The sequence below is a fragment of the Anomaloglossus baeobatrachus genome, chromosome 5, assembly GCF_048569485.1.
Source record: "Anomaloglossus baeobatrachus isolate aAnoBae1 chromosome 5, aAnoBae1.hap1, whole genome shotgun sequence".
Lineage (NCBI taxonomy): Eukaryota > Metazoa > Chordata > Amphibia > Anura > Aromobatidae > Anomaloglossus > Anomaloglossus baeobatrachus.
Window position 1 is genome coordinate 363972741 of NC_134357.1, and position 144179 is coordinate 364116919.

The window sequence follows — 144179 nt, forward strand, 5'->3', positions numbered from 1 at the left end:
CACCAAGAAGGAAAAGTCATGGCTTTATGGATATCACTGGGTCAATAGACATGTTAAGGCCATGCAAATGATAGAAAAAGGAACCAAAACTTGCTAAAAATCTCAATTCAGTATCAAGTAGGAGTGCCACACAGAAAAATGCACACACTGAGGTCTTCTTTGCACACTGCATTTTTTGCCACATTTTGCAGTGTTTTTTTGGGTGCAGTTTTGGTCCCAAAACTGCATTCATTTCGTTCCCCAGCAAAGTCTAGGAAATTTCATTTTTGCTGTCCGAACGTTGCAGTTTTTTTTAGCTGCATCTTTGTGGTGACCACAAGATGCCGCATGTAGGGATGGGCGAGCATACTCGCCGGTACTCGGTGCTCGCCCGAGCATCTCAGTGCTCGGTATACTTGGCGAGCGCCGAGTACCAGCGAGACACTGGGGCACATGCTCAGCTGCCCCTCCCTGCATGTGGGCACTCTTTACGAAGTCAGTCCACATGCAGGGTTTGGCTGCCACACACTGTAATGCCACAGCCATGTTGGTTGTGGCATTACAGTGCTTGGCTGGCCTCACAGCGTCATTAGGTCTTAAGGTCATAAGACCTGACGGCGCTGTGCTCGTCACTCTGATCCACAGTCAGCTAGTGTAGGAAGAGGTGCTGCTCAGCTAAGGACAGATTTAGTGTAGTATTGGATACCATACTACAAAATACTTAGTAAATGTGGGCCTTTGTTTGCAAACAAGATTTGTTATTGTGCACACCCAAAAAAGTAATTTTCCTAACAAATTCTTTCAATGCCATGTTGCAAAAATGACTGCACTTCAATGACTGTCTTAGGAGAAAAGATAAAATTTAGACTACAAAATTCCAATTAACAAGAATTCAATCACAGGTAAGTCTAAATATTCATTAAACAAGTTTTCAGCAGACAGTTGACTAGATAAGCGCATTACTTAAAGGGAACCTGTCACCAGATTTGTCCCCTATAAACTGGGGACAGCACCAATGAGCTCTTATATACAGCATTCTAGTAGTGAGGCAACTCTGTATAACATAAAAACCATTTTTAATATACTCTGTGGGGTGTTCAGGTCCGATGGGCGCGGCTAGTCTCGGTCCAGCGCCTCCTGTCTTCCTTCCATCTCAGTCCTCTTTCCCAGCTCCATGTCCTACGTCATACACACAGAGGTCTCCTTTGCGCTCCTGCACATGTGCACTTTGCTCTGAGCTGCTGAGGGCAGAGCAAAGTACTGTAATGTGCAGGCACTGGGAAAAGTCAAAGAATGCCGGCGCATGCTTAATACAATACTTTGATTTGCTTTCAAGAGAGCAGAGAGAAGTGAGTGTGCCCAGGAGTGCAATGGAGGCCTCTGTGTGGAAGATGTAGTATGCATCATCTACACAGAGCAGGGAAGGAGGACGGTGTTGGAAGAAAGAGAGGAGGTGCCAGACCGAGATCAGCAATGCTCACTGGACCAGATCGCTCAGCAGGTGAGTATGATAAAAGATGTTTTTTACATTATCAGAGCGGCTTGGGCACTTATATACAGTATTTTAGAATGGTGTATACAAGAGCTTACTGGTGGTGGCTGCAGTTTATAAGGGAAAATCCTGGTGACAGGTTCCCTTTAACAAAGAAACCCCTTCCTATTTCATGCTGTCAGCCATTTCACTACATGGAAGAGGAATGTCCCAAGACCTGACAAAGAAAATATTTTTTTACACATGTATGGTAAAGGCTACAAGATCGGCAAAGCTTCACTTAGCCATCAGAATACTGTAGCAAAAGAGATATAAAGATGGAACTACAATGATTTCATAAAGGCATCCAAGCTGACCACTAAAGTTAACACCTAAACAGCATCATCTTTAAATCAGAAGGGTTAAAGAAAATTGACTTGCAAGTTCACTGCAGCTAGCTAAAGAGGTGGGAATCCAAACCTCTCTGACTGTTTTCTGAGGCATTATACTATTATCTAAGTTTGATGTGCAGCCTTATTCTTATATAGTATGTATTTTTTGGCTTGCACTCATATATATATATATTAGTGCTCACTTCAGTTATCCTATTCAGTTATATGTAGTTTTTTTTTTCTGAATGTGAACACAGCTCCGCCCCTTTCGGCCATGTTTTTTCCATCTCCTATATAAGAAAGTCTTTAGTTACCCCTCTCCACCCATAGCAGTTTTTAATTGCAATGAGATGACACACAGTTAGGGTCACAGAGCTAGGGACCCCAATATAGAGATATACCTTGACGAGGTCTTGGGGCTCAGTTACATTGATCAATGCGATTGCTAAATATCTCCTTTTTCCTAATATTCATGGCAGGTATGCAATTCATTATTCACATGTTCAAATTAGCAAGTAGCATTTTTCATTGTATATTCCAATAAATTTCCATATGCTTGAGGCATTATACTATTATCTAAGTTTGATGTGCAGCCTTATTCCTATATAGTATGTATTTTTTGGCTTGCACTCATATATATATATTAGTGCTCACTTCAGTTATCCTATTCAGTTATATGTAGTTTTTTTTTTCTGAATGTGAACACAGCTCCGCCCCTTTCGGCCATGTTTTTTCCATCTCCTATATAAGAAAGTCTTTAGTTACCCCTCTCCACCCATAGCAGTTTTTAATTGCAATGAGATGACACACAGTTAGGGTCACAGAGCTAGGGACCCCAATATAGAGATATACCTTGACGAGGTCTTGGGGCTCAGTTACATTGATCAATGCGATTGCTAAATATCTCCTTTTTCCTAATATTCATGGCAGGTATGCAATTCATTATTCACATGTTCAAATTAGCAAGTAGCATTTTTCATTGTATATTCCAATAAATTTCCATATGCTTGAGGCATTATACTATTATCTAAGTTTGATGTGCAGCCTTATTCCTATATAGTATGTATTTTTTGGCTTGCACTCATATATATATATTAGTGCTCACTTCAGTTATCCTATTCAGTTATATGTATTTTTTTTTTCTGAATGTGAACACAGCTCCGCCCCTTTCGGCCATGTTTTTTCCATCTCCTATATAAGAAAGTCTTTAGTTACCCCTCTCCACCCATAGCAGTTTTTAATTGCAATGAGATGACACACAGTTAGGGTCACAGAGCTAGGGACCCCAATATAGAGATATACCTTGACGAGGTCTTGGGGCTCAGTTACATTGATCAATGCGATTGCTAAATATCTCCTTTTTCCTAATATTCATGGCAGGTATGCAATTCATTATTCACATGTTCAAATTAGCAAGTAGCATTTTTCATTGTATATTCCAATATTTTTCCATATGCTTGAGGCATTATACTATTATCTAAGTTTGATGTGCAGCCTTATTCTTATATAGTATGTATTTTTTGGCTTGCACTCATATATATATATTAGTGCTCACTTCAGTTATCCTATTCAGTTATATGTAGTTTTTTTTTTCTGAATGTGAACACAGCTCCGCCCCTTTCGGCCATGTTTTTTCCATCTCCTATATAAGAAAGTCTTTAGTTACCCCTCTCCACCCATAGCAGTTTTTAATTGCAATGAGATGACACACAGTTAGGGTCACAGAGCTAGGGACCCCAATATAGAGATATACCTTGACGAGGTCTTGGGGCTCAGTTACATTGATCAATGCGATTGCTAAATATCTCCTTTTTCCTAATATTCATGGCAGGTATGCAATTCATTATTCACATGTTCAAATTAGCAAGTAGCATTTTTCATTGTATATTCCAATAAATTTCCATATGCTTGAGGCATTATACTATTATCTAAGTTTGATGTGCAGCCTTATTCCTATATAGTATGTATTTTTTGGCTTGCACTCATATATATATATTAGTGCTCACTTCAGTTATCCTATTCAGTTATATGTAGTTTTTTTTTTCTGAATGTGAACACAGCTCCGCCCCTTTCGGCCATGTTTTTTCCATCTCCTATATAAGAAAGTCTTTAGTTACCCCTCTCCACCCATAGCAGTTTTTAATTGCAATGAGATGACACACAGTTAGGGTCACAGAGCTAGGGACCCCAATATAGAGATATACCTTGACGAGGTCTTGGGGCTCAGTTACATTGATCAATGCGATTGCTAAATATCTCCTTTTTCCTAATATTCATGGCAGGTATGCAATTCATTATTCACATGTTCAAATTAGCAAGTAGCATTTTTCATTGTATATTCCAATAAATTTCCATATGCTTGAGGCATTATACTATTATCTAAGTTTGATGTGCAGCCTTATTCCTATATAGTATGTATTTTTTGGCTTGCACTCATATATATATATTAGTGCTCACTTCAGTTATCCTATTCAGTTATATGTAGTTTTTTTTTTCTGAATGTGAACACAGCTCCGCCCCTTTCGGCCATGTTTTTTCCATCTCCTATATAAGAAAGTCTTTAGTTACCCCTCTCCACCCATAGCAGTTTTTAATTGCAATGAGATGACACACAGTTAGGGTCACAGAGCTAGGGACCCCAATATAGAGATATACCTTGACGAGGTCTTGGGGCTCAGTTACATTGATCAATGCGATTGCTAAATATCTCCTTTTTCCTAATATTCATGGCAGGTATGCAATTCATTATTCACATGTTCAAATTAGCAAGTAGCATTTTTCATTGTATATTCCAATATTTTTCCATATGCTTGAGGCATTATACTATTATCTAAGTTTGATGTGCAGCCTTATTCTTATATAGTATGTATTTTTTGGCTTGCACTCATATATATATATTAGTGCTCACTTCAGTTATCCTATTCAGTTATATGTAGTTTTTTTTCTGAATGTGAACACAGCTCCGCCCTTTTCGGCCATGTTTTTTCCATCTCCTATATAAGAAAGTCTTTAGTTACCCCTCTCCACCCATAGCAGTTTTTAATTGCAATGAGATGACACACAGTTAGGGTCACAGAGCTAGGGACCCCAATATAGAGATATACCTTGACGAGGTCTTGGGGCTCAGTTACATTGATCAATGCGATTGCTAAATATCTCCTTTTTCCTAATATTCATGGCAGGTATGCAATTCATTATTCACATGTTCAAATTAGCAAGTAGCATTTTTCATTGTATATTCCAATATTTTTCCATATGCTTCAGGCATTATACTATTATCTAAGTTTGATGTGCAGCCTTATTCTTATATAGTATGTATTTTTTGGCTTGCACTCATATATATATATTAGTGCTCACTTCAGTTATCCTATTCAGTTATATGTAGTTTTTTTTCTGAATGTGAACACAGCTCCGCCCCTTTCGGCCATGTTTTTTCCATCTCCTATATAAGAAAGTCTTTAGTTACCCCTCTCCACCCATAGCAGTTTTTAATTGCAATGAGATGACACACAGTTAGGGTCACAGAGCTAGGGACCCCAATATAGAGATATACCTTGACGAGGTCTTGGGGCTCAGTTACATTGATCAATGCGATTGCTAAATATCTCCTTTTTCCTAATATTCATGGCAGGTATGCAATTCATTATTCACATGTTCAAATTAGCAAGTAGCATTTTTCATTGTATATTCCAATATTTTTCCATATGCTTGAGGCATTATACTATTATCTAAGTTTGATGTGCAGCCTTATTCTTATATAGTATGTATTTTTTGGCTTGCACTCATATATATATATATTAGTGCTCACTTCAGTTATCCTATTCAGTTATATGTAGTTTTTTTTCTGAATGTGAACACAGCTCCGCCCCTTTCGGCCATGTTTTTTCCATCTCCTATATAAGAAAGTCTTTAGTTACCCCTCTCCACCCATAGCAGTTTTTAATTGCAATGAGATGACACACAGTTAGGGTCACAGAGCTAGGGACCCCAATATAGAGATATACCTTGACGAGGTCTTGGGGCTCAGTTACATTGATCAATGCGATTGCTAAATATCTCCTTTTTTTTAATATTCATGGCAGGTATGCAATTCATTATTCACATGTTCAAATTAGCAAGTAGCATTTTTCATTGTATATTCCAATATTTTTCCATATGCTTGAGGCATTATACTATTATCTAAGTTTGATGTGCAGCCTTATTCTTATATAGTATGTATTTTTTGGCTTGCACTCATATATATATATTAGTGCTCACTTCAGTTATCCTATTCAGTTATATGTAGTTTTTTTCTGAATGTGAACACAGCTCCGCCCCTTTCGGCCATGTTTTTTCCATCTCCTATATAAGAAAGTCTTTAGTTACCCCTCTCCACCCATAGCAGTTTTTAATTGCAATGAGATGACACACAGTTAGGGTCACAGAGCTAGGGACCCCAATATAGAGATATACCTTGACGAGGTCTTGGGGCTCAGTTACATTGATCAATGCGATTGCTAAATATCTCCTTTTTCCTAATATTCATGGCAGGTATGCAATTCATTATTCACATGTTCAAATTAGCAAGTAGCATTTTTCATTGTATATTCCAATATTTTTCCATATGCTTGAGGCATTATACTATTATCTAAGTTTGATGTGCAGCCTTATTCTTATATAGTATGTATTTTTTGGCTTGCACTCATATATATATATTAGTGCTCACTTCAGTTATCCTATTCAGTTATATGTAGTTTTTTTTCTGAATGTGAACACAGCTCCACCCCTTTCGGCCATGTTTTTACCATCTCCTATATAAGAAAGTCTTTAGTTACCCCTCTCCACCCATAGCAGTTTTTAATTGCAATGAGATGACACACAGTTAGGGTCACAGAGCTAGGGACCCCAATATAGAGATATACCTTGACGAGGTCTTGGGGCTCAGTTACATTGATCAATGCGATTGCTAAATATCTCCTTTTTCCTAATATTCATGGCAGGTATGCCATTCATTATTCACATGTTCAAATTAGCAAGTAGCATTTTTCATTGTATATTCCAATATTTTTCCATATGCTTGAGGCATTATACTATTATCTAAGTTTGATGTGCAGCCTTATTCTTATATAGTATGTATTTTTTGGCTTGCACTCATATATATATATTAGTGCTCACTTCAGTTATCCTATTCAGTTATATGTAGTTTTTTTTCTGAATGTGAACACAGCTCCGCCCCTTTCGGCCATGTTTATTCCATCTCCTATATAAGAAAGTCTTTAGTTACCCCTCTCCACCCATAGCAGTTTTTAATTGCAATGAGATGACACACAGTTAGGGTCACAGAGCTAGGGACCCCAATATAGAGATATACCTTGACGAGGTCTTGGGGCTCAGTTACATTGATCAATGCGATTGCTAAATATCTCCTTTTTCCTAATATTCATGGCAGGTATGCAATTCATTATTCACATGTTCAAATTAGCAAGTAGCATTTTTCATTGTATATTCCAATATTTTTCCATATGCTTGAGGCATTATACTATTATCTAAGTTTGATGTGCAGCCTTATTCTTATATAGTATGTATTTTTTGGCTTGCACTCATATATATATATATTAGTGCTCACTTCAGTTATCCTATTCAGTTATATGTAGTTTTTTTTCTGAATGTGAACACAGCTCCGCCCCTTTCGGCCATGTTTTTTCCATCTCCTATATAAGAAAGTCTTTAGTTACCCCTCTCCACCCATAGCAGTTTTTAATTGCAATGAGATGACACACAGTTAGGGTCACAGAGCTAGGGACCCCAATATAGAGATATACCTTGACGAGGTCTTGGGGCTCAGTTACATTGATCAATGCGATTGCTAAATATCTCCTTTTTTTTAATATTCATGGCAGGTATGCAATTCATTATTCACATGTTCAAATTAGCAAGTAGCATTTTTCATTGTATATTCCAATATTTTTCCATATGCTTGAGGCATTATACTATTATCTAAGTTTGATGTGCAGCCTTATTCTTATATAGTATGTATTTTTTGGCTTGCACTCATATATATATATTAGTGCTCACTTCAGTTATCCTATTCAGTTATATGTAGTTTTTTTCTGAATGTGAACACAGCTCCGCCCCTTTCGGCCATGTTTTTTCCATCTCCTATATAAGAAAGTCTTTAGTTACCCCTCTCCACCCATAGCAGTTTTTAATTGCAATGAGATGACACACAGTTAGGGTCACAGAGCTAGGGACCCCAATATAGAGATATACCTTGACGAGGTCTTGGGGCTCAGTTACATTGATCAATGCGATTGCTAAATATCTCCTTTTTCCTAATATTCATGGCAGGTATGCAATTCATTATTCACATGTTCAAATTAGCAAGTAGCATTTTTCATTGTATATTCCAATATTTTTCCATATGCTTGAGGCATTATACTATTATCTAAGTTTGATGTGCAGCCTTATTCTTATATAGTATGTATTTTTTGGCTTGCACTCATATATATATATTAGTGCTCACTTCAGTTATCCTATTCAGTTATATGTAGTTTTTTTTCTGAATGTGAACACAGCTCCACCCCTTTCGGCCATGTTTTTTCCATCTCCTATATAAGAAAGTCTTTAGTTACCCCTCTCCACCCATAGCAGTTTTTAATTGCAATGAGATGACACACAGTTAGGGTCACAGAGCTAGGGACCCCAATATAGAGATATACCTTGACGAGGTCTTGGGGCTCAGTTACATTGATCAATGCGATTGCTAAATATCTCCTTTTTCCTAATATTCATGGCAGGTATGCAATTCATTATTCACATGTTCAAATTAGCAAGTAGCATTTTTCATTGTATATTCCAATATTTTTCCATATGCTTGAGGCATTATACTATTATCTAAGTTTGATGTGCAGCCTTATTCTTATATAGTATGTATTTTTTGGCTTGCACTCATATATATATATTAGTGCTCACTTCAGTTATCCTATTCAGTTATATGTAGTTTTTTTTCTGAATGTGAACACAGCTCCGCCCCTTTCGGCCATGTTTATTCCATCTCCTATATAAGAAAGTCTTTAGTTACCCCTCTCCACCCATAGCAGTTTTTAATTGCAATGAGATGACACACAGTTAGGGTCACAGAGCTAGGGACCCCAATATAGAGATATACCTTGACGAGGTCTTGGGGCTCAGTTACATTGATCAATGCGATTGCTAAATATCTCCTTTTTCCTAATATTCATGGCAGGTATGCAATTCATTATTCACATGTTCAAATTAGCAAGTAGCATTTTTCATTGTATATTCCAATATTTTTCCATATGCTTGAGGCATTATACTATTATCTAAGTTTGATGTGCAGCCTTATTCTTATATAGTATGTATTTTTTGGCTTGCACTCATATATATATATATTAGTGCTCACTTCAGTTATCCTATTCAGTTATATGTAGTTTTTTTTCTGAATGTGAACACAGCTCCGCCCCTTTCGGCCATGTTTTTTCCATCTCCTATATAAGAAAGTCTTTAGTTACCCCTCTCCACCCATAGCAGTTTTTAATTGCAATGAGATGACACACAGTTAGGGTCACAGAGCTAGGGACCCCAATATAGAGATATACCTTGACGAGGTCTTGGGGCTCAGTTACATTGATCAATGCGATTGCTAAATAGCTCCTTTTTCCTAATATTCATGGCAGGTATGCAATTCATTATTCACTTGTTCAAATTAGCAAGTAGCATTTTTCATTGTATATTCCAATAAATTTCCATATGCTTGAGGCATTATACTATTATCTAAGTTTGATGTGCAGCCTTATTCCTATATAGTATGTATTTTTTGGCTTGCACTCATATATATATATATATTAGTGCTCACTTCAGTTATCCTATTCAGTTATATGTAGTTTTTTTTTCTGAATGTGAACACAGCTCCGCCCCTTTCGGCCATGTTTTTTCCATCTCCTATATAAGAAAGTCTTTAGTTACCCCTCTCCACCCATAGCAGTTTTTAATTGCAATGAGATGACACACAGTTAGGGTCACAGAGCTAGGGACCCCAATATAGAGATATACCTTGACGAGGTCTTGGGGCTCAGTTACATTGATCAATGCGATTGCTAAATATCTCCTTTTTCCTAATATTCATGGCAGGTATGCAATTCATTATTCACATGTTCAAATTAGCAAGTAGCATTTTTCATTGTATATTCCAATATTTTTCCATATGCTTCAGGCATTATACTATTATCTAAGTTTGATGTGCAGCCTTATTCTTATATAGTATGTATTTTTTGGCTTGCACTCATATATATATATTAGTGCTCACTTCAGTTATCCTATTCAGTTATATGTAGTTTTTTTTCTGAATGTGAACACAGCTCCGCCCCTTTCGGCCATGTTTTTTCCATCTCCTATATAAGAAAGTCTTTAGTTACCCCTCTCCACCCATAGCAGTTTTTAATTGCAATGAGATGACACACAGTTAGGGTCACAGAGCTAGGGACCCCAATATAGAGATATACCTTGACGAGGTCTTGGGGCTCAGTTACATTGATCAATGCGATTGCTAAATATCTCCTTTTTCCTAATATTCATGGCAGGTATGCAATTCATTATTCACATGTTCAAATTAGCAAGTAGCATTTTTCATTGTATATTCCAATATTTTTCCATATGCTTGAGGCATTATACTATTATCTAAGTTTGATGTGCAGCCTTATTCTTATATAGTATGTATTTTTTGGCTTGCACTCATATATATATATATTAGTGCTCACTTCAGTTATCCTATTCAGTTATATGTAGTTTTTTTTCTGAATGTGAACACAGCTCCGCCCCTTTCGGCCATGTTTTTTCCATCTCCTATATAAGAAAGTCTTTAGTTACCCCTCTCCACCCATAGCAGTTTTTAATTGCAATGAGATGACACACAGTTAGGGTCACAGAGCTAGGGACCCCAATATAGAGATATACCTTGACGAGGTCTTGGGGCTCAGTTACATTGATCAATGCGATTGCTAAATATCTCCTTTTTTTTAATATTCATGGCAGGTATGCAATTCATTATTCACATGTTCAAATTAGCAAGTAGCATTTTTCATTGTATATTCCAATATTTTTCCATATGCTTGAGGCATTATACTATTATCTAAGTTTGATGTGCAGCCTTATTCTTATATAGTATGTATTTTTTGGCTTGCACTCATATATATATATTAGTGCTCACTTCAGTTATCCTATTCAGTTATATGTAGTTTTTTTCTGAATGTGAACACAGCTCCGCCCCTTTCGGCCATGTTTTTTCCATCTCCTATATAAGAAAGTCTTTAGTTACCCCTCTCCACCCATAGCAGTTTTTAATTGCAATGAGATGACACACAGTTAGGGTCACAGAGCTAGGGACCCCAATATAGAGATATACCTTGACGAGGTCTTGGGGCTCAGTTACATTGATCAATGCGATTGCTAAATATCTCCTTTTTCCTAATATTCATGGCAGGTATTCAATTCATTATTCACATGTTCAAATTAGCAAGTAGCATTTTTCATTGTATATTCCAATATTTTTCCATATGCTTGAGGCATTATACTATTATCTAAGTTTGATGTGCAGCCTTATTCTTATATAGTATGTATTTTTTGGCTTGCACTCATATATATATATTAGTGCTCACTTCAGTTATCCTATTCAGTTATATGTAGTTTTTTTTCTGAATGTGAACACAGCTCCACCCCTTTCGGCCATGTTTTTTCCATCTCCTATATAAGAAAGTCTTTAGTTACCCCTCTCCACCCATAGCAGTTTTTAATTGCAATGAGATGACACACAGTTAGGGTCACAGAGCTAGGGACCCCAATATAGAGATATACCTTGACGAGGTCTTGGGGCTCAGTTACATTGATCAATGCGATTGCTAAATATCTCCTTTTTCCTAATATTCATGGCAGGTATGCAATTCATTATTCACATGTTCAAATTAGCAAGTAGCATTTTTCATTGTATATTCCAATATTTTTCCATATGCTTGAGGCATTATACTATTATCTAAGTTTGATGTGCAGCCTTATTCTTATATAGTATGTATTTTTTGGCTTGCACTCATATATATATATTAGTGCTCACTTCAGTTATCCTATTCAGTTATATGTAGTTTTTTTTCTGAATGTGAACACAGCTCCGCCCCTTTCGGCCATGTTTTTTCCATCTCCTATATAAGAAAGTCTTTAGTTACCCCTCTCCACCCATAGCAGTTTTTAATTGCAATGAGATGACACACAGTTAGGGTCACAGAGCTAGGGACCCCAATATAGAGATATACCTTGACGAGGTCTTGGGGCTCAGTTACATTGATCAATGCGATTGCTAAATATCTCCTTTTTCCTAATATTCATGGCAGGTATGCAATTCATTATTCACATGTTCAAATTAGCAAGTAGCATTTTTCATTGTATATTCCAATATTTTTCCATATGCTTCAGGCATTATACTATTATCTAAGTTTGATGTGCAGCCTTATTCTTATATAGTATGTATTTTTTGGCTTGCACTCATATATATATATTAGTGCTCACTTCAGTTATCCTATTCAGTTATATGTAGTTTTTTTTCTGAATGTGAACACAGCTCCGCCCCTTTCGGCCATGTTTTTTCCATCTCCTATATAAGAAAGTCTTTAGTTACCCCTCTCCACCCATAGCAGTTTTTAATTGCAATGAGATGACACACAGTTAGGGTCACAGAGCTAGGGACCCCAATATAGAGATATACCTTGACGAGGTCTTGGGGCTCAGTTACATTGATCAATGCGATTGCTAAATATCTCCTTTTTCCTAATATTCATGGCAGGTATGCAATTCATTATTCACATGTTCAAATTAGCAAGTAGCATTTTTCATTGTATATTCCAATAAATTTCCATATGCTTGAGGCATTATACTATTATCTAAGTTTGATGTGCAGCCTTATTCCTATATAGTATGTATTTTTTGGCTTGCACTCATATATATATATATATTAGTGCTCACTTCAGTTATCCTATTCAGTTATATGTAGTTTTTTTTTTCTGAATGTGAACACAGCTCCGCCCCTTTCGGCCATGTTTTTTCCATCCCCTATATAAGAAAGTCTTTAGTTACCCCTCTCCACCCATAGCAGTTTTTAATTGCAATGAGATGACACAGTTAGGGTCACAGAGCTAGGGACCCCAATATAGAGATATACCTTGACGAGGTCTTGGGGCTCAGTTACATTGATCAATGTGATTGCTAAATATCTCCTTTTTCCTAATATTCATGGCAGGTATGCAATTCATTATTCACATGTTCAAATTAGCAAGTAGCATTTTTCATTGTATATTCCAATATTTTTCCATATGCTTAAGGCATTATACTATTATCTAAGTTTGATGTGCAGCCTTATTCTTATTTAGTATGTATTTTTTGGCTTGCACTCATATATATATATTAGTGCTCACTTCAGTTATCCTATTCAGTTATATGTAGTTTTTTTTCTGAATGTGAACACAGCTCCGCCCCTTTCGGCCATGTTTTTTCCATCTCCTATATAAGAAAGTCTTTAGTTACCCCTCTCCACCCATAGCAGTTTTTAATTGCAATGAGATGACACACAGTTAGGGTCACAGAGCTAGGGACCCCAATATAGAGATATACCTTGACGAGGTCTTGGGGCTCAGTTACATTGATCAATGCGATTGCTAAATATCTCCTTTTTCCTAATATTCATGGCAGGTATGCAATTCATTATTCACATGTTCAAATTAGCAAGTAGCATTTTTCATTGTATATTCCAATATTTTTCCATATGCTTGAGGCATTATACTATTATCTAAGTTTGATGTGCAGCCTTATTCTTATATAGTATGTATTTTTTGGCTTGCACTCATATATATATATATATATATATTAGTGCTCATTTCAGTTATCCTATTCAGTTATATGTAGTTTTTTTTCTGAATGTGAACACAGCTCCGCCCCTTTTGGCCATGTTTTTTCCATCTCCTATATAAGAAAGTCTTTAGTTACCCCTCTCCACCCATAGCAGTTTTTAATTGCAATGAGATGACACACAGTTAGGGTCACAGAGCTAGGGACCCCAATATAGAGATATACCTTGACGAGGTCTTGGGGCTCAGTTACATTGATCAATGCGATTGCTAAATATCTCCTTTTTCCTAATATTCATGGCAGGTATGCAATTCATTATTCACATGTTCAAATTAGCAAGTAGCATTTTTCATTGTATATTCCAATATTTTTCCATATGCTTGAGGCATTATACTATTATCTAAGTTTGATGTGCAGCCTTATTCTTATATAGTATGTATTTTTTGGCTTGCACTCATATATATATATTAGTGCTCACTTCAGTTATCCTATTCAGTTATATGTAGTTTTTTTTCTGAATGTGAACACAGCTCCGCCCCTTTCGGCCATGTTTTTTCCATCTCCTATATAAGAAAGTCTTTAGTTACCCCTCTCCACCCATAGCAGTTTTTAATTGCAATGAGATGACACACAGTTAGGGTCACAGAGCTAGGGACCCCAATATAGAGATATACCTTGACGAGGTCTTGGGGCTCAGTTACATTGATCAATGCGATTGCTAAATATCTCCTTTTTCCTAATATTCATGGCAGGTATGCAATTCATTATTCACATGTTCAAATTAGCAAGTAGCATTTTTCATTGTATATTCCAATATTTTTCCATATGCTTGAGGCATTATACTATTATCTAAGTTTGATGTGCAGCCTTATTCTTATATAGTATGTATTTTTTGGCTTGCACTCATATATATATATATATATTAGTGCTCACTTCAGTTATCCTATTCAGTTATATGTAGTTTTTTTTCTGAATGTGAACACAGCTCCGCCCCTTTCGGCCATGTTTTTTCCATCTCCTATATAAGAAAGTCTTTAGTTACCCCTCTCCACCCATAGCAGTTTTTAATTGCAATGAGATGACACACAGTTAGGGTCACAGAGCTAGGGACCCCAATATAGAGATATACCTTGACGAGGTCTTGGGGCTCAGTTACATTGATCAATGCGATTGCTAAATATCTCCTTTTTCCTAATATTCATGGCAGGTATGCAATTCATTATTCACATGTTCAAATTAGCAAGTAGCATTTTTCATTGTATATTCCAATATTTTTCCATATGCTTGAGGCATTATACTATTATCTAAGTTTGATGTGCAGCCTTATTCTTATATAGTATGTATTTTTTGGCTTGCACTCATATATATATTAGTGCTCACTTCAGTTATCCTATTCAGTTAACACCTAAACAGCATCATCTTTAAATCAGAAGGGTTAAAGAAAATTGACTTGCAAGTTCACTGCAGCTAGCTAAAGAGGTGGGAATCCAAACCTCTCTGACTGTTTCCTGTGACGCAATATTGCGCACACTGCAGAGGAATGTCATGGATAGGTGTCATCCAGCCCCTGCCAAATCCAGGAACAAAATGTTCTGACTATATTTTGGCAGGGCCCGTGCTTAAAAACATGAAGACTACTGGGACTCTATACTCTGGAGTGATGAGACCTGAGATAAATGTTTTTGGAACTGATAGCATTAAAACATTATGGCGTCACAAAGGTGAAGAGTACAAAGACAAATGCATGCTACCTACAGTGAAACATGGGGGTGGCAGTGTCCTTATGTAAGGCTGTACGAGTCCTTCTGGTGTCTGGGAGCTACATTTCATTGATAGTGTCATGAATTCACAGATGTACTGCTCTATATTGAAAGAGAAGATGCTTCCATCACTTCATGCCCTTAGTAGACATGCACTTTTTCAACAAGACAATGATCCAAAACACAGATCTAATGCCACTGTTGCTTCTGAAGAAAGGTACAGAGTGTTTAACAAAAAGGGGTTTTTTTCCCAGAGTTGATAGCGATAAATTATCTAATGCAGGACCAAACAGACTGCCAATTTAAAGCGATAATTCTAATAACTCTCCTATCTGTGCTTGTTAGTACTTTCAGAGTTTATGGACTGAGGGCTCAGAGTGTTTAAAAAAGTAATTAAGGCAGTGTTGATGGTATTAAATTGCCTACTGCAGGACCAAACAATCCGCCATTTTAAAGGGATAATTCTAATACCTCTGCTATCTGTGCTTCTTACTGCTTTCCGAGGGAGGGCTACAAAGTGTTTCAAAAAAGCCATTTAAGGAGGATTGATTGGATTTCATTACCTGCTGGAAGATCAATCAAACAGGTCCTAAAAGGGATAATTCCAATGCATTTTATTCTGTAATAAGAATTTGCTTAGCCGCGTACTTAAATAAAAATGTGCAAGTCATTTGTTAAGGGAAGTGGAAGTGGACATGGTACTAATGTTAGTGCATGCTAGAAATGTGTGACAGGGCAAACTTTGCCTGCTTCTGCAGGAGCAACCCAAACCTCATTTCTTCCTAGGTACATGGCTCAATTTGTATGGCGGTGTGGTACACCCCTGTTTAAGCCAGAACAGTGTGATCAGGTTGTGGGCTGGATTGCAGATAATGCTTCAAGTCTGTTTACCAGCACCACCTTGTCTTGCACAAGGTCCAGTCTAACTAGCCAAGGGACTAGTGAGACAACATGGACTTTGTGCTTAGCAGGGGTTACATTTCTTAAAATTCAGCCAGACATGAAGATAGTTTGTTTATAGACGGGGGGAGGGGGGGGAAATAAGCCCTCATTGTTTTTACAAGACTCTTGTTGACTCATGTAATTGCCTTGGCTAATGAAGGCCAGACACACAGATAAATCAATTATGCGAACTTCCCATTGTATAACTAAGTGAATTGCTAGATGTGATGTAACTTACCTGTCTCACCCTTGTCTCTGGATATTTGAATATGGCTTGAAATCTAGCCAATAAGAGCCCAGTCTTTTCCACCAATCGTGAAGACCACAATGGTCTGAATGGAGAGCTCAGGGGTATAAGAAGGAGGACTGTCCATTGCCCAGAGAGACTCTTGCTACATGCTACCAATCTAGGACCTGCGGATCCGATTGGCAAGCCATAACCAAACCTGCATTATAACACTATATGGACTTCAGCATTGAATGCAAGGATTCGGCTGTGATACCAAGGACTACCTAAGGAAGGAATCCAGCTTGGGACAATACACTCACCGAACTACAGACTTTGCAGTCCTCAGCCAGCTTCCTAAATCTGGCATTATTCCATTTTCGGTGGGTGCCCGCCGAAAGCGGGGTGCTGCTAGATTGGAGTAAGTAGCCCTTGAAGCTCTGAGGCATGGACATTCTAAATCCCTGGTGAGCCAGCGGAAGGGTGAGACTCTGTTGCCTGTTACATTTGTGTGTTTTGCTGGTTATGTGTTTTGTGCCGTTAATTTTTTGGGGATCCAATAAAGTCTTAATATTGTGATTCCCTCACCCTGTGTTGTCTGAGTAGTGTTCCGTCCACGGTTAAGGAGGTCAGGCATTCAGTTGGGATGAGCCCTGGGCCATGCGGTCTTTCTAAAGGCAGCGGGGCCAGCAGACGAGAGCACCCACTGAACCCTGTATCTCCACAGCTAGACCACATAATCTTCACCCTGATCCTCCTTCCTCCCACCATGACAAATCCCAGTAGACAAGACACCCCACACTTTGACACTCCAAGGAGTTCTTTACCTTTCCATTTATGGCTTCTGCTGGCCTTTCCCTGTGCACATTTGAAGAGGGACATGACGAGTAGAGATGAGTGAACTTCTTTGAAAAAAGTTTGCCAATCACAAATTCAACAGGAGCCTTGCCCATTCAGGTTCGTGTTCAGAAGCCCCAGCAATATACTCAAATGGGCAATGTTTTGCTTTCTTCGGTAACTGTTCACGGTTGCATTAATGCTTTTCTTGTAAGATATTATGACTTTGGCAAGGATAGTGGTGCTGTATGATAGGGGGAGGTGTTTTATGAGGGGATGGGGTTGGGAGAGATCAGAGGAGTGGTGAACTGTTTTTTTTAAGGTGATACTTAGCATTGGTAGCCGAATAGCTACTGCCCAAACTGCCCAGCAAAAGAATATTGCTCTGGATGAAGTGGACGGCAGGATTAGGCTGCTTTTTTTTGTGAAGACACCCCATTGATGGAGCCCCTGATGAATCCGGGTGAACTGTGGAGCCGGGGAGAAACGTGTTGGGTAGTTTGGGCAGTAGCTATCCGGCTACCAGAGCTAAGTATCACCTTAAGCTATGTGATCCTTTAAAATTTTGGTTATATCCTTCAGTGATTATATGCTGCAGTTAAACTCGTATTGGACATATATATATATATATATATATATATATATATATATATATACTAGCTGTACTACCCAGCTTCGCCCGGGTTAATAACTGTTGTTAACAAAATAGAATGTATTAACAAAAATGTATTCTGCACACAAAAAAGACAGAACAAATAGATAGAAATGTAATTATTAAAAGGCAAAAACTAAGCTAATAATAGCATTTCACAACATATACGTATTTCAACACCACAGATATTCCACACAGATTTAACTAAATTGGTCATCAATGCGGGGCATTGGGTAAACATCACTGATGGTATGGTCATTTAGTCATCTGTAGTCCACACAAAATCGAGTACTCCCATCTTTCTTCGGTACTAACACAACAGGAGAGGCCCAAGGACTATGGGAGGCCTGAATCACCCCAAGCTGTAACATCTCCTCCAGCTCATGCTGCATGGTGTTTCTAACTGATTCTGGTACCCGGTAGGGAGCCTGTTGTATGGGACGGAAGCCCTGAGTGTCCACATGATGTTGGGTTACTGTGGTTCGACCTGGTCAGGATGAGAAAGCCGCCTGTCTATGATGGAGCACTCCCAGCATTTGTTTTTTCTGTAAGGAATCTAAGTGATCTCTCAGAGGAGCCTGTTCCACAGTGGATGGGGTTCTGGCTGCTTCAACAAGATCAGATAATGGGTCCTCATCCTCCTGACCATCTTCTGAAGCCAGCCGACAGATTGCTATCATAGGTAATGTCCGATCATGGTACTCCTTAATCATATTCACATGGACAGTCCTTTGTCTTAGACCCTGATCATCTAGAGCAAGAAGGTAATTGGTGTCGTTTAGTTTTCTGAGAACCCGGAAGGGACCCTCCCATGTTGTCTGGAGTTTATTTTGCCAATGGGGAACAATTATTAAGACTTGTTGTCCCTCTACAAATTCTCAATAGCGTGCTTTGTGGTCATACCATGTCTTCTGTCTGGTTTGAGCCATCCGCACATGATCCTGGGCCAAACTAGCAAGTTGAGTCAGGGTTTCCCGAAGCTTGACGACATATGGAACAACAGGGGTTCCTGTATCTTCAACTTGCCCCTCCCAATATTCCTTTAGCAGAGTTAAGGGTCCTCTGAACTTTCTTCCATAGAGTAGTTCAAAGTGGGAAAACCCAGTGGACTCCTGGGGAAGTTCCCGATAGGCAAACAGGAGATGGGGTAGGTACTTCTCCCAGTCGGAATCCCTGTCAGTGAAGGCCCTGAGCATATTTGTCAGTGTTTGATTAAACCGTTCACAAAGTCCATTGGTTTGAGGATGATATGCTGTAGTTCGAATTGCTCGTACTCCACAGGTGCGCCACAGACACTGCACCAACTCTGACATGAACTGGGAGCCTTGGTCCGATAAGATTTCACTTGGGAATCCTACTCGGGTGAAAATGGTAACAAGGGCCTCGGCCACCTTGGCTGCGGAAATACTTGACAAGGCCACAGCTTCTGGATATCGGGTGGCGTAGTCCACAACAGTGAGAATATACTGCTTTCCGGATTTATTTGGTTTAGCCAGAGGTCCAATGATATCAACAGCTACTCTTTGAAAGGGGTTCTTCTATTATAGGGAGTGGTTGCAAGGGTGCCTTTGGGTGATCTCCGGGTCGCCCTCTATGGTGACATATGTTGCAAGTTCGACAGAAAGTCGCCACTGCTTGAGAAATTCCAGGCCAATAGAAAATTTGAGTCAATCGTCTCTCGGTGCGGGTTTTCCCTTGATGGCCAGCAGTAAGAATGTCATGAGCAAGGTGTAATAGGGAAATTCTGTATTTCTGAGGAACAATCAGCTGTTTGCTATAAGTCCAGGGTTTATTTAAGGAGTCAGCGTTGGTAACTCGATATAGAAGTCCATTTTCTCTGATAACTTTTTCCCCATTTTCTCCTAACTGCCCTACTTCAGCCCGAGCTCTAAAGCTAGCCAGGGTGGGGTCAGTCTCTATCTCTTGTCTAAACTGAACTTTATCCCAAGTGACATTCAGATGAGTCCCACAAGAAGAATCAATCACCGGCTGTGAAGGCGGTTCGGGTGGCCTCATTTCCATTGATGGGTTGAACACGTCCACATCTGATGCTCTCTTTGCTTGACTTCTGGTTATCGCACCGACAAAGTTGCATTGAAGATCAGAAGAACGGACGGCTGTGGCTCGCACCCCATAGACTCCTGGTAGGGAAGTCAACATATCAGAGTCACTTGGCAAATCATCAGGGCCTGAATCCAGCTCTTCTCCTGCTGAGTGTGTCTGTATATAATGGACAGGCAAAGGGGGTGTGTAACTGTTCTGTCTCCGAACACCTGGACAGTGAGCTTGCAGATGATCAGGCTGCCCACATCGATAACATTTGCGCTGCGTCTCACTTCTTTCAGTTTGCCTTCTGGAGAAGTAGGTAGGAGACCTTGGTGACTGATATTGAGGTGCAGGTGGTGAAGGTGGTTGTCTAGGAGGTCGAGGAACATTGGGCATGGAAGGGCAAGGAACCTCTGGTGTTGGGCTGCTGGTCATTTTTGCTCCCTCTGCTAGCAGCTTCTTCCACTGAGGTTTGATAGTGAGCACCTCATCAGCTAGAGCAGCAGCTTGTTCCACTGTCTCTGATCTCCTTTCGCGCACCCATTCCCAGATCTCAGTAGGGCACTTGGCATAAAACTGTTCTTTTAGGATGACCTGGAGGAAGGTCCCCCAAGTTAAGGCCCCCTCTCCCTCCAGCCAGCGATGGCATACTTGTTTCAGTCTGTGGGCATACATCTTGAAAGACACTTCCCCATCACAGGCTAATGTACAGAACTGAGTCCTATAAGTATCTGGGGTCACGGCATAATTTTCTAGAATGGTCTGTTTTATCTCCCTTTACTCACAATTCCACTGAGGGTCCATAGCTTTATAGGCGTCGGCAGCTCCACCCTCCAAGAGGCACACCAGGTGTCTGACTCGCTCTCTTTCTGGGACTTCCATTAATCGGCACTGATGCTCAAAGTCCTGGAAGAAGCCCTCAATGTCGCCTGCAGATTCATTAAATGGCTTAAAGTCCTTGCGGGACACTCTGGAGAATTCCCTCATAGTGGGTGCTATGGTTGCAGTCTGTCTGGAGCCTCTAGCTGCTTCCACAGCAAGCCTCCTCTCCAGCAATGCTGCCCTCTCTTGAGCTCTGCGAATGGCCTCCCTCTTATCTTCTATGGTGGCCTCATCTCGCAGCAGTGCCATCTCCTCCTCATACCACACAACCCATTGACTTTTTTTGGGTATTTACCTCCAGCTCCCGTCTTTCCTCCCCGTGCTGTGGAAATTGTTCCTGGGTGCCATCTTGCAGGCAAGCGTTTTCCAATGTCTCAATTAGTTGCTCCTTAGAGAGTCCTTTGTAGCCGACTCCTAATTCACGGGCCTTTGTTTGTAGGCTCACCACAGTCCAGTTCTTGTATCCTGAGGTTCTGGTTTCAGACGTTGATGGGCCGTTGTCCTCCGTTTCTTCTGCTCTGATCCTGCTGCTGCCACCAGTTTGTGATGGGGTATGCGACAGAGTAGTAAGGGACACCAGACTGATGAACAATCCAAGAAGATTTAATGAGGCAGGGAGCATAAAACATCCAATATCCAAATGGTTCTTTAGAGTCCACACAAAGGAAACAGATCTGGGGCAATCCGACACCAAGGAGAATGCAACAGTCCTCAGATGCGTTCCCTAAATCCAGCAGCGTGGCAGCTAATCCTCAATGTCCAATCGTCCATGTACGGGCAAAGAGGAGCTGGCCTGAGCACAGGTCCTCGCCCTTCACCCAACAAAGCATAGCTAAACTAAAAAACATGTGGCTGAATCTCCCACCTCTCCTTGGATCCACCCCCTTAACATTTGCTACTTGTATCTACTAGTTAGAAAGAAGTTCACAGACAGTCTCCAGAGATTGTGTACTAGGGAAGCCCCCTGCAGAGGAGAACAATGTATATGCAACCCCCACCAAATCAAGGACAATAGCTACTGCTGAAGCCTGATTGCAATGTGATACAGGCTGGGCGGATATAATGTTACAAGTCTCTTTCCAGGTCTGTCTCTTTCCAGGTCTGTCTCTTTCCAGGTCTGTCTCTGTCTCTTTCCAGGTCTGTCTCTGTCTGTCTCTCTGTCTGTCTCTGTCTGTCTCTGTCTGTCTCTCTGTCTGTCTCTCTATCCATCTCCCCACCGACATCTTATTACCTCACATATAAGCTTCTTATACTATGAATGTCTTTTGTTCCTATAGCAACCAATCACAGAGCCTACTAATAACCTGTAGCTCCAGGCTCCATTTACTTTAATGGAGCCATGTTTTTTGGAGAGTAACTGTAAATCGTGGGGTTACATTTTCCTGTCAAAACATAGTCTACGATGTTCCCTGGGTCACATGAGGTATCTGTGCAAAATTTCGTGTTTGTAAATGCGCGGTGCGGATACACTTTTCGATTCACTTTTTCCCCATTATGTAGATAGGGGCAAAATTGATTGGTAAATTGGAACACGCGGGGTTAAAATTTCACCTCACAACATAGCCTATGATGCTCTCGGGGTCCAGAAGTATGAGTGTGCAAAATTTTGTGGCTGTAGCTGCGACGGTGCAGATGCCAATCCCGGACATACATACATACATACACACATTCAGCTTTATATATTAGATATTTGCTGCTATCAGAGTTTTGGCCCCTTTAATGTGTGGAACATCTATATTCAACTACAGATCTGGGTTGCAGTAATTGTAAATTTGCTGATTTGTGAATACCTGTATATATCTTCTTTAGGCTCGTGGATCCACATTGTATTTTTGTAATTGTTGAGACATTTTTTGAATTGCAGGTACAGATGCGGTCCTTTTATTTCTAGGTCTGGATACTGCTCATTAAGTGGATTGCATTATTATTCATAATATTTTAATTGATTCAGTGGCAATGGAGTGCCAGTTGCTGGAGGATAAGCTGATGCCCTTGTGGCAGGAGTTGGAAATGGCCCAATGAGGCTGATCGGAGTTGCCGAAAGGACCGCGGACGGGTAGTGGCCCGGCGGTACCGGACCAGTACACAAGGAGAAGCCAGCACCAGTGGCAGGGGCCTTTCGGATCCCGGCAATGCTAGGAGTCGCCGTGAATTTGTCAAATCCGTCAGTGAAGGGGACCTCCTGGGTCTCCAAACAACCAAGTCCCGATTGAAGGCAACAATCCAACCGTAGGAGAGAGACACCGCCACCGCCAAGGCACCAGTTTCTCAGGGCCAGCGCCTGCGGGCAAAGAGGGGCTCCTCTGGCCCAATATCCAGGTCGGGGAGCAGGTTAACGGTGGGAACCCATCGCTACCAACATTGACTTAGGTGCAGGAAAAGGGACAGTCACCGCTAACTACCGGGGAAAAGCAACAGCAGCCCTCCGTGGGAACCGTCTTTCCAGCCGTGTGTTTTACCGAGAACTTTGTCACCATCTCAGGCTGAGTGAGTACCACCGTGCCGTGAGGCACAGCGCTGCCCCCGCGACCCTGCACCTCACCAAGCTTCGCACCGGGCCTGCCATCCCTCATCCCCCATCTCATCACTGGGCCCCGGGACAACCACCCCCTACCCACGGAGGGGAGAAATAACAACAAAAGCTGCTCCCTGTCACCGCTCCCGGGATACCCATACAGAGCAGCGGTGGTGTCCACCAAAATCACCACAACCGTGGGTGGCGTCACGGACAATATAAATCCCCAAAACCAATCCCCTTTTCACTCACGGGCGAGGAGCGCCGCTCGAGTCCCCGGGATCCGGCCTATCGCTCGAGCCACCGAGCAGCAGCAGGCCGCAGCAGCAGCGGCGGCCGGACCCGAGCAGTAGGGAGAGCGCTGCGTCCCCTCCTCCGCCCGCGACAACTTGGCGTCACGAACAGGATCTTACCGCTCTGCCGTTGGGTAGAGGTGCGCCTTGTTGTAGCCGGAGGTATCCGGCCAGAAAATTTCAGAAGCCGCCATCTTTGGGGCGAAGAGTTCCCGCTTGAGCATCTCCTCGAGTAGTGGAGGCGCGAAGGCCAAAACCCCGCCCCGATAGGGGAGGAGCCGGAAAGAAGCTAAGGGGGACGGAAACAAGATGTCTGCGCCCGACGGAGCCGCTGGAGGAGCAGTGGACGCAGCCGCAGTGGCACCCGTGGATGGGAATGGGCCTGCCCAGGTCCCGGCCGCGCTGGCGGGGGGTGCCGCGGCCCCAGCTCTCGCTCAGGTGATGCCGTTCCCCTTGCCCTATGTGCCCGGAGCTACCTGGCTGCCGCAGTACGATGGGAAACCTGATGCGTTACAGGTCTTCCGGAAAAAACTTAGCCCGCTCCTGGAATTATACCCCCTGACTGATAAGCAACGTGCAGCGGTAGTGCTAGGGCAGCTAACCGGCGCGGCTGAGCAGGAGGTGGAGACCTGGGCCGAGGGGGACCGGTCCTCTGTAGCCACCATCTTTGAGAGACTACAGACTGCCTTTGAGACCCGTACTGAAGCTGAGCTGAGAATGCAGACGGCCCCAGTCATGGTGGCCCCTGCTATACCAGCATCTCCAGTACCTACAGCCCCAAGCAGTACAATGGAAGAACTGGCTGCCCAGGTCCGCCGCATGGATGGAGACCTCGCCAAAATTCTCGCCGCACTCCAGCCTCTGACCAGACCCCAGCCTCCGGCAAAGATACAGCTCGCCGACAGCCCTGAGGATGTTCCCTGGATGCAGCGGAGAAGGGCTAATGATCCGCGGAACAGACCTCCAATCTGTTACAAGTGTAGCAAGCCTGGACATTACTTCCGACAGTGCCCGTTAAACGAGCAACCCCTGGGGCCACGGGCCAATCCTCAGGAGTAGAACCCCGTGGCCCCCCAGACTGGCGGGACCGGTATATCGGGGCCCGGCCCATCATCCCCGTGGCTGTGGACGGCATACTGGTGATGGCTCTCTTGGACACTGGATCACAGGTAACTACCATACCATACACATTGTACCAACGGTATTGGGGAACAGACGAGCTGGCTCCCCCAGATGCTAGTATAAGACTGATTGCTGCTGACGGACTCCCGCTGACCCAAGTGGGATATAAACAAGTGGCCATGACTGTGGGGTGAGCTGAACTGCAACACCAGGGTATGATTGTGATCATGAATGAACCCAGTGATCATAACCCGAAGATAGTGCTAGGAACCAATGTGCTGGAGCACTGTATGAGTGATGTGTTGACCCTACTGCAGCAGCTGGCCGCCACGGCGGCAGGGAGCCGACAGAGATCTGTGCAGCGTGAGATCCGAGCCTTGATGTACCGCCAGCATGTAACATCGACGGGAGGAGAGATTGGTGGGGTGAGAGTGATGGATGCTGCCCCGTTGATTGTGCCCCCTAGGAGTGAGATGATGATTTGGTGTAGGGCAGCAGTAGGGCCTCAGGGGCGTGACTACCCTGCCATGATAGAGCCCATGCCCTCCAAACACTGGCCCACAGTAATGGCCGCCCGAGGGGTGGTAGATGTAAAGAAGGGGAGCGTGCCCGCGAGGGTGCTGAACTGTGGGGAGGAAGAAGTCAGGCTTCCCCGGTATGCTACACTTGCCAAGTTGCTCACCCTAGATCCCCACACCATCCACGAAGCAGCTCCTCCAGTTTCACCACCTGCTGCCAGCACTCACCCGTCCAAAGGAGAGTTAGACGAGTGGCACCAACAACTACACGTAGGCACTGACAACACCCCTACACATCACAAAGAAGGGGTATACAGGGTGGTACGGGAGTATGAGCAAGTTTTTAGCAAACATCCCCTAGACTTTGGGCAGATTAAAGGGGTCCAACACCATATCCCTACCGGTGGACATCCCCCTATCAAAGAGAGGTACAGGCCCATTCCCCCTGCACACTACCAGTGCGCCAAGGACATGTTGAGGAACATGAGGGAGGCAGGGGTTATCAGGGACAGCTGTAGTCCCTGGGCCGCCCCGTTGGTGCTGGTTAAGAAGAAGGACGGCACCATGCGGATGTGCGTGGATTACCGGAAGATTAACCAGATAACACATAAAGATGCCTACCATCGGGCCCCGTATCGAGGAGTCCTTGTCCGCGCTGAGAACCGCAAACTACTTCTCCACCCTTGACCTCACCAGTGGGTACTGGCAGGTGGCCGTGGCGCCCGAAGACCGAGAGAAAACTGCCTTTACCACCCCTATGGGACTCTGTGAATTCAACAGTATGCCGTTCGGGCTGTGCAATGCCCCTGGTACCTTCCAACGGCTGATGGAGTGCTGTTTGGGGCACCTGAATTTTGAGACCGTTCTGTTGTACCTGGATGATGTAATTGTGTATTCACAGACATATGAAGCCCATCTGGAACACCTGGCCGAGGTGTTCGCGTCTCTTGCCAAGTACGGGATGAAGTTGAAGCCCTCCAAGTGTCATCTGTTGAAACCCAGAGTGCAGTACCTGGGGCATGTAGTGGGAGCAGAAGGTGTCGCCCCCGACCCCGAGAAGTTCACTGCCATCCAAGACTGGCCGAGGCCAACCACAGTGAGGGAAGTAAGGCAGTTTCTGGGTCTAGTAGGGTACTACTGTCGCTTCATCAAAGGATACACAAAGATGGCTGCCCCCATGCAAGACCTCCTCGTGGGGCAGACCAAGGGCGGTAGACCCCTTGGAGCCCCACTGGTGTGGGAAGAGAGGCATGAGGAATCCTTCCGCCAGCTGAAAGCGGCCTTGACCGGAGAGGAGATCCTAGCGTACCCTGATTACAGCCGCCCATTCATCCTCTACACTGATGCCAGCAATGTGGTTTGGGGGCAGTGCTATCCCAGGTCCAGGACGGGAAGGAAAAAGTGATTGCTTATGCGAGCCGAAAGCTCCGACCGACGGAAAGGAACCCTGAGAACTACAGCTCCTTCAAGCTCGAGCTCCTGGCGCTGGTGTGGGCTATCACCGAGCGGTTCCGCCATTACTTGGCTGCAGCAAAATTCACCGCTTTGACGGATAACAATCCGCTGACCCACCTGGACACGGCCAAGTTGGGTGCATTGGAACAGCGGTAGGTGGCCAGGCTAGCCAACTATGACTTCCCAATCAAATACAGGGCCGGTCGTGTCAATGTTAATGCTGATGCACTCTCTCGGATGCCCCACTTGTCAGAAGAAGGGTGCGAGGATGACGACCTCGAAGAGATTGAGTTACCTGCATTTCACCAGCCGCCAACTGAGAAGGTACATGTCCACCAACAACGGGTGAACCTGGACCCGCTGCCCAGTCAGGAGTGGCAGGAAGCTCAAAATCAGGCGCCCGCTGTCCGCCTAGTCAAGACCCTGGTGGAGCAAGGCGCTGCTGGGATGGACCCTGCCGCCCCAGCTGAAGCCCAACGCTTGTAGAAGGAGCGGACCCGGCTGTATCTATATCAAGGGAAGCTGTACCATGAGCTGATTAACCCGAAGACACATGAGAAAATTCGCCAGTTGGTGATTCCCCAAGCTAATGTGCCCACCGTTCTGCAGGCATACCATGATGGTGCCGGACACTTCGGATGGAAGAAGCTGGAGATGCTGTTGAGAGAGCAGTTCTATTGGAGTGGGATGCGGGAGTCTGTAGAGGCCTGGTGCCGAGAGTGCGGTCCTTGCACGCTGAGGAGGAAGGACGAGGCTAGCCAGAAGGCGCCCCTACACCCGATCGTTACACATCAGCCGCTGGAGCTGGTCGCCCTGGACCATGTCAAGCTCACTCCCAGCCGAAGTGGGTACACCTACGCTCTGACCATAGTAGACCACTATTCGAGGTTCATGGTGGTTGTCCCAGTCAAGGACCTAACTGGTCGTACTGCCGCTAGGGCGTTCCAGGCTTATTTCTGCCAACCACATGGATACCCTGAGAAGGTGCTTACTGACCAAGGCCCGGCCTTTGAAGCGGAGGTGTTCCATGAGTTCTGCCAGTTGTACGGTTGCAAGAAGATCCGGACCACCCCTTACCATGCCCAGACCAATGGCATGTGTGAGAAGATGAACCACTTGGTCCTGGGACTGCTCAAGACGTTGCCGCTGGAAGAGCGGAACCTGTGGCCGGAGAAGCTACCCGACTTGGTCGATATGTATAACAATATCCCTTCCAGCTCAACGAAGTGCACCCCAGCATACCTGATGAGGGCTCGGCCCGGTCGGCTACCGGTGGATCTGGATATGGGGTTGGAGGCCCCAGAAGCACTCCCTTCGACAGCTGAATGGGAAGCTCGGCGAAGGGTGCAATACCGGCAGATTCAAGAATATGTAGAGAAGAACTTGAGTCGGAGTCGGGAACAGCAGGAGCAGAGCTTCAATCACAGGGCGTCTGCTGGCCCTTTCCAGCCTGGAGATGTAGTGCTGAAGCGGAAAAGGAGGACCCACAAGCTGGATGATCAATGGGAACAAACTCCATACGTCATACAGCCCACAGGATGGGAAGATGGAAAGGCCTACCAGATCAGTCGTGACCAAGGGGGCACTTTGGCCACAGTTTCCCGGGACCATCTGAAGAGGTGCCCACCAGCATTGAGGGCAGTGGCTGAAGTTCCGGTTCCTCCACCAGCGGAGAAGACAGAAGAGGTAATCCACACCGTGATGGGTGACTTCCCAGCGGACTGGCCTACACAGAATGGCGCGGTGATTCTTCCAGTGATACTGTTCCCACAACCCATGGATGAAGAAGTGATGGAGGCGGTCAACTGTGAGCCAGTACCAGTGCCCAGGGATGAACCTGTACCCGGCTCCCCTATGCCTCCGCCTGCCCCACACGATAGCAGGGAGGAGAAACTGTTCGTTCCCTATGCCCCACTGCCTAGCCCCTCTTACACCGGACCCCGGAGGTCCACCCGTCCCAACCTAGGTAGACCCCCACTTAGGTACAGGGAAACCGTCCTTTAAAGGGGGAAGGAAGTGTGTGTGTGTTTACAAGTTGAAAGTTATAAGAAAATAATAAGAGAAAAGATTAACCGAAAAGTCATCTGATTGTCTGCACCTGATTGAAACCGGTCGTTGCCGGCACCGTTGTCCCCGTGGGGACCATCCACAGTTTATGCATAGGGAACTCTCTACGAACAAGCCCGTGAACTTGCAGGGCAACCACAAACGTTAAGTGGCATGTAAATAAAAAAAAATGTGTTGTTGCAGCTAACGGTTACCACCTCCGGAGAGGCAGGTTGGAGGGAGGGCCCGCAGTGGAGCAGGCTGGGGCCCAGCCACCACCGGAACTGGTGGCTACCCTCTGGAGGGGAAGGACAGATCCCGCTCGGGTGACTTGGTTCAGGACTGGGGTCAAGGGGTGCTGCCTGTTCCTTAGGGGCAGCATCAGGGCCAGGTTACTTGGGTGGGAGAGAGCGGCAGCAGCAACCGTTTGAAATGTTACCGTAACGTTTAAGCAAAGTGCCTCCCGTTGTGGGATGAAGTTATTATCATTGTATTATGTTTTTATCTTTTCAGAAAAATAAAACCGGTTTTGGACGGGCAGCCCGCGGACGGTCTGCATTTTGCTAAGGGAGAATGTGACGCCCTGGGCAAGCCAGGGGTCACAGGTAATGACATCACCACACCCTACACCCCGGTTAGGTACACCAGAGCTAGACCTTAAATCCTTGTTGCCTTCCTCCAGGGGCTGATATCCACACCAGGGGGTGGGCCAGGCGGTTGGCTCCGCCCACCGAGGAGTTCACAGTCCTGGAGGCGGGAAAACCAGGCAGATTAGTTGGAGAGGGAAGTGGTAGAGGAGCAAGTGAGAAGAGTTAAAGTGAAGGAGATAGTGACAGTTTGAAAGCCTGAAGTTGGTCCGGGTGTGTGCCCCGGACCGAGACAGCAAGGTTAGCAGATGGCGGTGACCGTCTGCAGTGGAGGCTGATCGGAGTTGCCGAAAAGACCGCGGACGGGTAGTGGCCGGCGGTACCTGACCGGTTCACAAGGAGAAGCCAGCACCAGTGGCAGGGACCTTTCGGATCCCGGCAAGGCTAGGAGTCGCCGTGAATTTGCCAAATCCGTCAGTGAAGGGGACCTCCTGGGTCTCCAAACAACCAAGTCCCGATTGAAGGCAACAGTCCAACCGTAGGAGAGAGACACCGCCACCGCCAAGGCACCAGTTTCTCAGGGCCAGCGCCTGCGGGCAAAGAGGGGCTCCTCCGGCCCAATATTCAAGTCGAGGGAGCGGGTTACCGGTGGGAACCCATCGCTACCAACATTGACTTAGGTGCAGGAAAAGGGACAGTCACCGCTAACTACACTACTGGGGAAAAGCAACAGCAGCCATCCGTGGGAACCATCTTTCCAGCCGTGTGTTTTACCGAGAACTGTGTCACCGTCTCAGGCTGAGTGAGTACCACCGTGCCGTGAGGCACAGCGCTGCCCCCGCGACCCTGCACCTCACCAAGCTCCGCACCGGGCCTGCCATCCCTCATCCCCATCTCATCACTGGGCCCCGGGACAACCACCCCCTACCCACGGAGGGGAGAAATAACAACAAAAGCTGCTCCCTGTCACCGCTCCCGGGATACCCATACAGAGCAGCGGTGGTGTCCACCAAAATCACCACAACCGTGGGTGGCGTCACGGACAATATAAATCCCCAAAACCAATCCCCTTTTCATTCACGGGCGAGGCGCGCCGCTCGAGTCCCCGGGATCTGGCCCATCGCTCGAGCCACCGAGCAGCAGCAGGCAGCAGCAGCAGCGGCGGCCGGACCCGAGCAGTAGGGAGAGCGCTGCGTCCCCTCCTCCGTCCGCGACAGATACACTGGAAGGGGCAGGCGGTGGATGGTTCGCTCTGCTAGGCCGCATTGCAGCACGGTGAGCATGTGATGATTCATGGAAGAAGTTGTCAAACTGCTGAGGTTTTGCCCTCTACTAACAGAATCACGACAAATTTTACAGATCACATAATTTGGCCGATCTTTTGCTATGTCAAAAAAGGACCAGGCTAGGCAAGGCTTAGAGGGCATGCGACCTGCTGAGCCCCCCGACTAGTGCTCAGAGGCAGAGTGGTGGCTGAGGATGCAGTTGTAGACGTGCTACCAGTTCTCTGACTCTGTCCAGGAAGGCGCAAGGTAACTTCGTCGTCGGTTGCATCCTCCTCCACCGCCTCTATTGACCTCCTCGAGTGCCTGACTGTGGGTTGACAGTAGGTGGGATCTAGAACTTCCTCATCAATTGTTGTGTTTGCACTCCCCTTACCCTCAGACCGAGCCTCTTCTTGCCCTGACCGAATATTTAAGTTGTCATCCCAATCTGGTATCTGCGTCTCATCGTCATCAGTATGTTCCTCATTGTCTATAACAACAGGTGTTACAGTTTGTGAAAAAGGGTCAACATTATGCTCAGAAACTTGGTCCTCACGGCCTGAATCAGAGTCACAAAGGTTCTGGGCATCACTGCAGACCATTTCCTGGTCTGTACTCACTGTAGCTTGGGAGCAGACTTCTGATTCCCAGGCTATAGTGTGACTGAACAGCTCTGCAGACTCAGCCATCTCAGTTCCACCATACTGTGCAGGGCGGATGGAGACTTCAGAGATGGGAGAATGCAAGTGTGATTGGGCTGACAACTCAGAGGACTGGTGTTTTTTGGATGCGGTAGTTGAGGTGGCGGAGAGGGCACTTGTTTGACCACTTGAGATCCATTCAAACATTTTCCTTTTTTGGTCATCATCTACCTTTGTTCCAGTTGTTCGTGTCCGTAAAAAAGGGAGCACATCAGATTGTCCACGGTAAGTAGTAGACATCTTACTATTGCTGAAAGATGGTCTATCTTCAGCAGATGTTAATGGAGCTTTGCCACCTTCCCCACGGACAAACCCTTTTTTTCCGTTTCCAACACGCCTCTTCCCCTTTCCACCAGCATCTGTCATTTTGCCACTCATTTTGATTGCGACAAGATTGTGCACTTAAAATGTGGTAGTAAAAATTGAGAGGTGGTGTAGATTTCAGCGGTGGTCTACCTTTATTGACAGCAGAATAAACAACAATAATTATTCCTGAAAATGCAACTACAGCCCTTAAACTGGCAGCATAGTTTGCTAGTATAATGGCTTAGTAACAATGATTTTGAGTGTGCAATGCAGGCAGACGTGCTGCAAATATCTTTGCACTAGTGGGACAATACAGAAGTCCAACAGTTACTTTTAGGATGCCACTAAGTTTCCTCAGTGTTTGCTAGTATAATGGCTTAGTAACAATGAACTTGAGTGTGCAATGCAGGCAGACATGCTGCGAATATCTTTGCACTAGTTTGACAATAATGAAGTCCAACAGCCACGTTTAGGATGCCACTAAGTTTCCTCAGTGTTTGCTAGTATAATGGCTTAGTAACAATGAGTTTGAGTGTGCAATGCAGGCAGACGCATACCTCCCAACCGTCCCGGATACAGCGGGACAGTCCCTCTTCTGAGCCTTTGATCCCGGGTCCCGCCCGTGAGGCTGTTTATCCTGGGCTCCACCCACCCACTGTAGCCCCGCCTCGCTGTTTCTCCCTTCTATTCATTACAGAGCCGACCGCGCACCTACTCCTGTGACTGCTGCTGAGGTATGAATCACCCCCTGCAGCAGAGCGATCCCCCTGCAGCAGAGCGACCCCCCCTCCCCCAGAGCCGACCCCCCCAGTCCTGGAGCCTGCGTTTGTCTGCAGCTGTTCTCTGATTCCCCGTGTGCGGCTTCTCACTGCTGCAGACACGCGGGGAGTCAGGAAGCTGAGGAGACCGTGCAATCAGCACTTATCTCCTGCAGATAGCAGTGACAATAACCTATGCAGAGTGACATCTGCAGGCTTCTATTACCGATCAGTGGTCTCCTGCCTGTGGAGCAGAGCTGCTGGGTCCTAGCTTCCCAACAACTTCAGCTCTGCTTTATCCTGGCTCCCCTACCAGTTAAAGGGAACATGTCAGCAGAAATTTCACAATAAAAGTAATAGATTCCCCTCTCCAGCTCCTGGGCTGCTTCTAGAAAGGTTCCTGTTGTTATTGTGCCCCCTTTGAGACCTACAAAAATACTTTATGAAGTCTTACCTTTTTGTATGCAAATGTGTTTTTATGGTCACGGGGGCGGGCTGTCTGGCGTCCGTTATTCCCCCTCCTGCCGCTTTACGCAGTCCCCCATTGCTCATTTACATACACAAGAACGCCTTCCTCATGTAACTGTCCTCCCGAAGATTTGCGCATGTGAACGCTTTTTCAGGTGATTGCGCAGGCACGAGATTATGGGCGGCGCTGTGATTGTCATCAACAGCGTTAACCAAGTACCCGCCCATAATCTCGTGCCCGCACTTTTCCCTCTGACTCCACCGTTATGCGCAAGTGCTGGCCATATGAACCATGTTACCTATTACCGCTTGCACGAGATTATGGGCGGGTACTTGGATGACTTTGCTGATGACAATCACAGCGCCGCCCATAATCTCGCGCCCACGGTAATAGGTAACATGGTTCATATGGACAGTGCTTGCGCATAACGGTGGAGGCAGAGTGAGAAGCGCGGGCACGAGATTATGGGCAGGTACTTGGATGACGCTGCTGATGACAATCACAGCGCCGCCCATAATCTCGCGCCCATGGTAATAGGTAACGTGGTTCATATGGCCAGTGCTTGCGCATAACGGTGGAGGCAGAATGAGAAGCGCGGGCACGAGATTATGGGCAGGTACTTGGATGACGCTGCTGATGACAATCACAGCGCCGCCCATAATCTCGCGCCCATGGTAATAGGTAACGTGGTTCATATGGCCAGTGCTTGCGCATAACGGTGGAGGCAGAGTGAGAAGCGCGGGCACGAGATTATGGGCAGGTACTTGGATGACGCTGCTGATGACAATCACAGCGCCGCCCATAATCTCGCGCCCATGGTAATAGGTAACGTGGTTCATATGGCCAGTGCTTGCGCATAACGGTGGAGGCAGAGTGAGAAGCGCGGGCACAAGATTATGGGCAGGTACTTGGATGACGCTGCTGATGACAATCACAGCGCCGCCCATAATCTCGCGCCTGCGCAATCACCTCAAAAGCGTTCACACTTTGCACAGTGCTCAGTCCCGCGAGAGTGGCACTGGGCATGCACAAAACGTCAGGAGGACAGTTACATGAGGAAGGCGTCCTCATGTATGGAAATGAGCAATGGGGGACGGCGTACAGCGGCAGGAGGGGGAATAACGGACGCCAGGCAGCCCGCCCCCGTGACCATAAAAACAGATTTGCATACAAAAAGGTAAGACTTCATAAATAGTGATGAGCGAGTACTAAAAAGCTCGGGTGCTCGAAGCTCGGGCCGAGCCTCCCAAGATACTCGTGTACTCGGCCCGAGCAACGAGCCCAATGTTATCCTATGGGAGACCCGAGTATTTTTGTGAAATGACCTCCCGGCAGCATGGAGAAACCATAAAAATGGCACAAAAGTCTCAGAAGAGTGCTCAAATGACATGGCAACAGCATGGGGAAGACCCCTTGAAGCATTTATCACTCAAAAGTCACAGCTGTGAACAATTTTGTCCGCGTTTTACGCCATTTTTACGGACTCATCAGAAAACCTTCCAAAATGACCCCAAAATGATTTTTCATGGCGGAAATGTTAAGGGCACATACCCAATAGTGAGATAGAGCTGGTGTATGTTACTTTTTGAGATCAATACATGAAAGATTTTACGTGAAAACATTGTGTGGCACTCCGATGTCCCTGAGAAGAGACGTACATGAAGGCCTCTTGAGTCTAATGTGCCCATTTTGAGGAAGTGAGTCTTTGTAGTATTTTCCTTTGCCAGGGCAGTCCTAAATTGTGAGGTTCACCAATGCCCCTGCATACAGACGTGCATGAGGGCCTGTAAACCTGAAGTGCCCATTGTAAGGAAGTGGGTGTATTATAGTATAGCCCTTAGGCAGGGCAGCCAAAAATTGGGAGGCTCCACGTTGTCCCTGGATAGAGACGTGCATGAAGGCCTGTAAACCTGAAGTGCCCATTGGAAGGAAGTGGGTGTATTATAGTATAGCCCTTAGGCAGGGCAGCCAAAAATTGGGAGGCTCCACGTTGTCCCTGGATAGAGACGTGCATGAAGGCCTGTAAACCTGAAGTGCCCATTGGAAGGAAGTGGGTGTATTATAGTATAGCCATTAGGCAGGGAAGCCAAACATTGGGAGGCTCCACGTTGTCCCTGGATAGAGACGTGCATGAAGGCCTGTAAACCTGAAGTGCCCATTGGAAGGAAGTGGGTGTATTATAGTATAGCCCTTAGGCAGGGAAGCCAAACATTGGGAGGCTCCACGTTGTCCCTGGATAGAGACGTGCATGAAGGCCTGTAAACCTGAAGTGCCCATTGGAAGGAAGTGGGTGTATTATAGTATAGCCCTTAGGCAGGGCAGCCAAAAATTGGGAGGCTCCACGTTGTCCCTGGATAGAGACATGCATGAAGGCCTGTAAACCTGAAGTGCCCATTGGAAGGAAGTGGGTGTATTATAGTATAGCCCTTAGGCAGGGCAGCCAAAAATTGAGAGGCTCCACGTTGTCCCTGGATAGAGACCTGTTAGGTTCTTAGTGCCTCCGTGCTTGCATTTAAAAACCGCACGTGTGTGCCTGTTGGTGGCAGCTTTCCGCTGCATTTGTGTGAGTTTTGCAAAAACTTGGATATAACACACAAGTCTAGTGAATACACATCAGCACAGCATTGCAAAATGCGCAAGGGCGTTGTCAACGAACAAGGAAGTGGACGTGATGGTGGTGCAGGCAGACACCGAGGTTGTGTGCAAGCTCTAATTTCGCCACAACAAAGGGCCACATCTAGTCGCTCGCACGTCCTGTCCCAAATTCTTGGGGACCGCAGCAGTACACCGCTCTTGAACCAAGACCAGTGTCAACAGGTTGTTAGTTGGATAGCGGATAATGCTTCCAGTCAGATTGGCACCACCACAAACACTCTGTCTTCCACACGGTCAAGTGTCAGTAGCCGTGATACTGCACCGCACATTTCAGAACCTGATCCTCCTTCCTACCACCAGGCCGAGTACACGTCCACGGACATTACTGATCCCACACTTGGACACTCGGAATAGCTGTTCGTTCACGTTTCCATTCACAAATTCTGGCCTCTCGCCAGCTCCTGTTGAAGTGGGCCATGACGAGATTGTATGTACAGATGCACAAATATTTGAGCAGCCACGTTCTCACGAAGTTGGCAACGTGTCTCAACAAGGGGTGGACGATGATGAGACACAATTGTCAGGAAGTCAGGAGGAGGAGCAGGGTGCGGAAGAGGAAGACGACGTGGTGGATGATCCAGTAACTGACCCAACCTGGCAGGAGGATATGCAGAGCGAGGACAGCAGTGCACAGGGGGAGGGAGGCGTAGCATCCCAACAGGCAGTAAGAAGCAGAGTGGTGGCCCCAGGCAGACGTCAGGCAACTGTTCCCCGGAAAAACACGACACAAGGTGCCTGTACAAATGTTAGGTCTTCCCGAGTCTGGCTGTAATACTATTGTATGTATTGAGGATTTCGATTGCGTTAGGGCAATGACAACCAGAGACGAGTTCTTGGTGCAAGACATTTATAATATGCAACCAGCAAATATGTACATAAACGGAACAAAAACACAGTAGAACATAAATACAGGAAATACCTTCCAGGGACTGAGCGAAAGGGAATTCCCGGGACCGCGCACCGGACTCCCCCAGGGAGACCACCAACAGCAAACCCCTATACAGGGACTGTCTGGCAATCACCCCAGAAGCCCTAAATGCGCAGCAGCCGGGACACAAAAGGGCAATAGGTAAGTCGAAAAATGTCTGTACGTGATGTGAGTCCAGAGTGGTATTAAACGGAAGGAACCGGGCAGAAGTTCCGACCAAAGACGGCAAACGGAGTCCAGGTACAGCTAGATGATACCAGATGAAGTCCAGAGTCGGTGTCGGTTGTTTTCCAAGAGGATCCGAATAACAATCAGGAACCAAAAGCAGCAGGGCAGGAGCACACAGGAAGCAGTATACTCAGGCACTGGACTAAGCTTTAGGGGCGGCTTTTAAACAGATGGACAGGAAGTAGGGCAACAGAACAGAAAACTCCATGTTAACAAAGGGCAAGCTCTTTCAAAAGAAAACTGGAAAACCCGGAACTCTGACACTGGCAGTTTTTTAAGTTGGCTCCAGATGATTCTAAAAAAGCCATTTGCAACACCTGCCATGCCAGCATCAGCAGGGGTACCAAAACTAGCAGCCTGACCACCACCAGCATGATCAGGCACATGTCAGCCAAGCACCCGACTTTGTGGGAAGTACAACAGAGTCGAGGAGCAGTGCTTGCTGATGTCACTGCTACGTCTTCGCTGGTTGTGCATGCGAGCCAATCCCCTGTCCATGCTGCCTGCGAACAAGCCTCCTCCACTCCTGCACCTGCAGTTGCCTACGCAGAAAGAACACCATCATCAAGCACGTCCTTGTCCCAGCGCAACGTTCAGTTATCCATTCAGCAAACCTTTGAGCGCAGGCGCAAATACACTGCCAACACCCCACATGCCACAGTTCTAAATGCTAACATTTCGCGACTGCTTGCGCTGGAAATGTTGCCTTTTAGGCTGGTTGAGACAGAAGCATTCCGCGAACTGATGGTGGCAGCTGTCCCACGTTACTCGGTCCACAGACGCCACTATTTCTCCCTGTGTGCCGTCCCCGCATTGCATAACTAACCACGTGTCACAAAACATCACACGTGCCCTGAACAACGCTGTTTCAGCCAAAGTCCACCTAACCACAGACACGTGGACAAGTGCATGTGGGCAAGGACGCTACATCTCGTTGACGTCACACTGGGTTAATATTGTGCAAGCTGGGACCCAGTCTGAGCGAGGGACGGAACACGTCCTTCACACACCAAGTTTTGCAGGCCCTACCTCAGTCAGGGTTTCACACACACTTTACAGCTCCGGAATGTCATGCTCCTCAGCCTCCTCCTCCTCCTGCGCATCCTGATCCACTTTACCCTCCACACCAGTCCCAAGCTGGAAGTGTCGCTGGCGGAGGAGGGGACGGTGCGCTCTCCCACTGCTCGGGTCCGGCTGACGCAGCTCTACGGCTGCTGCTGCTCGTTGGCTCGAGCGATGGCCGGATCCCGGGGACTCGAGCGGCGCTACTCGCCCGTGAGTGAAAAGGGGTGGTTTGGGTTTTGGGGATATTGTCCGTGACGCCACCCACGGTTGTGGTGATTGTGTGGACACCACCGCTGCTCTGGACGGGGATCCCGGGAGCCTGTGACAGGGAGCAGCTTTGTTGTTATTTCTCCCCTCCGTGGGTAGGGGGGTTGGTTGTCCCGGGGCCTGGTGATGGGGTAGAGATGGATGACAGGCGGGTTGCGGGGCCTGATGAAGTGCATGGTCGCAGGGGCAGCGCTGTGCCGCACGGCACGGAGGTACTCACTCAGCCCAATGATGATGACACAGTTCAGGGTAAAACAAGTGGCTGGATGGACGGGTCACTCGGACGGCTGCGGTTGTTCCTCCCTGCAGGTTAGTGATGACTGTCTCTCCCTGCACCTAAGTTAAGTGTTGGTAGTGATGGTTTCCCAACGGTAACCCGCTCCCTGACCTGGATATGGGCCGGAGGAGCCCCTTTTGCCCACAGGCGCTGGCCCTGGGAGACGGTTGCCCTTGGCGGTGGCTGTGTCTCCCCTTCACGGTTGTACGGTTGCCTTCTATCTGGACTTGGCTGTTTGGAAACCCTGAGGTCCCCTTCAATAACGGATTTGGCAAATTCACGGCGACACCAAGCCTTGCCGGGATCCGAAAGTCCTCTGCCAATGGTGCTGGCTTCTCTTTGTATACCGGTCCGGTACGGCCGGGTCACCACCCGTCCACGGTCCTTACGGCAGACTCCAATCGGCCTCCACTGCAGACGGTCACCACATCCTGCCAACCTTGCTGTCCTGTCCGGGCCACACACCCGGACCAACTTCAGGCTCTTTGCTGTCACTTTTCTCCTCTCTACTACTTTCCTCCTTCCACTTCCTTAGCTTAACTCTCACTGCCTGTGTTTTCCCTCCTCCTCGGTGGGTGGAGACCAACCGCCTGGCTCCACACCCTGGTGTGGACAACAGCCCCTGGGGAAGGCAACAAGGATTTTGTGTTTTGACTATGATATGCCTGCAGGGAGTGTGGGGTGTTTAAGTGTTGTGCTCTGTGGCCCCTGGCTTGTCCAGGGCGACACAGAAGCACTGCAGCACTGCCTCGGCGAAGCGGCAACAGGCAGTGCTGAAGCTAATCTGCATAGGTGACAAACCCCACAATGCAGAAGAGGTGTGGACAGCTCTGAAACAGCAGGCAGATCACTGGCTCACAACTCTGAACCTAAAGCCAGGAAAGGTCGTGTGTGACAATGGCCGGAACCTGGTGGCGGCTTTGAGGCGAGGCCAGCTGACACATGTTCCATGCGTGGCCCATGTGCTCAACCTCGAGGTTCAGCGGTTTCTAAAGTCATACTCAGAGCTGTCTGATCTGCTGGTAAAAGTTCGCCGCCTGTCTGCACATTTTCGAAAGTCACCTACTGCTTCAGCCGGCCTTGCCGGCTTAAGACGCCGTTTGCATCTTCCGGCACACAGACTGGTGTGTGATGTCCCCACGCGTTGGAATTCAACTCTGCACATGTTGGTCAGGATATGTGAGCAGAAGAGGGCAGTTGTTGAGTACCTGCATCACCTAAGCCGTCGGGAAATGGGTCAAACTCCACACATAACACCTGAGGAGTGGAGATGGATGTCCGACCTATGCACCATCCGCCAAAACTTTGAGGACTACAACAAGATGGTGAGCGGCGATGACGACATTATTAGCGTCACCATACCGCTTCTCTGCCTTCTAAAATGGTCTCTGCTCAGAAAACAAACATGATGCATTGCAGGCGGAGCGCGATGAGTTTCAGCAAGAAACAGTAGTGGGTGTGGGTGATGAATGATAACACACAGCCCAGCCTCGTCTCATCACAACGTGCAGTGGAGGACTATGACGAGGAGGAGGATGAAGACATGGAGCAACTCTCTGGCCAAATTGAGGATATGACATGCAGTCATATCCTCGGTTCAGCGTGGCTGGCCAGAGGACAGGGTAGATGATGAGGAGGAGGAGGACAGCATGTTCAGTCATCGTGTTGGTCAGGATACTGAAGTGATGGCTGTTAAGAGTCTGGCACACATGGCTGACTTTATGGTAAGCTGCCTGTCTCGTGACCCTCGCGTTAAGAACATCTTGGCCGACAATCATTACTGGTTGGTAACACTGTTAGACCCACGCTAAAAGGAGAACTTTTTGTCTCTTATTCCCGAGGCGGAGAGGTCAGGCAAAATGCAGCAGTTCCAGAAGGCCATAGTCACGGAAGTAGGCAAAGCATTCCCCTCACAAAACGCTAGCGGCATAGGTCATGAATCAGTGGACAACCGAGGCGTACAGCCGAGAGAGGCACAAGTCCAATCCGCCAGAGGTAGGGGAACAGTCTTTAAGATGTGTGACAGTTTTCTCAGCCCCTCACGTACCACAGCCCCTGAGGTGCGGGGTAGTGCCACAAGAAATCCTAAGTTTGCCCAGATGCTGAAGGAGTACCTTGCAGATCGAACAACTGTACTCCGACATTCCTCTGTGCCTTACAATTATTGGGTATCCAAGCTGGACACGTGGCATGAATTGGCTCTCTACGCCTTGGAAGTCCTGGCCTGCCCTGCTGCTAGCGTTTTGTCAGAGCGTGTTTTTAGTGCCGCAGGTGGAATCATTACAGATAAACGCACCCGCCTGTCAACTGAAAATGCTGACAAGCTGACTCTGATCAAGATGAACAAGGGTTGGATTGGGCCAGACTTCACCACACCACCAGCAAATGAGAGCGGAATTTAAAGTTTGCCATGTACCTCCACTCACCCATGGGTACACACTTCTGGACTTTGGATAATCGCTGGACTGCTCCTCCTTCTCCTCATGCGCCACCATGATGATGACCGTTACAAATTGCAATACTTAGGCCTTTGTTTCAGGTATACCCCCAGTGGTAAATTTTTTCGCCCATTCTTTGCAGAATGGACATTACAACGACAGGAGACCCGCTCCTTTGCAATGGGAACAATGTTTTGAGGCCCTCATGCACGTCTCTACCCAGGGACAACGTGGAGCCTCCCAATTTTTGGCTGCCCTGCCTAAGGGCTATACTACAATAGACCCACTTCCTTCCAATGGGCACTTCAGGTTTACAGGCCCTCATGCACGTCTCTATCCAGGGACAACGTGGAGCCTGACGCTGCCACCGACTGCCACACACGTGCTGTTTTTAAATGCAAGCACGGACGCAATAAGAACCTAACTGGTTTTTAGGAGCGACAATTACTGAGAAGTCTGACACTATCAGACACTGCTGACTGACGTGTATTATACACTAGACTTGTGCGTTATATAATAGTTTGTGCAAAACGCGCACCTGTACGCTGCCACCGACTGCCACACACGTGCTGTTTTTAAATGCAAGCACGGACGCAATAAGAACCTAACTGGTTTTTAGGAGCGACAATTACTGAGAAGTCTGACACTATCAGACACTGCTGACTGACGTGTATTATACACTAGACTTGTGCGTTATATAATAGTTTGTGCAAAACGCGCACCTGTACGCTGCCACCGACTGCCACACACGTGCTGTTTTTAAATGCAAGCACGGACGCAATAAGAACCTAACTGGTTTTTAGGAGCGACAATTACTGAGAAGTCTGACACTATCAGACACTGCTGACTGACGTGTATTATACACTAGACTTGTGCGTTATATAATAGTTTGTGCAAAACGCGCACCTGTACGCTGCCACCGACTGCCACACACGTGCTGTTTTTAAATGCAAGCACGGACGCAATAAGAACCTAACTGGTTTTTAGGAGCGACAATTACTGAGAAGTCTGACACTATCAGACACTGCTGACTGACGTGTATTATACACTAGACTTGTGCGTTATATAATAGTTTGTGCAAAACGCGCACCTGTACGCTGCCACCGACTGCCACACACGTGCTGTTTTTAAATGCAAGCACGGACGCAATAAGAACCTAACTGGTTTTTAGGAGCGACAATTACTGAGAAGTCTGACACTATCAGACACTGCTGACTGACGTGTATTATACACTAGACTTGTGCGTTATATAATAGTTTGTGCAAAACGCGCACCTGTACGCTGCCACCGACTGCCACACACGTGCTGTTTTTAAATGCAAGCACGGACGCAATAAGAACCTAACTGGTTTTTAGGAGCGACAATTACTGAGAAGTCTGACACTATCTGGACTGTTTTACACTGTGTACACCAGCCCCAGATATGAAGGCTGGTATACGGTCACCACTACCCTGCCTGCCTGCCTGCCTGTATACTGCTACAATAGTCCTGACAAGGACTCTTTTGGTCACTAGCCTGTATTCAGACCTGGCTATACCCTGCCTGTATATAGCAACAATAGTCCTGAGAAGGACTCTGCTACTGTACTCCGACCTGGCTATACCCTGCCTGCCTGTATACAACTAGAATAGTCCTGAGAAGGACTTCTGGTCACACTGTTTGCAGCCCTGCTCCGGAACTAACTATAAAGGGCCGCAAAGCTTTCCCTGAATCAGCGACACTCTCCCTGCACTGACTGTCTGGATAGCTGTGAGCAGAGCACAGCGCGCCGGCCGGTATAAAGGCTCGGTCACGCTGTGCAGGCCGGCCAATCACTGCAATTCCACAACTAACAGGGCTGTGGCATTGCAGTGGTCTGCCAGCCAATCCCTGCATGAGGGCTGGCTCTCAAAAGAGCGCCAACATGCAGAAATGAAGACCACGAGTAAAGCACGAGTATCGCGAGATTACTCGGTCCCCGCCGAGCAGCCCGAGTACAGTGATACTCGTGCGAGTACCGAGTAGTGACAAGCATGCTCGCTCATCACTATTCATAAAGTATTTTTTTAGGTCTCAAAGTGGGCACAATAACAACAGGAACCTTTCCAGAATGCAGCCCAGGAGCTGCAGAGGGGAATCTTTTATTTTTTTTGCTAAATTTCTGGTGACAGTTTCCCTTTAAAGGGAACCTATCAGGTGCAATCTGCACTCAGAGCCAGGAGCAGTTCTGGGTGTATATTGCTAATCCCTCCCTAACTGTCCCTGTATACACTAGCATAGATAAAGGCATCTATAGAAAAAGTATTTTTAAAGAGCTTATATCTTATGCTAATTAGCGCGGGGACTAGTCCCAAGGGCGTTACTTCACTTGGCTAGTCGGCTCACATAGCGTATTAGTACTCACACAGGGGCGTAATAACATGCTAACATGCTATGCGAGCCGACTAGCCAAGTGAAGTAACGCCCTTCGGACTAGTCCCCGCGCTCATTAGCATAAGATATAAGATCTTTAAAAATATTTGTTCTTGATCTCTTTATCTATGCTAGTGTATACAGGGACGGTTAGGCAGGGATTAGCAATATACACCCAGAACTGCTCCTGGCTCTGAGTGCATATTGCACCTGACAGGTTCACTTTAAAGGGAACCTGTCACCAGATTTGGGGCCTATAAGCTGCGGCCACCACCAGCGGGATCTTATGTACACATTCTAACATGCTGCATACCTCCCAACCGTCCCGGATACAGCGGGACTTTCACGCTTTACGTTGTTTGTCCCGTTGCCACGGGCGGGACGGCCGGCTCCCGGGCTCCGCCCACCCACTCTCTCTCCGCCTCCCTGCTTTTCCCTCCTACCATCCTAGTAGACGTGGCATAGAGAGGAGCGCTGCCTGTGCTGCTGCTGGTACAGTAAACTAATCTCCCCAGCGCTGATTTCCCTCCCTCCCCCCTCACCCCCGGCCGGAGCCTGTCTGTGCGGTCGGCCGGCCGCCTGTCTGTGCGGTCGGCCGGCCGCCTGTCTGTGCGGTCGGCCCGCCACCTGTCTGTGCGGGCGCCCCCCTGCCGCCTGTCTGTGCGGGCGCCACCCGCCGCCTGTCTGTGCGGGCGCCCCCCGCCGCCTGTCTGTGCGGGCGCCCCCCTGCCGCCTGTCTGTGCGGGCGCCCCCCTGCCGCCTGTCTGTGCGGGCGCCCCCCTGCCGCCTGTCTGTGCGGGCGCCCCCCTGCCGCCTGTCTGTGCGGGCGCCCCCCGCCGCCTGTCTGTGCGGGCGGCCCGCCGCCTCATTGTGCGGGCAGCCGGCCGCCTCTCTGTGCGGGCGGCTGGCCGCCTCTCTGTGCGGGCGGCCCGCCGCCTGTCTGTGAAGGCGGCCGGCCGCCTGTCTGTGAAGGCGACCGGCCGCCTCACTGTGCGGGCGACCGGCCGCCTCACTGTGGCTGCCTGCGTGTCCGTGCTGGAGGCCCGCCGGCTGCCTGCGTGTCCGTGCTGGAGGCCCGCCGGCTGCCTGCGTGTCCGTGCTGGAGGCCCGCCGGCTGCCTGCGTGTCCGTGCTGGAGGCCCGCCGGCTGCCTGCGTGTCCGTGCTGGAGGCCCGCCGGCTGCCTGCGTGTCCGTGCTGGAGGCCCGCCGGCTGCCTGCGTGTTTGTGCTGAATGGGTGTGGATGGGGAGTGGATATGGGCGTGACTGTGAAATGGGTGTGGTTAGGGGGCGTGGCCTAAAAATTTGCCGCGGCGCGCGTAGCGCGCCGCAAACTTTGTCCCTCTTTTCCTTCTTTAAAAGTTGGGAGGTATGCAGACGTGCTGCAAATATCTTTGCACTAGTGGGACAATACAGAAGTCCAACAGCCACGTTTAGGATGCCACTAAGTTTCCTCAGTGTTTTCTAGTATAATGGCTTAGTAACAATTAGATTGAGTGTGCAATGCAGGCAGACATGCTGCAAATATCTTTGCACTAGTGGGACAATTCAGAAGTCCAACAGTCACGTTTAGGATGCCACTAAGTTTCCTCAGTGTTTGCTAGTATAATGGCTTAGTAACAATGAGTTTGAGTGTGCAATGCAGGCAGACGTGCTGCAAATATCTTTGCACTAGTGGGACAATACAGAAGTCCAACAGCCACTTTTAGGATGCCACTAAAGGTCCAGTCACACTAAGCAACTTACCAGCGATCCCAACAACGATAGGGATCGCTGGTAAGTTGCTAGGAGGTTGCTGGTGAGCTGTCACACTGCGACGCTCCAGCGATCCCACCAGCAACCTGACCTGGCAGGGATCGCTGGAGCGTGGCTACACGAGTTGCTGGTGAGCTCACCAGCAACCAGTGACCAGCCCCCAGTCTCCTAGTTACAGCACACATCAGGTTAATTAACCCGATGTGTGCTGCAGCTAAATGTGCACAGAGCAGGGAGCAGCGCACACTGCTTAGTGCTGGCTCCTTGCTCTCCTAGTTACAGCACACATCGGGTTAATTACCTGATGTGTGCTGCAGCTACATGTGCACAGAGCAGGAGCCGGCACTGACAGTGAGAGCGGAGGAGGCTGGTATCAAAGGTAAATATCGGGTAACCAAGGACAGGGCTTCTTGGTTACCCGATGTTTACATTGGTTACCAGCCTCTGCAGAAGCCGGCTCCTGCTGCCTGCACATTAGTTGTTGCTGTCTCGCTGTCATACACAGCGATCTGTGCTTCACAGCAGGACAGCAACAACTAAAAAATGGCCCAGGACATTCAGCAACAACCAACGACCTCACAGCAGGGGCCAGGTTGTTGCTGGATGTCACACACAGCAACATCGCTAGCAACGTCACAAAAGTTGTTCGTTACCAGCGATGTTGCTAGCGATGTTGCTTAGTGTGACGGGGCCTTAAGTTTCCTCAGTGTTTGTTAGTATAATGGCTTAGTAACAATGAGTTTGAGTGTGCAATGCAAGCAGACGTGCTGCAAATATCTTTGCACTAGTGAAATAATACAGAAGTCCAACAGCCACTTTTAGGATGCCCCTAAGTTTCCTCAGTGTTTGCTAGTATAATGGCTTAGTAACAAATGAGTTTGAGTGTGCAATGCAGGCAGACGTGCTGCAAATATCTTTGCACTAGTGGGACAATACAGAAGTCCAACAGCCACGTTTAGGATGCCACTAAGTTTCCTCAGTGTTTGCTAGTATAAGGGCTTAGTAACAAATGAGTTTGAGTGTGCAATGCAGGCAGACGTGCTGCAAATATCTTTGCACTAGTGGGACAATACAGAAGTTCAACAGCCACTTTTAGGATGCCACTAAGTTTCCTGAGTTTTTGGTAGTATAATAGCTTAGTAACAATGAGTTTGAGTGTGCAATGCAGGCAGACGTGCTGCAAATATCTTTGCACTAGTGGGACAATACAGAAGTCCAACAGACATGTTTAGGATGCCACTAAGTTTCCTCAGTGTTTGCTAGTATAATGGCTTAGTAACAATGAGTTTGAGTGTGCAATGCAGGCAGACGTGCTGCAAATATCTTTGCACTAGTGGGATAATACAGAAGTCCAACAGCCACGTTTAGGATGCCACTAAGTTTCCTCAGTGTTTGCTAGTATAATGGCTTAGTAACAATGAGTTTGAGTGTGCAATGCAGGCAGACGTGCTGCAAATATCTTTGCACTAGTGGGACAATACAGAAGTCCAACAGCCACGTTTAGGATGCCACTAAGTTTCCTCAGTGTTTGCTAGTATAATAGCTTAGTAACAATGAGTTTGAGTGTGCAATGCAGGCAGACGTGCTGCAAATATCTTTGCACTAGTGGGACAATACAGAAGTCCAACAGCCACTTTTAGGATGCCACTAAGTTTCCTCAGTGTTTGCTAGTATAATGGCTTAGTACCAATGAGTTTGAGTGTGCAATGCAGGCAGACGTGCTGCAAATATCTTTGCACTAGTGGGACAATACAGAAGTTCAACAGCCACTTTTAGGATGCCACTAAGTTTCCTGAGTTTTTGGTAGTATAATAGCTTAGTAACAATGAGTTTGAGTGTGCAATGCAGGCAGACGTGCTGCAAATATCTTTGCACTAGTGGGACAATACAGAAGTCCAACAGACATGTTTAGGATGCCACTAAGTTTCCTCAGTGTTTGCTAGTATAATGGCTTAGTAACAATGAGTTTGAGTGTGCAATGCAGGCAGACGTGCTTGAAATATCTTTGCACTAGTGGGACAATACAGAAGTCCAACAGCCACTTTAAGGATGCCACTAAGTTTCCTCAGTGTTTGCTAGTATAATGGCTTAGTAACAATGAGTTTGAGTGTGCAATGCAGGCAGACGTGCTGCAAATATCTTTGCACTAGTGGGACAATACAGAAGTCCAACAGCCACGTTTAGGATGCCACTAAGTTTCCTCAGTGTTTGCTAGTATAATGGCTTAGTAACAATGAGTTTGAGTGTGCAATGCAGGCAGACGTGCTGCAAATATCTTTGCACTAGTGGGATAATACAGAAGTCCAACAGCCACGTTTAGGATGCCACTAAGTTTCCTCAGTGTTTGCTAGTATAATGGCTTAGTAACAATGAGTTTGAGTGTGCAATGCAGGCAGACGTGCTGCAAATATCTTTGCACTAGTGGGACAATACAGAAGTCCAACAGCCACTTTTAGGATGCCACTAAGTTTCCTCAGTGTTTGCTAGTATAATGGCTTAGTACCAATGAGTTTGAGTGTGCAATGCAGGCAGACGTGCTGCAAATATCTTTGCAGTAGTGGGACAATACAGAAGTCCAACAGCCACTTTTACGATGCCACTAAGTTTCCTCAGTGTTTGCTAGTATAATGGCTCAGTAACAATGAGTTTGAGTGTGCAAAGGGCAGGAGGGTACAGTGGCAGGGTTGTGGGTCTGGGTAGAGGAAATTAAACCTCCCTTTCTATCCCTCCTAATGGGGAAATGCAGCGAGGAAATCCCTGACCTTAGCTACACAGACGCTGTCATCTTGTGTAGCTGTTAAAATCTGTTTTCACAGACCTGACTGTCACCTATGGCTCTGACCCTGCCGGTATTAGCCCTTAAAAGGACTAATAGAAACTTCTATCCCTATTCTGTATAACGCTGTGTATAGAGCGTACACAGCAGTATCGGAGACAGGAGTTACGCCAGCGGTGACTGACACCCAGACGCAGAAGAGATAATGGCGTCCGGACGGGCAGATACTCGTTTTTATAATGCAGGGACATGTGACATGGACATCCTATCACACATGCCGTTGCTTCTCTGGCTAAAAGTCCACTTCACGCGCGCGCTTAGGGAAGGAAGACAAGGAAAAACAAAACAAAATGGCGATCGCCATTATCCAAACAGCAGTGATCTGAATGCGCTGTTCCCGCACACTATACACTGAAATTTCATAATAGTGTGAGTCACAGAGTGACTTACACTATTACAGCGGAAAGCCAGCTAGTAATTAGCTTGTCTTTTTGCTGCTAGAACCGTTCTCGAACGTATCTAGAACTATCGAGCTTTAGCAAAAAGCTCGAGTTCTAGTTCGATCTAGAACAGCCCCCAAAATCACTCGAGCCGCGAACTGGAGAACCTCGAACCGCGAACCACGCTCAACTCTACTCAGGAGAAATTGCACAATAAATTTTATGGTGCATTTTTTTCCTGTTACTTTTGTGAAAAAAGCTACCTGGTTGAAGTAACAATTTTGTGGTAAACTTTTTTTTTTTTATTTTTTTATTTTCATGGCTCAATGTTATAAAATTCTGTGAAGCACCCAGGGGTTCAGGGTACTCACCAAACACCTAGATAATTCCTTGAATTTGTATTTTTCAAAATGTGGCCACATGTTGGGGAGCTTCACTATATAGGCATCTCAGGGGCTCTCCAAAAGCAACATGGCGTCCGCTATTGATTCCAGCCAATTTTGCTGTCAAATGGCACTCCTTCCCTTTCGAGACCTGCCGTGCGCCTAAACAGTTGATTTCCACCACATATAAGGTATTGCCAAACTCAGGAGAAATTGCACAATAAATTTCATGGTGATTTTTTTCCTTTTACCCTTGTGAGAAAAAAAGCTACCTGGTTGAAGTAACAATTTTGTGGTAAAATTTTATTTTTTATTTTTATGGCTCAACTTTATAAAATTCTGTGAAGCACCTGGGGGTTCAGGGTACTCACCAAACATCTAGATAAATTCCTTGAGGGGCCTAGTTTCCAAAATGGGGTCACTTGTGGGGGGTTTCTGCTATTTACGTACCTTATGGGCCCTACAAATGTGACATGGTGCCCGCACTTTTTCAGCCAAACTTCCTTTCCAAAATTCAAATATTTCTCCTTCCATTCCAAGCCCTCCCAATTGTCCAAACAAAGGTCTGTGTCCACATGTGAGGTAACAAACGTTGCATCCAATTTTTGGAATTACCTCTTGAAAAAGTGAGAAAATTGATGCTTAAACAACATTTTTGAGAAAAAAAATGAAAATTTTCAATATGACAATGTAATGTTATCAAAATCTGTGAAGTACCTGTGGGCCCAAAATGCTCACTATACCCCTAGCTAGAAGCCTTGAGAGATCTAGTTTCCAAAATGGCATCACTTGTGTGCGGTTTCTGCCGTTTAGGTACCTTAGCGGACCTGTAAATGCAACATGGTGCCCGCAATCTATTTCAGCCAAATTTAATTTATAAAATTCAAATATTGCTCCATCTGTTCCGGGCCCTCCCATTTGTCCAAACAGAGGTTTCTTACCACATGTGGGGAATCGGCGCGCTCATAAGAAAGTCGGTAACAAGTCTTCTAAATGTGAATACATTTGGAGAAGAGCAACATTTTTAGGAAAAATTTTATTTTTTGCTTTTTTCATTCCACATTGCTTTAGTTCCTGTGAAGCACCTGAAGGGTTAATAAACTTCTTGGATGTGGTTTTGAGTACCTTGGGGGGGTGCAGTTTTTAGAATGGGGTCACTTTGGGGTATTTTCTGTCACCTAGGCCTCTCAAAGTCACTTCAAATGTGATATGGTCCCTAAAAAAATGGTTTTGTAAATTTTGATGTAAAAATGAGAAATTGCTCATAAAGTTTGAACTCTTCTAACTTCCTAACAAAAAAAAATGTTGTTTCCAAAATCACGCTGATGTAAAGAAGGCATGTGGGAAATGTTATTTATTAACTATTTTGTGTCACAGAACTCTCTGGTTTAACGGTATAAAAATTCAAAAGTTGAAAATTGCAAATTTTTCAAACTTTTTGCTTGCCAAAATTCAATTTTTTTATAAATAAGCGCAAAAAATATTGTCCAAAATTTTGTACTAACATGAAGCCCAATATGTAATGAAAAAAAAATCTCAGATTCACCGAGATCCGTTGAAACAAGAGGAACAATTACAATGTTCTGGAATCCCAGTCCCAGGACCTGAATATCATTGAAAATCTGTGGGATGATTTGAAGCGTGCTGTCCATGCTTGACGACTATCAAACTTAACTGATCTGGAATTGTTTTGTAAACAGGAATGGTCAAATATACCTTCATGCAGGATCCAGGAACTCATTAAAAGCTACAGGAAGTGACTAGAGGCTGTTATTTTTGCAAAAGGAGGATCTACAAAATATTAATGTCATTTTTATGTTGAGGTGCCCATACTTTTGCACCGGTCAAATTTTGTTTAAATGCGGATTGCACATTTTCTGATAGTACAATAAACCTCATTTCAATCCAAAAATATTACTCAGTCCATCAGTTATTAGATATATGAAACTGAAATAGCTGTTGCAAAACCCCAAATTGTTATAAAGAAAAAAGGTTAACATTAAAAGGGGTGCCCAAACTTTTTCATATGACTGTAACCTCATGAAGTGACACTGGTCAGAATTGCAAAATTTGGTCTGGTCATTAAGGTGAAAATTAGCTCCGTCACTAAGAAGATATATATATATATATATATATATATATATATATATATATATATATATATACAGTTAGGTCCAGAAATATTTGGACAGTGACACAATTTTCGCGAGTTGGGCTCTGCATGCCACCACATTGGATTTGAAGTGAAACCTCTACAACAGAATTCAAGTGCAGATTGTAACGTTTAATTTGAAGGTTTGAACAAAAATATCTGATAGAAATTGTAGGAATTGTACACATTTCTTTACAAACACTCCACATTTTAGGAGGTCAAAAGTAATTGGACAAATAAACCAAACCCAAACAAAATATTTTTATTTTCAATATTTTGTTGCGAATCCTATGGAGGCAATCACTGCCTTAAGTCTGGAACCCATGGACATCACCAAACGCTGGGTTTCCTCCTTCTTAATGCTTTGCCAGGCCTTTACAACCGCAGCCTTCAGGTCTTGCTTGTTTGTGGGTCTTTCCGTCTTAAGTCTGGATTTGAGCAAGTGAAATGCATGCTCAATTGGGTTAAGATCTGGTGATTGACTTGGCCATTGCAGAATGTTCCACTTATTTGCGCTCATGAACTCCTCGGTAGCTTTGGCTGTATACTTGGGGTCATTGTCCATCTGTACTATGAAGCGCCGTCCGATCAACTTTGCAGCATTTGGCTGAATCTGGGCTGAAAGTATATCCCGGTACACTTCAGAATTCATCCGGCTACTCTTGTCTGCTGTTATGTCATCAATAAACACAAGTGACCCAGTGCCATTGAAAGCCATGCATGCCCATGCCATCACGTTGCCTCCACCATGTTTTACAGAGGATGTGGTGTGCCTTGGATCATGTGCCGTTCCCTTTCTTCTCCAAACTTTTTTCTTCCCATCATTCTGGTACAGGTTGATCTTTGTCTCATCTGTCCATAGAATACTTTTCCAGAACTGAGCTGGCTTCATGAGGTGTTTTTCAGCAAATTTAACTCTGCCCTGTCTATTTTTGGAATTGATGAATGGTTTGCATCTAGATGTGAACCCTTTGTATTTACTTTCATGGAGTCTTCTCTTTACTGTTGACTTAGAGACAGATACACCTACTTCACTGAGAGTGTTCTGGACTTCAGTTGATGTTGTGAACGGGTTCTTCTTCACCAAAGAAAGTATGCGGCGATCATCCACCACTGTTGTCATCCGTGGACGCCCAGGCCTTTTTGAGTTCCCAAGCTCACCAGTCAATTCCTTTTTTCTCAGAATGTACCCGACTGTTGATTTTGCTACTCCAAGCATGTTTGCTATCTCGCATATGGATTTTTTCTTTTTTTCAGCCTCAGGATGTTCTGCTTCACCTCAATTGAGAGTTCCTTAGACCGCATGTTGTCTGGTCACAGCAACAGCTTCCAAATGCAAAACCACACACCTGTAATCAACCCCAGACCTTTTAACTACTTTATTGATTACAGGTTAACGAGGGAGACTCCTTCAGAGTTAATTACAGCCCTTAGTGTCTCTTGTCCAATTACTTTTGGTCCCTTGAAAAAGAGGAGGCTATGCATTACAGAGCTATGATTCCTAAACCCTTTCTCCGATTTGGATGTGAAAACTCTCATATTGCAGCTGGGAGTGTGCACTTTCAGCCCATATTATATATATATAATTGTATTTCTGAACATGTTTTTGTAAACAGCTAAAATAACAAAACTTGTGTCACTGTCCAAATATTTCTGGCCCTGACTGTATATATATCTGATATCTGAGGTTGGGTGCAGGCAGTTAGGTCGGGGCCACACGGTGCACTAGTGCAATGCTCGCATGACACTTGGCTCGCGCTGGCAGCACAGCAGGAGCCGAGTGTCATGCTAGTATCCTTGCGACTGAGGTCCGACTGTGCGAGCGGAACTCAGCTGCGGGGGGCGGGCCGCCACTGAGGAGGGGCGGGCTGGCATGGAGGAGGGGAGGGAGGGATTTCTCTCCCTCTCTCCTCCATAGCCGGCTATTGCGATTCTCGCCCTGCACTCGTGGTACACCGGTGTACCGCGAGAGCAGTGCGATTTTTCTCTCACCCCATTCACTTGAATGGGTGCAAGAGAAAAGAGTCTCGCCTTTGCAATCGCGGCATGCTGCAATTGTTTTCTTGGTCCGATTAGGGCTGAGAAAATAATCGCTCATGTGTGCTGACACACAGGCTAGAATTGGTCTGGGCGGAATGCGATGGTTTATCGCACTCCACTCGCACCAATTTTCTTGCCGTGTGGCTTAGGCCTTACTGGGAAACTAGGTCACAGATGTATGGAGGAGACAGGTTGTTGATGGCTTTGTATGTCATGGTTAGTGTTTTGAAACAGTGTATATACTGTATATATATATATATATATATATATATATATATATATATATATATATATATATTAATATTGTATGTAGATATATTTTTTCTATCATGGCGGCTATGCACTGAGTAATATACTGCTATGTATATAGGGGTTATTTGCCATGTGTCTATTTGTCAAAATTTGACCTCCACCATTCAGCAAGTGAAATAACTTTTTTCCTTCTCCTAAAGTCAAAGAATTTTGTTAACAGTGCCATAAACATTGCTATGCAGAATTACGGGGAGATAAAAGAGACCCCTTTTCTGTGTGTGCAGTTTTGACCATTTCATAGCACAGACAATGTATCTTTAAAAAAAAAAAGTCTGCATCTGCAAATCCCATTAGATGCGGATATAAGGTTACTGATGATTAATAGTAGCCCTGGTTTGCTTTGGTTGGAGGGATGCAATGTGTGTCGTTAACCCCTCCCTCGCCTCTCTCATATTTCACTTCACAAACTTGTCACTCTCTCTCCCTGCATAGTATTTAAACAGTGGATCTGCCCCCCTTTGGATATACAGTACAACACAGTTTTTAGGCTCAATACTATACAGCCTGTCAGTCTGGTCAGCAGCACACGTGTACAGTGAAGATGCTTGTGTCTTGTGAATGAAGGACTGCTCTCTGTAGATTTCGGCATTTGGAGCCAAGAAATTTAAAGTTCCTGAAAAAGAAACTTCTCGGAGGAGCTGGACATTTATTGGTGGCCTGGTGCAAGTGACCGACCCGACGCTTTTACCAATGGATCCATCAGCAAGTAGCTGTATGAGAAGCAGCCACTCCGGTGCTCCCCTCTGGGGCTGTATGCGTAATCCGCAGGGAGATCTAAATTCAACATCTCCCTTACACCCCTACCAACAAGTATCATTCTTCCATCAGAAGCCGGACTATGCGGCATACTCAGATTTCTCAGCGTCATGCCTAGCGACAGCTCCACACAGCTTTCCCCGAGAAGAGAGGTTGTATGCAGAACAGCATCACACGTTTCATCACTCAGACTGGCACTTTCCAGCTACAGAAGCTCGGAGGCGACTGAACCCCGAACTGGGCTTAAGCTCTGGAGAAATAGAAAGCAGCAGTCCGAATTTGGTTGACGGCTCCGGGTGCATAAATGAAGAATACGGGGTGTCAGGTGGCGAGTCCCAAGAGACAGAGAAGAAGACTCAAAAGCGAAAAAAAGATATTACAGGTAAGAGCATAGACACATACTAATTGGGTAAAGTGGGGCGGACATATTATTGGACTAACCTGTGAGGCCGCACAGGGGCCCAAAAGGTAAGGGGGGCCATTTCTATCTCCAAAGCAGGTGGAATTGTGCATTATGATGAGCTATTGGGCTGCAAAGGGCCCATATACTGTTTTTGCACAAGGGCCCTCTCCTATCTGTGCCCACAAATGGGTCAAGTATTAATGGGCCACATAGTATGGGAGAGCAGGCCAAAAAGTAAATACTTGTATCCTTGATAACATAAGTTACATATATTTGGTTCCCACTTTCATGTGACTTCATCTCGTATGTTATTTCTTGATTTGATGTATTTTAGAACTTAAAACTCAATTTCTGAATAATTTTCCAATGTTAGATACAAATAGCTGAAGCTCATATTCAAATTACATAAGGGACATCATTGCCATAAGTCTGGGTTATTCGGTTGCACATAGAAAGTGACATTTCAACTCGTGAGACAACTCAACTTTAGGGAACTGCATTCCGAGGAACTCAATCATTTTAGCTGGTAACACATGTGTTTCAGAAAACTGCTCTCAGTGCAATTCCCCCAGAGCTGGATATCTCACATAGAAAAAGACATTAATATGATAGAATGAGTTCCGAGAAGTCGACAGAAAAGAGCGATGGAAGGTCTCAAGAAGAAAACTTAATTTGTATAGCTTGGACGAAGAATAGAAAGAGGGGACAAGATTAAATTATAGCAAAAGTTAATAAAAAGTTTCAGCAGGGAATGAAGGGGCGCAATCTAAAAGTGGTTGGAAGAATTTTCCCAAAAATTATCTTTACTGGAAGAGAAGAATATGCTTGAAACAAACTCCATAGTAAGTGAATGTGAATCTGCCTGTGATAAATATCCATCAATTTATAAGATAAAAGTGTGGACTAGATGGTCAAGATCCTCTTCTATCAGTTTCATACACATGTGTGGGGTCACTAAAGGTAAACTTCTTAGATTACACTAGTAAAACATACAAATAACATTGAGGCTTCCTCCTAATGAATGTAAATACCTGTTGTCTCAGTGCCAGTTCACACTGTGATATATTATCTTTCTGTAACTGACCTAATCACATATGTTAATACTGTTACTTTAACTCCATTGTCTTGGAGTTAAAGTAACTATCTAACCAGATTTTTTAGATAAGGCGTGTAATATCTCTTATATACAATGTTGTGTTCCATATGGTGTATAATCCCCCATAACGTCATCATTTCACCTCATACACCATATAGGTTATTATATTTCATGATTTGTAAAATTGTTCCATAAATCACAATATCGTTTTCTCCATTGTTCCACACCACAAGTGTGCCAATAACAGCTAATTATGATAATTATATCACACTGGAAGTTCTCGATGAAAAAAGACTGTAGTATCTCCAAGAAGACAAAATATAGGGTGAGATTGAAATAATTAATGCCGCTATAATGTGACCTATTCTTGATTTATATATGTGATATAATTTATTAATTACTTGTTATAAGGCAAGTCAGCATTCTATAATGCGTTACCTTATGTATGATGTCATAATACCATGTAATATTAGTACAGTTTTATATACAACTGCATGAGCGACAACTTCTATTGTATTATTATATAGCAAGAGTATATATTACTGTACTAGTCAATAACATTACTATATCAGTATCATATCAGTACTTTATCACTACTATATCAGTATATAATATTAATATATATATATATATATATATATAAAATCACTACTATATCAGTTGAAAATGCTACTGTACGTGTATATACCACCACCATATGAGTACATATCACTACAGTACTTGTATACGTCACCACTATATGAGTATATATCACTGCTGTACTAGTATGTATTACCACAAATACTACTGTACTAGTATATATCACTGAGTATAAAATACTACTGTACTAGAATATATCATTACTATATGACTATAAAATACTACTGTATTAGTATATATCACTATATGAGTATAAAATACTACTGTACTAATATATATCACCACTATGAGTATAAAATACTACTGTACTAATATATATCACCACTATGAGTATAAAATACTACTGTACTAGTATATTTGAGTATATAATACTACTGTATTAGTATATATCACCACTATATGAGTATATATCACTACTATATAAGTATATATCACTACTATAAGAGTATATACTACTACTGTACTAGTATATATCACTACAATATGAGTATATAAAACTACTGTACTAGTGATATATACTCATATAGTAGTAATATTTACTAGTACAGTAGTATTATATACTCATATAGTAGTGATATATACTTCTATAATAGGGATATACACTATTATATGAATATACACAATTTCTGTACTAGCATATTTCACTACTATATGAGTATTTATCACTACTATGTGAGTAAATAATACTACTATATGAGTATTCAATACTACTGTGGAAGTATTTATCACGTCTCTAAGAGTATATGCTACTGTATAATTTTATATCACTTCTGTATAAATATATATTATTGTACATGTATTATTACTGTATTAGTACATAATTATACTGTTTGAGTATATATCACTACTATATTATAAAATAATACTACTATATAAGTATGTAACACTTCGTTATGAGTATATATCACTACTATGAGTATAAAATATATACTGTATGAGTATATATTAGTACTAAAAGACTATATAACACTGCTGTAAGAGTATGTCACTACTACTATAAAGGTATTAATGCTACTATATTAGTGTATATCACTAATATATTACATGAATATATAATACTACTGATTGACAATGTTATTACTTCATTATTATATAACGAACTTGTATAAGGCCTTGTTCACACACTGCGTTTTTAGCTGCGTTTGTTTGCGGTTTTGCTGCAGAAATTTTGTGAAAAAATGATTGTCACCTTTCTGCAGACATTCCCCAGCAAAACCTATGGAAAAAAAATTAGCTGGGTGCACACTGTGTTTTTTTTTCTCAAGAACATTCTTTCTGCAGAATTTCTTGAGAAAAAGAATGAGCATGTCACTTCTTTTCTGCAGGTAGCTGCGTTTTTTTGCCATACATAATGGGAAAAAAACGCAGGGACCAAACTGCGGAAAATAACGCACAAAAACGTAGTAAAAACGCATGCGTTTTTGGTGCGTTATTGGTGCGTTTTTTTTTCCGCAAGTGCGCTAATCTTTGAGATGCTCAAGAATTTTCTTGAGAAAAATCCTTTTTCTAGTGTGAACAGAGCCTAAGTATATAATACTATTACACGAGTATTTATCACCCCTGAATACACATTATATAACTGCATCAACATATGATACTATTGCATGAATATATATCACTACTATAATAGGATTCAGTACAATCAATTGGAAATGAAAAGCCTATTAGTAATTTTCCATTATATTATCAAAACTATTGAGAAATAAGTGAAAATATAGGGATTATGTTATACATTTTGGAATATTTTTATTCTAAGTATCTTTATTATAAAAAACTAATGATGATATTCTGAATTTAGACATATTATTATGCATAATATTAATCATGTATATACAGTATATTCACTGTACATGTCTGTGATAATAACCTCCATAGCGAATCTTGTAGCATCTACCGTATGATATTGTCAGGTGTCACCTCAATCTCTTGGGCCTCAATGCAAAGGCTGTAGCAGCTCCCCCATCATTTATAACACTAGGCTCCCTAAATGGGGCAAAGAACCCCAATACACCCCAATAATTGCATCCCTTGTATTACAATAATAAGAAGACCTATTCAAACGCTCTCTATTTTGGAGACTACAAAAATGGTAAATCTAGCTCTATTTTTGAAATGCACACAAATCTCTTTCTCTATTTATATTCCTTTTTGAGTCATATTTTCCTTAGTATTACACCAATGTCATGTCTACTTCTTCTTGAAAGGATTCTAGAACATTAAATACTTATGAAATAAATATCATAAGTTAGCAATACTGAATATGACAGGCACATATGGACATGGCATATGTAGTGTAGCATGGCCCTCATACCCATGTGCTGGCAGCTGTTTTCTCCAGTATCAACGAATGTGGACATTAAATCCATGAATTAGGCTCTATTCTACAACCTGGAAATTAATATATATATATATATATATATATATATATATATATATATATATATATAGACTCACCATTGTATATATTAGTGTAAATGGTGTAGTCTGTGTAGAGGTTGATAGGAAATAAGCTGACCCTTAAAAAAACATTTTCTCTTCACAGTCAATTACACTCAAGTTGGCAAAAGCTGTTAGGCAAATCTGTGAAGCCATTAAATCACTGGTCTGGACACATCAAAGCCGAGCCTATATCTACTGATACAGATGCTCCAGGAAGGCAACTGTTTCCATACTGGTGCATTCTAGGAAATGTCTTACTTCCATGGTATGGGATGTCTACTGGTACTACATAATATGCCTTCATCTCAGGGGACGAATTACAATGTCCGGTCTAAGAATGACTCAAGGGTTGTTTAGTTTTGGTAACACAAATGATAAAATGCCTTAAATTGGTGACCTCCATCTGTTACAGAGCTACGACTACCAATATACTGAGAGCTGTAGTTCTGAAGGAGTTGGATTACAAAAGGTTGGAGACCTCTACTATAAAGATCGTATTTAATCAGTAGGTACCTATAGCCACTAACATAAATTTTACCCAAAATTTGATTTTGCAAGTATGTGCCTAATGACGAACAGGCATAGATTAGTAGCCACCCCATCCGTGTAGAGCAGATACAGATGTCGATAGCTATAAATGTATCTAATATCCCCATCATATATCATATTCATATCTTATATGAAGACTAGAATACAGATTTCTATTTTCTTTGACACCATACTGTTCCTTTATTTACTGCAATGCTGCAAAATATTTTACTTGTCACAGCTTGCATGGTTTATATAGTTGAAAAAAGACATATCTATCAAGGGAAGGTTATAAGGAAGGGCTATCTGTACACCACAATGCATGATCGGGTCCACCCCAGAAGAACTAATCTTTCTCCCTGAACCCAATTGACGATCCACTAGACTAAACATTCAGAAATTAACTTTATACTTTTATATATTATTTTATTTTATTTTCTTCTGTAAAAAAAAAAGCATCCAAGCTTTTCATGAAACAATCAATGGTTCCCTCTGTGACCAGTTCCTCAGGTAAACTATTCCACAGATGTATAGTTCTTATGGTAAAGAAGCATTGTATATTTTGGAGATTGAACCCATCTATCTCCTTCTGAGAGGGTTTTACATGGAACAGACTTTAACCATACTCTATCTTTGGAAATGCAAGAATCAATAAGATACACTAATAGTATATTGCTAAAACATTATTATATTCGCCATATGAGATTGTTAACTATTAACCTAATAAACTGCCAGCAGAACAGTCTGTAAGTGGCGGACTCCATATTGCTGTAGTCTATAGACTATACATTGTTTTTTAAAAAAGATCTAAGCTAATAGAAAGAACTCCTGTTATATGTATGTAATAAATATTTTGGGGTGTGATAATAGAGGCAGATATCTCTCACCCTTGTTATATCATAATCCTATTAAAGACCCCTACAGTCACCTCTGACCAAGAATAACATGGCTAACGGGGAGCAATCAGTAACACTTGGCTAGGCTAGGGACCGCGCCATTGTCTGACTGTAAGTTTCCATGGAATCTAGACATAATCTTAACAGGTAATTTAAGGTCTAGGGAAACATCCGGAGTATCATCTTCTTCATGGCAACTCTTTTGATGCTGTAAAAAAGAACAGACCAACGATCCACTGGAAAAGAGGGTTCACCTCGAAAATTAATGTAACAGAAATCCATCTGATTTTTATCCTGAAAAGTGGGACAATTTTTGTCATCCTTTTTTAACTCAGTAGCTATTAAAGGTAACCTGTCAAGTACAATATGCCCCAAGAACCACGAGCAGTTCTGGGTGCATATTACTAATCTCTGCCTAACCGTCCCTGTATACACTAGCATAGATAAAGGGATCTTTAGAAAAATTATTTCTAAGGATCTTTTATCATATGCTAATGAGCGCAGGGACTAGTCCCAAGGGTGTTATATCCCCCGACTAGTCCGTCCTCTTAGCATGTTAGCACGCCCACAGGGGTGTACTAGCATGCTATTCAATGTAGCGTCACCAGCGGCGCCACGCGTACTTGTGTTTGATGTGACCGCACTTCTGAATGCCCGACACTTCCGATCATGCGCATCTCTCTTTGAAGCCAGGAAGCGTACACCCGGCTTCATACTGTGCATCACCGGAATTGCCCGGCATTTAGAAGCATGGTCACAGCAAACACAGGTACGCGTGTCACCGTTGGTGATGCTACATTGAATAGCATGTTAGTACACCCCTGTGGGCATACTAACATGCTAAGAGGGTGGCTAGTCGGGGGATATAACGCCCTTGGGACTAGTCTCTGCACTCAATAGCAAAAGATAAAAGATCTTTAGAAACACTTTTTCTAAAGATCTCTTTATTTATGCCTCTAGATACAGGGACGGTTAGGCAGGGATTAGCAATATACACCCAGAACTGTTCGTGGCTCTGGGTGCATATAGCACCTGACAGGTTCCCTTTAATCATTTACAGGACCATATACAGTTTCCTATGCTTCCAAATAGTAACGCATACGTAAAAATCGGATTACATCCATTTTTTCTCTCACATCCATAGACTTGAATGGGTGAGTCTCATCTGATTTCAGCATGCGCCAATTTTTTTCACAGATTCTTCTGTCTGGGAAAAAAATCTGTTATCTTCACTGCCCCATTGAATAACATAGATCCTAGTGCTGTCCAATAAAAAAACATATATCACATGTTGGATTTATTCGCAGGCCCTAATGATAATACTTATACAATAGAATCTCCAACAATATTATTTTTATGTGGTTACCTCCAGCATAGTTTTACTATTGTAAGGTAGCAGTATGTATCGGGTCATTCACTCCATTATGGTCACATTTTTCTTTTTTACTTTTTTTGTATATTTTTTCTCTTAACCTTCCCATGGTATAATATTGAGCCGCTCTTCTTTTCTTCTTTCCCCATATCTGGTATTGCTTATTGTAATATCCCTGCTCTTAAAAGTAGAAAAATCTGTAAGGTTTGCGATATCCTCTATTTCATGCCTGTCCCCATATCATCGGCTGGCTATTATTTCCAGACCCCCTCCCCCAACCCCCTCTGCACTTGCTCCAATAAACTTCTTGCAGCAGGGAAAGTGACATGACATTGGTTTAACGGAGAGCAGACATAACTTTCTCTGGATTTGCTTTATTACACTTGGTAAATCACAGATTACCATTAACAGGCCGTGTGAGCTTTGAGTCACATATGTGTCTTAATGGGACTTAGTGACTAAAGCTCCATTAGTTGGGTAACGTGTATTTCCACTTCTTAGGCACTGTCAGTACACAGTATATAACATGGAGATATAATGTATCTGCAGATCTGAAGCTTGAAACTTTACAGCTTATCTACAAAGGGAAAATGTGCCTGCGTGCTCCCAATAGCGCAGAATTAGGATCCAATTCTTTATTATAAGAATATGCCTTGGAATGGATCATAAAAATATTCTGTTTTTCCGAAAGTCTTATGGTGTTCTCAAGTTACTTGAGTGAAAAAATTATTTTTTTAGCCTCCCTTAAGGGCGCTTTACACGCTGCGACGTCGCTAGCGATTGCACCCACCCACGTCGTTTGTGCGTCATGGGCAAATCGCTGCCCGTGGCGGACAAAATCGGTAGTGCGCGTCACACGTACTTAGCTTCCTAGCGACGTCGCTGTGGCCGACGAACAACCTCTTTTTAAGGGGGAGGTTTGTGCACCGTCACAGCGATGTCACACAGCGGCCTGTCAATAGAAGTGGAGGGGCGGAGACCAGCCACATTAACGACATGCCCACCTCATTGCCGGAGAACGCAGGTACGGTGTTGTTCGTCGTTCCCGGGGTGTTACACGTAGCGATGTTTGCTGCCTCAGGAACGATGAACAACCGGCGTCCTGAGCGAGCAACAACATTTGGGAAAGGAACGACGTGTCAATGATCAACGATTAGGTGAGTAATTTTGATCGTTAGCGGTCGCTCGTAGGTGTTACATGCAACGTCATCACTAACGAGGCCGGATGTGCGTCACGAATTCCGTGACCCCAACGATATCTCGTTAGCGATGTCGTTGCGTGTGAAGCGGCCTTTACTCTAACCTCACTATTAAAAAAGGACCATTTTCATCTGACCTCATTATTGCTATTATTAGTAGTAATGACCATATGGTAAATGCTTCCCTCCTTTGAGTCCATCATAGCAGAGCAATTTGCAATATTTTAACATTTTTGTTAAAGGGGTTGTCCACTACTTGGACAATCCTTTCACATTCTTATTCTTATTCTTAATATTATTATTATAGCGCCATTTATTCCATGGCGCTTTACATATGAAAGGGGTACACATAGTAGGGACAAGTACAATAATCATAAACAATACAAGGCACAAACTGTTGCAGGAGGATAGAGGTCCCTGTCCATGAGGGCTCACAGTCTGCAAGGGATGAGTGAGGATACAGTAGGTGATTCTCCTTGTTCACCCCTGTAAAAATATAATAAGCCTATACTCACCTCCGGAGCGGTCATGGTATCACACATGTTTGAAACCGTATTCCAGGGACTCACTTAGCATTGGTATTGACATGTTAGCCCTGTGACCAGTCAGCACCAGCTTCCTTCATCCCACCTTTGGATGTTTGAGCAGTAAGTCAGCGCAGCACTCACATCCTGCTCAAATGTCCGAAGGCGAGGAGAAGCAAGCTGGCACTGATTGGTTGAGGGGTTCACGTGCCATAACAATGTAACATACTCTGGAATGCTCTGCTACAACATATCAGACTCTCACCTACCTTGACAAGCTTCAAAAGGAACCTGAAGGCACCTCTTCTGACAAGCCTACAACCTGCCGTAACCCTCAGTCTGATATAGCGCCGCATGACCAACTCTACCCTCAGCTACGGCCTCCTCACCTATCCCTTGTAGACTGTGAGCCCTCATGGGCAGCGACCTCTATCCTCCTGTACTAGTCTGTGTCTTGTATTGTTTATGATTATTGTACTTGTCCCTATTATGTATACCCCTTTCACATGTAAAGCACCATGGAATAGCTGGCGCTATAATAATAATAAATAATAATAATAATAACATGGGCTCCGGTAACGCAACTTCAGACATCTGTAGAACTGTGGCCGCACCAGATGGGAGTATAGGCTTATTTATTTTTACGGGAACGAACAAGGGGAATGAGTAAGGGTTGTCCAAGTAGTGGACATCCCCTTTAACATTTCAAATTCATTGAGCATACCTACCTATAGTGTCTTTCCACAATTCGTCTCATTCAGGCGTCTGTTTTTCACATATGCATTCTATGTTTTTCACAGATAGAGCATGCACCTATTATTATTATTATAATGGCAGTTATTTCATGGCACTTTACAAGTGAAAAGAGTATACATAAGAATAAGTACAATAATCATGTACAATACATGGCACAGACAGGTACAGGAGGAGAGAGGTCCCTGCCCTCGAGGGCTCACAGTAATAGTCTATGCAGCTATTCACATATCCGTATCCATATTCACCCATACAAGTCTATAGGTCTGTGAAAATCACAACAGCAGACAAATGGCATCAGTGTACAATCTGTGTGCTTGCTGTCTGTGATTAACATTGTAATGGATAGGACAAGCTTTATCATTTTTGGTTTTAGCAGTGAAAAATCATTGATGAAATTGATGTTAAAAACTGACACATTGACCAAACACTGATTAAACTCGGATCCAAAAGACTGATGATCAACAAACAGTGCTTTAACACTAGAAGTCCCAGAAATTTCGAGCTCCCCCCTGAAGTTCCGAAAGAGGGTCAAATGACCCTTAGTCAATTATATAATCAAATACAATAAACTGAATAGAACTAACTAGAAACTAAATGGCTTAACTCAATGGAAAACAACAACCTCCTGTGGTGCGACAGTAATGGCCTTAATTACAGAACAAAAGATGGTGATTATAGGATGTTAGCGAAAATCCTTCAGGTCATTCCACCCGTCTCTGGGTTCCAAAGGTAGAAATGTTAAATGACCCCTCTCTGGGACTTCTAGTGTTAACGTATGGGAAAAGTCACAAAAGTTTTTTTATTAGGTTAGTTTATTATTGTTTTTACAAACGGTAATAATAATAATAATAATAATAATATGAACATATAAAATTGCATGTAAGGTGAAATCATGTTAATGGTGATTATGACAATGGTATTTTTTATCATTAATATTATCAATATGTTGAAAAGTTAATCACATTAGAGATTTAATTTATATGTATAAATACATGTGTGGTCAATATAAAGGACTGGGACATGACTTATTCCTTCCAAAGACAATACTAAGGATCAGGGGGCATTCACTAAGAGTGGAAGAAAAGCGATTCCGACAGCTAAATAGGAAAGGGTTCTTTACAGTTAGAGCAGTCAGACTGTGGAATGCCCTACCACAAGAGGTAGTAATGGTTTCTTATGAGAAAAAAAAATATTAATAAGTAAATTTTATAAAGTGAATGTAGAAAATTATATAATTAAGTGAATTCATCTCATCATAATAATAAACATTCTGTCCTAAAGCAGCATTACAAGAGTCTATCTTCCTGGGGGTCCTGGTATCCCGATAAAATGACCACAAAGCCTCTGTCTAAAGATAAATCTTGGCTTAAATCTAAAATACTAATTCTATATACTGCTTTGTCTATTTGCTTTTATATATTTTAATATTATCTGTGTTGCAAGCCTTTTTAGAGTTGAAAATCTTTATTCTAATAATAATTTCATATTAATTTACCCTGTATGACAATATTTGGAGTCGGAAGGAATTGTGCGGTAATTTCGGGAAATTTAAATCTGCTACCCGTGGTTTTTGCCTTTCTATGGATCCATACGTTTGTATTATTGGTTGAAATCAATGGACTTTTATCTTCTATGAAACTATAAATGTTATGACATGATGTAGAGTGTTATTTTTTGATTTATATATTTTTTCTATTATTGTATTTCTATGTACAATCGTGCTGTTATATATATATATTTTTCATCCATCACATTCAATCAATATTTCCTTATGTTTAACACCTTGCATGCTCATACAAATTAAGAGATCATGACATTCCTCCTACTAATACATGAAGATATACTATGCTAGGTTAGTGCATAATTAGACTGCAAGCTCTTGGGTTTCTTTATATTGATTGATACATTTTATCAATACTTTTTGGTTGCAAACACATCATTATGACCAAACCCCAATGGGATTTGGGGTTTGCAATACAGAAGATATAAAATCAACGCTTGTTATCCAAAACAGCCAAAAGGGCGAGGGGTTGTTTGGATAGCAAGTGAAAAACTCTAGGGGGACTGAGAACTGATAGGAGAAGGGAGGGGGTGATAAACTGTTGTTTTCACAGCTTCTAAGGTGCTGGAAAAACAGGAGGTTACATAAAAGGGGGGACGGGATTCTCTGCATAGGGAAAGGTGTCTGTAGACGCCTCTGGAATATGATTCACACCAAATGTCTGTGTTGTCTTTGGGGCTTTTTTGTATACAATGGTGAAAAATCCAGGAAAATTTGCACATACACACAACATATGGATTGATATTTGTCATAAAAATGTAGCAGAGAGGATTTTCTCATTTAACTACTTGTGTACCATCATAACAACTTGCATTCTGTGTTAGGCTTATATGGAGTGTTACTAAAAACCACAGAAAGCACAATATAATAATAATAATAATAATAATAATAATAATAATAATAATAATAATAATTTATTCATTTATATAGCGCTATTAATTCCATAGCACTTTACATACATTGGCAACACTGTCCCCATTGGGGCTCACAATCTAGAGTCCCTAACTGTATGTTTTTGGAGTGTGGGATAAATACATACAAACTCCTTGCAGATGGTGTCCTTGGTGGGAATTGAACCCTGGACCCCAGCGCTGCAAGAATATTATACAGTGATGATATTAAAGCATTAATAAAAAAACACAGAAAGCGCAATTATGTTATGTAATGATGACATTAAAGCATATATATATCATTGCACTTTCTGTGGTTTATATAATTCAATTATATATATATATATATATATATATATATATATATATATATATATATATATACATATACATACACTGCTCAGAAAAATAAAGGGAACACTTAAACAACAAAATGGCATTTTAGTGTTCCCTTTATTTTTTTAAGCAGTGTATATATATATATATATATATTCCAGGTAGTGTTCTAATTGTTCTACTATATATTTATATACATTTTATGTTATGGCCTTAAATAACTAATAGCCCAATATGCACTACCAGGGTCCTGATGTGATATAGCTGGTAGACTGTTGCATATAATCCTTTCAAATTATACAACAAAGGGGCACAGTTTGCTTAATATTTTAGACACAAGCCATATTCATGAAGATGAATAAGGTAGCAGAATATAACTGTTAGGCATATTCCATAGCCAACAGCCATTCACAAATCCGCCCATGTTGATGTATTAACTCTGTCCTTAACCCTTAACTATAGTGTAAATACAATCTATGAACATGGCATATTATCTCCAGTACTTCACTTGTACAGTTGTTAGGGGAAATAGTATATTAGCCACTCAGGGCTACAGCAAATAAAGGTGCTATATTTATTCAGTAAAGGGAGTCTGTCACCTCCTAAATCAATATTAATATTGAACTCTTATGCCTCCTCGTGTTGCATGGCCTTTCCCCACTCCTAATAGACTATCCTCACTTCCCAGAGTGTGTGCGTGCATGAGCATTAACACTGCCTGAGCCTTGTAGTAGGTGCTCACACAGTGTAGGTGGGTCCATTCTCCTCCCTGGATCCTCCTCTGTGGATGTTGATTGATACACTACAAGGTGTTTTCGTGGAGGAAGTGGTGTCCACAGAGAGGAGCTAGGGAGGAGAACTTGCTCGTCCTCACTGTGTGTGTGACATCACTGAAACTGTGCACGTGTGGCACGGCTGAGGCAGTGTTAGTGCGCATGCTCAAGTTCAGATCTGGGAAGTGAGCTTTGTCAATCAGAAGAAGTGGAAGGCCCTCAAGATATAAAATGAGGGGGTGTAGCAATCTGCCAAATTCTTGGCCACGCCAAGAGTGCATGAAAGACCCCCAATTTGCATTTCAGTCAAAACTATTTTCTCAGGCACTGTACCATTAACAGGTAAAGTGATAGTATGATTTTTTAGGAGCTCAGTCCCCTACATCCCAGTATAGATTTTTAATATTGATTTTGGGAGTAATAGACACCATTTTTCGCTCTACACTAAATGAGTCACTACAAGGTTTTGTGTGATCTTCACAAATTCCAATATTGATAACAGTAACTTGTAAGAAGAGGTATGAGCATTCTACCTGCCTCAATATTCTTATATTACTATACTTCATCCAAGGGCTTCATGAGTAACAACTGTAAACCGTAAGTGGGCCCACTCCACCGTGATCAGTTAATTCTAAACACATAAAGCTTATTGTGGTGTTTTTGTAATGCACTGGCATAATGCACACAGTGATGTCTCAATAGTGAGATACTACGCAGTGTTGTCACAAGAGTGAGCTAATGTAGATAGTAAAGTTAGGCTATGTGTGGACGCTGCATATTTTGCCACATTTTTGCGCATTTTTTGGGTGCAGTTGTGGTCTCAAAACTGCATGAATTTCCTTCCCCGGCAAAGTCTATAAGATTTTATTTTGGCTGTCCACACAGTACAGTTTTTTTTGGCTATGTTTTTGTGGTGACCACAAAGATGCAGCATGTCAATTCTTTTTTGCGTTTTTCACTGCGTTTTTCACCCATTGAATGCATTGAGCAAAAACGCAGCAAAAAAGCGCATCAAAAAACACGCAAAAACGCATGCTTTTTTTATGCATTTATCTTGTTGGTGCGTTTTTGTGCATTATTTTGGGGCCAAAAAGGCTGCATCTTTGTGGTAAGAAAAAAACGCAGCGTTGTGCACATAGCCTTAAAGCACAGGGATCAGTAATGCCTCTTTCCAAAGTTCATTAGGATTATTAACTTCATTTTATGAGTCCAGATAGGTTCAGTAAATTGTTTGGTCCCATAGTAGGTGCTAGTTTATTAATTCCACCCATGATCTTATTCTCTAATGTGAATCTCTCATATACATAGGTGTAGAAGACATTTTAAATGGCGCTTAAAGGGAACCAGTTATCAGATTCATGCTGCCCAAAACATGTGCAGCATGAATTAGACACTAGCTGTGTGTTTGCGGCCAGTTCTGCTGCATTTCCAAGTAAACATACTGTGAAAAGTTGGCCAAGAACTATGTGTCATGAGTGACTAGTATGATAAGGTCCCTGGCTTTTCTTAAGGCCCAGTCACACTAAACAACTTACCAGCGATCCCAACAACGATCAAACCTGATAGGGATCGCTGGTAAGTTGCTAGGAGGTTGCTGGTGAGATGTCACACTGCGACGCTCCAGCGATCCCACCAGCAACCTGACCTGGCAGGGATCGCTGGAGCGTGGCTACACGAGTTGCTGGTGAGCTCACCAGCAACCAGTGTCCCAGCCCCCAGCCAGCAGCGCCGCGTGGAAGATGCTGCGCTTGGTAACTAAGGTAAATATCGGGTAACCAACCCGATATTTACCTTGGTTACCAGTGCACGCAGCTACACGTGCAAAGAGCAGGGAGCAGCGCACAATGCTTAGCGCTGGCTCCCTGCTTTCCTAGTTACAGCACACATTGGGTTAATTACCCGATGTGTGCTGCAGCTACATGTGCACAGAGCAGGAGCCGGCACTGACAGTGAGAGCGGAGGAGGCTGGTAACAAAGGTAAATATCGGGTAACCAAGGACAGGGCTTCTTGGTTACCCGATGTTTACATTGGTTACCAGCCTCCGCAGAAGCCGGCCCCTGCTGCCTGCACATTTAGTTGTTGCTGTCTCGCTGTCACACACAGCGATCTGTGCTTCACAGCGGGACAGCAACAACTAAAAAATGGCCCAGGACATTCAGCAACAACCAACGACCTCACAGCAGGGGCCAGGTTGTTGCTGGATGTCACACACAGCAACATCACTAGCAACATCGCTGCTACGTCACAAAAGTTGTTCGTTAGCAGCGATGTTGCTAGCGATGTTGCTTAGTGTGACGGGGCCTTAAGTCTCATTGTAGTTGACTGGCAAGTCTCTTATTATGCGTGTATGCAGAGGGAGGCTTCTTGATAAAAGGGATTAGGATGGTGAGAAATTTGCGGCCACCGCATTGGACTAGTCATCCAAGGCACAAGTCCCAGGCCGGCTTTCAGCGTACAACATACCTGTCTTAAATTGCTCAGACTCTGATTCATGTTGTACGTTGTTTAGGCAGCACAAATCTGATGTCAGGCTCCCTTAAAAATCACTTGACAGTGTTGCAAAAGTATATTGGGCCCCAATCAAAATGTACTGAGAGTGATTCATACATAATTCCTCTTCAAATCTAAGGTTCTATGCATGAAGCCCTCATTGAATTAACAAAGAAAATATCTCAAAAATGCAGGAGTGTGTCTTCTCTAAACATTTAGTCTCCCAAGTTCCTTCAAGAGGTTCTTGAATAAATAACAGATTATGTAATAGCATCAAATATGGAATAGGGAGAGTCCTAATAAAGTTGTTTATACCTCTGTCATTAGCAGTAACCCAAAAGAGAAAATGAGTGAGATGTGCTTCATGTAAATTGGAGGACATCAAGTTCCTGCCGGCATGGGGGCTCACTGAGGAACATCATAGTACATTAGTGCATTTGATACGTCCTGCCATCTCTGAATGGCTATGTCCGCACTTTGCGTCATCGCAGTTGTAGTTCTAAACGCATCCTCTGGCAGAAATTGATTTTGCCAAAGTTGCTTTTGAGCACAGAAACGCGGTAAATACGCGTGCATTTTTACCGCGTTTTAGCCGCATTTTTAGCGCTTTTTACATGCTTTTCCATTGCGTTTAGACAGATGCGTTTTGAACATAAAAACACTGCTAAATAAAGTTTAAATAGTCAAACACTATGAAAAAAGAAAAAAAAAAAGGAACACATATAATTATTGAAATCATAATAAAAATAGTTATATTTAATATAATTATAGCGGTTTTATACAATTTATGGCTAAAATAACAATAAATTAATATTTTTCATTAATTTAATTGTCGGACTATGTGTGTGTGTAAAGGAACATATCATTCCATTATTTTGATGTCAGAAACGCATTCTTTCTGCACCTAAAAAGCAGGTAAAACGCTGGAATTTTGGTGTTGCTTTTTACTTCTCATTGACTTCAATGTTAGCAAAACGCAGCCCAAATGGCAAAAACAATTGACATGCTGCTTCTTTGAACGCTGAGTTTTTGCCCAAAATTATGCAAATTAAACGCAGCGTTTTGAACAGCAAAGTGCGAACAAGAAATCCCCATTTCCCATAGACTTTGCTGGGAACTCACAACGCATGCATTTTGGCATGAAAACGCTGCAGTTCAAAACGCTGCTGAAAAGCAGGTGAAAAGCAGGTGGAAACGCAAAGTGCGGACACGGCCTATGTCTTGCAGCCATGGGGTTGTGTGTTCTATGCAATAGTTATTCGCATTAGTTGCAGTATATGATGGTTTGAAAACGTCTTTAAGAATGAATTCAGACATTCACACTGCACTTTGTCAGGTTTATGTAATATTTAGATATGTATTATTTTATTTGGGGCTTTATAGGTGGCTTTGTTGGTATATTTTTCAAAAATCAGCATGCAATTTAAGGGAATGTTAAGGCATTTTCCCCTTATCTATCCAAAAGTTCACAAATTTCACCAAAAATTCTCACTGCCCTTATGATTCGTGTTGGTGACGTTTTTAGCATTTGTGGTGTGTTTTATTATGTTCTTGTAAACCAGCGAAGCTGTGCATAAAGTTAAAGGCATAATCCAATTTTAAGCATTTATAACAAGTGATGGGTGAGCACTAATATGCTTGTTCCTCGATTTGAGCTGGTCAAATGCTCGGAGGAGCTTAACGTGAGCAATGAACATTATGGAAAGTCACTAATTGGCCTCTTCGGGTCTCTGCCCATATACAGCCAGCCATAAGCAGAGCATTTATGGAGGGAGAAAGCCGGTTTTTTAGGGGTGGACACACTACGGGACAGCCATTCAGAGACTGTGAATGGCCCTCTCTGGGGTGCATACACATCATGTAGGAAAGCAAGTTTGTGCATTGTGGTCGTTGTTTCATGGATGAAATATCCAAGCACCCGCGATACTTGGCCGAGCTCCATGAGTACCAAGCACTCCGATACTTGATTGAGTAACGAGTAGTGCCGAGCACGCTCGCTTTTCACTATGTATTACATGTCCATAGCAAGCAGCCAGGGCCAACTTAACCGCATTATGGGCCCTTGGGCAAATCAGTATGATTTGGCCGCTACTACAACCACTCACAAGAATAAAGTAAATGGTCGATAATATTAAACATATATTTGTTTTATTGGCACTTCATCAACCCTAGTGTTAAAACATTAAAATCATGCTGTACAGTCTGTGGGACAGAGGACAATTGAAACTGGAATCTTATCCGGCTAAGAAAATGCTCAGTTAAAAGCAGCCATTTTTCAGTGTAAAGTCTGAAAGTTTAGTTACTCTTTAGCATAGACAGATTGGTATATTCATGGGGCCCCCAGGCAAGTGCCTATCGGCCCCATGTGCTAAGATGGTTCTGCAAGCAGCCCTCTAATCTTTACATAGCTTCCACAGATTACAATGGAGACTGCCTCATTGAAGTATATAGTGACTGTGGCAAGACCCAAACCTCCAGATAATTGAGGACATCTAGAATGGGGACAAAGCTTATCATCCATTTATGGTATATCCCACAGATACGCCATATGTGCTTAAGATGGGAAATACCCCTTTAACACTGAAGGTCTCCTATAAAGCTGCAAGGCTAACTTCAACTTCTGATTCCATTGATATGGGCAAAACTTTCTTATATGAAATCACCGTATAGATTTGAAGTATTTTTCCAAAGGCAATTCAATGTGAGAAGTGGTTTTATTTAAGGAAGAATGACATACCAAAGCTATGTTAAAATACCCTCATTTAAACTCCCCGGTTTAACCTGGCGGAGGATATAGAGCACATTATATAGTTGGCAGACACTTCTGACGCAGTTCCAACTGTTTGCACTGTGCTCATTTCCCATTCCCTAGCCATCCCAAAAGCCCGCGAGCCAACGGTACTAAAACTGTGTGCGACAAAAACTGTCTGAAATTTTTTTTTGACAGACGGCACATGTTAATTAAAAAAAAAAAATCTAATGAAAGCCAAGTGTCCTAGGCCTGAGTATTACAGTCATTTACAGATCATACTGGCTGGAATCTAGTATGTGGCCTGGTCTTGTAAGAGTGGGTCACACTTGAGTTTTGTTGGACCCTCATTATGCCACGTGTGACGGGTTTTTATGTGACACTATATTATTTTTAGTAAATTGCTTTCTATATTTTAGACTTTTAGTACAGGGAAGTTTTGTCTAAATAATTGATGTCGGTTTTTTATACTTTTTCTAAAACGTATATTAAAATATAAATTATACATCATTTTTTTTCACCTGAAAATGAGCAAATATCAAAGAGAAAAGCAGATGCAATTAGAAAATGTAAAAATGTAAAAATGTCATTTGAATATATATATATATTTTTTTTTTTTAAATGGCCAGAATTTGTGTGCTTCTTTAAAATAACACTTTTAATGATACAATGAAAATAACTATATATGGCTATGGAAGAAAGGCAAATTTGGCAGCTAAATAAGAAAGGGTTCTTTACAGTTAGAGAAATCAGACTGCAGAATACCCTACACAAGAGGTAGTAATGGCATACACTATAACAACTTTTAAAAAAGGGCTGGATGATTTCCTCAACACACACAAGATTATTGGTTATAAATGATTTAATGACAAAATATATAATTGGTGGAGGACTGTTGTGCTAGATGGATCTAGGTCTTTTTTTCAACCTATGTAACAATACTTTTTTTTTTCACTTTAATGTGGAATCTGATAATTTGCCATCCTTTCAGCACATAATTCCATAAAGATTGTGCATTTTACAGGACCATAACCAACAGAATAGAGAGTATATGATTATTTAAAGCCACAGTGGCCTATTAATATGTTTTTTAGGCGGGGGCTACATGGCGATACATCTTGTGACCGGTGACACATTGCGCCTTCCCAGCTAATGATGTCCTATGGCGTCCCACTGCGACTTCCTCTGACTACAACACAGAATTGCAAAAGTTTTATCTATCTGATGTCGTGCACGACTCATTTGTCATTGACTTCAATGCAAGACTTATCTGCGATTTGGCATCAACATGACGGCTTGAAAATAGTCACAGGACAACAAATTGTAGACAAGTTGCACAGATGTTTGTGGTAGCACAACCTGTCTGAGATTTGCTGCCGCGCGACACGCGACGCCGTGTATACCCAGCTGTTGTAAGTAGTGGAGAGACATCTGTGAAATTCATCACCTATAGTAAAACGTCTCTGGAAACACAGCAAATTACAGTTTTCAATAAATGGTCTTCTAAATGAAAAATATTGAAAATTCATCACTGTAAATTCGGGTCTAGACAGAGGGTGCTCTTCTGTTCTTCGGAGTTCTTCACTGTACATATGCCACCTTTCCATGACGGAATTACCTCAGAAGTATCACTTATGTCATATTGTGTCTACTGTAAGGCTATGTTCACACTTTGTGCTTTTTTGTTTGTTATTTTTCTACTGCACATGTTTAAATAAAGTTAGTTTCAGTCACCACAAAAGCAGTAAACCACAGTTGTTGCGTTTTTGCACTTTTTGTTGCTTTCAATGGGGAAAAACGCTGAAACAACTGAAATGTCGCTTCTTTCAAAAACACATCAGTTTTACCTTTGAGTCAGGAAAAAAAGTACCGCATTTTTTGCTTTATAAAATGCACCAGATTATAATACGCACCCTAAATTTGAAGGAAGAAAATAGGAAAAAAATAATTTTCACTGTTAAAATGTGGGTTCGTCTTATAATCCTAGCGCCTCTTATATTAGCTCACCAGGGGGGAGCAGCAGTGGTGGAGCAGCTCAGGAAAGTCACAGGAGGTAGGGTAGGCAATGCTGTGGGCTCAGAGGATGGGGTGTCACAGCTCAGGAGAGTCAGCGATGGGCTTAGAGGAGGGGGTGTTGCGGCTCAAGAGAGTCAGTGTGCAGAGGGTCGGCAATACTACGGGCTCGTGGGGTGTCACGGCGATGAGTACCATCTGCTGGAGTGATCAGAGAGGGTTAGTGTGCATTAGCAGAGGGTCAGTGATACTGTGGGGTGTTGCAACGACAAGAGTCATTGATCTGCTGGCAGACTGCGGGTTCCATTGAATCGCTGGCTGTTGACATGATGGACTTCAAGAAAATGGTCACGGAAGTGGCGCGTGCACACATCGCCAACCCTCCGCTGCTGCACACTGACCCTCTTGATCCACCACACCCCCTCCTCTGAGCCCACCGGCAAATCAATGGCACCCACCACCGTAACATCCCACAAGCCCACAGTATCGCTGACCCTCTGCTGAAGCACACTGACCCTCCTGAGCTACTCCACTGCAGTGACACCACCTCTGAGCCCTCCATATCACTGACTGTGTGCCACCACTGCCACCCCAGTAAGCCACATGCAGTTTGTAAGATGCACCCCCAGTTTTCCCCCAGTTTTGAGGAAAAAAAGTGCGTCTTATAAACTGGAAAATACGGTAATCGTGTGCCTGAGATTTCTGATATCTCTTTGCTTTTGCGGGTACTGTAAAAAGCAGATTTTAGTTTGCATAAAACTCATGAAAAAAACACATCAAATAAATGCAGCAAAAGTGCAATGTGTGAAAATACCCTAAGAGTAAATGGTATATATACCATCATCACTTGACTCACTACAATATATGGCGGATAATAAATTCTTTATTTTAACTGTTCACGCTTTACTAACTGCCTTAGAAAAAAAAATAACTCCAATAAGTTTCTTTTATTAGTCATACTCAGACACAGTCAGCCATAAGATGAGTAGCCGACGCTGTCCAGGCACATGATGCAGCGTTGGGAGCTCCTGTTATCCCTCCACAGTTCATCACCTCATTAGTCTGTACTAAATACTTTTTTACTTCATCCCAAAAAGGTTTTCTTTTAAGCATATACTGTATTTCCGTCATTGCAGGAATCTAATTAGTTAGTCCTAGCTCTTTATCAAATAACTGGCCAAAGAAGGGTAACTTGTTTGTGTCCTTCCTCAGCAACCATCACCATGGGCACCTCCATGCCAGCCCCACTATAATAGGCCCCGTCTTCTCTTTGGTATCCTATCTTGGCTTTGACTAAAAAAATAACAAAAAAGAAAAGTCCCACCAAAGCTACGTTGTGCATGTGAGGTCTAATTTGGATATCTTGTGACTAAAGCTTATCCAGTAAACTCACCTTTAAGATATTTGCTCATTAAAATGCATGCCCCTTATTCCTTTCATGGACAATGGGCAAGCACCCATTTCCAAAGTACTGAATTGGCAAGAAAGGGAAAGGATCGTGCCCATCTGTGGCGATTCAACCTCTTGAAAATGGCTCAAAAGGTGACATCAGGCTTCTGGCAGATTTACCTCAGACACATACTATTATTATTTCCCCTTGTTTTATTGGTCTATTAACCATACAAGATTTTATTTATTTGAACAATTTCCTTGCACTGGAGAGAGATATAATTTCTTAATAGAATAAAATGCATTGCATCTTAAACCGCCGCACCACACAATTCCAGGCCGACGAGTCTTGGACCACAGCTACCGCATATGTTCTGCATTATGACTAACCCACAGCTAAGAGCGATATCAGATATACTTAAGCTGGAAGCAGAACAGGGTCTTCCGCCCCTCACGAGTGTAATGCAATAGTCAAAGTGTAAATTATGATAAACTGTGGATAGTAAATATTGTCTTGGCTTATAACATTTTCATCCGCCTAAAGCCTGGTCTACCAAACACGAATAGATCTGCAATTAATTGTTAAAAGAACATATACAAGTCTTATTAAAATATATATGTGCTATCCATTTTATTATATAATGATGAATATTGAGCGAAAATCTCTGGACTGGTTGTATTAAAAGATTTAATGATGATTATCAGTTGTAGCAGTAATAGCCAGTGGTGTAACTTGAAGCTCATGGGCCCAAATACAAAACCTCTAAAAGGCCCTCCAACTATCACAGATCTTTAATAGTAATGGTATTTTCATATGGGCCAAAATTACCTTTTGGGCCCCCTAAGCTCCAGGGACAAGGCGGATTGCAATGCTTGTACCTATTATACCTTGTTTCCCCAAAAATAAGACAGTGTCTTATATTATTTTTTTCAGGGGATGTCTTATTTTTCCATGAAGAAGAATTCACATTTGCTGCTGTACAAAAAAATGAACATTTATTGTATACTGTACAGTAGTTGTCATCACAAATCAGCATAAACAGACAAACTGTGAATCCTATCAAGAATTTCTAGTTACTACCATTATTTCCATGTACAACAATCTATGGTACATTTACCGATCCCGATATTTATTATTATTATTATTTATTATTATAGCGCCATTTATTCCATGGCGCTTTACAAGTGAAAGAGGGTATACGTACAACAATCATTATCAGTACAAGACAGACTGGTATAGGAGGAGAGAGGACCCTGCCTGCGAGGGCTCACAGTCTACAGGGAATGATTTATGAACACAAAGCAAGATTGATTCAATGACAGTCATGTCACCATCTTCTGGAACATCAGCATAACAATCCAAACACTGACTTTCCTGGTGAATTTCTTGTGACTCCATTTCTTTCAGAATCATTGGCCCAAATCTCTCATGTTTGGCAATAGCACTGTCCTTAAATGAGTACTTCTTTTCAAGGTAGTCTACTCGTACTGCATTTGCAATGCAACTGTCAGTGATAGTCTTCATGTTCTGCATGCAGCTGCTCTGCAATGGACGGTAAAGGTAGGGGACAATGGCGGCGGGCTAAAAAGAATCACAGCTGCATGCTCTGATGTTCTGTTCGGCGGGCATGCTTCCAAACAAAAACTTTGCTAGGTCTTTCCTTCGGCAGAGGCTTTATATTTAGCAATTCAGCAAAACCTCTACTAGGTCTTATTTTCAGTGGATGTCTTATTTTCAAGGAAACAACGGTAGTTACGCCACTGGTAATATAACTATTAGTTGTGGTGTTAAAGGAATAGTTGAGCAAATAGATTCTCATTACCTTAAGGTACCGTTACACTAAGCGACGCTCCAGCGATCCCACCAGCAACCTGACCTGGCAGGGATCGCTGGAGCATCGCTACACGGGTTGCTGGTGAGCTGTCATACAGGCAGATCTCACCACCAACCAGTGACCAGCCCCCAGCCAGCAGGGACGCGTGGAAGCGATGCTGCACTTGGTAACTAAGGTAAATATCGGGTAACCAACCCGATATTTACCCTGGTTACCAGCGCACACCGCTTAGCGCTGGCTCCCTGCACTCCTAGCCAGAGTACACATCGGGTTAATTACCCAATGTGTAGTCTGGTTATGTGTGCAGGGAGCAGGGAGCCGGCACTCGCCGCGTGAGAGCGGCAGACACTGGTAACGAAGGTAAGTATTGGGTAACCAAGGTAAGGGCTTCTTGGTTACCCGATGTGTACATTGGTTACCAGCGTCCGCAGAAGCCGGCTCCCTGCTCACTGCACATTCAGTTGTTGCTCTGTCGCTGTCACACACAGCGATGTGCGCTTCACAGCGGGAGAGCAACAACTAAAAAATGGTCCAGGACATTCAGCAACAACCAGCGACCTCACAGCAGGGGCCAAGTTGTTGCTGGATGTCACACACAGCAACATCGCTAGCAAGTCGTGCTTCAGCAGCGATCTTGCTAGCGATGTTGCTTAGTGTGACGTGGCCTTTAGTCTAGTGGCCACATTAGTAGTCTATAGCACCCAACCAGAGCCATGTAAACCCATCCTTTTGTGATTAGTAGGCTCGGTGTGATATCATGCACAAGTCACAACAATGATGTCCGGCCTACAAATCACAAGAGACAATGGGGATTTTGGCAGATAGGAGGCATTTCACATGGCTCTGGATAGAGGCCATGAATTACTGATGGGTCCTGTGAATCTTTTTGAATCTCAGGTTAATGGTAATAGGCAGCAAACTAGAATATAGACTAATTTATAAAACACTGTCAATAGCATTGCCTTTTTCCATTTCTCGAAAACATTACAGAATTCTGTTTCCCCCGGCGTAGTGATTTATATCCTATATATATTTACAGTACATTTAAGTCTAAGGAAATCCCTTTACAAATCTCTGATACCTGAGGGTAACAAACCCGACACACTACTGACTGTGATAGAGGTTTTATTCTAGACAGATGATGTCACAGTCCTCACTGTGAGGCATGAGAGGCTGGTGGGGTCATAAATATCTCTGGTGACACGCAGCTGTATGTCATATAGGCTGTTATTCATAAATAGTAGAAAAGGCAATAGTAAAGATGATGTTTTACGTTTTTAAGTTTCAAAATAGTGATAAAATTAAAACACTTTTAGACATAAGTAAGATTATTTACAGGAAGACCTATACCATAGAAGCTACAGAAATTATTGTGGATGCTACTCTACAAATCAAATGACCCATGATAATCACCAGACCTAAAGCCATTTATTTTATCCACATGATCAATACAGTCCACTGGAGTAAACAGATGGGACAAGAGGGCTTGTGTGGGATATTTTTTTCTTAAATAGCTAAGTGCAAGGAAATTAAAGCACCACTCCAGCGTTTTGTATTGCACCACTAGACTGGTACTTTAAATGTAAGTCCCTTGCCCCCTCTCTGATGCTCACGTCCCATTTTCATCTTTTTCCAGCATTGCTGGTCGGTCGGTCTCCTGTCATTTATGACCTGCCGGCAGCTCCAGTGTTTCATGGAGCGTGCCGGAGTGTTACGATCGCCGAGGGGCAGCAAGTGTCTGGGGCTGAACCCACTGGACTGTGTACCAGGCTCCCGTGAAAGGGCAACCAGTAACGAACCCCTATACAGGGACTGTGTGGCGCACCAACAGAAGCCTCAAATGCCCAGCAGCCAGGGACCAGTGGAGATTGTCTCTTAAGGATGGGTACAGTCTCTTAATGTCTGATGATGATGTGCAAGGATGTGACAAAACGATGGCGGGAGCTCAGACTTGGCAGCATGGAGGTGATGGTTCTGACGTGGCAGCATGGAGGTAGTGACTCAGACCTGGCAGCACGGAGGTGATGGCTCAGACAAGGCAGCACCGAGGTAGTTCCTCTGACACGACAGCACGGAGATGGTGGTAGAGAGCTGGCTCTAGAACAAGACAGAGATTAGGTACACGAAACTGGTACTAAGGGCTCACTAAAAGGACTAGACATATTAACGTACAAGGACCTGAGAACTAGCAACGCACAATGGGCAACAATGCTTAGGCGCCTCCTGTATGGGGAGGCGGTCAAAAATATCTTAAGGTAATAGGTGACCACAGAAATAACCCCTAGGTAATGGGACGCCGGCCCTTTAAGAAAGGGGCATGGCCGCATGCGCACCCTACAGGTACTCACAGAAGGCCTGCATGGGGACTATAAGTAGGGAGAAGTCATAGCAGACCCTGGGGTAGGAGAGGGGAGTGTGGAAGCACCGGACAGGAGAGGAGAGCAATGACCCCGCCGAGTCCTGGGAGAGGGAGTTAGCCAGGATGTCGCGCTGGGACTGGGCACGGAGCACATGGGAGCAGGAGACAGGTGAGGAGAGGGGCTCCCCCTTTTGAGACTGGGAGCAGGAGCGTGCGGGGATGCTATGTTGGAGCCGAGTGCTACATGGAGGTCACATATCAATGTAAGTAAATGAGAGCCTCGTTCTGGCTCTTATAGATTTACATTGAGAGGTTGTGATATAAGTTCTGACTTCTGCCCAGTCAGAAGTTACAGGCACACGATGGCGCTGCGGGACTGGAGCGGCGCTGAAAAAAATGAGGCCGCTGACAGGTCATTATATGACAGGGGGGCAGGGGACTAACATCTGAAGTGCCAATCCAGCGCTGAAAAAACCCCACACTGGAGTGGTTCTTTAATCGATAATGAACTGTTTAAACTCCTGAAGTTCCAGCACCAAAAAAACAATATGGGAGACAATTTTTTATATATATTGTCCCATTTAATTTCTTCTTTTAGAATTAAGATTTATTTATGTGTTTGCATTAGATTGTCTGGCCTAAATCCTTTTCAGTTGTTATGTACTTATTTTATAATTCATGAAAAAACCTTGAAAGTTAACAAATAGATCAGGACTCGTATTAGAAGAGTCAGATTATCTGGCCATGAGGAGTCAAGTTATCTGGGACACTCTTCGTTCCCCATTTTATTCCTTGCAAATACTAAATTTATTCAAAAACATTTTTAACAAGTGTTCTCATCCTAGTCAAAAGCATTTTATTAACATGGAACTGAGATCATGTATTTAAGGCTAGTGGAAAGATCCCATAGCCACAAAGGGTTTTAAAGTTATTCCCTTGTTCGACATGGACCATTTAATTCCTGCCCCACATCTGATGCTGTGTTTAGAGGAATTTATACAGCAGTTATTAAAATGAAAGATTGAATTTTACGGATCTGATTGTTTTCCAAAACTTGAATTTTTCCACTGAAAGCTCCAGAGGAATTTTAGGAAACGTGTTCAACATATAAAGAAACTTTTAGCTTCCATTTAGATGTACTCTGAGGGATGTCAATTAAGCCTAGGAAATGGAAACTGTGTGTGGATAATACCAGGATTTATCATTCTTCATCCTCCATTTTGTATTACATTGCCTGTTGTCTTCTTACTCCTATCCTCTGCCAAATATCGTTTAATGTATTACTAAATCCAACATAACTTCACTTGATCTTTATTAATAAAAAGGAAAGCTCGGAGTAGGTATCTATATCAGTGCCGCTGACCCTCCTCCCTGGGGACTATGGGGTAGCAGCGGGGAAGCCGAGGTCAGGAATCACCCAGGACACCTGCATTCTAGGCTTTCATTCTCACTGGCTGTCTGCCAGTCTGTGTCAGCATCCAAAATATTCCCTCTCCCCTTTCTTCGCCTATAGGGAGTACACCAGAGTGAAAGTGATATGTATTAAAACAAGCAGAGCCCCTGAGATGTCACTCATTGGAGAGGGTTTTTTTTATTAGAAGAGTGGATAATATTAAATAAGCCCCATACTTCATTCTGTAAAACAAAAAATCCACAAAATACTATAATATAACAAACTTAAAAAAACCCTGTAAATATTTATAATGTCAACAGTTTTCTTATAAATGACATAGGAATGTATCAGTTTTATGAGTGTTCATCTTAATATTACTGCCAATAATAATAATAATTAATAATTATAATTGTATTCATTTATATAGCGCTATTAATTCCACAGCGCTTTACATACATTGGCAATAATATATTCTTAGATATAGAAAAACGACCTCTTGACTGGTAGGCTTCAGCATTCTTCCAGTGAGATTAATGGGGAGTATTTCAGTCCGAAAGTGATTAAAATGGAGATAACATGTAGTTAGATCACCTATTCATTTTCTTTTTCTTTCTTTCTTTCTTTTTTTCTTTCTTTCTTTCTCTCTCTTTCTGTGCTTTTTCTTTCTCTCTCCTTTTTTCTTTGTTTTTTTTCTCTTTCTTTCTCTCTTTCTTTCTTTCTTTCTTTCTTTCTTTCTCCTTCTTCCTCCTTTCTTTCTTTCTCTTTCTTCCTCCTTTCTTTCATTTTTTTCTCTTTCTTTCTCTCTCTTTCTGTCTTTCTTTCTCTCTTGTTCTTTCTTTCTCTTTCTTTTTCAATGCTCTTGTGTTTTTGCTCCTTTTTTATATCCTTCCAATCCATTCACTTTATAACTTTCTTCCTTACATTCTTCACCCCCATTATTTCTCTTTTTACTGCCTCCTTTTTCATTACTGGCTCCCTCCTTTTTTCAACCTCTCGTTTTGTCATTCTTTGCTCCCTCTTCCTTCAACCTTTATCTTTTTACATAATTTGCAAGCTCTACAATCTAATTAAAGTATTCACCACCACTCCTCCTTTTGAGTCCTTGGTGGGGTCGGTTTCCCCTCCCTTTCACCTGATCTCTCAGCTATACTCGATCTTCACAGAGGTGTGCCTGGAGATGTCGCCTGACTATCTGGATGCCTGGCAGGACGAACTGCAGATCACACTGTAGGACATGGATTGATCTAAAATATTTACTCTAACCCATAAAATGTCTGTCTTCTGTCTTAGCCAGGAATAGAATTTTAAGATATTGACACACTGGTGTAAATGCCCGGTCTTCTTAGATCAGATTTTCCCCTCAGTCCCGGATCTTTGCTGGACATATGCACGGAGATTGATACCATGACCCATGTTTGGTGGTCCTGTGACTGTCTCTGATCATTCTGATCCTCTGTTTTTGAAAGCTACTCCCAGATGTCGGGCACTTGCCTGGTTCCGACCCCTCAACTTGCTCTTCTCTTCCTCTTGCCTGGCAGTTTGGCGGGTGTCAAGACAGATGTCCTGAGATTCTTTCTGACACTGGCTAGAAATGTTATCCCCAGGCATTGGAGGTTCCTTGACCTGCCATCTATGAAGAAGTGGATTTTGGAACTGAATCATTTAGAGCAAATGGAATCCCTTATGGCACACGATTACAACTCATAAGACCGGTATAAAAAATGTGGTTACCCTGGTTATCCTTTAAGGACGGTTCTCGGGTTGCTGACTGGCTTGCCTGACATTGTTGAGATATTTTCCTAGCCCCCCTCCACTCCTTCTTGATTCTCTCTTTTTCTTCTTCACTCTTCTTCTCCCCCCTTTTGTGCTCTCTATTTTTTCTTCTACTTCTTCTGTTATTAAGCCATTGTTTGAGCTCATAAATTATCTCTGATCTGATTATTGCTGATCATATTTGACCTATTTGTGGTCGGCTTGTACTGAGACTGACACATTTTCTCATATTGTTGATTGTGCTTCAGAATAATAATAGCATTATTATCAGCCTTTTTGGCCTATTGTGTCTCAGTTTCTTTTCTGGGGTTTGAAGCCATATTTATGTCGATATCTGTTTGTTATTTGACTTTGTTTTTGAATAAACTCAATAAAAACGACTTACAGTGAAGTATTCACCACCACAACTTGAATACAATGACAGTTATCTGGTTTCTGAAATAATTGCTCATGCTCTTTTTTCTCTAGGTAATAGGCTGGTTCACTTGGAGATCAAGTCTCTCCCACAGGGTTTTATTGCTACCCAGGCCATGTGTAATCTCTCTCCAGCCCATGAAAGCACAAGCGTCTAATTGCAGACTATGTGCAAATCCTGCCACCAAAACATGTGAGAGGGAACTGTATATGGCCTCAAACCTTTGACCCTTGCCACCCTTTTACAAGGTGTTCGCTTGCCATATGGGCTATAAAGAGATAGTTAAAGAAACTTTTTTTATCGCATGCACAAGTAGTTTTAAGTCTGTGGGGGTTTTTTAAGTTTATCAAAGGTTTTTTTTTTTTTTTTATAAATTATTTGATTATCATTGAAGCACAAACATTATCTGTGCAATCTAAAACCATAAATATGGTTAGTCTGAAAAGTATTATAGTCATAAAATTAATTAAAAACTCTCATTTTCTAATTTAGCCATCACCAAATTACACAGTATGGGTAATAATAATCTTAATAGGAAAATAAATCGCTATTGGCTACATAAAGAAACAACCAAAGCCAAAAATAATTATTAATTATTATTTTTTCAACTTAAAAACATGAATCCCGCGAGATTCCACAAAAATGAGGTATGAATATTCCCACGTGTTTCAGGCACAACTGGCTTTTAATTGTAGCATAAAATAAATATTCAAACAGTGAATTAAAAAAACTGTCAAAAGGGATGTTAAATGTATTAATACATTGATTAGGCAAGTGAAAATTAGAATAAATTTGCCAAGAAAAAAAAAGAAGAAAAAAACACAACCATAGCATGACAAGCAAACTTAATATTGTAAAATGGGGTCATGTTGTGTGGCCAGACCATTTGGAGCGCATGGTTTTAGCATGAAATAGTGAACAATTTCCTATAATAGTTACCACCTCTGGCTGGTTTATCTAACTTTTCTATTGCTTGTATTTTACTGTACAAAAGGTTATTTGTATGAATATTTGTTAAATGAGAAAAAAAACGCTGATCTGTTTTTCTAATGTCTCCTGATTCTAGCTTTCAAAGAACATGAGGTACATCCCACATATTGAATCTGACAGCTGGGGCATGTAACTACATAAACCACATATTTTATGTTGCCGTTTATGTATTGTTTTATGTTATATCTGGTTTTAGTAACAGAAGATTGTGAAACTGACGAAACTTGACAATATTTACATTTTAGGTGGCCACACTTGTAAAAAAACAATATAGCACAGCCATGTTGGAGAAATTTTTTTAGACTTTGTGAGTAGGCTGGTCGATAATAGCTGGCCAATTGTGGTATACCTTTCGTGCTGCAAATGTAATCTTTGGTGTTATTCCATATTTAAAATTTGAATAATTAAAAAGAACTGGTAAATATTTCTTGATAAAATGACAGCATGCTGTGGAAAAAGTGACAGACGGAGCATGAGTAATTGACTTCTTATAATTTTTCCCAATAGATAATAACATAGTTGTGAGGTCTCTACCATTCCCTACAAACAAAGCCTTTTGAAGCAACCCAAGTGGACTACATACCACTGTTCATTTCTCAATGCAGGCACATTCAGAATGACTTAAAGGGAACCTTTGTATCCGGTAATACTATTAACATCTAGATATAAGGTTATTCTGAAGGTTAATACCATTATGCACACTTTATTCTCCTGGCAGGATTCAGGAAAATGGCACCATGGTCGCGCGTGCACAGGTTGAGGTCTTAGCTCATCATTGAACTGAGATCTCAATATGCACATGTGCCGCCAATGCACCATCTTCCTGAAGCCCACCGAGAGAATAATGTGTGCATGCGCCAACAGAACTTCAGTTTACTGATGCCTGCAAAAAGATTGAATTACATACGTACCACCCATAGCTAAGAGCATCAAAGGGGCAGAAATTTAAACAGCACAAGGATACTTACACCAGAGGTAGCTGAGGGACCATGTCAGAGATGAAGACCCTACCCACCGTCCCGTCCCGTCCGGAGGCACGGACAACTCATTGCACCAAAACTTCTAATCATGATTAAAGAATAACCAGGCAGCGGAGTTCTACAGTGAAGGCACCTATTAAATCAGAAGAACAACGCCTTTATGCCCATACCTTTTATTCTATCATTTTTCAAACAGAGAAAGGAGCCAGCTCACCCATCTTGAGATCCATAAAGCTAGGACGGTGCACTGATAATTGTCAGCAGGAGCCTGCTGCAGATAAATTTTCCAGGAGAAGCAAAAAAATTTCCAGCATCCAGTTCCAGCAGATTATAATAAAAAATTCTTCTTTATTAGTTGTGCATTAAAAATGTATTGTCATCCGTTCATTATTAAAAACACATATTAGCGGTAAAAAAAGAAAAGGCACGAGTTTCGGATAGATACGTCCTTAATTTCAGACCTTAATCTTAATCTCCTTTATTTTATCATGCCTCATCCTAATGACAGGTTCTCTTTAAGTTATTAAAGTAAAACAAAAAAGTCTTAATTAAAAAAAAACCCCAAACATATACAACTTGGCTAGTAGTATAGTTTCGGTGTTAAGTCACAGGTTGTGGTTTAGATGGATTTTTGGGTCACCGGCCCCTACATACCACCAGATTATCAGTCATATACCTTTCATGCGGAGGCAATTATAAACTAGCAATATAATGGATATTAAAATTATTACCAAGTCCGACGACCACACATAAATTAAAAAGTATGTGTTGGTATGTATCTTGTCTAAGATATGCTAAGCAGGTGGTGTAGTCTTGAAGGGGTTTTCCTTAACTTAATTTTTAAGTTGATTTTACTCAATAGATCTTGGAATAATAATAATTTCCACCATTAGATGTGATTAAAAAAAATGTTCCTGTGCTGAGATAACTTATATACAGTATGTGCCCCTGCTATATACTGTGCAATGGCCGTGTCTGACCGTACAGGGACATGGTCTGATCATACCACAACTCCTGGGCCAAGGAGGACACAAAAGAATATACAGACAGGACAACATGGGGTCACAGCTGATTCACAACTGATTCTTGTTTAATACTTTAATATTCCAGTAAGAAAATGGGAGAGGAGTATCAAAAAGTCTTTGGACAGAAGTAACAGAAAAAGGCCAATAGTATGCGATTTTCCAGGTTGAGAAATCCTGATTCCCTTCTACAGAATAAATCATATAAAAAAGAGAGTTCACCAGTATCCATAGAAAAAAATCTACTGCCACTTTTGTAATGGTTGATATTGTGTACTGATCAAATGCCCCAATAAAGTCTTTCTGGATATTCTCTTTCGGTTTTGGCAAGCTTTGCTCATATATAGTCCCCTTACTTGAAAGCAGCCAGACTGGCTTGCAAAGTCTCCATAAGGAGAATAGTGTTCCCCCGTGGTCCCCACATAGCTTTCTCATGAGCCAGATCAGACACCCCATACTTTGCACTGACGAGGGACAAGCACCCCGAAACACAGTGTCTGCAAATTGGGATTCTGATCTAGCATATATATTCTAAGTTATATGTAAAGGGTTGTTAAAAATCCACATTTAACTTTTAGGATCGCTACTTCCAATAGGTGGCGCTGCGCTAGAGTTTGTCTCCAGTCTTGGAGAGACAATTTGAATATTTTGCAGAGGGGCATGGCAGCTATAAGTCCCCTTACTTGAAAGCAGCCAGATTGGCTTGCAAAGTCTCCATAAGGAGAATAGTGTTCCCCTGTGATCCCCACATAGCTTTCTCATGAGCCAGATCAGACACCCCATACTTTGCACTGATGAGGGGCAAGCACCCCAAAACACTGTGTCTGCAAATTGGGATTCTGATCTGGCATATATATCCTAAATTATATGTAAAGGGTTGTTAAAAATCCACATTTAACTTTTAGGATCGCTACTTCCAATAGGTGGCGCTGCGCTAGAGTTTGTCTCCAGTCCTGGAGAGACAATTTGAATATTTTGCAGAGGGGCATGGCAGCTATAAGTCCCCTTACTTGAAAGCAGCCAGACTGGCTTGCAAAGTCTCCATAAGGAGCATAGTGTTCCCCTGTGATCCCCACATAACTTTCTCATGAGCCAGATCAGACACCCCATACTTTGCACTGACGAGGGGCAAGCACCCCGAAACACCGTGTCTGCAAATTGGGATTCTGATTTGGCATATATCCTAAGTTATATGTAAAGGGTTGTTAAAAATCCACATTTAACTTTTAGGATCGCTACTTCCAATAAATGGCGCTGCGCTAGAGTTTGTCTCCAGTCCTGGAGAGACAATATGAATGCACTTAAGCCTGCTTTACACGCTACAATAAATCCTACGATGTGTCGGCAAGGTCAAGTCGTAAGTGACGCACATCCCGCATCGTAAGTATGATTGTAGCATGTAAAACCTCCGTGCAATTGCGATTGAACGAAAATCCATTCATCGCATGCACGTCGTTCATTCCTCAAAAAATGAACGTGAGTTTGTGCAATGTTCCCGAGGCAGCACACATCGCAGTGTGTGACACCCCGGGAACATTGAACGACAGCTTACCTCTGTCCGCGGCTCCCGCCGGCAATGCGGAAGGAAGGAGGTGTGTGGGATGTTTACGTCCCGCTCATCTCCGCCCCTCCGCTTCTATTGGCCGGCTGCCGCGTGACGTTGATGTGACGCCGAACGTTCCTCCCACTCCAGGAAGTGGACGTTCGCCGCCCACATCGAGGTCGTATGGTAGGTAAGTACGTGTGACGGGGGTGAATCGTCTGTGCGGCACGTTCAACAAATTGAACGTGCCGCACATACGATGGGGGTGTTTCAAATTGCATACGATATTGTATGCGAAATTGCAACGTGTAAAGCAGGTTTTAGTCACCCAAATCGTCCAGATCTGCTTCTGACAGCTCCCTTTCCAGTTGCCAGCTAATGATATTCCAGATGTGCTCTATGAGAGACAAGTCTGGAGGCACTGAAAGTTATGGAAGTACGTTTAGACCATACAGGCTGTTCACAGCAGCACAAGCAACATGCGGCATGGTGTTGTCATATTGAAAAATGGCTCCTGGGACACTCAGGTGAAATGATCGCACCACTGGTTCCATCACCAAATCATTATTTGTAATTCCAACTAATTAGTATGCCAAGAATTAAGACTAGAGGCTACTGTATATCATGTTACTCCACTTCATAAGTCCTGGAGTAGGACTGGTGTGCTTTTTCATGGACTAGCCAAAATGGGGTCGTTGTCCTGCTGCAGAATAAATTTGGAGGCAATCTTATGCCTCCCCCATTATATTGCATGATGGATAAATATCTTCATGTGAAGAAATTCAGCCTCAAACTTCCAAGAAACCACCATGATCAATGTTCCCAGCAGACACTCATTATTTCATCATAGCTTTTCACCAAACAACCTTCCTTCTGATTTAACCAAATATTTCACAATTTGACTCATCAGGCCAGAGCATCTGCTGACACTTTTCTGCAACCCCAGTTCCTATATTTTCATGCATAGATAAGTCACTTGGCCTTGTTCCCATGTGAAAGGTATACTTTTTGGCCTTCCATAATGTCCATTTCTAGCCATAGTTCTTCAAACACTGGGTCCCATTGGTTGCTGTCAGTGGTGACCTGATTGCACTGCTGGACATTTTTCCAGTTTTGAAGGTAAGTGTGAGGTGCATTTCATCTGCTGCACTAAGTTTTCTTGGCTGATCATTGTGTCTATGGTTCTCAACATTTCTGATTTCTTGGTGTCTTCAATGCTTTTATACATAGAGAGAGAGATTGTTACTTTACCCTGGTTCTAGTATTATACCATATGTTAATCCTGTAGAAGGAATATGCGCCTGCAGTCAACCAACACATCTGTCTCATCATTTTAGCTACCAGCGCTCCACACTACAAGAGTTAGGAAAACAAATTGAATGTAATTTATTGTGGATGAATTGTCCGCATTTTATGGCCCAGATCCTAAATGGTTCATTGCCAATTTCATCTTTTAAAATGTCAACAAAACATAAATAACTGGGACTCACTTACTTAGAAAACATCTTCCATTTACACATGCTTTTATTTTTTTACATAGTAGTTTTGGCAGGAAAGACACATATTGCAAGTAACGCTTCATTTATCTGTTTCCATCAGCCCTGCTCTGGATCTGCAGTCAGCCAAGGCCACAAAATAATTTGGAGTAATTTGTTGCTTTTCATAAGGAGTGTTTTTCTTTTATTCAAGTATGGCAGTAGCTGAGTGCTTTAATATTAAAAGCAAAACAGTAGTTAAAGCTAATAGATTTTATATATATATATATATATGTACACACACACACACACACATATATATATATATATATATATATATATATATATATATATATATGTATATACAGTATATCATATATTATCTTGTCTTCAGTTGCTTATATTCTTCACCTCTGGGCCATTTTCCATTTTTTTCATTTTTGTTTTTTGCTCTCCTTCTTCCGAGCACTGGACAGCTTGTATTTTTAAATTAAACCATAAGTTTTGCCATATGTACTGGAAAATGTACTGGAAAATGGCAAAAAAAAACAAGTGCGGAAATATTGCAAACAAAGTGAGATTAAACTATTGTTTTTGGGATATTTTATTAAACATATTCACTATATGGTAAAACTGATGTACAGATGTGATGCCTCAGGTCGGTATGAGTTCATGGACACCATACATGTATAGTTTTCTTTTATCTAAGGGGTTTAAAAATTTCAGAAGTTTGTGCAAAACAAGTGGCGCACTTTATTGAACCACTTTCCATGACCTGTAGCATTCAAATTTTTCAGGATCTATGGCTCAGTAATCTCTTTTTTTGCATCTCAAGGTGACGTTTTTAACAGTACTGTCACGAACCACCGGGGGGGTCACTCAGAAATCCCCCGCGCTGGCTACCAGTACGTCACAATCGGGGGGTAACAAGTGGGGGTCCCCCTCCTTTATACCTCCCGACCGACAGACAGAGCACGTGACGCGCTCTCTAGCGCCCCTCTTATAGTCAGGCCAATTATGGAATTGCCCGACAATAAGCAAGGAGGCCGCTATACTACTTATGCCGATTATTGAAGGGTCCCCGGTGAGAGTAGGGTATATATTCCCCCGACCTCCGCGGGCGGAATATATAAAATCTCCCCGAATCTCACTGGCCTCCCCACAATAATCCTTGGCACAACTCGCTGCCACCAACCGCTTCACGGTAACTATTAGCCGAACACACAGACGTGGGATTCAAGATCGAGATAACAGAACAGCCCAAGATTAATTATATAATTTAATCGGCCTAAAGCCACACTAGAAACTACAATATATACAATAGGGAATCTACAGAATATACATAGGTCAGAGTACAGTTACAGATAAAGCATGGGTTACAAACAGGTATGCAATTCAATCAGTTACCTTGTGCGTCTGGCCACAGGGGGGCGCTGTAGACCAGGTTTCTAGGAACTCCCACAGATGTTTCCTGCACGTGACCCCCAGCGAAAGAACACTGGAAAATGGCCGAAGTAGGGTTATCAACCTGGGCAAATCCAGGTCCCCTCCTACCTTAGTGACCTCAGAGGGAGCACTGCTCCACCCCTGGCTGGAGTTATGGACAATATACACAACATGGAATATGGCCATAACTTTGCCTGGGAGCGTCGTAGGCAGACGCCAATGCTCTCATTGTGACAGTTATGAATTTAGCTACAGAATGAGAGGACTCGTGACTTGTCTACTAGTTCCACATTGGCTGATATCACGCCTGGGGTATTTCCCAAGCTCCCGCTCCCATAAAAAGGGGTGTGCCAGCATCGTCCGCATGCGGAGACACCATTTTTATGGTTGCCATATTTATCGGAAATATGGCTTGCGAGATATGAACCATTTTTTACTGGAGTCGTTCTGTCTGGATACTTCCAAGCTTGCTAACTAGATAGCAGCTCCTACCACAGGGTCACGGCAGGGAGTCATCCTGTGTCCATTGTTCCCACATCACCTAATTTCCATATCATAGGAGATGGCCATGGGATGTGACACCTTCACAGATGCTGGACATTGAGAACAAGAAGGGAGGGGGCACTGCCAGGGAGTGATGAGCGATTATGACTGGAAGTCATAATTCATCTTCATATCCCGGGATTTGCCTCACACCTCCCCCCTTTTGAGGGCGCTAGGGGGCAGCACACTCCGGTGTTCCCCCGTGCGCCCGTCCGCGACCTCTCCTTGTCGGGACAGCCCGTCTGCGTTACCGTGGTCACGGCCCCTTTTGTGGCGAATGGTGAAGTTGTATTGCTGGAGCGCAAGGCTCCATCGCAACAATCGCCCATTCGTCCCAGAGACGGTGTGCAACCAGCTGAGGGGATTGTGGTCCGTCTCCACGATGAAGTGGCGCCCGTATAGATAGGGTTGCAGACGCTGCAGGGCCCACACTATGGCCAGGCACTCCTTCTCCATCGTGGAATAGGCCACTTCCCTTGGTAACAGCTTCCTGCTCAGGTACAAGACTGGGTGCTCTTGGCTCGCAGAGTCCACCTAGCTGAGCACCGCACCGAGGCCGAAGTCACTGGCGTCGGTCTGTACTACAAACGGCCGCGTGAAGTCGGCTGCCTGTAGCACGGGCGGGCTGGACAGGGCGTCCTTTAGGGCCTGGAAGGCTGTCTCGCAGTCCATTGTCCAATCGACTGCAGAGGGCAGCTTCTTCTTGGTGAGGTCCGTCAAGGGCTTTGCCAGGCTACTATAGCGTGGAACAAACCTCCTATAGTACCCGGAGGTCCCCAAGAAGGACATCACCTGCTTCTTGGTCCTGGGGGTGGGCCAGGATGCGATGGCCTCCACTTTCTCAGGCTCGGGCTTCAGTGTTCTCCCGCCTACCCGGTGACCGAGGTACTGGACCTCGCTCATGGCCAGCTGACACTTTCCCGGCTTGATGGTCAAACCTGCCTGGTGGATCCGCCTGAGCACCTGTGCTAGATGCTCTAGGTGGTCCTCCCAGGTGGGACTGAAGACGGCAATGTCATCCAGGTACGCGGCCGCGTACCCTTCAAGTCCCTTGAGCAGGGTGTTGACCATCCGCTGGAAAGTGGCAGGGGCATTCCTCATCCCGAATGGCATCACCGTGGACTCGTACAGTCCAAATGGGGTAATAAAGGCAGAGCGTTCCCTGGCCTTGCGAGTCAGGGGGATCTGCCAATATCCCCGGCTCAGATCCATGATGGTCAGGTACTGAGCCCCGGCCAACTGATCGAGCAGGTCATCGATGCGTGGCATTGGGTACGCATCGGCGACCGTGACAGCATTGAGCCCCCTGTAGTCCACGCAGAACCGAGTGGTTCGGTCCTTCTTAGGGACGAGGACTACAGGCGAGGCCCAAGCGCTGTTGGATGCCTGGATCACCCCCAGCTTCAGCATCTCGTCAATCTCCTGGCGCATGTGTTGCTGCACCTCCAGGGAAACCCGATATGCTGAACGCCGGATCGGGGGATGATCCCCAGTGTCCACGTGATGGACAGCCAAGTCAGTCCTTCCGGGCTGGTTGGTAAACAACCCCCGGAAGGGGTGTAGGGTGGCCCACAGCTGGGACCGTTGGTCCTCCAAGAGCTGGTGGCCAACCTCCACATCCTCAATGGATCCGCCTGCCCTAACCTGGGCTAGCATATCCAAGAGGGTTTCCGCTTCTCCCTCCTCGGGCAGGTTGCACACGGGGAGCGCACATGCCTCCCGCTCATGATGTGCCTTCATCATGTTCACATGGAAGGGCTTCCGCCTTCCACGGGCAGGGTCCAGGGTGACCAGGTACGTCACAGGGTTGAGCTGCTGGTACACGAGGTATGGGCCTTCCCAGGCTGCCTGAAGCTTGTCCTGTGGTACGGGGACCAGTACCCACACCTTTTGACCCACTTGGTAGGTCCTCTCACAAGCGTTCTGGTCGTACCAACGCTTCTGATCGGCCTGGGCTTGAGCCATATTGTCGTGTACCAGTTGCGTCAAGGCCTGCATTTTGTCCCGGAAGCGCATGACATACTCGATAACCGACACTCCAGGGGTGGCCAAATCCCCTTCCCAAGCCTCTTTCACCAGAGCCAGGGGGCCCCGCACACGTCGCCCGTACAGGAACTCAAACGGTGAGAATCCTGTTGAGGCCTGTGGAACCTCCCGGTAAGCAAATAACAGGTGTCGGAGATACCGCTCCCAGTCACGCCCATGGGAGTCGACCAACATCTTAAGCATCTGCTTTAAGGTGCCATTAAACCGCTCGCACAGGCCATTAGTCTGTGGATGGTACGGGCTGGCCACCAGATGTCGCACCTGGACTTGCTTACAGAGGGCCTCCATCAGCTGGGACATGAATTGGGTCCCCCGGTCAGTGAGCATTTCCTGGGGAAAACCCACTCGGGAGAAAATCTCCAGCAATGCGGTGGCCACCTTGTCAGCCCGAATGGACGACAAGGCCACTGCTTCTGGGTACCGGGTGGCATAGTCCACTACCGTCAGTATGAAGCGTTTCCCGGAGCTGCTGGGGATGGCCAGCGGGCCGACCAGATCCACAGCCACCCTCCTGAAAGGCTCATCGATGATTGGCAGAGATACTAGTGGGGCTTTGGGGCGTGGCCCCGCCTTCCCCACTCTCTGACAGGTTTCACACGAACGGCAGTAGGCAGCCACATCGGCCCCCATTTTTGGCCAGTAGAAATGCTGGTTTAACCTGGCCTTGGTCTTAGCGATCCCTAGGTGTCCGGCCATCGGAATCTCATGTGCGATCCGCAACAACTCCGTCCGGAACGGATAGGGTACCACCAACTGTCGGTCCCTGGGCCACGCCTCCGGTGAACCCTGCTGGACCGTGGCCCGGTACAGCCGTCCTTGGTCCCAGACCACTCGCTCCGGGTCCGAGTCCGAGGGAGGCTGTGCCGCCTGCTCCTTAAGAGCTTTCAGGCTGTCGTCAGCTTCTAACGCTGCCTGAAACCCCTGACTAGATGTGGCCAGAATCGACGAGACTGTCACATCTTCGGTCAGTACCCCGGGACCTGTGTCCTGGCCTCCACCTGACTTGGCTGCCACTTGGTCAGAAGGGGAAGAGCTATCGGACCTCCGGGAGGCCCCTTGGCTTCCAGCACTCCCACTGCGGGTGACAGCGGCCACAGCCGCTGCGACCGTGGGTCGTGCCTGCTCCTCCTCCGTTCCTGACCAAGTCGCCGGTTCAGGCAGACCGACCTGGCTTCCTGACACCCCGGTTGTGGGGGAACCATGCACCGAGATCTTACCTGGGAGCACTTCCGCTCCTGGACCGGCCCCAATCTCACCTGCCTGTTCCCCTCCTGCAGCAACAGAACCCCGCTGTGAAATCTCTGGGGACCCCACATTTGCTGTGGTAGCCCCCACCCCACACACTGGTCCCCCCCCTGCAGCACCCTGCTCTCTGCTTATCCCTGCAGAGGGCAGCAGATCCCAGCTCACAGGCTGATTACTTGTAGAGGCATTGTCACACCTTTCTCTGACCCCCTCCCCTGTCACAGCTGCAGCTGTGTGTGTGTCTATGGTGTCTGTGCAAGCAGAAATATCAGAGTTCACTCCCCCCTCTCTCACATCATTCATAGATAACACATTAACATTGTCAGGAGTCATGTCCGTACTGGCTGAAGGTTCAGCCCTTGGTGGGGGCCCAAACTGGGAGGTTATCTGCCCCAAATCTGTCCCAAGTAGCACGTTTGCGGGGATCCGATCAGTTACCCCCACCTCCCTCACCCCTCGCCCTGCGCCCCAGTCCACATAAATGTCAGCAACAGGCAGCGCCGGGTCAATGCCTCCAATCCCGGAGACAGCGAGGGTTTTTCCAGGGATCAAGTCTTGGGGGGACACCATCTCAGGCCGCACCAGAGTCACCTCCGAGGCGCTGTCTCGCAGTCCTATGGTCACAGACCGGCCGACGGTGACAGGTTGGAAGCTGTCCAGGGACCTACCACCACCCCCACCCACACAATACACCTTGGGCGGCCCTTGGGACGGGGACGGAGCCGGGGCCTTGGGACGCTGAGGGCACATGGCCTTGAAGTGTCCAGGTAGGTTGCACTGGTGGCACCGTCTTGGCTCTGCCACGGGCCTGGAGAGGGGAGTTGAGGGGGACACCCCCTGCAGTCTAGGGGCAGGTGGGGCAGTCGCAGAATTCATCTTACCCCCTCTCCAGGTGCTGCTGGTGGCTGCTCTCCTGGCCTCAGGAGCCCGATTGTTGGTGTAGTCATCGGCCAGGGCAGCTGTAGCCGTGGACCCCTTTGGCTTCTGGTCTCGGATGAACTGGCGGAGATCCTCAGGGCAGTTCCACAAGAGTTGCTCCGTGATGAACAAGTCCAGGATCTCCGGTCCGGTGGAAAGCTGCAGGCCTTGGGTCCAGTGGTCGGCAGCTCGGGCAAGTGCCCGCCTGTGGTCAGCCCAGGAGTCCTTTGGTCCCTTCTGTAGGCTCCGGAACTTCTTGCGGTAGGACTCTGGAGTGAGGTTGTACTGTTGGATCAGGGCCCGCTTGATGGTGTCGTAGCCCTGATCTGCCTCAGCAGGCAAGTCCCCAAGGATTTCCAGGGCCTTACCCCTTAAACGGGGGGTCAGGTATTTGGCCCACTGATCCTTGTCCAGATGGTGCTGCAAGCAAGTCCGTTCAAAAGCAGTCAGGAAAGAGTCCAAGTCTCCATCCTTCTCCAGCACTGGGAAGTCCTCAACACGGACCTTTGGAAGTTTGGTGTTTTGAAGGTCACATGTGGCTGATGAGGGCCGGAGCTGAGCTAGCTGCAGCTGGTAGTCACGGTCTGCCTGTCGCTCTCGCTCTTCACGCGCTGCCTGCCGCTCCGCAGCCTCACGCGCTGCTTGCCGTTCCGCAGCCTCAGCGTCACGCGCTGCTTGCCGCTCCGCAGCCTCAGCGTCACGCGCTGCCTGTCGCCCACGCTCGGCCATGAGTATCTCGTAGGTATCCCGGTCTCCAGCCATAAGCCTGGCCAAGGCAGCTTGAAGGAGGGCCTCTGCACCTCTCAGGCCGGAGGGATCGGCAAGTGGTGATCTGCGGCACGCTGCGGAGCCTGGTGATTCACTGTCCATTGCAGAGCGGAGGACTGGCACCTGGCTCGTTGAGGACCCTTGGGCGAGCTCCTCCTCCTCTTGTCCAGCAGTGCCAGGTTGTGCAATGTCCTCTGCAGAGCTGTTCTCTGGCGTCGAGCTCCTGGAGGACTCGTGGGCAACCTCCTCATTACTGTCCACAGCACCGTCCTCCCTCTCTTCGGCTCCTGCTTTAGCATTGGCCAGTTGCCTAGCTCTGCTCCTGGTGCCATCAGCCATTCTTGCAGACTTTTGGTCACTGACACAGAACTGACACCTGATGCCTCCACACACCTTACAGTATCTGCACTCTGACACTCTAGTGTTGAGCTAGTCTGAAGACCCCAGCAGCCACAGCTGCTGCAGGCAGTCTTTAGTGTCTGGGAGTATGGGTCTCACACTCACACACACTATTATCTCGATCCCACCGCTATGCCACCAATATGTCACGAACCACCGGGGGGGTCACTCAGAAATCCCCCGCGCTTGCTACCAGTACGTCACAATCGGGGGGTAACAAGTGGGGGTCCCCCTCCTTTATACCTCCCGACCGACAGACAGAGCACGTGACGCGCTCTCTAGCGCCCCTCTTATAGTCAGGCCAATTATGGAATTGCCCGACAATAAGCAAGGAGGCCGCTATACTACTTATGCCGATTATTGAAGGGTCCCCGGTGAGAGTAGGGTATATATTCCCCCGACCTCCGCGGGCGGAATATATAAAATCTCCCCGAATCTCACTGGCCTCCCCACAATAATCCTTGGCACAACTCGCTGCCACCAACCGCTTCACGGTAACTATTAGCCGAACACACAGACGTGGGATTCAAGATCGAGATAACAGAACAGCCCAAGATTAATTATATAATTTAATCGGCCTAAAGCCACACTAGAAACTACAATATATACAATAGGGAATCTACAGAATATACATAGGTCAGAGTACAGTTACAGATAAAGCATGGGTTACAAACAGGTATGCAATTCAATCAGTTACCTTGTGCGTCTGGCCACAGGGGGGCGCTGTAGACCAGGTTTCTAGGAACTCCCACAGATGTTTCCTGCACGTGACCCCCAGCGAAAGAACACTGGAAAATGGCCGAAGTAGGGTTATCAACCTGGGCAAATCCAGGTCCCCTCCTACCTTAGTGACCTCAGAGGGAGCACTGCTCCACCCCTGGCTGGAGTTATGGACAATATACACAACATGGAATATGGCCATAACTTTGCCTGGGAGCGTCGTAGGCAGACGCCAATGCTCTCATTGTGACAGTTATGAATTTAGCTACAGAATGAGAGGACTCGTGACTTGTCTACTAGTTCCACATTGGCTGATATCACGCCTGGGGTATTTCCCAAGCTCCCGCTCCCATAAAAAGGGGTGTGCCAGCATCGTCCGCATGCGGAGACACCATTTTTATGGTTGCCATATTTATCGGAAATATGGCTTGCGAGATATGAACCATTTTTTACTGGAGTCGTTCTGTCTGGATACTTCCAAGCTTGCTAACTAGATAGCAGCTCCTACCACAGGGTCACGGCAGGGAGTCATCCTGTGTCCATTGTTCCCACATCACCTAATTTCCATATCATAGGAGATGGCCATGGGATGTGACACCTTCACAGATGCTGGACATTGAGAACAAGAAGGGAGGGGGCACTGCCAGGGAGTGATGAGCGATTATGACTGGAAGTCATAATTCATCTTCATATCCCGGGATTTGCCTCACAAGTACCATCTTTGCTCAGATGTTTGACAACCAAAAAACATAATTTTGGCGTTTGGAATTTTTTGCTGCTACACTGTTTACTGATCAGATGAATTGATTTTATATTTTAATAGATCAGGCATTTCTGAATGCGGTGATACCAAATATATGTATATTTTTTTAATTGTTTAATTTTTAATGGGGCAAATGGGGGGTGATTTGAACTTTTAGGTTTTGCTTTTTTTTACTTTTTTTTTGCTTTTCTTTAATTTGCTAGTCCCTTTAGGGGACTATAAGGATCAGCAGTCTGATCACTTTTCCATTTCTGTTGATTAGAGCTGCACAGCTCTGATCAGCAGAAATGCAGCATTCCTGTTACAGCCTCTGCTCTGCCAGCTGTAACAGGAACTACATCATGATAGCGACAGGAGTCATCACATTACCCTGTGCCATCATAGCAACCATCGGCTCCCCGTAATCACGTCACGGGGCCTCCTATAGCGACGGGGAAAGGCGATTTACTCTCTGCAGCCATTTAAATTGTGCTGTAACATTTTACAACGCGATCTAAGGGGTTAACAGGCCTGGGTGGATTGCAGATCCACTTGTGCCTGTAAACCACACACGTCTGATGTTCAAATCAGCAGATATGTGCAGGGATTGCAGCCAGCTCACTGAAGCAGCCGGTGGTAATTACACCAACATGATCTAGGATGTACCCAGTATGTCCAATGTCGGTAAGAAGATAAAATTGATTTATTTATATTTTTAAACAAATAGTCCCACTCTTGCTCAGCGATTGACTTTGGTATTGCAGTTCGGAAATGCTGAAATGAGTAGGTGACCTGCCATAATTAGTTCATCCCACGATTAAAAATGTCTCTGTTTCTATATAGAATGAAAAACTTTTATTCAATCGTATATAATCCCATTGAATATTCAATTAATGATTCTCTCTTCATTAGAGGTTTTTAAGAAAATTATGTGATTACCAATATTATGGTCAATACAATTTCCACATGGGTTGTCAGCCGGTTTCTTCAAAATCCTTAATGACTTCCAATTTCTGATGTCATACAGGAACAGGAAGTTTCATCCCATAAAAAAGGCAAAACTGTCTTTAAAGAGTCTGTTAAAGCTGAATGACAATCTATATGGAAGGTAAAGCTATGGTCATATTTGATGTTATATTTCCCAGAAATAGATTCTGGAGCAAAATTACATGTGTAGGGAGCAAAACACTATACATAAATATAATAGCAGCAAGTGTATGATGCCAAAGCTAGTATATATATAATTGTAGCTTTCAGAAGGCAAATGACATGAATATCACTGTATCCATAATGGATGATATCATAAGGTGCAGAATGACCACTGAAAACAAAGCGCTAGTGCATGAACAAAACCATATGACAATAAATACATTTACTGGAATAAGTGATAAATTTCCCCTATGGCTGGATGGCGTCCACTCCGGCACGCATCTACTCCACCTGACTTTTCTACTTTGGATTATATGGACTTTTTGATTTTTTTTTTCTCCCTTTTTTGCTTTTTTTTATCCGGTTGTCTGTTTATTGCTATTGTATATACTCATTATTAGTAGAATTATCCCACATTAACATACTGTTACCCCTCTATAAATCACTTGTAAGGCCACCTCTGGAATACGGGATCCAGTTTTGGGCTCCACATGTTAAAAAGGATATTAAGAAGTTAGAGTCAGTTCAAAGGTGGGCAACTAGACTACTACAAAACTGGAAAGTCTTCAAGAAGATGAGAGATTGGAAAAGTTGGATTTGTTTAGCTTAGAAAAAAAAGACGTCTCATTTATATGTATAAATACATGTGTGGACAATTTAAAGGACTGGCACATGACTTATTACTTCCAAAGACCATACTAAGGATCAGGGGGCACTCACTGCGAGTGGAAGAAAAGCGATTCCGACAGCTAAATAAGAAAGGGTTCTTTACAGTTAGAGCAGTCAGACTGTGGAATACCCTACCACAAGAGGTAGTAATGGCAGATACTATAACAGCTTTTATATCAGGGCTGGATGATTTCCTCAGTACACACAACATTGTTGGTTATAGATAATATTGTGCTAAAAATGTATAATTGGTGGAGTAAGGTTTAATTTGATGGACCTGGGTCTTTTTGTAATCATCTTTATTCACTAAGGACGGCATTGTATGAGGACCGGTCGCCTCTACTGTTTAACCTAAAAGACATAAAGCTAAAGATGAAACATTTCTATTGTATTTTAGACAAAACAAAAAATCATCTTTTACATTTTAAGATTAACAAAAAAAGAAAAATGGATCGCTGAATAAGTTTGGGCACCCTGCATGGTTAGTACCTAGTAGCACCCCCTTTTGCAATTATCTTTAACCCCCACAGGACTTGTTTCCAAAATGCATCAGGCTTGTTTAGATGTTCTTTTGCATACTTCTAATGCAGAATTTTATGGTGAGGACACAGGAGAGGTTTTCCTCTGATGACTCTCCCATGAAGGCCATATTTGTGCAAGTGTCTCTGAACAGTAGAACAATGTAACACAACTCTTCCTGAAGGTCTTTGCATTCAAGTGAGGACTCTCTTGAAATTTTGCTTGGTCTTCCAGACCTTATCTTGACCTTCTCTGTCTTAATCTCCTCTGTTCCTGTTAACTGCCATTTTTTATTTACATTTCAAACTGAGGAAAGGACAACATGAAAACATTTTGTTATCTTCTGATAGCCTTCTCTTGCTTTGTAGGCCTCCACCATTTTCAGAGTGCTAGGCAGCTGCTTCAAAGAACCCATGGCTGCTGTTTTTTGGCACAATGTCAGAGTAGGCTGGGTTTTTAGAACGCTGTGAAATTTGGATCACCTGGCCATTCCTAATGTTGATATTGAACAAGCCATAACCCTGACAGTCTAATTAAGGACTGAAACCTTGCTCAAAGTATTCTGTGCACACAGATCTCCAAGAGTGCCCAAACGTTTGCATTGGCCAATTTGCCCTTTTGTATTTTTTTCAATTGTAACAGATAGGAAAAAAAATGAAAATAAATAAAAAAGTATATATACTGCTCAAAAAAATAAAGGGAACACTTAAACAACAGAATGGAAATTTAGTGTTCCCTTTATTTTTTCAAGCAATATATATATATATATATATATATATATATATATATATACACATATATATATATAATTTATACGGTACAGACCAAAAGTTGGGACATACCTTCTCATTCAAAGAGTTTTCTTTATTTTCATGACTCTAAAAATTGTAGATTCACATTGAAGACATCAAAACTATAGTTCCAGAGTTAACATATGTGGAATGAAATACTTAACAAAAAAGTGTGAAACAACTGAATATATGTCTTATATTTTAGGTTCTTAAAAGTAGCAACCTTTTGCTTTGATTACTGCTTTGCAAACTCTTGGCATTCTCTTGATGAGCTTCAAAAGGTAGTCACCGGAAATTGTTTTCACTTCACAGGTGTGCCCTGTCAGGTTTAATAAGTGGGATTTTTTGCCTTATAAATGGGGTTGGGACCATCAGTTGTGTTTTGCAGAAGTCTGGTGGATACACAGCTGATCGTCCTACTGAATAGACTGTTAGAATTTGTATTATGGCAAGAAAAAAGCAGCTAAGTAAAGAAAATGAGTGTCCATCATTACTTTAAGAAATGAAGGTCAGTTAGTCCGAAAAATTGGGAAAACTTTGAAAGTGTCCCCAAGTGCAATGGCAAAAACCATCAAATGTTACAAAGAAACTGGCTCACATGAGGACCGCCCAAGGAAAGTAAGACCAAGAGTCACCTCTGCTGCGGAGGATAAGTTTATCCGAGTCACCAGCCTCAGAAATTGAAGGTTAACAGCAGCTCAGATTAGAGACCAGGTCAATGCCACACAGAGTTCTAGCAGCAGACACATCTCTAGAACAACTGTTAAGAGGAGACTTTGTGCAGCAGGCCTTCATGGAAAAATAGCTGCTAGGAAACCACTGCTAAGGACAGGCAACAAGAAGAAGAGACTTGTTTGGGCTAAAGAACACAAGGAATGGACATTAGACCAGTAAAAATCTGTGCTTTTGTCTGATGAGTCCAAGTTTGAGATCTCTGGATGCAACCACCGTGTCTTTGTGCTACGCAGAAAAGGTGAACGGATGGACTCTACATGCCTGGTTCCCACCGTGAAGTATGGAGGAGGAGATGTGATGGTGTGGGGGTGCTTTGCTGGTGACACTGTTGTGGATTTATTCAAAATTGAAGGCATACCGAACCAGCATGGCTACCACAGCATCTTGCTGCGGCATGCTATTCCATCCGGTTTGCGTTTAGTTGGATCATCATTTATTTTTCAACAGGACAATGACCCCAAACACACCTCCAGGCTGTGTAAGGGCTATTTGACTAAGAAGGAGAGTGATGGTTTGCTACGCCAGATGACCTGGCCTCCACAGTCACCAGACCTGAACCCAATCGAGATGGTTTGGGGTGAGCTGGACCACAGAATGAAGGCAAAAGGGCCAACAAGTGCTAAGCATCTCTGGGAACTCCTTCAAGACTGTTGGAAGACCATTTCCGGTGACTACCTCTTGAAGCTCATCAAGAGAATGCCAAGAGTGTGCAAAGCAGTAATCAAAGCAACAGGTGGCTACTTTGAAAAACCTAGAATATAAGACATATGTTCAGTTGTTTCACACTTTTTTGTTAAGTGTTTCACTCCACATATGTTAATTCATAGTTTTGATGCCTTGAATGTGAATTTACAGTTTTTAGAGTCATGAAAATAAAGAAAACTCTTTGAATGAGAAGATGTGTCCAAACCTTTGGTCTGTACTGTATATATATATATATATATATATATATATATACACACAATTTTATTTTGCATAAAATACAAAAGAAATGTGTCATCTTTAGCCTTATGTCTATTAGAGATCATTTCATTTTCAACTTGCTTAATTATTCATAATAACAGTAATTTTGACCAGGGGTGTCCGAACTTTTACATGCCACTGTAGCTGTTAGATCAGTTTGTTCTCTGTTTAACTTTTTTTAGGAAATGGTACATATTTTGGGGGGGCAGTAGTGTTATTGTCCACACTAATTAAGAACAGCATAATATAACAGATCCTCCTAAAAAAAAAATTATTTTTTTGGTGTAGCCTGCAATCTTTTTCTGTTTTAGAAAAAAAGTTGAAAAATAGATGAGATTTATGCAAATTTTGTACATTTCGGCCCGTCTGCACTTGCCGCTAAAGCAATTGTCTGTGCTGCTGTGCCCTGCATCCCAGTTCTCAAATGGTGTATATGTGATCTTGATTGTATGGCAGATGCTAAAGTAAAATATAGCAGCGTATTGGATCTTTATGGAAGTAACATAATATTGGCAGGATCAATAACGGGTGTAGCTTCTAGGAGCACAGTGATAGCAGTCTCACTTCGCCCTGGTGCCTGAAAGGGTTTGAAGGCATCTGTACCACATAAAAGCAAACCAACGTAATAAATGGCATATGGTACATAAAGTTGGGTGTGGGGGGTATTATATATTTTACGTTGGGACTCAGAAGGTCAAATGGAAAAATAAAGAATATTCTTATTCTTTATTATATTTTATTAACTCATATTTCATAGTTTAGCTTTTGAAATATTTTCCAGATTATTATCCTCTACAAACTAAATATAATATTACCTCCCAAAAATAGAAATCTAAATTGGGAATAAAGATATTGGCTAATACTGTGCTTCTTCCATGTTTATTGGTTACTTTCCCTATCTTGCCGGAGAGGCACTGTAGCAGGTTGGGTTACATTTAATAACTTTGATTGGCTCATTAATTCCTTAGATCACAGCTCTTGTATAACGTTATGGAGCCTATGGAGCAGACACAGTCAGGTTACTTGACCCTCTGCCGGGGCTGGTATAACACAATGATACACGCATTGAAATTATAAAACAAGACCAGGGATTAAGTATGCTTTAGGCTTTTATAAATGGGCCCAGGAGAAGCTCACACTGAAATGACGCCCTATTGCCGTATTACTGATGCACAGTCTCTAAAGTTCCCAACACCATGCTAGTAAATCCTCATCAGAAATAGCTGTTCTTTCATCTCAGTAATAAACATCCCTCGTATTATTGTATGCGGGAAATGATTTAGGCTTTCCTGCATTTGTTACGTAACCACGAGAAGGAAAAAAGCGAGGAAAGACAATCCAAGCTCCTTCTATATGCAGGAAATTCCACTTTATTCTGAAGTGTCTTTCTCACCAGCCCTCGACTACAAAGGCAGTATGTGATGTAACCGACTAAAATAGATCTACTGTAACGTATATGTGTGTTTGGAGAAATAATAGGATTTTTGGAAAATATTACTCCAGGTAGCTACATAGATCTTACCATATGTATGAAATGCAACAGTGATATCTCCCATATAAATTCTGAAACATATGGAGGAATAATGGGCTGCACGCTGGGCAACATATCACAGGTCCATACAGGGTTTACAGGGACATATGGAAGAATGCACAAGTCCCACTAATTGAAAGGTTGACCCTATACTTTATACTAAAGGAAGTCAGATAACTGCTCTACTGATGGCAGCGTCAACCCTAGCTATGTGACAGAACATGTCCCCCTTTAATTCCCATGGTACATGTTATAAAATAGACAATAGTCAGCTCATGTCCTAATGTTAATAAATGGACTATGTGTCTGAAAGGCTTGGAAGTTTACCTTAAGGTCCATAAAATTAACATGTGAAAATTAGACCAAGTCTAAGGACCCCTTTACACGCACGTGCCTCCGGTACGTGCTAGGTCTGTGCCCGCATGTACCAGAGACACGGGTACACGTAAACCCATTAAAATCAATGGGTATATGTGCATGCACATGTTCAGCCATTGGCCCGTGCCTCCGTGTGGAGCAGACCTGAGCCCATGTGCTACATACAGAGGCATGTCCATTTTTTTCTGGCAGCACAGATGTCACGCGGCCCACAAACGTACCACACGGATGTAGTGTGGATGCGGACCCACGTGAAATGCGCCGGAGAAACACACGTGTCATTGTAAAAAAAAAAAAAACACATACTCACCTCCACCAGCCCTGCAGTCTCTGCCGCGGCTGTCACCTGCATCCGACACCCAGTGAATTTGAACAACGCATCTTCTTCACTGGGGGCCGGAAGCAGTGTCAGCGGGGCATGGCCTGTTCTGGACACTGTCATTCAGCACCACAGACAGCTCCGGAAGAATCAGGTAAGGCGGGACTTTCCGTTCTCCGTGTGTTATTACGTATAACACACGGAGGACACGCATGTGCCACAAACACGGCACACGGGGAGCAAACCACCCCTTTAATACGTACGTAAAAAACGGTTTGTTTTTTTCATGTGCGTGTGAAGGGGGCCTGATATGAAGCCTACTTCACCACGCCTGCTTTCTTCGGTGAAGTAGGCTTAGGTTGCTAAGTTGTCTCAACATGTGTCCAATATTCAAAGACAACCGGTGATTTCTTGTTCTCCATAACAGAATCTTGAGGGTTTGTTCAAAAAGTATTTTTGTGTTTGTGGATTTTAGTCGCGTAAATGCTTGTTTTCCCACCAAAATCCATAAAAAAAAAGAAATCAAACCCCATCATTTTCATGGGAAAACATCAGCGCTGTTCATACAGACACATTTTTCCGGTGTGGCTTTGAAAATTACTTTTGTAAGTGACATGTCACTTACAGGTCACCTAAAAATTGTGTCTTTAAGCTTCCGTCCGATTAACCATATTCCTTGGATTCCTTTCATGATATTTTGAGAAAATTCACATCACAAAAATATTCTCTGTAGCTTTAGAGTGTTTCTCCAAGGCATAATACATGAGTTGCATACAGCACCAAAACAAGCACGTGGCATCAGGTCCTACTGATTTCATAAGGAAATAACATTTTGTGGAGATGTTACCCTGTTGTCAAATGGGGTAATGTATAGTGCGTTCTACAGTGGTATGTAAACGTTTGGGCACCTCTGGTCAAAATTACTGTTACTGTTATTGCAACTTTTGTTAAAGTTATCTGGGAACACAAATCTCCAAGGATGTCCAAACTTTTGCATCGGCCCATTTTCCTTTTTGTAATTTTTAAAATATATTTTTTTCCCCAAAATACAAAGGAAATTTTAGAGTTAATTTAATCTTCAACTTGCTTAGCTATTTACAATTACGGTAATTTTGACCAAGGGTACCCAAACCTTTGCATGCCACTGTATTTTTAATGGTCACACCAGCAACTTGCGATTAATAATTGAAATTTAGCTAAAATATTTTCTTTCTTAACTTCTCTGCTATATTTTATAAATGTAATGTATTAGTAGTGGTTAATCTTCTTATATAACTTGACTTGAGTTATTATTTCTCATGGTCTGTTACATAGGGTCACATTCATAGGTTTTTCTAAAATCTTTTCCTGTCTGCTATACTGCCTGTGATCTGTCGAGGGTCACTGTGGAGAGAAGCCGGCTACCTACTAGAATTTGACACCTTCAGAGAGAACCACCTGGCTTATCCTTCTGAAGGATCTAGCATGACATATCAGATTGTTGGCATCTCCTCTGCTGCTAATGATATACTCAACATCTTGAATCACACGAACATGTGTTCTACATTAAGATGCTGTGCTTAAGAGTCATAATCATTGCAAGCCAAGGTACTAACTTGATACAGGTGCCAAAAGAGGGGCAAAATATGCTCACTTTTTATGCAGTGTGTGCCAGTGCTAAAGTATCAAATATACCACATACTGTTTTATATAAACTGAGCTGAGTGCTAAAAAAGAAAAGATTTTGCGTAATAGATTCAGAATGACTTTCTCAGAGGGCTATGCATTTTACCAGTAATATCAGCTTTACAGTTTGGACACAAGTGAGCAGTACTCCGTACTATCTCCAATTCCATAGTGAGGCATATTGCAGTTTTTCAATAAGATTAAAAAAGTCTAAATAAAAAAAATCATAGCATGCTGTGAGGCTGCACAGAAATTTTTGCCCTCAAAGCATTGCCTTATATATTAAGCCTTCAAGAGTTGTCCACAACTTTCACAATGATGGCCTATTCTTAAAAGAGGAAATCAATGTCTGATCGGCCGGGGTCCGGCACTCACGAAGATCATCTGTTTCTGGTGCAGGCAGTATTCAGCCAGAAATGCTCAGTTGCGGAGATGCCCCATCAACTGATAGCGGCCACTGCCCGGTACTGCACATCCAGCTCCTATTGACTTGAATGGGAGGCAGCCATAAATGCTCAGTTGCCGATATTAGAAGACGAGGCAGTTCAGCAACAGAACATCTCCAGCTGCCACCACTAGGACCAAGAGCAACTGGTGGGTGGGGGTGCCAGGTGTTGGACCCCTATCAATTAGACATTGATGACCTATCCTAAGGATAGGCCATCAATTTAGAAGTAGTGGCCAACTATTTTAAAGTTAATAGATGATAGACATATACATATGGATAAATTAGGGATGTAAAAGTAGATAGATATTAGATAGATCAATTAAATAAGTGGACAAAAAATATGTTTTGTTATTCTAAAATGAATTGAAGGGGTTTTCTTGTTTCAGCGTAAATGGTCGTAGTTTTACTGCAACAATTGAGGATGTGGGTAGTATGGGAAAATATGAAGTTAGAGCCAATAGGACCAAAAGATTAAAAGCTAAAGAATACATTTTAGGAATATTCCAACAAAAGCTTATACAGACAGTCCGTGGTTTAAGAATTAGATACGTTCTGTTGCTTTCTTTGTAACCCAGATATTTACAATATGTCAGATGGAAGAGGGTGGGCAAAAAAAATACAATACTCATCTGACCGCTGAGCACTCCAGCCACCCCACCGTTTGGCACCTGTCATCTAGTCCTTGTTTTTTCTCTTGTCAAGCGAGCTGCATCTCCCTCTGTTCACTATAATCCAGGACTTACAGCCACGTCTAGACCTCAGAGGTTACAGTGCATCATAAGGTTCCAATGTCAATGTTGTGACCCTATATCGCACAGTAACCTCAGAGCCTGGATGTGGTTGGAAGCCTTGAAGATGTTTTGGAAAGAAAAGGACCAGGTAGCAAGCAGTGGGTCAGCTGGAGAGGTGAGTGTTATTTTTTTAACCAATATATACCTCTCTGGCTGGTCCTCTTCTTTTCATTGTCGGGTGTGCGCTGCATCTCCGGACTTTTTTTATAATCTAGGACTTCAGTAACGATGCGACCTTATGCCAGGCAGTGAGCTCAACAGTGGAAAGAAAAGGACTACATGGTGGCCAGAGAGATCAGCAACAAAGTAAGTACATTAATTTGTTGAGTTTTTTTAACATCTGATGTTTGTAATTAGGGGTCATATGTAATCTGAATGCCAAGGTCATGGGGGATGAGGGTGATGGAGCAGAATTCAAAGGACAGGAAGAGATAATTCAGTGGCATGTCCAGGGTGGGGCAGGTTGGACAATTGCCCAGGTGCTGCATGCAGGCGGGGTGTCGTCGGGCCACCTGATGATGTTGTCCGAGGTGTCTCCCCTGCGGCTGCATTTTGCTGTTCCCCGCAGAGGCCATGCTAAGAGTGACAACCATGTTCAGAGAAGCTACAATGCACTGGCTCCCAGTGATCAGTTTTCAGATGTGAGTATAATTCAAGCCCTGATGGCTGGCACTTTCAGGGATGGCAGCAATGTGACCAAATCATCTGATAACACTGCTTATGTTACTCGCCGGTGGTAAGTGCTCCACTGGAGCTGAAGACACTGACAATTTATTTTAATTTGGAGGGTTTAATTTCTTGTAATTGGGGAGCAAGGAGGGGGATGGGTACTGACATAGAATGAGGAGTGAGGGGAAGTTGGGAACTTATACAGTATAGGAAGCAAGGTGGGAATTTGAGGACACAGTTTGGAAAGCAAGGGAGAGGATGGGTTCAGACAGTATGTGGTACAAGGAGGATGGTTATTGAGAGTATGTAAAGCAAAATGGAGATGTAAAAGTACAGAGTATTGCAGAGAGGGAGATGGGTGCAGACAGTATGGAGACCAAGGGGGGTGGGTGTGGACAGTATGGGGAGCAAAGATAGGAATTTATCAGGACACAGTATTGGGGAGCAAGAGGGATGGGTGAGGCACAGTATGGTGAGTGAGAAGAATGACTTTGAGGAGATAGTATGAGGAGCAAGGAGGGGCTGTTTGATGAAACATTATACAATGAGGGATGGCTATGTTAATTAATTATTATGTCGTCTGACAAGTTAAGGGTTACTGTTTTTATTTATGTTAGGAGCATTAAAGGGGTTGTCTAAGTTTTTTTTCTGAAAGTCTGCAGTTACTGTATGTCGCATTTTTTCACTTTCCATACTTTTGATCATATGACATCTAGCTTTTCTTGCTTCTCTCTATTAAAAAAGGGCTGTAGTTTTCCACTGTACATTGAGAAAATTGAAGAGAAGGTCGTCAGCATGTGACTATAAGTGTGCAAATCGCATATAAATGAGCGGTCACATAACGACTACTCATTCCGCATGTGGGGGGAGGGGCATCAAACAGGATTCTTGTCCTGGGAGTCGGAAAACCTTTGCCTCTGGATAATTATTGTGTTTTGCTCCACCCTTCTTTGTCCTTCCCTTGAAATAATGCAGTTTATTCATGTATCTTAAGTGCCTGAGTGTCAGAACTCTACAATGTAATTTTCTGAAGCCAGAAACTCTGTGTACTTTTTCTGAAATAGCGAGCTATGGTAATATTTTTGAAAAAAACCAAACTTTTAAAGTCTGAAATTTTATAACAACAGGGTATTAGAAAAAAAATAAAGAATTCTAGTATACCATGAGAGTGACTTTCCCGTATATTGCTGCTCATAACTTCCATTAGTTTGAACTGTACTTTGGCCTGACTGCAACATTTTGTTGATCTTCATTTTTGCACACTTCAAAGTAATATTTTTCTTTCCACCTCGACAGAAGGTGCAATTTCATTACTGGTGCATGACTATCACAGGGTTTACGAGCAGCAAGAAGCAGCTTGAGGTGTGATCTCTGCTAGGCTTTACTGTGCAGAATCCAGATGCTGCCTCATTTGTGATCCAATGTGTGAGTCTTTTCATGTGGAGCATGAGTAAAACACAGTGGAAAGAGTCTCGCACTTAAAACAATGTCTTAAACAAAAAAAAACTTCAGATGAGAGAAAATATTCCATTAGGATGGCTGCAGTATGTCAAGGAGTTCCAAGGATAGTAATGTAGTAATGATATCATACGGCAAACGTCTGGGAGGCTGTCTGAGTACATTTGCAAAACCTGCTAACTCTCAATGTCATATTTTTATGTGGAGCTGCTCAACGTTTCACTTATCAGAGTAATGAAGTAGACGTACCTACATATACCATTCTTGTTTTCGGTATAGTTTCATTGCAGGTATTTACTTATTTTTTAAGTAAACCTATATCAATGAACCAACAAGTATACTCAGCAAGGTATATAATATAGACAGGGGCTCCTAGAGAAAGAATTGATTGGGCAGGAAAACGTGCTTCTGCAGAAGAAATAAGTTTTAGTTGATCCTGGTTAGACATGAGTGGATATTTGGAAATTCTAATTTGTGCAAATCTCAATACTGGAAGGCTTATACTTGCTTGGAAAATACACGAGAGAGAGAGAGAGAGAGAGAGAGAGGACCCTACTGATCATAGGAGATTACACTCTACAGGAGAGAAAGAAAGGACCCTGATGGCCATAAAAACTTACATTCTATAGGAGAGACAAGACAAAACAATCACTGACCTCGGGGAGACCAGCCAGAGAAAACACTGTCGGCAGCCAACAAGGACGGTCAACACAGTGAAATCCTAGGTGCATTGCCCCCTGGGAAATATGTAAATCAAAAAAGTCCGTGGAGCCTCTATTAGGAGTCTCGACACAGAAACTAGCCAGATATCCCTCCGGGAAGGACCTAGCCAAGGAGTGGCTCTTTTTAGGAAACCACCATAACCACCATATTAAGTGGCCCTTTTAGTCAATATCCAACTCTTTGACAAGTTTAAAGATATGACAAGGGAAATACCAAGGCCAGGTATCCATCCACAGACAGCTGTTTTGGGGTATTGCCTCTCATCAGTGTGGAGTAGGATTCTGTTCAGGTGGGCGCAATGCCTAATAGACTAACAAGACAAAAAAATCACTGATCTCGGGGAGACCAACCAGAGAAAACACTGTCGGCAGCCAACGAGGGCACTCAACACAGTGAAATCCTAGGTGCATCCTGGAGGGATATCTGGCTAGTTTCTGTGTCGAGACTCCTAACAGAGGCTCCACTGACTTTTTTTATTCTATAGGAGAGATAAAGAGGCCCCGCTAACCATAAGAACGTAAACTCTATATGAGAGAATGAGGGGACAAAGGGTGGACATATCTTTGGTGTAAACTGTGCAGCTACATTGGGGCCCAGGTGGTAAGGAGCCCACTACAACCTACAAAGCAGATGCAATTGGTAGGGCATTATGATGATCTATTGGGCTGCAAAGGGTACATATAATGTTCTTGCACATGGTTCTCTTCTGCATGTGTCCACTCCTGCAAAAGGACCCCACTGACCATAATAGCTTAAAATCTACAGAAGAGAGGAGACCCTGATGACCTTAAAAGATTATACACTATAGATGAGAGAAATAGAGAGGACCTTGCTGACCATAAGAGCTTACAGAATATATAAGGCCGGGGCCACACGGGGACTACTGCGATCCACTTGCATGACACTCGGCTCGTGCTGGCAGTACAGCAGAGCCGAGTGTCATGCGTGTGTCCTTGCAACTGAGGTCCGTTCGTGCGAGCAGACCTCAGCTGCGGGGGGCAGGCCGGCACTCAGGAGGGGAGGGATTTCTCTCCCTCTCTCCTGCGTAGCCGGCTATTGCCATTCTCGCACTGCACTGGCAGTACACCGGTGTACCGCGAGTGCAGTGCGATTTTTCTCTCGCCCCATTCACTTGAATGGGTGAGAGAGAAAGAGTCTCAGCTTACAATCGCAGCATGCTGCGATTGTTTTCTCAGTCCGATTAGGGCTGAGAAAATAATCGCTCATGTGTGCTAACACACAGGCTAGAATTGGTCTGAGGGGAATGCGATGTTTTATCGCACTCCACTCGCACTGTTTTTCTCGCCGTGTGGCTTAGGCCTTCAAGTGAATGGGGCGAGAGAAAAATCGCACTGCACTCGCGGTACACCGGTGTACCGCTAGTGCAGTGCGAGAATGGCAATAGCCGACTACGCAGGAGAGAGAGAGAGAAATCCCTCCCTCCCCTCCTGAGTGCCGGCCCGCCCCCCGCAGCTGAGGTCTGCTCACACGAACGGACCTCAGTTGCAAGGACACAGGCATGACACTCGGCTCTGCTGTACTGCCAGCACGAGCCGAGTGTCATGCAAGTGGATCGCAGTAGTGCCCGTGTGGCCCCAGCCTTAGAGAGAGACTCTGAAGATGGAAAACAACTCTGCTGTACAAACTGTTCCATTGGGAACTGCTGATCTACGATGACCCAGGTACTGACCACCATTGTACAAAGTAGGATAATTCACAAGATGTGCAGGCCATTATTGGAGGCTCACAAAAAGACCTTATCCTATTTTCTGGTGTTTCAGAATTATTTTTTTTTGCAAACCAGAAACGCAATTTCGAAATTTTTAAATTTGAGTGAAACTGCAAATTTCAGGAATTTTGATGAACTCAGTCTTCTGCAGATCAATCTGTTCATCTGTAATTCTGATACTTGAGGAGAGAGGACATCTGCTTTGGTTGACACTATCCATGCAGGTTGGAGGAAGGGACTAACTTGAGCTTGTGCCCAGCATCACCTAATAGTAACACTGGAGCAGTGCGAGCATTGGTTGCAACTTTACATGAGTTTAAAAACTATCAGAAATAAAAGCCAAAACAGTTGAGTAGAAAAAATGCTGTACCCATTTCATCAGCAGTGGATATCTTCAAAATTTAAAGTTTGTGTGATAGAGATTACAGAGGGTTTTTTCTCGCAAGGATAGTAATAGTAACCAAAAAAGTATGCTTGTATATAAATACATTCTGTATAATATACAGAGACCATCCAGTAAAGCATATCCAAATGTTTGGAATGATAAATGGACAATGCCTGGCCATAAAAGTATTTAATATTTGTGGACATGCTGTTGCAACTTTGATAATCATCTTCTGACTGGCCTTACTTACGGTGGTAAGAAAAGATGACCTTGTACGAGGATACTCTGACTGTTGACAGAATAGTGGAAAATCATAAGGTTTTAGTAATGTAACATGCATTAAACATGACAAAGTCTTTTTACTGTATAGTTTTTTTGAATTCTTCAGTTTGCAGAAATATCTCAGCTTCTCATCTGGTTTAAAGGGGAGTATCAGCCTAAACTGACATTATAAACTAAGCATATAGCCTTGTAAAATCTATAGTCTGTACTAAAATTGCACCTTTAGTGTTTTAATTGCTGCCTCCATTCTGAAGAAACTGAAGCTTAAACAAATATGCTAATCATGCTGCTCGGTGCACCTATGGTGTGGCCAAGAGGCTTAGTGCACCATTCTGCCTACTGGTTTTTCATGCCTGTGCCTGCCTTCGTGGTGATTGACAACACTTGCTTGCCAGTGCTCTCTCTGCACACAGTGCTATTTAGTTAAGCCAGTGTTGTCAATCCTCAGTGATGGAGGGCAGAGAATGCAAAACCAGTGGGTGGATCGGAGCACTAAGGCGGGCTTTGCACACTACGACATCGCAGGTGCGATATCGGTGGGGTCAAATCGAAAGTGACGGACATCCGGCGTCGCAGTTGATATCGTAGTGTGTAAATGCTTTTTGATACGATTAACGAGCGCAAAAGCATCGTTATCGTATCATCGGTGTAGGGTCCGACATTTCCATAATTTGCCAGCAGTGACAGGTACGATGTTGTTCCTCGTTCCTGCGGCAGCACACATCGCTGTGTGTGAAGCCGCAGGAGGGAGGAACATCTCCTACCTGCGTCACCGCGTCTAACGCTGGCTCTGCGGAAGGAAGGAAGGGGGCGGGATGTTTACGTCCCGCTCATCTCCGCCCCTCCGCTTCTATTGGCTACCTGCCGTGTGACGTCGCTATGACGCCGCATGACCCGCCCCCTTAATAAGGGGGCGGGTCGCCGGCCAGAGCGACATCGCAGGGCAGGTAAGTGCGTGTGAAGCTGCCATAGCGATAATGTTCGCTACGGCAGCAATCACAAGATATCGCTGCTGCGACGGGGGCGGCGACTATCACGCTCGACATCGCAGCATCGGCTTGCAATGTCGCAGGGTGCAAAGTACCCCTAAGTCTCTTGGCCACACTAAGATTGCAATGAGAAGTTTACTAGCATATTTATTTTAAAAAAAATCTTCAGACTGAAGGCAGCAATTAGAACAATAAAGATGCTATTTTTATAAGGGATATATCTTCTACAAGGCTATGTGTCTCAGTTATACTGCCCATTTGAAATGACAGACCCCCTTTAAAGGATCATCTAAAGGAAGATTTAAAGAGAACTTGTCATATCACCAAATGCTATTAACATGCAGAAAGAGATTTCATATGCAGTTGTATAGCATTACAAAGTTGTCTGGCCAATTTACTGAAAGTACAGCTATCAGGAGGGAATGCACTTTATTCCTCCTAGGAGACAATGGCTTTCAATCATAGAGGCATGCCAAGAATGGCTATTGTCATTGCTCGCTCAGTACACAGCGAGTGGTTGCTGTTACCACTCCTGAGCACTTTGATTGACAGCTTTCTCTGCAGCACATCTGATCAGAGAGAGCTGTCAATCAAAGTGCCGAAGCATCCTTCCAATGCACTTTACTGAAGGGATGGGGCGTGCCCTCTGGGCATTCAGTAAAGTGCACTGAAACACAATTAACTTGCAAACTAACCCCATATCTGAAGGTTAATAGCCACTGCTCAATACTCAATCAAGCATCGGGGTGCTCGGGTATGCTTGGTACTCGGCCGAGTAACGCAGGTGCTCAGATGTGTCGTTCATGAAAGATCTGACACAAAGAGCCAGCTCCCTTCAGTGAATGAGCCGCTTGCAGTCTCTAAATCGCTCTCACTGTAGGTAAAAACAACATGTTTAGATGCCGTGTGTTTAAAAAAAAACAAAAAACCTCCCTCCTCTGGAAATGCTTTGTATAAGGCTGGCTGTACGGACAGAGAGCCGAAATGCCCAATAAGTGACTTATATTATACCCATTATTCAAATCGAACCCATCAGATCGTCTGACCAGCTCGACTCAAGTAAAGAGCAGTCACGCGTTTCGTGCTCGCTCATCACTAAAAATAGTGTTTGGGGACATGACAGTTTCCTTTTAAATTTTTGATTCGTTGCCCTTTAGTTTATTAATGCAATGGTTTATAATTGTAGACTAACTAGTTTACTATTTATCAGTTTCTTACATGTCTCTGTGTTTTTTTCTTTACACAGAAAATGGAGATCCTGTCACCAAACCAGAAACAAACAGCAAAGCCAGAAAAGAAAGAACGGCCTTCACTAAAGAACAACTGAGGGAGCTAGAAGCTGAATTTGCCCATCATAATTACCTGACCCGGCTTCGAAGATACGAGATAGCTGTGAACCTCGACCTCACTGAAAGACAGGTAAGGCTTATCTGATGTCTTCATAGTTGGTGGAAAACTCTGTTGTCCATAGCAATGGATTAAGCACATTCTTAAAACACGTAAACCATCTTTCATTACATTCTGATTGGTTCTAAAGAAACTTACCATCAGTCAACGGAAGTTGTATACAGCTGTATGTAGATCAGACCTCTAGCTAAGGCTAGCGCCACACATCCGTGCCTCCGGTACGTGTTTGGCATTTTTTACACGTACCAGAGACACGGAGACACGTACAGCAATGCCACCCTATGGTAGCAGGCACACACACGTAAAACCACACGGAACGTGTGTCCGTGTGCGTTTGTACGTGTGTGCGATTTTCAAAGCGCTGACATGTCCGTTTTTTCACCGACAGCACGGGTGTCACACGGCCCGCACCCGTACCACACGGGTGTAGTGTGGATGCGGTCCCATTTGACACGCGCCGGAGAAAACACACATGTCAGTGAAAAAAAAAAAAACATTAACTCACCTTCTCCAGCCCTCCTGTCTCTGCCGCTGCTGCCTCTTGCTGCCGACCGCCGCTCATTATTCTCATTGAATATTCACTTCACTGCCTGGCAGCAGCAGCAGCGGGGAGACGGGAGGGTTGGAGACCGAGGATCAGCACCACGGACAGCAGCGCGGACATCAGGAAGGACCAGGTGAGTATAATAATTACCGGTTCTACGTGTGCTATCGCGGATAGCACACGTAGAACACACGTGTCACGCACGTACCAGAGACACGTACTTACCTGCACGCAACACGCAGGGAAAATACGTGTCTCTCGGCACGTGCGTGAATTTCACGTGAGTGTGGCAGAAGCCTAAGGCTGTAGCTTTCACCTTCTTATAGAATATGGCATATACGGAACATTAGGTAAATTTTAAAGATGACCTGCCACCGGGTCAAAAATTGACAGTTTTTGCTCTTATTTTATTCCTGCTGCTCCTGCGTACTCAGGCTCTTGTTTTTTTTTTTTTTAAATTCCACCATACAGTTCTAAAGATATGGGACTTTTTAGTAATAGGTTTTCTAGTCTTTATCAAGGGGATGTTACTTATTGATAAATAATGCAGAGCAGAATTTGGGTTATTTTTTTGAGTCTTCAAGGGGAGGGAAAAGAAGGGAAAACAAATGTGAATAATATGTAACCTTTATTATTGATTCTAAAATTATTGTTATGCCTTTAAAATCAATAACTAGGGTAAAGCTACTGCCGGAGCCATATAGCAAAGCCCAGATACCTATTTTAATAGCTTTAATACCCTGACATACAGTATATGGGTTTAACACTAGAACTACTGAGAGAGTCATTTTGACTACTTTGCACTATGTATTTCTATATAGGTGTCATGAGTCCAGTAGTTCTAGTGTTAATGATACCTAACAAGTAGCCAAAGTCCCCTTTAATTGCAAAAGGCTTCTATGAATTTATAAAGAGAGAGAGAGCTGAAATGATGGCTAACAGTCATGGCTGCACTTCCACGCTATAGGGCGGTATTCTACATGTTTAAACTGTCCTATGCTGAGCTTATAGAAAAGGTAGATCATAGGATGTCCTTTTATAAGCTTCAAGGGGTTGTCCACTACTTGGACAACCCCTTCTCATTCCCCTTGTTCCCCCCATAAAAATAAATAAACCTATACTCACCTCCAGTGCTGCTGCGGTTCCAGTGATTTCTTAAGCCATGTTCCTGAGGCCTAAATGACATTGTTATGAAACACAAGCCCCTCGACCAATCAACGCCCAGCATTTCTCTCCTATCTTTGGACATTTGAACAGGATGAGAATGCTACGCTGACTTCCTGCACACACATCCAAAGGCGGGGAGATGGAAGCCAGCGCTGATTGGTCTCGGGGCCCACATATCATAACAATGTCATGTAGTCCCTGGGAACACGGCTTTAGAAATCACTGGAACCGCAGCCGCATCGGAGGTAAATATAGGCTTATTTATTTTTATAGAGGCAAAAAAGGGTAATGAGAAAGGGTTGTCCAAGTAGTAGACAACCCCTTTCATAGAGATTAATATGACATATTCTATTGATATAAGGTATGAGCAGAAAGCCAATGGTCTGTTGAAATACTCTAGTGCTATCCATTCCTGTAGCCAGTGGTACGACATACCTACTGATGTTCTAGGAATTGCCTATCTATTTAACAGGCATCTATATGATACCATATTTAAAGGGAACCACTCACCAGGATTTTCGTATATAACCTAAAGCCAGTGCGATACTGGTACTATCAGGCTGATTCTATACATACCTGTAGTGATCAGCTCAGATGTTTAGCTTTTGATATGCAAGAAAGTAAAGTTTATAAAATCATCAGCTTCTTGAGTAACCAGCAGAGAATCAGATGATATCTGGGGGATATCCATAGTTATCCCCTCCCCCTGTTAGAATTAGCATAAGTATTATGCCATCGATTCACTTTTTCACTTGCAGGACCTGTGTGAGGTCATACCCATGTGACAAGAAGGGGCAGGGCCTCAGCCAACAAAGCTGATACGACAAAGCAACATTTTTCTGTTGTCTGAGGCCCCCACCCCTTCTGGTCACATGGGTATGACCTCACACAGGTCCTGCAAGTGAAAAAGGGAATCGATGATATAATTATTATGCTAATTCTAACAGAGGGAGGGGATAAGTATGAATACCCCCAGATATTATCTGCTCCTCAGCTGCTGTCACTCAAGAAGTTGCTGATTTTGTAAACTTTACTTTTTTGGATTTCAAAACCTAAACATTGGCGTTGACCACTAAAGGTATGTAGAGAATCAGCCTGATAGTGCCAGTATAGCACTGGCTTTAGCTTATATACGAAAATCTTGGTGATTGGTTCCCGTTAAAGAAAATTAAAAAAAAAAAACAATTTAGGGTTAAGGCTATGGTTTATGTTAGGCTTAGGGCTAGATTTGGACTAAGGCGGACTTTGCACACTACGACATCGCAGGTGCGATGTCGGTGGGGTCAAATTGAAAGTGACGCACATCCGACATCGCATGCGACATCGTAGTGTGTAAAGCCTAGATGATACGATTAACGAGCGCAAAATTGTCGTAATCGTATCATCGGTGCAGCGTCGGTGTAATCCATAATTACGCTGACGTGACGGTCCGATGTTGTTCCTTGCTCCTGCGGCAGCACACATCGCTGTGTGTGAAGTCGCAGGAGCGAGGAACATCTCCTACCGGCGTCACCGCGGCTTCCGTAGGATATGCGGAAGGAAGGAGGTGGGCGGGATGTTTACATCCTGCTCATCTCCGCCCCTCCGCCGCTATTGGCCGCCTGCCATGTGATGTCGCTATGACGCCAAACGACCCGCCCCCTTAGGAAGGAGGCGGGTCGCCGGCCAGAGCGACGGTCGCAGGGCAGGTGAGTGCATGTGAAGCTGGAGTAGCGATAATTTTCGCTACGCCAGCTATCACACGATATCGTACCTGCGACGGGGGCGGGGACTATCGCGTGCGAAATCGCAGCATCAGCTTGCGATGTCGCAACGTGCAAAGCCGCCCTAAGAGTAGGGCTAGGATTATGGCTACATTTAGGGTTAATGGTAGGGCTAAAATCTATGTAATAAAATAATCACATAAAAAGTTAACTAAAAGTTATTTTTATTAACAATGTATACACATATTTTTAAAACTGTATGCAAAAAAAGCTGTAAAAACAGAGGGTAAAAGGGCAAACTATTACATTAGTATTTTCTTAAAATACAATACATTTGCTTGATGGATAAGGGATGCAATACTTATGGATAGAAGGGATTCTGGTAGTATTATTGGCCCATGGATTAGAGGACGCAAAATACCGGCCTTGCTTCCAGAGATGGCTACCAATGTTATGCCACTTCCAATGACAATCTGTCACACAGGCACTCCTGTATATTGAGCTAGTCTTAAAATACCTAACATTGTGTCTGAGTTAAAATATTTATTTTGCTTTTGCAGGTTAAAGTTTGGTTCCAAAACCGAAGAATGAAGTGGAAACGTGTCAAAGGTGGACAACCAGTGTCTCCAAATGATCAAGATGCAGATGACTTAGACTCTACAGCATCTCCCAGTTCTGAATAGCATGGTTCCAACATGCTCCATGAACTTTACTATCTCATACTTTCACAAGAAAATGCTCCAAGTCTTCCAACCTTCATCATACTGGTCAATAGCTAGTATTTCTTTTTCCCTTTCAGATACATTTATTATATGATTCTCATTCATGGACATAATGGGTAGGATATTGGACCTCAGATAATGCATCATCAGACTATTCAGTCCTTTGACAATCATCATTTTCCCAGGTTGTAGTTGTAAGATAATTAAGGTATCTCAGACATCTTTGTATACGGAAAAGGTATATTGTAATTCGTATTGTAATAATATTTTTTACTACTTTTCCACAATGTTCCTTTATACTGAAGATGAAGGCTCATAAAAACCCTTATCATATTTTTCATGTACAAAGTATTCATCTCAGATTTTCTAAGTATTCAACTGAATAAAATACCAAATAATTCCTTATTTTTTTTGTTTTACAAAAAAATAATGTTTTTGTTGTTTTTTTACATCGTTTTTTAATTGTATTAAATTGCAAGAAATACTGTGCCAAGCTTTTCTTTTACTACAAGTTTTTTATTAATAAAATGTGCTGTTTGCAAAGTAGTTGTAAGAATTTATTTATATAAATATGGTAAATTATCTATTTGCTGACCTTTCAGAGGGTTGTTCTTTGATAGACGTTTGGGATTCTATGCGTAAAAACAATTTCTTGTAATCAGTACTGAGAACAGTATCCTATCCCCTAATTATAATTTACCCATTTACAAGCTCAACATTTCTCCAGCAGTTATACATTTTCTATTCCTAGATTATTTATAACCCACAGTTCCATTTTTGTTGTGAGAAAATCATTCAGCCCTGTATAAGTGGTGATATAGTGTCAGCCATTACTTACTACCTCTTGTGATAGGACATTCCAAAATCTAAGTGCTCTAACTGTAAAGAATGCTTTCATATTTAAAAATCAGAAATACCTTTCTTCCACCCACTGTGAGTGTCCCGGGTCCTTAGTATTGTCTTTGGAAGGAATAAGTCATGTGCCAGTCCTTTGTATCGACCGCACAAGTATTTATATATATAAATGAGATGTCCTCTAAGACGTCTTTTCTTCTAAGCTATCTAAGTTATCCAAACTATCGTCATAAGAGAAACTTTCCATCTCATGTAATAATCTAGTTGTCTGCCCCTTAAACTAACTAAAACTTCCAAATATACTTTATAAAATGTGGAGCCCAAAACTGGATCCCATATTCAAGATATGACTTGAGTGATTTATAGAGGAGTAACAAAACGTCGGGATCATCGGATTTTATCTCTCTGTTTATAGACACTAAAATCTTGTTGGCTTTTGACAGCTGATGATTTCTTTAACCTCTTCATGACACATGATGTACTGGGTACGTCATGGATCATGTCCGGTTAATGCCTGCCTGCTGCTGCTGGCAGCCGGCAGCGATCACTGCACATGTCAGCTAATTTGAACAGCTGACATTTGCAGCTATCAAGCATGAGTGGATTCGCTGCCCACTCATGCCTGTGAATCCCTTACAACACGCTGTGAAAATGTTACAGCGCAATGTAATAGTGGGCCGCAGTAAGCATTCCCTTACCTGGCTCCGATGTTTGCCATGGTAGTACAGGGTCATATTATGACTCCTGTAGCTATCATGAGTCACTTTCTCTTAGGCCCTCTTCAAACGCACGTGTCTCCGGTACGTGCTAGGTCCGTACCCGCATATACCAGAGACACGGATACACGTAAACCCATTAAAATCAATAGGTTTATGTGCACGCACATGTGCAGGCATTGGCCCGTGCCTCCATGTGGAGCAGACGTGAGCCCGTGTGCTCCACACGGATGCATGTCCGTTTTTCTCCGGCAGCACAGGTGTCACACGGCCCGCATACGGACCACACGGTTGTAGTGTGGATGCGGTCCCGTGTGACACGCGCCGGAGAAAACTCACGTGTCAGAGAAAAAAATAAATCTTTACTCACCTTTTCCAGCCCTGCAGTCTCTGCCGCTGCTGTCACTTGCTGCCGACCGCGGCTCATTATGCTCATTTAATATTCACTTCACTGCGGCCGGAAGCAGCAGCAGCGGGGAGTCAGCAGGGCTGGACAACGAAGATCAGCACCACGGACAGCGACGCCAGGGACAGGTGAGTTAAAAGTTCTGGTTCTCCGTGTGTTATCATGGATAACAGGGAGAACACACGTAGTGCCATAAACACGGCACACGGAGGGGAAAACGCACCTTTGACACGTCCGTGAAACACGTGCGTGATTTTCACGGACGTGTGAAGGGGGCCTTAGACCCAGCAGGCTGCCATTTTTAATAGCAGAGCTGCTTTTCTGCAGATCTCAGCTCTGTAGCTGTGATCTGGAGAAATGGAAGAGCGATCAGACAGCTGATCGCTATAGTCCCCTAGGGGTAATAGTAAAATGAGAAAAGTTTTAAAAAATAAAAAAAAATAAAAAAGCCTAAATGTTTAAATCACCCCCATTTGCCCTATTGAAAATTAAAGGGTTAGAAAAATAAAAAAAATATATTTTGATAGATTAGGCGTTTCTGAACGTGGCGATATCAAATATGTGTATAACATTAATTAATCAGTTTGGTAAACAGCATAGCGGCAAAAAAATTCCAAACCACAAAATTACGTTTTTTGGTGGCTGCAAATTTTATGCAAAACGCAATAACAGGCGATGAAAATGGTGCTTCTGTGCAAAAATAGTACCATTAAAAATGTCAGTTCAAGACACAAAAAATAAGCTGTCACTGAGCCATAGATTCCAAAAAATGATAGTGCTACAGTCTGTCACATTTTGTGGACAAATTTCTGAATTTTTTTAACCCCTTAGATAAAAGTAAACTTATACATGTTTGGTATCTACGAACTCATACTGACCTGAGGCATCACAACAACCCATCTTTTTTACCATATAGTAAATATGGTGAATAAAATATCCCAAAAACAATCATGCAATTGCACTTTTTTGCAATTTTTTTTGCAGTTGGAAATTATTTGTCATATTCCAGTACAGTATATGGTAAAACTTATGCTCTCATTTAAATGTAGAACTCGACCCACAAAAAATAAGCCCTCATATGGCAAGATTGACAGAATAATAAAAAGTTCCGGCTCTCAGGAGAAGGGGAGAGAAAACCCCCTCCGAAAAAATGGAAAATCAGCTGGGGGTGAAGGGGTTAAAGAAGTGAACCTGCTAAATACAATAAATATCTAGTCAGAGGTCAGATCCCCAGCGCTCATCAGAACAGGATCTCCAATAACCTTGTGCGATGTCAATGTGTACTCACCACTACATTAACTTCTCTGGGACTGAGGGAACAGTTATCTCTATCATTCCTATAGAATTGAATGGACTTTTGGTTAAAGTATGACCGTTGTTTTAATTTTTGTTTCATAAATCAATAGTACACATGAAAATAAGAAACTTTGTGATATATCTTGTTAGAGAAAATTTGCTTCTTTCTCTTGACAGAATTGATCAGTCATTATCGGAGGTAAAATCTGGATTTAGTGAAGACTTTCCCATTACTGAGATAGGAGATGGCGGTTGTTACTGATGAGAACCTATGACGGCAGGAGGGAGGAGCTAGAGGCAGAGGGAGGAGCTAGAGGCAGAGGGAGGAGCTAGAGGCAGAGGGAGGAGCTAGAGGCAGAGCTTCGCCCCCTCCTATCTACATAGACTCTCATCAGTAACAACTGCCATCTACTATCTCAGTAATGGGAATGTCTTCACTGAATACAGATTTTACCCCAAAACTGAGTATTTTAATAATGACTGATCAGTTCTGGGAGAGAAAGAAGCAGATTTCTCTGATAAGATATATTACAAAGTTCCTTATGTTCATGTGTATTATTGATTTATGAAATAAAAATTAAAATGAAGGTAGCAATTTAAGCATACACACTGAGCTCCATAGGTAATGAAGTCCGGCATGAAAGTCTGCAGTCACTCTATGTGACTGCAAACTGATGAATCTAGCAGAATTGTGAATCCTCACAAAGCACATGGCGCACACTGTCAGTATTCTCCAGTGACAGTGGCGATACTGAGCTGTCATGACTTGCGCAGCCACGATTCATTCACTTGCGTTGAGTGAGGCCGCATAGGTTAGCTGTAATGTGGCCAGGGTTAAGCGTATCACATACTTGTGGTCAAAGCCTACCTGCTCCCGGCGTTGGAGAATCCTGACAGCATGCAGCCTGCACAATTCTGTAGTCACATACAGTGACAGAAGACTTTCGTACCAATCCTGGACAACCCCTTTAACATATTTAAAGAATTTGTATAACTGTTGGCTAATAAACAGGGTGTAATTTCAGAAAATAAAGTTATTTGTTGTATTAATGACCAGTCCATATTGCTTTGCAATATGTTTTTGTAGCAATTTCTCATGGTTGATATACAGTAGGCTTTTTTTCTCCAGAGACATTGGCACCTTTCTCTAAAGATTATTAGGTATAGCTCAGTAATGAACCAATCCGAATATAGGCATGGAGGTAATCAGGGTAATCAGACTCTTTTAATTTTAATTGTATTTAACCACTATAAGAACTCTGCTTGCCGTCAGTCAGTGGATAATGTCATCGCTTACTTCAAGTAGATAAAGATTAATCCTCATCATGAGATGATTAACGCGCAATAGTTATTAGAGCTGTGTCCTATGTTGTCATTATTAAGAACAGGTTAACTATTCAAAACACGTAGATGGACTATCTAGTCTACTTGTAATATTGTCATGGTTTTTTCTAGTTTTTAATTTTTTCAATAAAACCATGTTTTAATTTTATATGCAGATGCTGGATTTTCTTTCACTTTTTTCTCAAGTTCCACCTGACTACCGGTCAGGCTTCCGGGCACCGCACTCTCATTCAACAGTCTTGTGAGTTGTTTACATCTTCAAGTAGATAAAGATTAATCCTCATCATGAGATGATTAATGTACAATACAGTTATTAGAGCTGTGTCATATGTAACTCAACGAATTGCTCTTAGAAGCACTATTAAAAGCTACTTAGTGGTGAAAAAAGTGGAGATGTGCCCAACATTGGTCCTATTTGCAGGTCATTTAAAGGTAATGTATCGCGTTTTTTTTTATTTTTGTATTAAAAATAGTGATTATGAAATCAAGTATTTTTAATACAAAATGAAAATCGTAGCTTATTTACTTTTTCTGTTATTCTAATTTTACTGTATGCACTGGGGGCCATGTTGGATTTGCTGTGTGTGTAACGACAGTTACACACTCCTTTATGGCAGCCCCTGTACATAGAGAACAGTAGTCGTGATCCGACCCTATGTGTAACGTTACAGTGGGCGTCTGCTGTGACCTGGACGCGCCCCCTGGGCTGTCCAGATCACAGCAGAGGGAGGATCTCAGCGCCATTTTTGTGGAGCTTCAAGCCATGCTTTTTACCTCCACTTTACACCTGTCACCCGCCGGGATGTGTGTCTGGGCCGCCTCCCCTACCCCAGTTACCAATGACACCCCCTCCCTCCGCTCTCCTCAGCCCCCGCAACTGCCACCGCCCCTCCCCCCCGCCGTTACCATCTGTAAGGAAACCCCCTCCATCCGCTCTCCCCAGCCCCGTTCTGCCCGCCGCCGCCGCCGGTGTGTGTGTGTCCTCTCCAAATACACCCCCCCTTCCACCTGTCGGCCTGTGTGGTACTGTCTGCACTGTTGTGTATCTAATCCTATCCTGTGTGATACTTTCTGCAGGGCTGTGTATCTATTCCTCTCCTGTGTGATACTGTCTGTTGATCTGTGTATCTAATCCTATCCTGTTTGATACTTTCTGCAGGTCTGTGTATCTAATCCTTTCCTGTGTGATACTGTCTGCTGAGCCGTGTATCTAATCCTATCCTGTGTGATACTGTGTGCTGAGCTGTGTCTCTACTCCTCTCCTGTGTGATACTGTCTGCTGAGCTGTGTATCTAATCCTGTCCTGTGTGATACTGTCTGCTGAGCTGTGTATCTAATCCTGTCCTGTGTAATACTGTCTGCTAAGCCGTGTATCTAATCCTCTCCTGTGTGATACTGTTTGCAGGGCTGTGTATCTAATCATCTCCTGTGTAATACTTTCTGGAGGTCTGTGTATCTAATCCTATCCTGTGTGATAATATTTGCAGGCCTGTGTATCTAATCCTCTCCTGTGTGACACTGACTGCAGGGCTATGTATCTAATACTATCCTAATCCACCATACAGTGCTAACCACCGAGCCACTGTACAGTGCTAACTACTGAGCCACCGTACAGTGCTAACTACTGAGCCACCGTACAGTGCTAACTACTGAGCCACTGTACAGTGCTAATCACTGAGCCATCGTACAGTGATAACCACTGAGCCTCATACAGCTGCAGAACTAAAAGGCTCAGCATAATCCATCCAGGACTGTATGCAGGAGTTTTTTGCCCCCCCAAAAAATGACGTGGGCTTCGCCATATTTTTGTATGCTAGCCGGGTACAGCAGGTAGGTACGGGCTGCCCCCAACCCCCAGCTGCCTATTTGTACCCGGCTGTAAATCAAAAATATAGTGAAGCCCTTTTTCTTAATTATTTCATTAACTTTATGAAATAATTAAAATGAAAAAAATGACGTGGGCTTCGCGCAATTTTTTAGTCCAGCCAGGTACAACTAGGCAGCTGGGGATTGGAATCCGCAGGTCAGGGTGCCCAAGCTTTCTGGGCACCCTTGCTGCGTATTGCAGTCCGCAGCCGCCCCAGAAAATGGCGCTTTCATAGAAGCGCCATCATCTGGCACTGTATCCAACTGTTCCAGCTGCCCTAGTGACCGGTGGCTCGCTGGGTAATAATGGGGTTAAGGCTAGCTGTATATTATCAACTGGCCCTAAGTCCGAAATTCATGGTGTCACGCCAATATTAGACATGGCCACCATGAATTTCTAGTAAAGATAAAAAAAAAACACAACACACAGAAAAATATTTGTATTATAAACTAGCTGTACTACCCGGCTTCGCCCGGGTTAATAACTGCTGTTAACAAAATAGAATGTATTAACATTCCCGGGATGCAATGTATAAATAGAATATATTAACACCCGTGATAGTAACTGTCTCTGTTTCTCTCCCATTCTCTGTCTGTCTCCCCCTCTGTATATATCTTTCTGTCTCTCTCGCTATCTTTGTCTGTCTGTCTCTTTCCCTGTCTCTCTCTCTATCTTTGTCTGTCTGTCTCTGACTGTTTCTGTCTCTTTCTCCGTCTGTCTTAATCTCTTTCCTTGTCTGTCTATCTCTGTCACTTTCCCTGTCTGTCTCTTTCCCTGTCTGTCTCTTTCCCTCTCTTTCTCTGTCTGTCTCTTTCCCTCTCTGTCCCTGTCTGTCTGTTTCACTGTGTCTGTCTCTGTCTCTTTGTCTGTGTATGTCTCTTTACCTGTCTGTGTCTGTCTCTTAACCTGGCTCTCTCTTTCCCTGTCTGTCTCTTTCCCTGTCAGTCTGTCTCTTTGTCTGTGTCTGTCTCTTTGTGTCTGTCTCTTACCCTGTCTATGTCTGTTTCTTAGCCTGTCTGTGTCTGCCTCTTTCCCTGTCTGTGTCTGTCTCTTTCCCTTGCTGCATTGTGACACGCCAACATTCCATATAAGAGCATGGCTGCGCATTCTTCTGAAGTTCTGGCTGCACTGTGGCTCCCAGCTCCATTCGCTTTAATGGAGGTAGGTTTTTTGGCGAATAACTGTAAAGCGTGGGGTTAAAATTTCCCCTTGAAACATAGCCCATGACGCTCTCGGGGTCCAGACGTGTGAGTGTGCAAAATTTTGTGGCTGTAGCTGTGACGGTGCGGATGCCAATCCCAGACATACACACACACACACACACACACACATTAAGCTTTATATATTAGATAAAACACAACACAATTAGTGACTCCATCTTTATTGAAATATAGAACCCCCCTCCGCAATAATCCTGGGTCAAGGGTCCTGCGCTGTCCAATCTGGATCCAATATCATCTGATCGGTTTGCTGGAAGGCAAAGCGATCAGATGATGTGTCAGGTTCACGTACCTGAATCACATCACACATCGACTGATTGTATAAAAGCTGTTTATACAATCAGCTGATGCATCAGTGCAAAAAAACCCCTACACACTTACGTGCTGGCTCCTGTCCGATCGCTGCAGGAGCTGCCGGTAATCAGAAGATGAAGTCTCCTGAGGGCATCAGCTGATAGCCGGGCGGTAAAAAGCCAGCGTCCCCGCGAGACTTGCGATCAGCTGATGCGTCAGGTGACCGCATCAGGTGACCACATCAGGTGATCCACAGCCAGGTCCTGCAGCCATCGGATGTGCCTGGGAGCCGGCACACAGCCGGAGTGGCGGTACTGGAAGAGAAGCTGGGACCGGACATGGCACCGGGAGTCTGCAGACAGCTGAGGATGTCTTTTTTTTCTATTGTTCCCTTTTGATTTCGCAGGTGCTTCATCTCCCGCACGGGAGCGGACCTGCTGCCGCACGGGAGATTGAAGCAGCGGTGGCGGTACCGGGAGGATTCGATGACCGCAGTCTGTATATATATATATATATATATATATATATATATATATATATATATATGTATAAATGTGTTTCCACTTTACTTCCGGGTGGAGCTGTACAATTCATATACAGTCACCCATAAAATGGCGACACATTACTATGAAATACACCTCCTCCCCTTTTGGGTGCAGTGTAACACCCAAAAAGGGAGGAGAATAGGGATGTCATCTAGTGACTGCCCAAATTTGCAGCTATCGTAATTCTACTAAGGATTACTATAGCTTTTTGATGTGTACACAGGAAGATGCTCCCCCTACTGGCAATTATAAGTATTTTTTATATAAAAGTTTTATTTTACATATTTAAAAGTTGAATTACATTAAGAAAATAGTTGTTACACAATGATAATAATATTGTTTGCTGATTTGGCTTACAAAAAAAAATAAAAAAAAAATTAGATGATACAGTCCCTTTAAGAGAATAGCTAGGGATATAAACATTATGTGGATATCATGCAGGTTGCATCAATGTAGTGTCCATTATTCACTAATTAATTCCTAAAACCTTCTGATCTGGCAATAAATCCTAAGTCTTATGAAAAGGCTTGTTTAAAAAGCCACTTTTAACTTCCAATAGGTGGTGCTAGAGTTTGTCTCCTTCCTCACTGGAGGGACAATTTGAACAATTCCCCAAGGGGCATTGCAGCTATAAGTCCCCTTACTGACAGCAAGACTGGTTTGTCAGGTCTCCATAAGGAGAATAATCTTCCCCATGGTCCCCACATAGCTTCTCATAAGCCAGATCAGATAACCACACTTTGCACTGATGAGGGGCAATCACCCCGAAACACCGTGTCTGCAAAATGGGATTCTGATCTGACAATAAATCCTAAGGGGTACTTTGCACGTTGCGACATCGCTACTGCGATATCGTCGGGGTCAAATCGAAAGTGACGCACATCCGGCGCCGGTACCGACGTCGCAACGTGTAAAGCCTAGATGCGCCGATAAACGATCGCAAAAGCATCGTAAATCGGTGATCTGTGTAGTGTTGGTTATTTTCATAATGTCGCACCAATAGGAGATACGATGTTGTTCCTCGTTCCTGCGGCAGCATACATCGCTGTGTGTGAAGCCGCAGGAGCGAGGAACATCTCCTTACCTGCCTCCACCGGCTATGCGGAAGGAAGGAGGTGGGCGGAATGTTTACGTCCCGCTCATCTCCGCCCCTCCGCTTCTATTGGCCGCCTGCCGTGTGACGTCGCTGTAACGCCGCACGACCCGCCCCCTTAGGAAGGAGGCAGGTCGCCGGCCAGAGCGACGTAGCAGGGCAGGTAAGTGTGTGTGAAGCTGCCGTAGCGATAATGTTCGCTACGGCAGCTATCACAAGATATCGCATGTGTGACGGGGGCGGGTACTATCACGCTCTGCATCGCTAGCCAATGCTAGCGATGTCACAATGTGCAAAGTACCCCTAAGTCTTATGAAAAGGCTTGTTTAAAAAGCCACTTTTGACTTTTAGGATTGCTACTTCCAATACGGGTGCTAAAGTTTGTCTCCTTCCTCACTGGAGGGACAATTTGAATAAAATCTTAGGAGATTCTCCATCAACTGTTTCTTCTTGGGAGAAAAATGGTTGACAACCAAATGGTAAAAATCAGACACAAGTATAAAAATAGATGAAAATCTGATTGAGCTCAATGATGACAGTAAATCTGTTTTTTTGTTAATAAAATGATGTGTGAATATCATATCATTGTATTACACATCTATTTCCAATAGTGAACCAGTTTTTTAATTCTCCCAGTCACGTTAAAGGGATTGTTCAGGATTAGAGCTACTTTCTCCCAAAAACAATGCCCCCCCCCCCCCCCCCGTGTATGGGTTGTAGCTGGGCTCTAATAAAGTGCTGAGCTGTGAACATGTACAGCACTGTTTTAGGAAGAAAGTAGACATATTTTTCCAATCATGGACAGCCTTTTAAATAAACTGACACCCCATTACCTTGCGTACACCCAACAATAAACAGGTTACATCTACGATCATTTCAGTTACTCCATACGTCATTGACCTTGGCAGAGTAATGGGAAGCTTGGACAGTCGGGTTTAGGTCTAATGCGTCTTCTGAAACCTAATCCACCTGCTGCATGATTGTGTTCTGATAAATCCGACTTCAAACTTCAAAACATTTATATTTTATTATCTAGTCAGTGGATTTTCTGCTAAGGACAAAACCAGATGCTGGGAGATAGTGGTCCCCCTGGGTACAATCGTTGTCTGGTACGATGTTACTTCTGCCTTTGATTAATGATTTTTATAGTATAAAGGGGATTTTGTGTTCGCTGCAATAACACGATCATATCTGTACACACATGATAATGTAAGGTCTTCTAGCAATTAAGAAACAAAATATGTTTGCAATATAATATCTCGCTTAATCTCTGTGGTTAAATAAATCTGAATATTAAGTGCTTTCTGCATAAAATCTTTTAACCTTGAATGTTAGCACAAGATCCATGTTTAATGACGTTTTATATCAATTTATATTGTGTACTAAGAGCTGTAAACTGGAGAAAAGAAATGGTTTGTTAAACAAAACCAGGCAGGTTTAGATCCACCAGCACACACGTAATGCAGAACGTAGCTTTTTTGTTTAATACAACAACCCAGAAGAGAGGCAGTCAAAGATAAATTAAAATGGCCTTATGCAACAGTGTTGGGTTTGGCCATCGAGGACAGTAAGGCCTATTGCTTGTTTTCACCTCTAGTGCAAAATTATAAAACAACACGGGTCACACAGGTCAAGATGGGGTGTTGAGACCACAGGTACCAGTGAATCGGGATACTCTGAATGAGTGGGTGTATTTAGCACATTCAGATGTTCTGTATTTAGGCTTCATACTCTTAGAAGGTGCAGAAACACCTGCATTACAATTACAAGGAAGAAGGAAGTCCATTTTATAAAAATAAAACAGCCATTACTAATAAAACTAATAAAATGAATATATAAGAGATAGGAGACACAAAATCTAGTATTCACATCTTCACTTTTACAGAGAGACACTAACATTTTGGTTATATGTGCTGACACTTCACTTATAATAATCAACATTTCAGCAGTTTGACCTGCCTGACGTGAATACTCCATTCCTTTTATCTCCTCTTCGCTGACCACAGCCCTATTCAACAGAGGCCTGTCATGGGGACTGGATGACAGGATCGGGGAACCTAGGCTGACCCTCAGACTGGGGAACCCTGCGCTGTCCCTCAACTTAGAGGTACGCTAGATGGTAGCGAGGAAAGAGTTGCCAATGTGACCATAACTCCTGTCCAAGACTTGATGTAACTCTCCTTCCCACCTTCACTCGAAGGGTGAGCTGGGACCGTAAATACAAACCCCACAACTACACATGGTCAGGAGAAAACAACAACTTGTACACACAGCAATCACACACAAAGAAGCAACAATCATGCACAGGGGGAAACATCATAAAAGGGGAGAAGTAAACAGACAAACTTCCACACCATACAGTAACACACCACAGACTGCTGCAGTCAGCACCAATGCTGCAGCCAACACAAAAAGTAGCAGGGAGAGCTCCTCCAGCTGCTTTCACCTCCAGGCCAAGCTTCCAGCTGAATTAAGCTTCCAACTGAATGAGATCAGAGAATAACTGGAACCCTCTAGAGGGAGCAGAGGGTATATATAGGGACTTGGAGTGGTCCAAACTGGAAACACCTGAAAAGGTGATGAGAATGCTTGCTGGAAGCGAATGCAGTTGTAATTTGCCGCACCGCCTTGTGAGAAGCCGGGCCCACTACCTCAAAGGATGTTCAGGTCACGGTGGCTCCGATGGCTCCCAAATAATAAGGCATGGTGAAAGGCATAAATGCAGTGGAGGCTTTATCAGAACTGCTGTTGCAAAGGGTCTCATTCTCATTGTCGTCTGCCATTGTGAGTTTCACTTGTTCACTGTCAATATACAGGTGTGTATAGTTTTTTTTAACTCACCGTTGAGGCGTATTTTCACATATGATGACCGTAGTGAATCCTCATCTGGTGTACAGCAGTACATGCAGGCACATAAGATTCATCCTGTTCGTGACGCCACTTGTAATTTGCTGCACCGCCTTGTGAGAAGCCGGGCCTACTACCTCAGAGGATGTTCAGGTCATGGTGTCTTCGATGGCTCCAGCAAATCCCTAGGTTAGGTGGCAAATTATAAAGAGAAAAATAACAGAGATAGGAGACTGAGTTGTGGTGATATCTGCCAGGTATAAGGCCGCTGAAGGAAGACAGACACCGAGGATTCTGTGAAAACGTAAATGAGGAACTTTACTTAAATCTTGTAGCCAACCTTTAGTCAATCAAAGTTGTTTATCCATTTCCAATACACAGTCATTTCATAGCAATAAATAAAGAGATCTCTTACACAGTGGACTAGTTCAAGCGTTTTTCCTATCCCGGCCTTGGGAGGATGGATGTCACTATCAATTGGATTAACTGCGTTTTTCAGTACTCTGTTGTTGCAGAAACGGGGCGCGCTCTGAATAGTCTTTTTTTTCTGCTGCATCACAGCAACTCAACCGCATCTAACCGGTTTTTCTTTTTAAACTGCCTCCTCAAGCTCCGCCCCCAACAGCCACTTTTTTGCTTTCAAATCAATTGCAATACCAAAGCAAGGCAGTAGAGGGCAGTGCAAAGCTAAATAATTTACCTCCTCCCAAGGTGGGGAATAGGTGTCAGAAATGTAATCACATAGATAATACAGAACACACATTAGTAGTGGCTTTTCTGGTCACTACATATACCCCCCTAGTTTAAACAGAGCCGTCCCCGGCGTTTGCCACCATAGATATCTGTTATACCATAACACAGGTCACCTTCAAATTTGAGCCAAAGTGCTACTTTAGTCACAATTCTCAACAACGGGTTGTGACACCAGCGTCTACACCTCTCAATTGTGGGGTGTAGACTTAGTAACTAAGCAACATGTGAGTTGCAGTGGGGCACTAAGTTAGGGCAGAACCCTATGTCTATAGCAAATCTATGGGGTCCATTCAATACTTCTCCCCATAGGTTACATCGGAAAAACTTTGAGGGCACTTGATAATCATGAAAATACCGTAACATCAGATAAACATGCATTTCAGTGCAACAATAAACTTTGTAGCATTTTCCATAACTCAAAAAATTAACAAAATAAACACAAACACCAGAGTCTCTTTGGAGGTAGCATAGCTTGTTCTTGTGAACAAATCTTCCTGTCTCAAAACTTGAATAACAGCCTTAAAGTCATGTGTAAAAATGTGTAAGTGTTTTGGTCCCCGAGTGCAGAGTCGGGGCACACAGTCCATTACCGTGGCTGCGCCGGCTGGTTTTTTTTTTGTTGTTTTTTTTTTTTTAGTCCCTGTGTTTCAATAAGGATGGATGCAGCAAAGTGTTAAAACCAACAAAACAAAAATTAAATTAAGCAAAAATTAACTAACAAACTGAAAAAAAATAGTCTTTTTCAGAAGAAAACAGGAAAAATGTAAAAATCATTCTACAAGTTTTAGTCTAAATATCTCGCTGGCAACTGACCTTTGTTGATCCTTTGAGAGCGTCGGACAAAGGTAGTTTCCTCCATAGGATCAGGATATATCTCTGCAGGGTCAGTTCTGGGATTAGTTCTTCTTGCAGGGAGCGACTCTTGATCAGGAGTTGTCTGTCTTTGTCCACGGGTAGACATCATAGGACCAAAACACCAAGATAACGGGTCATTTATATCAAATTCCGGAAAAGATGAACTTTGGGATCTTCTGGACTTAGGAAAGGGTTCATACTCAAATAACTCGTCTGCAGGCGGTGAATCAGGATAGAGGTATTCAGACTTACAGAGTTTCAGTCTATTCCTATGAACAACCTTGGGTTCTTGGGTATCTTTCTGGATAAAATAATTGTCATTCCCTGGGTATGGAATTCCTTGGATGATGTAAGGCTGTCTCTCCCATTGTGTATCTAGTTTTCCTGTACGATGATCGTTTCTCAACCAGATCCTATCACCAACATGCAAAGGTGTAGTTTTTGCTTGTTTATCAAAATTATGTTGCTGTCTGTTGCGAATTTGTTCCATACGGAGATCTACGATTTCTTGTGCTTCCACCAGGCGTCTTTGATGGTCACTCACCCAATCAGTAGCAGGCAGAGGATTAATTTCATCTGAGATGGTCACATCTAGAGCAAGGTCAGCTGGTAGTTTTCCTTGGCGTCCAAACATCAGATAATATGGGGTATAACCCGTAGAACATTGCGTGGTGTTGTTATATATATAAATGAGCTCTGGGAGTAATGTTGACCAGTCAGATTTTCTGTGAGCTGGAATAGTTCTTAGCAAATTCAGGATGGTTTGATTCATCTTCTCGCAAAGCCCGTTACACTGCGGGTGGTATGCTGTAGTTCTGAGCTTCTGACAGTTGTAGAACGTGCACATTTCTTGGAAGAGTTGTGATCAAAAGGCTGAGCCTCGATCAGTCAAAATCTTCTCTGGGCACCCATAAGGTAGCAAGAAGGATTTCCAGAGGATAGCAGCGGTAGTTTTAGCAGTTAGATCTTTCACAGGGACGGCCACTACAAATTTGGTGAAGTGATCAATGATGGTTAGGACATAGCTATGTCCGGTTCTGCTGGGCTCTACTTTCAGATGATCAATGGCTACCATTTCTAATGGACGTCGACTCACAATTGGATGCAGTGGTGCTTTCTGATCAGCTTTCATTTTTTTCCTAGTTACACAAGTGTGACATTCCTGGCACCATTTTTCAATGTCTCCCCTCATGCCAATTCAATAGAATCGACGACGGACTGTGGCCTCTGTCTTCTGCACTCCAAAGTGACCAGACTGATCATGATAGGCAGTGAGAACCATGTCTACATCTCTCCTTGGGATCACAATTTGATGGAGACGACTACCTGTGATGGGATCCATGCTACTACGGTACAGCAATCCTTTCTTCACAAAGAACCGTTTTCGTTGTCTCCACAGACGAATAAGTTCAGGGTCAGCATCACCTCTGCGAATTCTCCCGGGAGGTTTTCCTGTTATCAGGAATTCTGAAATTTCAGCAATAACTCTACTTTCAGTCTGTACTTGTATCCATCTAGTTTCACCTAGTAGGGGTTCTGAACTATCTCCTTGTGAGTAGGAGTCAGTCGTTTCCTGCAAAAAGGCACTGGCCACCTTTTGTTGAGCAAATCAAGCATAGCAGTTCGGCATTTCCACTTCTTCCCAGTGATCTTCATCTGGCAAGGGATCTGAAGTGTCTGGTAATCGGGATAAAGCATTGGCATTTTCATTGGACTTCCCAGCATGATACTTGATGACAAAGTCGTAGTTATCAAGTCTTGACGCCCATCTCTGTTCCAAAGCTCCCAGTCTAGCTGTGCTTAAATGAGCAAGAGGATTGTTGTCAGTGTAGGCAATAAATGGAGAAGCAGCTAGATAGTCCTTGAACCGCTCTGTAACGGCTCACACGAGAGCGAGAAACTCTAGTTTAAAAGAACTGTAATTTTGATCATTCCGTTCTGCTCCTTTAAGAGATCTGCTAGCAAAAGTGATTACCCGTTCTTTTCCTTCTTGCTTCTGGCTTAGGACTGCTCCTAGCCCCTTTAGGCTGGCGTCGGTATAAAGACGGAAAGGCTTGCTGTAATCTGGATAAACTAAAATAGGTGGAGTGGTAAGCTTCTTTTTGAGCTGTTGAAAGGCCACTTCTTGCTCTTCTGTCCAGTGGTTAACAATGGATTTCTTTCCTTCCTTTTGTGGATGACCACGTAAAAGCTCTTGCAGTGGTGCAGCAATTTGGGCATAGTTAGGTATAAAGCGTCTATAGTAGCCTGTAAAACCTAAGAAACTCCGGACTTCTTTCAGGGTAGTGGGTGTGGGCCAATCCCTGACCACGGCGGTTTTGTCTGGATCAGGTCTTACTCCTTCAGCACTCACGACATGTCCTAAGTAGCGTACTTGGGTCTGTAATAAGTGACACTTTGAGGGTTTGACTTTGAGGCCGTGTTTAATGAGAATCTGGAGAACTTCTGCCAGGTGCTGTAAGTGGTCATCATAAGATTTGGAGTAGACAATGACATCGTCCAGATAAAGCAAAACAGTCTCAAAATTTTTGTGGCCCAAACAACGTTCCATTAGCCTTTGAAAAGTTCCTGGGGCATTACAGAGTCCGAAAGGCATGTCATTAAACTCAAAGAGGCCCATTGGGGACACTGTTTATTCACGATCTTCCTCCGACATAGGCACTTGCCAGTATCCACATGTTAAATCTAAGGTGGAGAAATAGGCAGCAGACCCTAAAGCTGTTAGTGATTCTTCAATGCGCGGTAATTGGTATGCATCTTTATGGGTAATGCTATTTATCTTGCAATAGTCCACTTAGAATCGGATACTTCCGTCTTTTTTTTTCACCAAAACTACAGGTGCAGCCCAGGAGCTGTGGCTTTCTCGGATTACTCCAGCATCTTTCATTTCTTGGATCATTTTTTTTACAGGCTGATACAAGGCTGGTGGAATAGGTCTGTACTGCTCTTTAATGGGAGGATGAGAACTAGTGGGGATGGTATGCGTTATCTCTCGTACTTTACCATAATCCATAGGATGTTTACTAAAGGCTTGGTGGAATTCTTGAACAAGCTTCAGTACTTCTTCAATTTGTTTAGGTGGGGTGGTCACCCCTCCTACATGTATGTCAGACCACCACAGAGTTTCCAGAGCTTCATTGTTTTCTTCCAATACTTGAGTCGCCTGTTGGACTTCTTTTCGAGTGGGGCTCACTACATTCTGATAGGAAATTATGGATAATTGAGCTACAGGATAGTACCTTCTCAGTTCCACTGCAGTGTCACCTAGGTTTAGCATATGAATTGGTACCCTTCCTGCAGATACAGTAACGAGACTCCTTGCGGTCATAAGCGTAGGATGTTCTGCCATGGGTAAGGATTCTACTAGGGCATGATAGTCTTGTCCTTGGATCCCTGGTCGAGCACGACACCACAGCATAGTTTCAGTGTTGGGTTGCAAAATGACAGGACGTACAGTGCCTACAAGTAGTATTCAACCCCCTGCAGATTTAGCAGGTTTGATAAGATGCAAATAAGTTAGAGCCTGCAAACTTCAAACAAGAGCAGGATTTATTAACAGATGCATAAATCTTACAAACCAACAAGTTATGTTGCTCAGTTAAATTTTAATAAATTTTCAACATAAAAGTGTGGGCCAATTATTATTCAACCCCTAGGTTTAATATTTTGTGGAATAACCCTTGTTTGCAATTACAGCTAATAATCGTCTTTTATAAGACCTGATCAGGCCGGCACAGGTCTCTGGAGTTATCTTGGCCCACTCCTCCATGCAGATCTTCTCCAAGTTATCTAGGTTCTTTGGGTGTCTCGTGTGGACTTTAATCTTGAGCTCCTTCCACAAGTTTTCAATTGGATTAAGGTCAGGAGACTGACTAGGCCACTGCAACACCTTGATTTTTTCCCTCTTGAACCAGGCCTTGGTTTTCTTGACTGTGTGCTTTGGGTCGTTGTCTTGTTGGAAAATGCAATGACGACCCATCTTAAGATCCTTGATGGAGGAGTGGAGGTTCTTGGCCAAAATCTCCAGGTAGGCCGTGCTATCCATCTTCCCATGGATGCGGACCAGATGGCCAGGCCCCTTGGCTGAGAAACAGCCCCACAGCATGATGCTGCCACCACCATGCTTGACTGTAGGGATGGTATTCTTGGGGTCGTATGCAGTGCCATCCAGTCTCCAAACGTCACGTGTGTGGTTGGCACCAAAGATCTCGATCTTGGTCTCGTCAGACCAGAGAACCTTGAACCAGTCTGTCTCAGAGTCCTCCAAGTGATCATGAGCAAACTGTAGACGAGCCTTGACATGACGCTTTGAAAGTAAAGGTACCTTACGGGCTCGTCTGGAACGGAGACCATTGCGGTGGAGTACTTTACTTATGGTATTGACTGAAACCAATGTCCCCACTGCCATGAGATCTTCCCGGAGCTCCTTCCTTGTTGTCCTTGGGTTAGCCTTGACTCTTCGGACAAGCCTGGTCTTGGCACGGGTGGAAACTTTCAAAGGCTGTCCAGGCTGTGGAAGGCTACCAGTAGTTCCATAAGCCTTCCACTTCCGGATGATGCTCCCAACAGTGGAGACAGGTAGGCCCAACTCCTTGGAAAGGGTTTTGTACCCATTGCCAGCCTTGTGACCCTCCACGATCTTGTCTCTGACGGCCTTGGAATGCTCCTTTGTCTTTCCCATGTTGACCAAGTATGAGTGCTGTTCACAAGTTTGGGGAGGGTCTTAATTAGTCAGAAAAGGCTGGAAAAAGAGATAATTAATCCAAACATGTAAAGCTCATTGTTCTTTGTGCCTGAAATACTTCTTAATACTTTAGGGGAACCAAACAGAATTCTTGTGGTTTGAGGGGTTGAATAATAAATGACCCTCTGAATAAACTTTTCACAATTTAAAAAAAAAAAAAAAAAAAAGAAATAACATTCTTTTTTGCTGCAGTGCATTTCAGACTTCCAGGCTGATCTACAGTCCAAATGTCACAATGCCAAGTTAATTCCGAATGTGTAAACCTGCTAAATCTGCAGGGGGTTGAATACTAGTTGTAGGCACTGTACATCGAAGATGCGGGCACGGCAGATTTCACTTAGAGGATTACTGAACTGCTGCTGTGCTGACAACACTTTGATAGTTCTCTGCAATACTTTTTGCTTTGCTTGTGATGCCATAGGTACAGATTTGTGAAGAGCCTCTAACATTTCCCCATAGCAGTTGCGCAGGACATTCATACCTAGGATTACAGAGGTATCTGGTGTTTCTGGGACATTTATAACCAGAACTCCCTGTTGTGGAAGCTGGGTTTCTCCTGCACAAATAGTGGGTTCCCAATAACCTGTTATTGGTACAGACTGTCCATTAGTGGCTATGACATCTAACCACTGATCTGGAGGCTGCATAAGGAGGCTAGGGTCCCAATGTCTTTCAAAGGTGTCCTTGGCTATTGTGGTGACCTGAGAGCCAGTGTCTAAAAGTGCTGTAAGTGGGACTCCATTGATGCGAATGGTCACTTCTGGACGAGGTCCTACATATTTGGAAAACCAAGCAACATTTTTGGGACCTATTGTCTTTCTTCCCGAGGGGCGGTCCTCTGCCTCGGGGATTGCTCTTTTAAACGCCAACATTGACGTTCCAAATGTCCAGCACTGATGACAATGTCTGCATAATGGCTTACCCTGCTTGTCAAAACGATCAGTAGATCGTCTCCCAGATGGGGTCTGATATTCTTGGCTAAGGCGGTTAGTAGGGAGTCCCATTTGGGTTCTGGGAGCAGATTCTAGTAGTGGAACCTCTAGTCTTTCTATTTTCTTGCAGACCTCAGCTAGTCCGCTAGCTAACTCGGCCATTTGTTTCTGTAATTCCATCATAGTATTAGCATTTGGAGCCTGCGTTTGGGCGGCTTGCGATAGCGGAGCGCTACCACTTGGACAATTAGGCAAAGATTGAACTGATGTATCACTAGCATAGGTGGATAGCTCAAGTTTTTTAGTCGATGGGCGAAATTCTCTTCCTAAAATCTGAATAGCTAGTTCTTTGAATTCCTGGAAGGAACTATCTGCATGCTGGGGAGCTAACATTTTTAGTTGACTGCGTAGGGTTTCTGTGGCAGACCCTTCAATAAACTGCTCTTTCAGTACTTCATCTGCAATCCTAGCTTCCTGGGGCTCTACGTGTACGATGGCACTCCAAGCTTCTTGCATGGATAAACCATAGTCTCGTAAAGACTCATTAACGTCTTGTTTTTTGCTAAAGAAACGCATTTTTAACTCAGATGCGGAGCGGACCTCAAATATGCTTTCTAACCGCTCCAGGATTTGTTCTACAGTCTTTATCTGAGCTCTGGGCCAGGACTTGATTTCTCTCAAAAGTGCATCCTGGAGTTGACTACTCAGGAGTTCTACTTTTTGTTCATTTTTCATGGGGTACAGACGAAAAAAAGCAGTCATGTTTTCTTCAAAGTCTCGTAATGTATTTGTTTCCCCATTATAATGTGGCATCCAGGGAGCTCCCAAATAATAAGGCATGGTGAAAGGCATAAATGCAGTGGAGGCTTTATCAGAACTGCTGTTGCAAAGTGTCTCATTCTCATTCTCGTCTGCCATTGTGAGTTTCACTTGTTCACTGTCAATATACAGGTGTGTATAGTTTTTTTAACTCACCGTTGAGGCGTATTTTCACATATGATGACCGTAGTGAATCCTCATGTGGTGTACAGCAGTACATGTAGGCACATAAGATTCATCCTGTTCGTGACGCCACTTGTAATTTGCCGCACCGCCGCCTTGTGAGAAGCCGGGCCTACTACCTCAGAAGATGTTCAGGTCACGGTGGCTCCGATGGCTCCAGCAAATCCCTAGGTTAGGTGGCAAATTATAAAGAGAAAATTAACAGAGATAGGAGACTGAGTTGTGGTGATATCTGCCAGGTATAAGGCCGCTGAAGGAAGACAGACACCAAGGATTCTGTGAAAACGTAAATGAGGAACTTTACTTAACCCCTTAACGACCGCGGGCCGTAAAATTACATCCTTGCGGTCTTAATGTTACGGCCCGCGGTCTGCCGGCAGCATCATGCTGCGATCGGCACACATCTCAGCTGATTTTCACAGCTGAGATGTGTGCCTGCTAGGCACGAGCAGAATCGTTATCTGCTCGTGCCGTTTAACCCCTTATATGGCGCTGTCAATATGTGACAGCGCCATTATAAGCGCGATCGCGGTAAACATTTCCTTACCGCCCGATACCGGAAGTCGTGTGACGCGATCACGTGACTCCCGATAGTTGTCATGGTAGCACAGGGTCATGTGATGACTCCTGTACTACACCTGACTTGCTTTCACTTTCGCTGTGCCAGATTCACAGCAAAAGAGAAAAGAGAGCGTATCTGCTGTTTACAGCCTTGTAGCTGTGATCAGCAGATACTGCAGAGCGATCGGAATGTTGATCGCAATAGGCCCCTAGGGGGACTAGTAAAATAAAAAAAAAGTTAAAAAAAAGTTTTAAAAAATTTAAAAAAAACAAAAAAACCTAAAAGTTCAAATCACCCCCCATTCGCCCCATTGAAAATTAAAGGGTTAAAAAAATAAAAAATATACACACATTTGGTATCGCTGCGTTTAGAAACGCCCGATCTATCAAAATATAAAATCAATTAATCTGATCAGTATACGGCGTAGCGGCAAAAAAATTCCAAACGCCAACACGATGTTTTTTTGTCGCCACAACTTTTGCGCAAAATGCAATAAGAGGCGATCAAAACATAGCATCTGCGCAAAAATGGTACCGTTAAAAACGTCCGCTCGTGATGCAAAAAATAAGCCATCATTGAGCCATAGATCCCGAAAAATGAGAACGCTACGGGTCACGGAATATGGCGTAAAACGTGCGCCACTTTTTTCGGACAAACTTCCGATTTTTTTTAACCCCTTATATAAAAGTAAACCTATACATGTTTGGTGTCTACGAACTCGCACTGACCTGAGGCATCACACCCACACATCAGTTTTACCATATAGTGAACACAGTGAATAAAATATCTCAAAAACCATAGTGCTATCGCACATTTTTTGCAATTTTTCTGCATTTGGAATTTGTTTGCCATTTTCTAGTACACTATATGGTAAAACTGATGGTTACATTTAAAAGTACAGCTCGTTCTGCAAAAAATGAGCCCTCATATGACCATATTGACTGAAAAATAAAAAAGTTACGTCTCTCAGAAAAAGAATGGCGAAAAAAAAAACGGAAAGCGAAAAAACGGCCGACTCTCATTATGGGAGACAGCAAAATGTCACCGAGGAGACACCTAGAACTGATGGTGACTCCCTGCCCGAAGCACCAAGTGCTAATGCACCTCCTGGATACTCTACTGCTCTCCAGTGATACCATTGCCCAGCCTGGCAAGTTCAGTATGTTTTCACTATAATTCCCAGAACTACTCTACAAGTTTCCTCCTCTGCCCTATTCTCTCTAGCTCCTTTGGGTGACGTCTACAATTCTATTTTAGGCTTCAGAACTACAGCTGAGCTCTCCTTCTTTCTCTAATTGACTTCATTATACAGGGTGCAGGATGCTCCGGCCTTATTACTCTGCTACAGGATCTAGCTACAGAATCTTGCTAGCTCTTTACTGATTCTTCCTCTTACACACACTACTATGTGGCCTCACCTGTCTTACTCCCCATGACCGGCTTCACTTTACTACTAACTGCTGACTCTTTGCACCAAGGACGTAACACTGCTCTTACTTCAAAACTTTCCTCCTGTCTGCAGGGATGGCTGACTGGTAATTCTTCCTTTCTCAGCTGTCTCATCTACTTCAGCTCTAATTGGAGATAATGTAATAAATTCAACATAAAACAATTCTTAATAATACACCTCATGACATTACATGGAAATCTTCTCCCTCCTTTATATAACTATGACTTCCTGTCAGTCTATTTGCCCCCTGCAGTAGTCATATGTAGTCTACTGATGTAACTGCTACAGCCTCACTTGTGGAGGACACAAGAATGGTGACACTAGACATTTGAAGGTTAGATATCAAGTGTCATTTCACAGACTTACCGAAAGAAGGACCTCAACTATTGATATTGAAGCATCAGGAGATTTATCGTTAGCCTAATTTTGGCCCATCCTGGAGAACCCTTTAAAAGGAGATAAAAGATGAGCACTAGATACATATGGTTATCACTTGTGACATGGTATCAGTTTAAAGACTGATAAATTGGCTGAAATGCTGATTAAAAGAAGCAGATAATCCAGATGGTAAGCACAAGACTAGCGGGCCAGAGGCCTTAAAAAGGTACACCACTACATCTACAGTAAAAAACAGGCAGACAATCTGCTAAGTTTTTTACATTTTGAAAGCATCTCTACATGGGGATAAAAGATATTAGAGGAAACACCATTTTGCTATATTGCAAAAGACCATCAAAATGCTAAAAATATAAAAAATACATTCACTTTACCGCTCACCTGAAAGGTCCAGAGAGATGAGCTGTAAGGCAAGTATAAGAATTTTTTTTATTTCTAGCATTTTGATGGTCTTTTGCAGACAGCAAAATGGTGTGTTATGAACCGGCGCTGCCATAGCTGCAAGCAGCCTGCTGCGGTTTCTGTTGCACCCAGGTGTCGGCTGCCGTTCTTGGCCGTGCCTCAGGTCGTCCAGTTGGCTGTTCTTTCCACCATGTCTAAGTGTGGAGAGGCGGCTAGTGCGCATGCGTGCGCC

General features: G+C 43.6%; 1 protein-coding gene across 1 annotated transcript; it reads left to right on the forward strand.

The window, feature by feature from the left end:
- Window positions 1-53664: 53664 nt before the first annotated feature.
- On the forward strand, window positions 53665-120867 carry MEOX1 (mesenchyme homeobox 1). Its single transcript, XM_075347590.1, has 3 exons — window positions 53665-54348; window positions 116072-116244; window positions 120207-120867. The coding sequence occupies exons 1-3, from the start codon at window positions 53901-53903 to the stop codon at window positions 120327-120329; spliced, it is 744 nt and encodes a 247-aa protein (XP_075203705.1). The 5' UTR covers window positions 53665-53900; the 3' UTR covers window positions 120330-120867.
- The last annotated feature ends 23312 nt before the right edge of the window (window positions 120868-144179 follow it).

What these genes read in the sequence shown, in the direction of transcription:
- MEOX1 (XM_075347590.1), top strand. Translation starts at nt 53,901, where the DNA reads ATGGATCCATCAGCAAGTAGCTGTATGAGAAGCAGCCACTCCGGTGCT. An exon ending in GCGAAAAAAAGATATTACAG is followed by an intron (nt 54,349 to 116,071) that starts GTAAGAGCATAG and finishes TTCTTTACACAG; the next exon opens with AAAATGGAGATCCTGTCACC. An exon ending in TCGACCTCACTGAAAGACAG is followed by an intron (nt 116,245 to 120,206) that starts GTAAGGCTTATC and finishes TTGCTTTTGCAG; the next exon opens with GTTAAAGTTTGGTTCCAAAA.